The sequence below is a fragment of the Dromiciops gliroides genome, chromosome 2 (assembly GCF_019393635.1).
Source record: "Dromiciops gliroides isolate mDroGli1 chromosome 2, mDroGli1.pri, whole genome shotgun sequence".
Lineage (NCBI taxonomy): Eukaryota > Metazoa > Chordata > Mammalia > Microbiotheria > Microbiotheriidae > Dromiciops > Dromiciops gliroides.
This window is the reverse complement of record NC_057862.1, coordinates 405,368,974-405,501,510: the sequence shown is the minus strand read 5'-3', so window position 1 is coordinate 405,501,510 and position 132,537 is coordinate 405,368,974. Positions and strand designations below refer to the sequence as shown.

The 132,537-nt window shown below is 41.5% G+C and overlaps 2 protein-coding genes across 2 annotated transcripts; one reads left to right on the top strand and one right to left on the bottom strand.

The window, feature by feature from the left end:
* Positions 1-62,941: 62,941 nt before the first annotated feature.
* Positions 62,942-71,987, bottom strand: SNX20 (sorting nexin 20). Its single transcript, XM_043989208.1, has 4 exons — positions 71,905-71,987; positions 68,163-68,317; positions 65,088-65,239; positions 62,942-64,149 (listed from the first exon to the last, which is right to left on the bottom strand). The coding sequence occupies exons 2-4, from the start codon at positions 68,302-68,304 to the stop codon at positions 63,481-63,483; spliced, it is 963 nt and encodes a 320-aa protein (XP_043845143.1). The 5' UTR covers positions 68,305-68,317; positions 71,905-71,987; the 3' UTR covers positions 62,942-63,480.
* Positions 71,988-87,430: 15,443 nt separating this feature from the next.
* Positions 87,431-131,707, top strand: NOD2 (nucleotide binding oligomerization domain containing 2). The gene is given in 13 exon segments (XM_043987244.1): positions 87,431-87,489; positions 90,006-90,472; positions 93,705-93,810; positions 96,845-98,657; positions 103,381-103,464; positions 103,627-103,710; positions 106,036-106,119; positions 108,844-108,927; positions 109,070-109,153; positions 122,077-122,105; positions 122,108-122,162; positions 128,522-128,605; positions 130,849-131,707. Coding segments are annotated over 12 exon segments (3,039 nt in total). The 5' UTR covers positions 87,431-87,489; positions 90,006-90,013; the 3' UTR covers positions 130,922-131,707.
* Positions 131,708-132,537: the final 830 nt, after the last annotated feature.

The following is a 132,537-nucleotide window of genomic DNA, read 5'->3' as shown; positions in this document are numbered from 1 at the left end:
ATTCATGGCAGAGAAGTGGGCTACAGTACCTTGCAGAGAGCCTGAGGCTTTGTTTAGGAGAGAGTATCTTCATCAAATATGTAGAATCATGGGCTGGCAGAGCTGAGAGGGGTCTAGAACACCAGGGAATCCTCACTTTGTACATGGAAACTGAAGCCCAGAGAGCCTGAGGGGGCTGTTCGAGATCACATAGCAAGCTCATGGTGGGCTTGGAGCCAAAGCCAAGGTTAGTGCCCTTTTCACTAATGAGGCTATGGATCCATTTATCGGACAACACTGTTTAGGCATCTGTAGAAGGTGTCTTCAAGAGGAATCTGATTAGGCCCTTTTGTTTGTTTGCCTGCGATGGGGGTTAAGTGACTTGCCCAGGGTCACACAGCTAGTAAGTATCAAGTGTCTGAGGCTGGATTTGAACTCAGGTTCTCCTGAATCCAGGGCCGATGCTTTATCCACTGCGCCACCTAGCCACCCCTTTATTAGGTCCTTCTGAATCTTTCTTGTATCTCCTCTACTCATATGAAGACCTTTTCCAAAGTTAGCACATTAAAGTGCATGTGAACTGACTTGGCACTGGGTACTTCCCTTGCCCCTCTAATACCATGTTGAGGATTATTGATTGATTGGTCAGTTCATAAAAGCTGAGCAGGTTAGGGGAAGTGAGGTGGTGCAATAGGTGGAGCACCAGCCCTGGAGTCAGGAAGACCTGAGTTCATATCTGGCCTCAGACACTTACTGACTGTCTGACCTTGGGCAAACCCTTTAACTCCAGTGATCTCCAAAATAAAATAAAAAGGTGAGCAGGAAGGGCAGACAGATACAGGAAGACTGATGAAGAGAGCCAAAGTTAAAGAGATAGAGGAGAGCTCCTACATGGGCACCCAACTTTGGTTCCTTGGAAAAGAGATTCACATACCTATACAGCTTTTCCTGAGAACCATTTGTTCTAATGAACTGTGTGGCCCCAGAGAAGACAACAGTCAGGGATTGCAGCAGAGCAGTAGGGACATCCTGGACCAAGGCAGGAGCTGAAGGAATACAAACCAGCAGTTGTGGGACAATGAAGGGGTTCTTCAACCAAGCCTTTTGGAATAAATGGGGGAACTCCTAGAGCCAACATAAGTTTCTAGGCAAAAGCAAAGGGCAGCAAGGAACATAACCACAATGGGGAAGAGGAAGCCTGAAGTTGCCTTCCATTGGTACTGAGAACTATGTGAATTTTGTAGGCCCTAACAATACTGAGTGTTTTTTCTTAGCAAGGGGAGCTCAACCCTAGGTTAGTAGGTTTGGAGTTCTGTATATTTACCTGGGGTAGCTGTGACTGCCTAAAGAATATGTGTGGGAATTATTGGACTCTAGTAATCTCAGGTGATTACATAGGATTTCCCTGGACATATCCTTAGGCTGCTCCTGAATCCAAGGTAGTAGTAGTTCTCTGGAAGGCTATAAAGGTCTCAGGAAAAGTTGGGGCATAGTGGAAGGGTGATGAATGGTTTGACCCATCTTTAGCAACTTCAAGTTCCTTCTCTCTGTCAGAGGGTTTAAATAAATAGTTTTATAATATGCAGGATTATACAGGCTCCTAGGTATGATGGGGCTCACTGAAGAAGGAAAAACAGTTGTCCTGACTATTTATGGACTCAGGTATGAATCTGCTCTCTCTCTCTGTGGTTTTGGTGGTAGTGGTGTTTTTGTCAGGTTAGGTAAAGACTGTCCTAAATATAATGTACTGTTAGCCTGAGTGCTTGCAAGGGAGTTGAGGTCCCTATCTGCCCTCTCCCCCCGCCACCTTTTTTTTGATGAAGTCCTAGGTGTGAGCCAAATTCTGATAGTCTCAAGGGAAAACCTTTTTGGGAATATGAAACATGAATACATAAGAACAAGTTATACAAGGAGGGCTCCCCAATTGAATTTGGTTTATGTAAATCCAGATAGACCCTTAGCTTTTGGGCTACTGATCACATAACTATCATATGCAGAGCACTGTACAGGGGACATGGGAAGATCAAAAGTTTAGCTAAGACTCAAGCCTTGACTTTCTGGAGTTTATATTCTAGTATAATGATCCATTTTGTATCCTGGCTGGTTGCAAGGGGTATTTGGATATGCTGTGGGTTAATTTGGGTGCCACAAAAGCCACAGAAAGAATTGATTATGATGGGAGTTTGGGGAAGAAGAATGATAACTTTGTAAGAAAGTTATTCATCCTATTACCCAGCCACTCACTGTTGGAAGTCAACATGGTCTACTTGGAAAAACAATGGACCAGACTCTCTGGGCTTTGCTATCCACCTTGTTGCAGCTTTATCCTCAGGACCACCACCTTTTCATCCACTTTGTATCTGCCTCTTCCTATATGTGTGTGTGTGTGTGTGTGTGTATATATATATATATTAAACATTAATCAATTCATATACTCATTCATTCTAGGGGTCTAATTCCAACTCTCCAACTGCTAAATTATATGGCCACAGGAAGGATGCTTCCTCCTTCTGGACCTGTGTCTCCTCATGAAAAGTGGTAGGATCTGATTTAATTCACAAATCTGGCAATCGAAAGAGAAGAGCCTGGAAAAGTATCAAGCTCTTCCCACACACTAGGGATTGCCATAGTAAAGGCAGGCCAACCCAGTTCTATGTTTCAGAGGATGTCTAACACTTTGGTTGGAGGAAGACAAAGGCAATGGTTCCAGTAATTACAAGGAAGACAAAGGCAATGATACGTTAGTATTTTGTGGGAAGAAATCTCCTGTACTAGAGTTGCTGTGGGCTTACCACGAACTAGAATCATACAGTGTCATACCTGGAAGAGGGCTTAAAACACTGAATGGCAGAGATGGAAGGGGACCTTGGAAGTGAACTAGCCTAACTCCCTTATTTTTACAAAAGAGGAAATGGAGACACAGGGAGGGAAGTGACCGACCTAGAGTCAGAGAGCTAGTTAGTGACAGAGCCACAATAAGAGCCCAGGTTGCCTTGATGCCTAGGACATACTTCTTCCATGCTGCCTTTCTTTCTTTCTTTCTTTCTTTCTTTCTTTCTTTCTTTCTTTCTTTCTTTCTTTCTTTCTTTCTTTCTTTCTTTTTTTTTTTTGGTGAGGCAATTGGGGTTAAGTGACTTGCCCAGGGTCACACAGCTAGTAAGTGTTAAGTGTCTGAGGTCAGATTTGAACTCAGGTACTTCTGAATCCAGAGCCGGTTCTTTATCCACTGCGCCAGCTAGCTGCCCCTTTCTGCCTTCCTTTCTTGAAAATCAGTGCTTAGTATTTTATTGTATACTTTTTCAGTTAATAATAAGATCCAATATTTTTCCATGCCTCTGGTATCTTTCCTTCTTTTAGATAACTTGTGAATTGTTCCTCTGACATTCTCACAATTGTGTTGTTTCCTGCATGGATCTGTTATATATACACTTCCTTGATTCCAGCTTTCTCTGTCTTCTCTAGTCCATTCTACCTTTCCAAAAAGAATAGGGTCTGCATATCTCATGGGAAGATAGCCAGCCAGGCAGGGGACTCTTGTGACATCAGTCTCTACCCAAGCCAAAGTTCCCATAAGAAACCATTGTACTCAAATTCCAAGATCTCAGTTAGATGTGATATAGTTAATAACGTTGGACTTGGAGTGAGGAATACCCAAATTCAAATCCTACCCCAGGCACTAACTAGCTGTGTGACCTTAGGCAAGTCACTTAATCTCTGGGCCTCAGTTTCCTCATCTGTAAAAGAGATAATAATAATAATACCCATCTCATAATATTGTGAGGATTAAATGAAACAATATAAACTGCTTTGCAAACCTTAAACTGTTCTATAAATACTATTATTATAATTACTAGCTCATGTTACACATGTTATCTTGTCAGTTCTATCCAAAATTCTTCTGAGCTCTGCTGGAGAATGAAGTGGGACAAGATCTTTGTTCGCAGTCCTAGACCCCATGTGCAGAGTCCCGGGGTGATGCTTAGGCCACTGGGATCCAGGAGAAGCTGCATTGTGGGGAGCTCATAAGGAGCTGCCAGAAAAGACATGCCAGAAAGGGTGTCCTTGGAGAATGGCCTGGAGGTCCAGCATAGCTGGGGACAGCTGGAGAAACTCCAGCAGCAGATGGGGGGACGGAGAAAAGAATGTGAGTCTGAGCAAACAGCAACAGGTTGGGCAAACAACTGAGGCAAAAAAAAAAAAAAACAACACCAAACCAAACCAAATCCAAGGACAGCATTTTCAAGGGTATCATATGGACAGAACGGTTGGCCATCCATTGGGCTTCAGCCATGCTGCCCCGTAACAATCAGTCAATCAAGAAACCTTTATTAAGCTCCTCTGGTTTGCGCAAATGGAGGCAAGGGCAGGGGATGGAAGGAAATTTATCCCTTGTTTTGTATATGGTCTCTCCATACAAGGAGCTTACAGTTTGGTTTTGTAAGGCAAGGCTGACAAATGTGAAACAAGTAGAGGATCATACACAGCAGGGGTCCAATTCCTTGACAAACTGGACCCTTTCCAGAGGAGAGTACTGGCTGAGGAAGGAGAAGGGACTAGAAGCCATGTCATGAGAGAAACAGTTGAAGGACCTGCTGAGTTTTTAGCTTGGAGAAGAACTAGGAGGAAATGAGTTCTCTTCAAGCCTCTGAAGGGCTGTCCTGTGGAAGAGAGATTAGGTTTAGTCCCAAAGGACGTATCTCAGGGTCAACAAAATTAGATGACTTACTGTGATAAGATCATAGATTTAGCTCAGGAACAGATCTAGTCATTTTACAAATAAGGAAAGTGAGGCCCAGAGAGATTGAGCAACAGAAGGCAGGTAGGTGGCACAGTGGATAGTGGGCAGGGCCTGGACTCAGGAAGAGCTGAGTTCAAATCTGGCCTCAGATACTTTCTAGCTGTGTGATCCTGGGCAAGTCACTTAACCCTGATTCTCTCAGTTTCCTCATCTGCCAAATGGGCTAGAGAAGGAAGTGGCAAACCACTCTGGTATTTTTATCAAGAAAATCTCAAATGGGGTCACAAAGAATCAGACACAATTGAAACAACTGAACAACAACTAAGCAACAGGGATAGAATTTGAACCCAGATCCTAGTCCAAGTGCAATAAATGGGTGGAAGGAAGCAGCAGAAAGTCAGGTTTTAGCCCAGGAGAAGGAAAAACTTCCTAATAATGAAAAACTGTTCAAAAGTGGAAAGGGAGATTTTGCTAAGTAATGAATTCCCGGTCACTGGAGGTGTTGAAGAAGAATCTGGATAACCACTTTTGTCAGAGATGTTGTATGAGGAATTCCTTGTTCAGAGGTAAGTTGGAGTAATTGACCCCCAACATCTCTTATAATTAAGAGATAAGTACTAAATTAAGAGATTCTGTAAATACTAAACTCCCAGCAAAGGAATCTGGCAAGAACCAAGAAAGAGAGGAGAGAGAACCAGTTTTGTAGACATGTCCAACTCTTTGTGATCCCTTTTGGGAGTTTTCTTGGCAGACACTGGAGTGGTTTGCAATTTCCTTCTCCAGTGCCTTTTACAAATGAGGAAACTGAGGCAAATGGAGATTAAGTGACTTGTCCAAGGTCATACAGCTAGTAAGTATCTGAAGCTGGATTTCCAAACTTTAGGCCCAGCACTCTATCCACTGTGCCACCTAGTTGCTCTGAGGGGAGAGAAAACATGTATGAAATTCCTATAATGTCAGATACAATTGATGCATTGGTCTTGGTAAACCTTTTTTTTTTTTTTTTTTGCTTTAATATTTGCAACAAGATTGAATTCACTGGGTAGGGGAGGGAAGAGGGATATATTTAGAAATGATGAAATGTAAAAACAAACAGCATCCATACTTTTAAAAAAAGATTATTGATAACTGTGGGGAGCAGTTTCAGGTTGAATGATATGGTCAGATGCCAGATTTGCAAAGGACTGAGAATTGAATGAGAGGAAAAGTGGAGGTAGGTCTAGAAAGTTTGGCTTTATGGGGTGGGGTGGGGAGGGGCAATTTAGTTGTGAAAAGGGCTTGAGGGGACAGTAGGGTCATGGGAGGGATTGTTAGGTTGGCTGATGCCTGGACACGCCTGTTAGCAGCAGGGGAGGAGCCAATAGGCAGGGAGAATCATTGCCTGGCATCTCTGAGAAATAGATTTCTGGCTTCTGTATAGATGGGGAATTCTCGGGGAAACTCATTCCACTAGTGAAGAGCTTGGTTCGTTAGTAAATTCTTCCTCATTGTGAGCCAAAATCTGCCTCCCTGTAATAATCCCCCATTGGTCCTCATCTTTCTCTCTGGCGCAACAAGGACTGTCGCATCTGCCCCCTGATCTGATATTTAAAGATAGCGATTCTATATTACCTCAGCCTTGAAAGCAAACCTAAAACCCAGCCAGCCTGAGACACTTTGTAATCATTCTAGCTTCTCTTCCTGCCATGCAAGGGGGCCTTCTGTCACCAACTGTCAGGCCTGACATGTCTCTTGCCCTTGGCCAGGAGGTTGCGGAGTCAGCCTGGCCTCCCCTTGCTTTTCTTATCATCTTGACTGCCAGGAAGTTACTGCTACCTTCAACTGACTCATAGGGGTCCAGGGAGTTGGAGGGCAATCTCACTCCTGAGAGTGAGTGACTTTTAAAAGCACTGCACCTCTCAGATATTGGTGCTATGGAGACAACTGACAGGTGAGAAGCATAAGAACTCTTATCACCTCCGCTGAGGTGAACAGAGGAAACTGACACCAAAGGGGAAATGGCACCTGTCCTTTGCTGCCTTAGACCTGGCTCTGGGGGCACGGTTAGCTTTCTGTATTATACAGATCAGGCAGTTACCTTCGTGGATGGCTTCCAGTGCATGGTCCTGTGTCCTTATAGCCTCCACAGACATAGCAAGTGATCCCTGAAACCCCTTTTCTAGATAGTAGATTTTTTCACTGTACAATAAGAGATGAGTCTTAGGGTATGGATTCCCTGGAGGAGGTAAGAAAGAAAGAAAGAGAGAGAAAACAGAAGGGCACTGGAATGTTGGGAGTACTGACTGCTGAAAGCTTCCCTGGTTTAAGGGGGGTATAGCTAATGATCTATTTTGTGTCAGGGAAGGTTTTAAGGAAGAGGGGTACCGAGCAGCCGATGAAACCTTTCTCAGTAGCTTTGGTAGGATGTTGTTGATTCCCGGGGGCCTCATTGTCAGCTTTCTCCCCTAAATATCTGGCCTTCCCAGTCTTGAGGCTGGGGGAAGGGAGCTTTTCAAAAGAGAAGACAGTCAAGGAGGTCAAGACTCTCATCTCTGGGCTGTCCTGAGGTTGGGGGTGGAACATTAGGGGTGGCTGCCACTCATTGATTTAGTCCCCTTCCTTTCTGGGGGAAAAGAAAGGCACTATTGTGGAATAGTTAGGTTTTTTAAAGCCCTTGAATTTGAGACAGGTGATAGATTTTGACTTATACCAAGGCCAGCTGTGGTTGTATTGGTGTGGAAGAGTGTCAACCAGGATAAAAACAAACCAAATGAAAAAGTGATGCTTCTATAGTCCATTTGAGGTGTACAAAGTGTTTTGCATATATTATCTTGTCTAATCTTCACAAAAATCCCATGAGGTAGGTCCTAAAGTTGGTATTGTCCCCATTTTTCTGTTGAAGAAACTGAGGCTTTGGAAGGTTAAATAATTTGTCCCTGGTCACAGGGCTAATAAGTATCTAAGGTAGGATGTGAGCCCAGGTCTTTTCAGGATCCAAGTTTGTACTTATTCCACACTCATGCTATCTCCAGAGAATGAGAGGAAGGGGATGAAACTGAAAAACATTAGCATGGTTGCCTGGGTTGGCCTGGCCAAATCCCAAGGGAGCCTAGGACCATCGTCCTTTAATCATATTATCTATCAGCAGGTGCTAGAAAAGAATAGGACACAGCACAGAGAGTATTGGATTCAGTCTAGGTTCAAATTCTAGTCCTGCTTCTTACCACCTGTAGATAATTCATGTCTTCTGTAAAATGAGGGACTCAGAAGGAATATCCTCTAAAGTCTTTTCCACACTAGTATTCAGAGACCGCATATAGCCTTCCCCCTACAACTCTAATCCATCGTCGTTCCAGAATATTTGAGCTCAACAAGATCTTAGATTTCTCTTTCTGCCAATCTCTCTCTCTCTGTCTCTCTCTCTGTGTGTCTCTCTCTCTGTCCCATCACTGCCCCTATTTTATAGATGAGAAAACTGAGGTGCAGAGAAAGAAAGTTATTGCTGAAAGGTCATGCACTCCAGTTGGTAGCAAAGCCAGGATTTGAGTCCGAGTTTTCTGACTCCCTTCCTGAATCAGTTTTTTTCTTTTTTTTTTCCCCCAGGGCAATGAGGGTCAAGTGACTTGTCCAGGGTCACACAGCTAGTAAGTGTCAAGTGTCTGAGGTCGAGATTTGAACTAGGGTCCTCCTGAATCCAGGGCCGGTGCTTTATCCACTGCACCACCTAGCTGCCCCCTCCTGATTCATTCTTACAACATCCCGGTGCCCCTCCCTTCTCTGACTTGGAGTTTGAACGGCACAGTCTAGAGTTAGAGTGTCATTAGACACTGTCCTGCATTGTTTTCTCATTGTTTCACGTGTATCGTTCTGGTGTTCCCGATAGATGAAGGGCAGGGACCTGGACTCTTTCTCTAGTCTTGTCCTCAGTGCCTAACAAGTTTCAGGCACTATCAGTATTTATTGACTTGGCTTGACTTATTGACTGTAAGCCCCAAGAGGGCAGAAAGAGGCTCAATACCATTCTCTCGGCCCAGTTCCCAGAACAGGACCCCATATAATTAGGAGCTTAGTCAAAGCTTTTGGATGATGACAATGCAGAGGCCAGCTACTGGGAGCCAGCAACTCTGCTTTTCCTCCTCATTTCCTGGCCTCTTTCTTTTTTCCCCCTGTTGGCAGACAGATCCTGAGCTCAAGTTTGATCAGGCACAATCAGGTGCAGCTGCTGCCGGGGGGACAGCATCTTTCCCTGGAACACGCGGCTTGCTAAAACCGCCGAGCGGAGCTGAGTTCTATTTAAAAACCCGGCAGCCAGCAGTGGCTTGGAATCTGAAGGGGGTACGGAGATGGTTGGCGAGCCTTTATATAAACAGCATGCAAAACATCACACACAGCCTCGGAAATGGCTTTAGATGTAGGGATTATGAAAAGAGTGACTACAATTTGGAGATAAAATAGAAGAGGCGATTAAGTTAATGAAGGATAATTTTGCCAGTTTGAAAACTATAATTAATAGGAATTAATTGTATATTTAGAAGTTTAGTGCTGCGATGCTAAAAGCCCAGCATCAAACATAATGATATTGTAAGCCTGCATAATGAAGAAATGATCCAGATGTTCATAAAAGCTTATAAAGGAAAAATAGAAAAGGGGGCTCCAAGAAGAGGCTCTAATGATAAAAAGATGCCACTTGCTGTTCTGCTCTTCCTTTAACTACATCCTTTCTGAAACGATCATTATCATTTGCACTTTCATCTTAAGTTAAATAGCATATGGCTTTGGCTGATTAAAGCCCCCTCCTGGTATTAATCAGCGTCTCCGGATCGGGTTCCTAATGGCGGCAGCAGTTGCCCTGCTGGTACCGTAAGCTTTTAAACAACATCTAAGTCTGTGGATCGAGGCGGCTGTCGAGAAGCAGGGCTTTGAGCTTCCGATGTACAAGTGTAGTTACTTCCAGGTGCATTTTCTGGGAGCTGGTCTGATGGGAGCAGGCCCAAGTGCCTCTGCTGGAATGGAAAACTGAGGAAGGGGGGTCTGTTTGCAATTCTGTGTGTGTTTGGGGGGAGGGGAATCAGAAGGGACACGGGAGGGACAAGATGTAGATTCAATCATCAGAATCAAGGGGAAGATGGGAGAACTGGCTATCTCTGTCATGGAGAAAGCTTAAAAGGGATATTCCAGGAGAAAAGTATCCCCTAAATCCACTGGAGAGCCACTGGCCTGTTACTTTCTCCCCCAAGCTGTCCTTTGTAGCCCAGGAACTTGTTTCCTCTTCCAGCAGGGATGGTCAGATAAAATGATGGCACACCAATTGAGGCAGAGAAACCTCTGAGTTCAGTAACTTGTCTCTCCTCACTCTGTTGCCTCCTGCTTGCTCACCCCCACTCCACTAGGTTACCTGTTCAAATAGACCCAAATCCAAGTCCTTTTTTATAGTCAGGCTGTGTTTTCCAGTCATCCCCAGGAAATGTGCTCCTAGTTAAGAAAAATCTGAGCAATTGATTCTGTCTACACATGTGTGGGGGGGGGCCCCCCTCTAATGTTGAGGAAATGCTTGTCTTATGGAACATTTGTATGGGTTAGACCATAAGACCAGCTGGGGAACTGGAAGTAATCTATCTGGGAATGGAGGAGAAACAGCTCTGGATTTCTAACCTCCAACAGTTTATTGTTTCTCTGCCCCCCCCCCCCCATTCCCAGGCTTCCCTCCACAAGGAAATTAGGAATTCTAAAAAGAGAGCAAGAATCGGCTCTCAGGGCTGAGTCCTAGAATCACTGGACTAGAGATGGAAGAAGGGAGAAGAGGGAAGATTTGGTCTTTAAATGTTTGCTGCCTAAACTAAGTAAATTCCAATAGCCATTTGGCATGAATCTCCTTGTAGACAACATGTATAGATATATTAGTTATATGTGTTTGTTATGCCCTCTATAAGATTGCAAACTTTGTGATAGGAACTATGTGCAGTCCTTCCCCAGCCACCTCCCACATTGGCCCTCAGAAAACTAACTCAGTTTTGTGGGATCTCATGAGTCAGTCAGCATCCACTCAAAATCAATATTTGTGAGCCCCCATCAATGTGTTGTATTTTACTAGGCCAAGTAAAGGACATAGGAGTTCAAAGCAAAGGGCATTTATTCACACAAAGTAGCAAAATAAGTGATAACAAAGATTCTTTCCTGTCATATACACAAAGCACATACTCTCCCAGAGGTTATCCTACCAACAATGGGGAAAGGGATACACAAAGGTGGTATGTATGACTAAAGAACATAGAGGGTCACACATATAGGAAAAATGTGTTTTGGCAGGGGCTATGTGTGAAGGACATACTTAGGTAAAATGTGTGGAAGGTAAGAATGGTAAGAATAACTCTTGCCTCTGATGCTTCTAAACTGCCAACATCCTCTGGCAACATCATCAGACAAGCTGGTTCCTTAGCTAAATTGGAGTCCTCTGCCTCCCCGCTTGCTCTGTTATGCATCTCTTTTCTCTGCTGGGTGCTCCACTGAGCTCCTCTGTACTGCTATCTCCTGGATTGCAGCTGCTATGTGAATTCTTCCCCACCGGGGGAGAATCTCTTTGGTTTATAGTCCTAGTGCTATCCTTAGCTCTTTTGTGATGTAGACCCCAGACAGATATCTTCAGCCAACTAGTTAGAGAAGTCCTTATGCATTTTAAAGCATGTCCTTTGAACTCTTTTTCTTCTTTCTGGACTCAGGCTCTCTGATCATAGCCTCCCATCTGACTTGGGATTATAAAATTCCTTTCAACTCCTGTCATATCCTTAGTTTAGTCAGCATCCTTTCAAAACATCTCAGGAAACCCAATTAGCAAAATTGCAAAGGAGCTGTGGGGAGCTGAGGTGACAAGGTTCTTTTTAACCCCCATAATGCCTTTGGTTGCCATGCAAATTAACTTGGGGCAAGACTAAAAGGTCCAGGTTGAACTCATGGAGCTGGAGACCTCTATTCTAGTTCCTTTGCCCTGCATCCCTACCTTTGCAATTCATTCCTACCAACAACAAAAATTACTGGTCTATGTAAAGAGAGAGTGTCCCAAAAAGTCTTGGTGCAGTTTTAAGCTTTAATAGCTTAATACTTAATAGTTAATACTTAATAGCTTTAATAGCTTAAAACTGCACCAAGACTTTTTGGGACATCTTGTATATATGCAGATAGATAGACATACCAATGATTTTACCATATATATTATTTATATCTAAGGGTGGCTTGTTTAGATTTTATATAGTTTTGACACCTCTTACAGAGCATTGCATGTAGTAGGTTTTGAATAAATATTTTTGAAATAATGAAAGCTAAATATCTGCAAGTGGAGAGAGAAATTAAATTGCATAATAAGAATTGTTTTGTCACTTCTCTGTCCTCTTGGGCATTATGCAGACTAGCCTCTTGTCTCCAGAAAAATCTATCATTTCCATTTCTTGGAGGTGTCTAGAATTAAAATTAAGTTAATTCAACAGTTATTTACTATTTGTCCATGTGCTAGCACTATTCTAGGCTTTGTGGGAGATATGTGTAGTATGGGGCAAGATCTATTCCATTGTTCAATATCAAGTCATGTCCTCCTTTGGGTCTGCTAATCTTTCAGGTCTTCTCTCCAACCTTATTTTTTTTGTTCCACCCTATATTTCAGGGCATAGAGCCAAAGGGCATTATTTTTTGTCTTTGAATCCCTGATTCGGGCAGTTTTGTTGACCTACAAATGGAGAGGTGAGAGTTCAAAGCAGCAGCAGTGTCATGCCAAAGGGAGGATCATTTTCTCAAAAGTCCAATAAAATCCCCAGCCAAGCCATTGAACCCTCCTCCTTTGAGCTGAACCCTCCTGACTTCCCAACAGATCCCCATGTAATCCAAAACAAATTCTAATCCAAAGCCCTGCTCCCTGACTGCTGCTGCCAGGGAGGAAAGTTTGACAGCTTGGGGCCAGCTGTCCATCAAATTACCCCAATTTTGCACATAAAAAGAAACCAAATCTGGTGTGACTGGGAGGATAAGGTTGCAAACCCAAAGGCAAACGTACTACAGAAACATAACTCAGTCTTACAAAAACAAGCCTTGCTCACCTCCCCACCAGGGCAAATTCCTTGACCCAAGCCCCAAAATGTTTCTAATTGTTGTTTTTATTAAATGGCATAGAAGGTATCAGGTTCTCTCAGGACCTGCTCTCTTACCCCTACCCCATAACCATCAAACCCATGTCCAGATTTGGCTCAGAGATGGTTAGTGACCCAGAGTAGCTCCCTGTTGGGTTGGTTAGCCATGGTTTGGGGTCCCTGCTGTTCAGAGAACCAATGTGGGGAATTATCCCATTATCACTGGGGATCAAGGGATCATTTGACTTTGGAAAATGCTTTTCAGAAATCTGTCTTTCCCATGGCTCCTCTTGAGACTGTCCTTTCTTATTGGTCCCAAACTATCTCATCCTCAGAAAACCTCTTCCCAAACTGGCAGGCAAGGTTTTCAGTACAACGCAATAGGAATTGTAGAGTTGGAAGGTACTTTAAATACAACCCAGTCCAATGCCTTGAATTTATGGAAGGAGAAAGTGAGGAGGCAATGAGATGCAGTAGAAAGAGGGCTGGTTCTGGAATCAGAGGACCTGGGTTCAAACATCATCCCTGAGGCTGTCTGTGTGACCTTAGGGAGGAATGCAGGCACCAGGCATTTATTTTGTGCTTCCTCTGTCAGCCACTATGCTAAGCTCTGGGGATACAAATACAACCAACAAGAAGGACAGGCTCCACCTGAATACTTCTGACCTCAAGGAGCTTGCATTCTAACGGGGGAAAACAACAAACAAAAGGGAGCTGAAAAGCAGGGGAAGAGGGAGGCATGTGGTGGAGTCCAGTGTCAGAAACATGAATGGAAGGTGAATGAAGCATGGCTGGCCTGGGCCCATTCTACATCTCTCCTCCCTCTTCCACCCAAAGGTTGGTCATCACCCCTTCGGGGTCTCTGTTTCCTTATTTATCAAATAAAGGGGTTGGTCTAGATGACCAATGAATTCCCTTCTAGTCCTAGAGAGAGGAAGGACCTTCACAATACCTCAGAGCTGGAAGGTGATCAAGTCCCACCCATACTTGAATAGGAGTCCCCTTGGGAATATTTCTCACAGATGTTCCACAAATTCCACTTGAAGACTTACAGAGAGCAGGAAACTACCTCTCAAGGCAGCTTGTTCCATTTGGACTAGCTCTAAACATAGGGAAATTTTCTCTTGCATTGACCCTAAACTTATCTGTAACATCTGGCTATTTATCCTAGTTCTTCCCTCTGCAACAAAGGGGTTGAGCTCTAAACCCTTCTCCAACTGGCATACCTGGACAGATTTGGACAACTATCATATTCCTGCTGAGTCTTCTTTTCTCAAAGTCAAACTTGCCCAAGGTTGATAGTAAGTACTTCAGTCAGGATTTGAACCCAGGTCTTCTGACTCCAAATGCATTGCTCTTTTCACTCAACCATATTGACTCTCTATTTGCAACAACCTATCTCTCTATGTCTTTCTCCAACAGTTCTTAACCTAGGGTCTGGGGGCTTTTAAAAATATTTTGATAACTGTATTTCCATATGATTGGTTTCCTTGGTAGTCCCATGTGTTTATTGTATAAATCTTAAAAACATTCTTCTGAGAAGAGCCCCATAGACTCTACCAGATTTCCAAAAGGGTCCATAATACAAATAAGTTTCACAACCCTTGTATCTAACAAGTTAGATGTACCCAGCCCCTCTTCCTATAGGTTTTAGCTCCATCCTATGCTTTAGGACCCAAACTAACCTTAGTTGTGGGAGTTATAAGGAGCCTGTTTCATAAGGTGTCTGGTTTAGCATTGGACAAAAATGACTTCTGGGTCCACTCTGCTAGTCTCCTAGTGCCCAAAGTTCTGACCTTGGGATCCAGTTTCCCATTGACCAAGCCCGAGGTGGAAGAATGGTGGGCTACATGATTTTTAAAGAACCTTTTAACTATGAATCTATAACCCTATGAAGTAGCCAAGGTCAGGAATTTCTCAATCTGTTTTCAATATTTAATAATTTTCTCTCTTCTAAAAACATTCTAAAAATGTTTTATTTGGCATAAGGAGCTGAAGACCTTAAGGACGCTATTACTCTGCTTGCTCCATAGTCCGGATGTGGGTGTCCCTGGCTGCCTGGGCTCATTTCCCATGAGCACAGCGGCTTTGGAGTGAGGAGACAACCAGCATTCTGTGCAGACAAGTGACTGTACCCCAGCCTTATCCCTAAAAGAGGCTGGCTCGGCATTTCCATGAAGAAAAGTTCCAGAAGGACACCTCCAAGGTGTAGGCAGGCTCCTAGTATCATCTTGTCTATATCCTTCCAGTTTGGGTGGCATGATTAGAATCATACCATTAGTGCAGGCCACAGAATCAGAGTTAAAAGGAACCTAGGGGACAAATTGGACAGGGATTCCTCCTAAAGTCATCTCTGACAAGTAGTCACACTGGTTCTGTTTGAAGGTACCTCCCCAACTCTACCGCCTACCCCCACTGATAAAGAACCCACTGCCTCCAGGGACAGCACACTCTACTTTGCAATGGTGCTAAATGTCTAGGTCTGATCATTATCACCTCCATATCATCTCTCTTATCTTCTGCCTTTTCTCCTCTGCCCCTGCCACTACCATAGTACGGACCCTCCTCACTTCATGACCAGACTATTGCTAGGCCAATATAGCCACATTTATTAGTTGGTCTCCCTGCCCCAGGGCCACTCCAATCCATCCTTCCTTCTCAGCTATCATATTGATCTTCCTAATAGATCACCATATCACCTTTACTCAATAACAACAACAACAATAATAAAGCTAACATTTATATAGTGCTAACTATGTACCAGGAACTGTGCTAAGCACTTTTTAACTTTTATCTCATTTATTTATTTATTTGTTTGTTTATTTATTTTGCAGGCCGTGGGGGTTAAGTGACTTGCCCAGGGTCACATAGCTAGTAAGTGTCAAGTGTCTGAGGCTGGATTTGAACTCAGGTACTCCTGAATCCAGGGCTGGTGCTTTAACCACTGTACCATCTAGCTGCCCCCTATTATCTCATTTATACGTTACAGTGGCTCCTTATTACATCCAGGATCAAATATAAAAATCTTCTGTTGGCTTTCAAAACCCTTCATAGCCTTGCCCCTTCCTGCCTTTCCTGTCTTCTCTACCTGCTTTGAGATCTAGTGATACTGGCCTTCTAATTCTTTCTCAAACATGATTCTGTATCTCCTGATTCAGGACATTTTCACAGGCTGTTCCTCATTCTTAGAATTCTTTCCCTCTTCACTTTCAGCTTCTGGCTTCTCCAGCTTCCTTTAGGACTTGTTAAAGTCCCACCTTCTGCAAGAATCCTTTTCCCCTTCATCTCAGTGTCTTCCCTCTGAGACAGCCCCCAACTTATCCTGCCTTATCTTGCTTGCATAGAGTTGTTTGTATCTTGTCTCCCCAATTAGACTGTGAGCCTCTTTGAGAGCAGGGACTGTTTGAGTTTTTTGCCTTTCTTCATATCCACAGTGCTTAGCACAGTGCTTGGCACCTTGCAGATGCTTAATATATGCTGGTTGATCAAGTAATTGACTGATTCTATGTAACTTCTACCCATCTGTCCTTAGTTCTGACCTTTGGAGCCAAGAAGAAAAAGTAAAATCTGTCTTACAAATGAAAACGCTCCAAATACTTAGAGGCAGTTATCATTTCTCTCATAAAGCATCTCTTTCCCAGCTAACTCAATCCAATCCTTTAACTGAACCTTCTATAGAATGGCCTCTAGTCCTCTCGCTATCCAGCTCACTCTCCTCTGCATGTATTCCCACATCCTTCTTAAAAGACAGTTCCCAGAATGGAATGTAACACCCCAGATGTGGTCTAATGAAGGCAGAAAACAACGGGATTATTTTCCTTATCCTGGAACACATTTAACTCACTACAATTGACAATTAGGTTCAGCTTTTTTGGCTATAATTTGCTTCTCTTAAATCACACTGGAATTTTCACTAAAACCCTCCAGATCTTTTTCACAAATGCTCTTACCTATCTATGCCTCTCATCCTTGATTGGTGAATTTAATGTTTGAACCCAAGTATAAGATTTTATATCCTTATTTAATTCCATTTGACTAGATTTGGCCCAGTATTCTAGCCAGTTAAGATCTTATGGGTTCTTGGGGGCGGCTAGGTGGTACAGCGGATAAAGCACCGGCCCTGGATTCAGGAGTACCTGAGTTCAAATCCGGCCTCAGACACTTGACACTTACTAGCTGTGTGACCCTGGGCAAGTCACTTAACCCCCATTGCCCTGAAAAAAAAAAAAGAAAAAAAAAGAAAAAAGAAGATCTTATGGGTTCTTGACTCAGACAACCAATGTATTAGCATTTTTTGTCAGGCTTGGTGTATTCCTCAAACATGATACTGATAGTATCTTTTCCTTTATTCTTTTTCTTTTGTGTGTGTGAGGCAATTGGGGTTAAGTGACTTGCCCAGGGTCACACAGCTAGTAAGTATTAAGTGTCTGAGGCCAGATTTGAACTCAGGTACTCCTGAATCCAGGGCCGGTGCTCTATCTACTGCGCCATCTAGCTGCTCCTCCTTTATTCTTTGACAAAACTGGGGGCAGAGCCAAGATAGTGGAGTAAAGGCAGGGACTCTCCTGAGTTCTCCCAAATTTCCTTCCAAACAACTTTAAAATAACTTCTCAAACTGAATTTTAGAGGGGGAGAACCATCAAAATGAAGGGATGAAATAATTTTCAAGCCCAAGACAACTTAGAAGATTGGCATGAAAGAACTGTTTCATTGGGATGAGAGAGGAGAACAATCTAGCACAAGCCCCTACAGAGAAGGTTACATCCCAGCAAGCCAGGAGCAGGCCTTGGGAGAAACTGAATTGGTGGCTGCAGCTTCCAGAGCTCTCAGCCTACAGATGGTAAGGGGGTCAGATAATTGGTAAAAAGGACATTACAGGGGCTCCTTTGCTGGCATTGGGTTCAGAACTCTGTTGCATTGCCCATACATGATTCTGGGTCTCAGTCCCAGGGCAAGGAGGTACACTAGAACACTAGAGTGTGCCTGCGGGAAAGTGGATATCCTGGTCACAGTTCCAGGGCAGAAAAGAAAACATGGTCACTAACAGATCACAACACAAGCCAGGAGAGCAATAACTACACCTCTCCTTAGATCATACTACATTGGAATAACTAAAAAGCTACAGACCCCTAGAACTAGCTTTGAAAATGGCATCATGAAAAACTGGAAGCTTAGGACAGTGCCCCTTCCAACTCAGGAGCAGAGCCCAACTGTAACATAAAGTTTAAAGTAAAAAAATAGGCTCGGGAAATGAGCAAACAACAACAATAAAAGCCTGACCAAAGAAAGTTACTATGGTGACAAGGAAGATCAAAACACAAACTCAAAAGAAGACTACAGTGTCAAAACAGCTATATCCAAAGCCTCAAAGAAATATGTGAATTGGCATCAGCTACCAAAAAGAATTCCTGGAAGAGCACAAAAAAATTACAAATCATATGAGAGAAGTAGAGGAAAATTTGGGAAAAGAAATGAGAGTGATGCAAGAAAATAATGTCAAATGAGTCAACAGCTTGGTAAAGGAGACAGAAAAATTTACTAAGGAAAATAACACCTTAAAAAAAGGAATAGGCCAAATGGTAAAAGAGGCACAAAAATCCACTGAAGAGAAGAACTTCTCAAAAAGCAGAATTAGCCACAGGGAACAAGATGTGGAAAAATTCACTAGGAAAAGTACTCCTTAAAAAATAGAATTTGTGAAATGGAAAAAAGCTCACTGAAGAAAATGATTCCTTAAAAAATAGAATTGGACAAGTGGAAGCGAAAGAGTCCATGAGACATCAAGAAACAATCAAACAAAATCAAAGTAATGAAAAAACAGAGGAAAATGTGAAATATCTCATTGGAAAAACAACTGTCCTGGAAAATAGATCAAGAAGAGATAATTTAAGGATTGTTGGACTACCTGGAAGCCACAATAAAAAAAAGCTTGGATATAATTGTTCAAGAAATTATTATGGAAAATTGTCCTGATATCCTAGAACCAAAGGGCAAAAGAGAAATTAAAAGAATCTACTGATCACCTTCTGAAAGAGATCCCCAAATTCCAGAGCTCCCAGGTCTAGGAGAAAATATTGCAAGCGGTCAGAAAGAAACAATTCAAATATTGTGGAGTTATAGTGAGGATAACACAGGATTTAGCAGATTCTACATTAAAGGATTGGAGGGTCTGGAATATAATATTCCACAGGGCAAAGGAGCTAGGATTACAACCAAGAATTGCCTACTCAACAAAACTGAGCATAATCCTTCAGGGGGAAAATGAACATTCAATGAAACATTCAATGACTTCTAAGCATTCTTGATGAAAAGACCAGAGCTGAATAGAACATTTGACTTTCAAACACGAGACTCAAGAGAAGCATAAAAAGGTAAACAGGAAAGAGACTTCTTAAGGGATTCGGTAATGTTAAACTCTTTGCATTCCAAAATGGGAAGATGACACACCTCCTAAGAACTTTATCATTATTAAGGCATTATTAAGTCAGAAGGAGTATAAATAGAGGGCATGGGTGTGAGTTGACCATGATGGAATTATATTTTAAAAAAATAAAATTAAGGGGTAAGAAGGAAAGTTACCCTGGGAGAAAGGAGAAGGGAGGGGCAGCTAGGTGGCACAGTGGATAAAGCACTGGCCCTGGATTCAGGAGGACCTGAATTCAAATCTGGCTTCAGACACTTGATACTTACTAGCTGTGTGATCTTGGGCAAGTCACTTAACCCTCATTGTCCCTCAAAAAAAAAGAAAGGGGAAGAGAGAAGAAGAATAGGGTAAATTATCTTACATAAAAGAGATGGCAAAGAACCTTTTACAGTGGAAAGGAAGATTTGAGGTGGAGGTGGGGGTTGGTGGACAACACTTGAACCTTACTCTCATTGGAATTGTTTCAAAGAGGGAATACCATAATACTCAGTTGGGTATAGAAATCTATCCTTCCCTACAGGGAAGTTGTAGGAAAGAACTGTAGGAGAAGGAGAGGGGACTGATAGAAGGGAAGGTAGATTGGAGGAAGCAATGGTGAGAAGCAAAATGCTTTTGAGAAGGGACAGAAAAAAAGGAGGGAGAGAGAGAGAGAGAGAGAGAGAGAGAGAGAGAGAGAGAGGAGAGAGAGAGGAGAGAGAGAGAAGGAGGAGGAGGAGGAGGAGGAGGAGGAGGAGGATAAACAGAGGAAAAATAGGATGGAAGCAAAGACATAGTTGGTAATCATAAGTGTGAAAATTTTTTACAGCAAGTTTCTCTGATAAAGGCCTCATTTCTCAAATATATAGAGAGAACTGAGCCAAATTTCTAAGAATACAAGTCATTCTCCAATTGATAAATAGTCAAAGAATATGGAAAAGCATTTTTCAGACAAAGAAATTAAAGCTATTTATGCTTCTATGAAAAAATGCTTTAAATCTAATCACTCATGATTTGGGAAATGCAAATTAAAACAACTCAGAGGTACTACCACACAGATATCAGACTGGCTAATATGATAGAAAAGGAAAATGACAAATATAGGAGGGGATATGGGAAAATTGGAACACTAAAGCATTGTTGGAACTGTGATGTGATTCAACCATTCTGAAGAACAATTTGGAACTATTTCCAAAGGGCTATAAAACTATGCATATTCCTTTGAACCAGAAATATCACTATTAGATTTGTATCCCAAAGAAATTTTTTAAAAAATGAATAAGTCCTATATATACAAAAATATTTATAGCAGCTCTTTTTTGTGGTGGTAAAGAATTGGAAATTGGGGGGATACCCATAAATTGGGAAATACCCATTAATTGAGGGTAATGGCTGAACAAGTTGTGATATATGATTGTGATGGGATACTATTGTTTTTAATAAATGAAGAGCATGATGTTTTCAGAAAAACCTAGAAAGACTTATATGAACTGATGCAAAGTGGAGTGAGCAAAACCAGGAAAACATTATACACAGTAACATCGTACACAGCAATATTGTACTATGATCAATTTTGAATAACTTAGCTATTTTGAGCAACACAAAGATCCAAGATAATTCTGAAGGACTTATGATGTAAAATTCTATCCACATCCAGAGAAAGATCTGAGGGAGTCTGAATGCAGATCAAAGCATGCTTTTTAAAACTTTATTTTTCTTGTTTTTTTTTTTAGTCTGTGTTTTCTTTTACAACATGACTAATATGGAAATGTTTCCCATGATTGCACATATATAATCTATATCAAATCGCTAACCTTCATATGGGGAGGGGGAGGGAGAGAGGGAAAGAATTTGTAACTCAAAATTTTTTTAAATCCTTTGATAAAACTGTTGAGTAGCACAAGCCAAGAACAGTCCCGAGTCATTTGATTAGGGATTTCTCTTGAAGTTGATCCACTAATCATGTTTATGACACTTTGCAGTTGGTCACTCAACAAATCCACTAGTCCACCACATCGCTCTGTCTCATAGATATGCAAGGATAGCACGAGATACTTTCTGAAATGCTTTGCTGAAATCTAGATATATTTTGTCCAATGTATTCCTCTGATCTATCAGCCTAGAAATCCTACCAAAAAAGAAAATAAGGTTAGTCTGGCATGATTTATTCTTTATGAAGCCATGCTGACCTTTAGTGATCACAGATCATTTTACTAAATGCTCATGTACCATCCCTTATATTCTATATTTTAATAGGAATCAAATTCAAGTTTACTGGTCTATAGTTTGAAGGTTTTATCTTCTTCCCTTTTAAAAAACTGAAATATTTGCTCTTTTTTAGTCCTGTGGCACTCTTCCTATTATCCATGATTTTTCAAAGCTCTCCAGCACTGATTCAGCAAACACACCTGCTGATTCTTCTGGTACCCTGATATATACTTCATGCTGGCAACTTAGACCTATTGAGGGCAGCCAAATTTTCTTGTACCATCTCATTTATCTTTGGTATGAACTTGCTGTTAGCCATTTGCTTTCTACCCTTCCTAATCCAAAGACCATCCTCTTTGATAGAGAAAACTGAAGGGGAATAAGATACCAGTACTCCTATCTTCAGGGCAGCTAGGTGGTGCAGTGGAAGAGTGGCCTGAAGTCAGGAACACTCATCTTACTGATTTCAAATCTGGCCTCAGACACTAGCTGTGTGACCCTGGGCAACTCAATTAATCTCCTTTGCCTTAGTTTCCTCTTCCATAAAATAAGCTGGAGAAAGAAATGATAAATCACTCCCATATCTTTGCCAAGAAAACTCCAAATGGAGACTTATGGAGAGTCAGACACAACTGAAATGACCCAACAACAGCAATAGCTTCTGTCTTCTCTGCCATCTGTTATGATAATCCTATTCATTTCAGGAACAGTCATCCCTTCTTTGATCTTCCTTTTGCCCCCCAATAGAGCTTTTAAAAGCCCCTATTGTTATATGTCCTTAGTATTTATTAACAACTTCAGCTCATTATGGACTTTAGCACTCTTGACACTCTTCTCACAGAATATTCATCTTTAATCAGTTGCCTTTTCTTCCATTTTCTAAACATTATTATTTTTAATAATACAAGTCATTTGCTGAATTTTCTGAACATCCACATTTGTGTTTTCAGTATACTCTCTTTTACTCCCCATCAGAATCACTTGTGTTTATGTCTTCAGAATTTTACTTCTGAGCATTTCCTAACCCTCTTCATCTGATTTTCTCTCTTGAATTTTAGGCCATTAGAATTCCATCAATCCTTTTTCTGAATAACTTTGAGATCCACACTCACAGTGTTAGATTTTGCTTCCCTTCTCTATTAAGAATTCTAAAATGAAATGGTTACTCCCTCTGTAAATTGCTATCAGTCCTACTTCAATTATTAATTCCTCCTTAATGGTCAGAATCAGGTTCAGAATAGCAGTTCTTGTTGCTTCCTCAACCTTTTTAAGAATAAACTTTTCAAAGGAACTCCAAGAATTTATCAAGTGTTCTGTTTTACAGAAACAGGACTCCAGAAAAGTGACAAGATAGCTGAAGCTCCCCCTAAACCAGTGTAGCATGCCTCCAGGCTATTCTGATTTGATATCCTTCTTCTGGCTGGGTGGTCTATAGTAAAGCCGCATGCCAATATCACATTCATTTTCTCCCTCTCCTGATGCTTAATCAAATACTCTCCATCATTCTTCTAAGGAAGCTAGGTTTCTTGCTAGATTTAGGTGTTAGGTAATCATAGTTTAGGGGATTTTGCTTTTATTTCCTCTAAGTCTCTGTTTTTATTCCAGGTTGGTAAATTATTTTGAAAGCAGAGGACCAGCTTGCATTTGACAGCATTTTTTAAAAGCTGGGGCTAGAGGATTGAATGAATACATTTTTAAAAATTTTCTTTTCTTTTCTTTTTTTTTAGTGGGGCAATGAGGGTTAAGTGACTTGCCCAGGGTCACACAGCTAGTGTCAAGTGTCTGAGGCCATATTTGAACTCAGGTCCAGGGCCAGTGCTTTATCCACTGCGCCACCTAGTTGCCCCCTGAATGAATATATTTTGATCTTCAAAGTGCCACCTAGTCTTGGCATTCTATGGCCTAAACTCCATTCTTCTTCTGCCATTGTACTTATTTCAATTCAACAAACATTTATTAAACTCTAACTATTTGAAAGATACTTATGCTAGACTTCCTGTGATAGCAAAAAATTGAGAACAGTCTATGCCCATCAGCTGGAGGATGTTGTAACAAGCTGTGGTACATGAATGTAAGGGAATACTGCTGTACTTTAAGAAATGACAAATAGGGGGCGCAGTGGATAGAGCATGGGCCCTGGACTCAGGAGTACCTGAGTTCAAATCCGGCCTCAGACACTTAACACGTACTAGCTGTGTGACCCTGGGCAAGTCACTTAACCCCAGTTGCCTCACTAAAAAAAAAAAATGACAAATATGAAGAATTCAGAGAAAGATGAGAACATACACAAACTGATACAGAGTGAAGTAAGCAGGACCAGGAAAACATGACTACAATATAAATAGAAAGCACTATAGCAACAATAATAACAACAAAGAAATTGAATATTGATGGGTCAGGCTCCTAGAGGGGATGAGAAGGCATAAATAGAACAACTCTCCTTGGCAATGAGAAAAGTTACTTGTTTTTAGAGACTTGAAAAAAGGAAGAAAATAGGGGGCAACATAGCAGAGTTTTGAGGTATGGAGGAGAGGAAGAAGGTGGTAGAAGAGGGTTATGGCTTGAAGAGAAGATTTGGAGTAGTTGATTTGGAAGTTGTGATAGTGAGTCAATCAAGGTAGAATCAAAGCTTTTCCCTGAAGCAATGAAGTAGTAATGGACTGATGGAAATTAGATAACTTGAATTTGTAGTGGACCTAGACATCATGATTTCCTGACATCCCACAGAAGTACTAAGCACAATAGTAGTATGAGAAGAAAAGACAAGTTGGTAGCATGGCCCAGGGTTGAGGATTAGCCAAGCAAGATAACAGTTAAAGGGTTCAGGAGCAAGTATAGTTGAGCTGGTTAACTACAGGGTCAAGTCTGTGAAGAGAGTCAAGTCAGAGCAGAGGTAATGGACGGAGACAATAGGGAGGAAAAGGGATAATGGAGGTCTTGATGAGGACAAAGAATATGTTTAGGAGGAAAAAAGGCCAAACAAAAGCTGAAAAGAAAGGAGATTATGATCAGAGAACAGAATTTCAAAGTTCAAGATCATGGAGGTGGCATAGTGGTGGGTGATGGTGAGATCTAAGGTATGACCATCTCAGAGGTTGACTTAGGTGGAGTAGAGTTGTTTAGGTCTTATGGGTTGGGGAGGTTGATGAAGTGAGAGGCAAAGATGTTCACAGTGACATCAAGGTATGTATTGAAGTCCCCAAGCATGAAGGAAGGCATTGAGATGGAAAGGAACATAGTGAGTCACATGTTGCACTCTTTGAGAAAAACAGGAGAATAACCTTGAAGCCAATAGACTATGTCAATAGCTACAGGATACTATGACTATAAACCATCAATGGCCGATGCACCAGGCCCCATCCCTGGCTTTCTCTGATTCCAGAGCAGACTTTTGCCTACCTTTTCTTTTCACTCACAACATTGAATGAATGAATGAATAAATGAATGAATGAATGAATGAGTGCATTTATGTTCTAAAGTATTTTCAAGTTTGATTTAGACTTATAATTTGTAAATAGCTGCTTCCCCAAGCAAGTTTGGGGGTGTGAATTCAGGGGGGCAAGTCAAGGCGAGTTGGTTGGTATTCAATACATTTAGCTATTTATTGGAGAGTTTGATGAGCTTAGTATACTAAACAAGCCAGTCCCTCTGCCTGGTTCTTCTCTGTGTGCAGGGACAGATACTGTTGCTAAGACTGTTCCCTTGGTGCTCTTTCTTGCCTCTGCTGCTCTTTGATGCACTGCAGCCTGTCAGGTAGGATGTGGTTGTATGTAAATGAAACCTCTTCTGAGCCCTAGCTTTTAGAGGGGCCCAGGAGTTTCTTTCCATAACTCTGGCCCATTCACTGAAATGTTCTTCACTCTAGCCTGGCATGATGGATTTTTATTTCTATGTCCTTTTCATGCCACCAGCAGTGAAGCACAAATAGATACCTTTTGTGGATCTTGAGTCAGGGAGACAATGAAGTGAAGTAGAAATGCAAATAAGGACCTTCTTCCTCTCAGCAGCTTGGCTCCCAGGCAACTAATATACAGCAAAGGCACCAGAACTAAACTATTCTATGTCATAAGTCAGAGAATTCATGGGCTCTTCCAGGCCCTTCCCCTGGGTCAAATCTAGCGTGTACCTTGGCTAGCACTGGCAGAGGGAGACCTTTTTAGAGACTGAAGATCCCTCAACCAACCTGACTTTTTATTGAGGAGTAGAGAACCCAAATGTCTTTCTCACATTGATAGAGGTGTGTGGGATGGGGATCATTGGCTCTGAGGTTCTTGAGGAAAAACATGTATCGATCAACTGATCAAAAACTATATAACAAACACTTATTATGTGCCTGTCTTGTCTAAGCCTGATGAAGAATACAAGATGGTACCTGCTGTCAAGGAGCTTATAGTTGAATTGGAAATTAAAAGAAGCCCTATCTTTTTTTTAGGCTTGGTTGACTGCTCTGTATTATTTTCCCTTCTTCCCCAGCACCTTGGTGAGCACAAAGTTCTTGGGGAAAAACTTTTAGGAATTACTAAGAAAATTCTTCTGCTTTTATTCCTTGGAAGGAGTGATGAGAAAACATTAAAACAGAACCCCGCAGACTAAGCAAAGATCCCGGTTCTGAAATGCTCAGTAAAAGCATCTGTACCCTCTCAGAAATACAGTGATTATCTATTCTAAGTATGGGCCAAAGGCAAAATGTAGCCTGCATCCATGCATGCTGTCAACTGGGACCCAGGGCATATGCAAAGTGATAGCTTAAGAACAAAGATCACCTTTAAGAATAAGCCTAGACCTTGTGATGGATGGCCTGTCTGTTGTCTCAAGTCCAGCTCAGCTGTGTTTAGAACAGCTGGTTATTAGGCCACCATAGGCCAGTGACTTTTTTTTAACTTTAGCAGTTCTTAAACACTATCTGCAAGGTTAAAACACCAGAAGGACAAGGCACATCACAAATGTATCATAATCTTACTTTGAAATAAAAACTTTCATCCTGCCCCTTTTTCTTTACCTTATTGATTAAAAAATATATTTTCTCAATTGACACAAATTGGTCCATTGAGATGTTTTAAAATTTGGAACCTAATGAAGAAGGTTTTTGATCTGTTGGTGAAATCATAGATTTTGAGGTGAATCCAGCAAAAATATAGCTTTAGAGAAGTGATGAGAAAAGAATTAAATAAAACAGGAGGAAAAAAAGAAAATTGGAAGCATGAGAATGGAAGGGAAGAAATAGAGTCCTTCATCAACGCTACCTTTGTTGTTTCTTCCTATTAGTCCTGATGGTTTCCCTTACTCCTTAAGGACCCCTTGATCAGGGTAGAGAGAAGGTAACAGGGAGAAGGAAACATTGTGTTATGAAACAGCCCTTTAATCTCTTGGCCTGAGAAGATTACTTTTCATTGCAATTTATGATTTAGAGCTTGAATGGACCCTTAGAGATGATTTAGTCCAACCTCTTTTTATTTTCCAACTGAGACCTAGAGAGGTGAAGAGAATGGCAGGGTCATAATTTGAACCTAGGTCCTTCTTATAACTCAATAAATCGAGAAGTGTTCATTAAATATTTATTCTGCTCCAAGAACCATGTTAAGAGGCAAGGATACAAGGAAAACGAAATGGCACAGTGGATAGAGTGCCAGGACTGGAGTGAGGAAGACCTGAGTTCAAATCTAACCTCAGACACTTACTATCTGTGTAACCCTGGGCATGTCCATTAACCTCTGTTTTTATCAGTTTCCTCCTCTGTAAGATAGCACCTACCTTCTAGGGTTATTGTGAAGATCAATTGAGATAAGCATTGTAAAGCATTTAACACAGTGCCTGACACATAGTAGGAACTATATAAATGTTAGCTATTATAATAATAACTGTAATTATCATCATCACCATCATCATTATTATTAAAAAGTAGGTTCCTGGCCTTAGGGATCTCACATTCTAATGGTAAAAACATGTCAATAACTATGTTCATACAAGATAGAGCATAGAAGGTTATCTTGGGCAGAGGAGGAGGCCAGAGTCAAGAAAGGTTACTTATAAAAGGTGGAATTTGAGTTGAGTCTAAAGCAAGTCAGGGAGCCTGAAAGGCAGAGGTCAGGAGGGAGGGCATTTCAGGGATGGGGGAGAGCCAATGCAAAGGTGTGGAGATGGTAGATGGATTATCCTAAGGAACAAGATTCATCTTCCTGAGTTCAAATCTGGCCTCAGACACTTCCTAGTATTGTGACCTTGGGCAAGTCATTTAACCTTGTTTGCCTCAGTTTCTTCATCTGAACCTGAGAAGGAAATGGTAAAACTCCCATATTTTTGCCAAGAAAACCCCAAATGGGGTAAAAAGAATCAGATAGCACTAAACAATAACAATGAAAAGCAGGATTATAATATGTAGAGGGGAATAAAGTGTAAAGGGACTGGAAAGATATGAAAGTAGCCAGGATGTCAAGGATCAGCTTTAAATGTCAAACAAAGAACTTTATATTTGGTCTTGCAAGTAACAGGGAGCCACTGGAGTTTATTGAGTATAGGAGTGACATGGTCCAACCTGCCCTTTGGGAAAAATCACTTTGGCAACTGAATGGAAGATGGAAAGCCAGTTTCCATTACACTAAATCAGCTGCTTTCTGCAAAGATTCCTTTGATTTAAATAGGAACTCCCCCCCACCCCTCCCTTTGGGGCTGATTATACTGAAAGGTTTGGGGAAATGCATATAAATAAGCATCTTTATACACATAAAAAGTCAGTGTTCATGTCAGTACTTGTCTCAATAGCATACGGGCTAACACATGCACTTGAAGAAGAAATGAAATGTTTGTGAATCATATCATAACACTTTTAAAATTTATATTGTCAAGGCTAATTATTTGTTAGCAAGGATGGTTTCATCTTTGGTTGCAGGTCACATTGTAGACTGCACTATTTTAGGAAGCAAGCTTTAAGAACCTGCAACCTCTGCAGGCCCCAGAAGTTACAGGTTTGCATGGATGTACAGGTTTCTATACAGTATATGCACTATTAAGCCTCACCATCTGCGGAAACAAAAGATTACTTTGACAATTTTCAGTTATCACAACCTAGTGTCAAACTGGATGTAGGAGAGTAGCTGGTTCATCCAGCAGGTGGAGCTATGGAAGAGAGGCTTACTGGGCAGCAGGTGACATTACAACAGGTATGGATGAGTGGAGCCAGAAGTGATACTAGAAATCAGGAACGGGCAATCAGAGACTGTACTAGATAAAGAACAGGATACAAGAGTGTTAAAGCAAGAAGAGACCCCTTCATTTTACAGATAAGGAAACTAAAGTTAGTAGATGAAATGATTTTTCCAAGGTCATGCAAATATTAAATGGTAGATATCCCACTTTCCCACTTCTAAGGTCAGTGTTCTTTTTTTTTTTTTAAAGTAAGGCAATTGGGGTTAAGTGACTTGCCCAGGGTCACACAGCTAGTAAGTGTTAAGTGTCTGAGGCTGGATTTGAACTCAGGTACTCCTGAATCCAGGGCTGGTGCTCTATCCACTGCGCCACCTAGCTGCCCCAAGGTCAGTGTTCTTTACATGAAACTTGAAGGAGGGTAGAAGTTGGCAGCAGTAATTCTCAGGCAGGGTGAAGAGGGATGTGAGATCAATAGGCTGGAGTCAGTTAACAAGCATGCCTGTCTTAGCAAGATACCTGGCAAGTCAAATTGGGTTTTAAAAAATATTATTTATTTTTTACATTCTTTAAAAAAATTAAGTTTTAAATTCTCTCCCTCCTTCCCATCCTTCCCTCATCCACTGAGAAAGCAAGCAATATGATATCAATTACATGTGTGAAATCACTCAAAACACATTTCCATATTAGTCATGTCATACAAAAAAACCCCAAGAAAAATAAAGAAAGTGAGAAAATGATACTTCAATTTGCACTCAGAGTTCATCAGATCGGGTGGGCTTCTTTGGGCTATTTAGAGCAGCCCTTGTCCTGGGTACTGTCTGAGGAATATGAGGGTTCTGGTTTCTGGGAAAGGGAAGTTGGAGATAGGGTCTTGGGAGGACTGGAGATCACTTTGCTCACTAACATCTATCTTAGGAGAAAGGAAAGAAGTGAAATGGGGAGGGTGGTGTTTCAGACACTGCAGCTAGCAGGAAGAGCTCCAAGGACACCATAAGTAACAAGAACTCTTGGTGAACGAACACAAGATCACCTAGGCTGTTCTCTTGGGCCATCACTATGTGCTATCCAGCCCCGGTGTCTGACCTCAGCATTGTCCTCTCTCATTACAACCTGAGGAGGTCAGGAATGCTTCCCAGACATAGAATCATAGTGATATTGCATCTCCTTTTAATAAACATTATTAAGTACCTACTGTATGCCTAGTAGAGGATTAGTCATTGAGGCTAACACAAGATCAAGGTAATGTATGGTTACTGTCCTCAAATTGCTGATTTCCATAAGGAGTTAAAATAAGGAGCTTGAGCAGAATCTATTATGCTTCAAATGAAGTAAAAAAAAAAATAAAAAGGCAAGGTTAGCAATCATGAGATCAGACAAAGCAAACACAAAAATAGACCTAATTAAACAAGATAATCAGGGGAACTACATTTCTTTTTTTGGGGGGGTGTCTTTTTTAAAAGTTCATTTTATTTTTAATTTATGGAATAAAACAAGCATTTCCATAACAGTAAAATAAAAGAGATGATTGTACATGAAACTGCAAATCTACTGTGTACAACTTGCTATTCCTTTCAATATGCAACAAAATAGTAGTGTACATTTTTCCCATTTTTTTCTTCCTGCCCTAGAGATGTACATTTGTATCATAAATTGTAATGAAAGGTACCATAGACAATGAAATGATATAAAAATTTTTTACAGCAAATTTCTCTGATAAAGGCCTCTTTTCTCAAACATATAGGGAACTGAGTCAAATTTCTAAAAATAAGATCCATTCCCCAGTTGAAAAATTGTCAAGGGATATAAGCTGCAATTTATGGTTTCATAGGATAAAATATATTCCTTATTTCTGATGAAAACAGGATGATTATGATCCTTTTATTTATTCAGACTTATCACCTTAGCATCATTCTGGTTTCTTTCGTTTCCTTTACCTCCCAGGTGGGGGCAGTGTAGATCACTGCACCTGAAGTCAGGAGATCTATAAATTGAAATCTGGCCTCAGACACTAGTAAGTATGTTCCTGGATGAGTCACTTAATCAGCCTCAGTTTCTTCATCTGTAAAATGGGGATAATAATAGCACCTACCACCTTTCAGGGTCATTGTGAGGATAAGATGATATAATATTTCTAAAGCATTTTGCAGAACTTGAAACATTATATAAATTTTATCATCGTCATCATCATCAATATTAGTACATCAATCCCCAAGTCTTGTTGATTCTATTTCTGTAGCAGAGGTGTCAAACTTGTTGCCCACAGGCCACTCATAAAACTCTTGAGTGTGGCAAAACCATATTAAAATGTAATAGGAAATCCCTGACCCTTAGAAGATTTCTCTTCCTTCAAGACATAACTCAGGGCAGCTAGGTGGTAAAATAAAATGCTGAGCCTGGAGTCAGGAAGAGCTGAGTTCAAATCTGACCTCAGATACTTCACTTAACCCTCGTTGCCTCAGTTTCCCTATCTGTAAAATGAGCTGGAAAAGGAAATGGCAAACCACTCTAGCATCTTTGCCAAGAAAACTCCAAATGGGGTCACGAAGAGTCAGACATGACTGAAAAGCGACTGAACAACAATAACAACAAAAATGTAGTGTGTATCAGAGAGGAGCAGAGCAAAGCATCATGTGAAGTCTGAGGAGGAAAGCCATGGCAGTGGAGGGAGGAAGGATGGTTTTATAGATTTTTTGTTTTGTTTTGTTTTTTTGGTGAGGCAATTGGGGTTAAGTGACTCTATCCACTGTGCCACCTAGCTGCCCCCAGTTTTATAGATTTTGATTAGAGAAAGGGCCTTCAGGATGACCTATTTCAGGATTTCTTTCTCTTTTATGGTCATCAGCCACTTCAACAATCTGCTGAAGTCTATGGGACCCTTTTCAGAATCATATTTTTAAAGAATTGAAGGAAATGCTGAATTTCAGTTAGAAGTTGGTGAAGGGGCAGCTAGGTGGCGCAGTGGATAGAGCACCGGCCCCGGAGTCAGGAGGACCTGAGTTCAAATGCCGCCTCAGACACTTTACACACTTACTAGCTGTGTGACCCTGGGCAAGTCACTTAACCCCAATTGCCTCACCAAAAAAAAAAAAAAAAAAAAGTTGGTGAAAAAGAAGATGTCATTTTCCCCTATTCAAGTTCATGGACACTCTGAAATCTATCTGTGTACCCAAGGCTAAGAACCCTCTGCCGCTCCTTATTTTCCAGAGAGGGGAGGGAATAAGCTTGGATTGTGTCTGTTATGTGCCAGACAGGTGCTGTGCTAAGTGCTTTACAAAGATGATCTCATTTCACCCTCATAAGAGAGGTACTATTTTTATTCCCATTTTACATTTGAGGGAACTGAGCCAAACAGAGGTAAGTAGACTTGCCCAGAATCACACAGCTAGAGGATGCTCCCTTCATCTATACTCCCTTATCTGAAAGGACTGGAGCTGGATTTGCACTGAGTCCAGGCTCAGCACTCTATCTATCCTATCACCTGGGCTACACTACAAATGAGGAAACAGACTTAGAAAGTGAATGTGATTTAGGATTCTAGGTATAAGCTGAAAGGGACCTCATGAATCATTTGTCCAGCCTTCTTATTTTATAGGCAAGGAAACAGAATCAGGGAATTAAAGTGTCTTGCCCAAGGTCAGACCATAGGTAGTTGTTCACTTATGGCCCATTAGGAATGTATCTGTCCATTAAAGTTCTCTCCTGGTGGGGCAGCTAGGTGGCGCAGTGGATAAAGCACCGGCTTTGGATTCGGGAGTACCTGAGTTCAAATCCAGCCTCAGACACTTGACACTTACTAGCTGTGTGACCCTGGGCAAGTCACTTAACCCCCATTGCCCTGCAAAAAAAAAAAAAAAAGTTCTCTCCTGGTGCCTCATCAAGGTATGGCAGTGGCCTCGGGTTCTCAAAGCTATGCCAGTGGAGTACAGGGTCCTACCAAGCTGAAAAAAAGCTTTAAGTACACACCTAGCAACTGCCTGTGTCTGGAGACCAAGAACCAGACTAATTGAGGGCAGAGACCCCTCCCCAGGGAGCTGGCCACCAGATGTTGATTTGGGGGGAAGGAGGAGGCAACTCAGTAACTTAGGCAAACCCTTTTCTAAGGCTTGCAGGGGTCACAATCTGCGTAGATGGAGGGAGGACCCGGATGGATCCAATCCCTCCTTCTTGAAGCGCAGCAGAAAATATGGCTGCATCCTTAATCTATGAATAGATCTCCCAGTCCCAGAAGGCTGGTCTTTCAAAAAGAGAACGAGAAATGTTAGCTAGATTCCACAGAAGCCTACAGACTGGGGGTCAGGTCCTTGAAGCATTGAAGGAACTGTGGGTTGGGGGTTATCACCCTTCATCTAGGACTGATGAGGGGAGACCAGGGAGATGATTCTTGATGACGTCTCTAATTCAGTTGCTTCTGTTTCTCTGTGGGAGTTAGATGACTAACTCCCTGTTTTGTTGCCTTTGTAAAGGCTGTTTTCCCTCCCGCCCACACTCCCCCTCCTCCCAGATCCCCCTTCCTGGGTCTTTGTGTCTCATACTCCCTTCCTTGTTTCCTAAAAGACTAGCAGGTCTCAGGCTACCCTATGATTTTCTTTTCTATAGGGCTGTGTGAAGGGAGCAGAACGCAGCTCTCATTAGTCTCTTTGACACCTTTTGTCACTTATCAGAGGAACAAGCAAACGGAGAGCAATTCCTTTGATCATAGAAAGAGTAGAAAGAGTATTAAAAACCCTATGAAGATTTGCTAAGTAGAAAGTAGAAAAGACAGTCTGTGGCAGTTTTCAAAGCACTAACATGATTTAAAGTTGCCAGATTTGCTTGTATGTATTAAAGAATTGTTAATGATGATACCTTCTACAAGCATCCTTGGATTTTTAACCAGGCTTGAGGGAGTCTTAGGTGAGAAGAGGAGGGAGTGAGAAGCTGGGAAGCCTCACCAAAGGTGAGCTGTGGAAGGAGGAAGCTGCAATGGAAAGTAACAATTGATTAAATCGACCCTTTGCATCCACAGATGGCACACCACGAGGCCAGCATGTGCTCTGAGGTGTTTGTCAGTAAGTCAGGATGAAGTGATCCATCCAGGCTCTCTCTTCCACCCAGGCTCCTTTGTGACATGTACTTGCAAGGAGGCTGATTGGGAACAGGTTAAGGGCCCCACCTTTGAATCCTCTGATCCTTTGCCCTATGGCCAAGCAAGAGGACCTTGGAGGTCATGAAGGAAACACCTGGCTCACTTAGGGACTCAACCTATAACCTAGGGAACAATGTGGTGACCTGGCATTTCACTGCTCTAACATTCTAGGATAACACAAGGTTAATTGCAGTCTCTTCTCTAAAGGCTATTGTGTAGGGAAGAGAGCTCTGAATTTGTAGTCAGAAAATGGGCTCTGTAATGGGGACATTAGTCTCTCTGACACCTTTTTTCATGTATCAGTGGAGCCACTTATCAGGAGATCATCTGATCTCTCTGGCCCTCGGTTTTCTCACCTCTAAAATGAGAAAGTTGGATTAGATAAACTCTAAGATGAACCCATGAATGAACATCGATTAAGTGCTTGTTGCATGTGAAGTGCTATGCTAGGAGCTGTACCGATTGGAATGTCGCCACCTGCTGGAGACTTACTGTAGAAGAGTTCCGCCCATGAAGCGAAGGTCTTTGAGGGCAAGACCAGGAGTCTTTTCTTTGGCGTCAGGAAGTGACACGGGCTAGTGGGAGGAGGAAGGAAGAGACTGGCACTCGCTCTGACTCTCTTTCCTGAGGATGCTGGTGGAGAGCGGAGCTAGAAATGTGCTCTCCCTTTAATAGATAGGAATCTAGGCTTTTCTCTCTCTTTACCAAAATTCTTATTCTCCTTAATAAATGCTTAAAAGTCTAACTCTTGCTAAAGCTTATAATTTATTGGCGACCACTCATTGGATATTTTAGACAGACTAGCTAGAATTTTAGCCCTTAACAGAGCTAAGTATAAGGATAAATCCTGGATTTGTGGCTTTGCTGGCATAAGGAACTTTTGAATGACATAACTCTACTAGTGAAAGTAGCGAGAGACTCCATCAAGCAGAGGTGAGGAGGGAGGATGTTTCAGACATGAGGGACAGCTGGTGCAAAAGCATGGGGACAAGTATTGGAGGGCCATGTGTTAGGAATAGAGAAAAGACCCATCAAGTCCCTTGTTCCCATCCTTGGCACCCACAGTTTTCCATGTTTTATGTATGTATTTGGGGACTAAAATAGTGTCTGAGGCTTCAAGGAGCCTTTTATTGGAGGTGGCGATGGTGAAGTGATTGTGTGGGATAGGTAAGTGGGTATCTAACATCAGACTCATCCTAATCTTCCCTCCCTCCACTCCCATCTTATACCTGATTCTGAGAAGCAATTCAGAAAGCCCAGGCAGAGGAGGAAGGCAGACATCAAACTCAGAGATAGCCCCTGACACACTCTTTTTTTTTTACGCGTTACATTTTTTATTATTATTTTTTCTAGTTACATGTAGATAGTTTTCAACATTTGTTTTTATAAGATTTCTAGTTTCAAATTTTTCTCCCTCCCTCCACTCCTTCCCCCCTCCCCAAGACAGCAAGCAATGTGATATAGGTTATATATGTACAATCACACTAAACATATCTCTGCATTAGTCATGCTGTGAAAGAAGAATAATAGCAAAAGGGAAAAACCTCAAAAAAGGAAAACAAAAAAGTAGAAATAAAATAGTATAGTTCCATCTGCATCTAGATTCCACAGTTCTTTTCGTTTGTTTGTTTTTTGATTTGGAAAGCATTTTCCATCATGAGTCCCTTGGAACTATCTTGGACCACTGGATTGCTGAGAAGAGTCAAGTCTATCACAGTTGATCAACACACAATGTTGTTGATACTGTGTACAATGTTCTCCTGGTTCTGATCGTCTCACTCAGCATCAGTTCATGTGAATCCTTCTAGATTTCTCTGAAATATGCTTGCTCATCATTTCTTCACAATGATTTTAAAAAAAACTTTGTGATCTAAATTTTCTTCCTCCCTCCCTCCTCAACCTTCCCTATGGAATCAAGAAATTCAATATAAGTCATACATCTGCAGTTATGCCAAGCATCTTCAATTAGTCAAGTTGTGAAAGAAAATAGAATAACTTTAGAAAGAGGAATTAACAAATAAAATTATACTTCAATCTGTATTTAAATACCATCAGTTGATGGTTTGCATTTTCATATGTCTTTCTGATATCATCCTGCTCATCATTTCTTTCACAGTTACTATTTCTAACTGTATTACCCTCTATCCTATTCCCTCCCCTTGATATTTACTCCATTTTCTATATTCTTTCACCCTATCCCTCCTCAAAAGTGTTTTGCTTTTTACTGCCCCCTGCCCCAACCTGCCCTCCCTTCCTTCACCTCTCCCACCCCCTTCCCCCTTCCCCTCCAACTTTCCCTCAGGGCAAAATATATTATTATACCCACTTAAATGTTTATGTTGTTCCCTCTTTGAAACAATTCTGATGAAAGTAAGGCTCACTCACTCTTCCACTCCTTCTGTTTTCCCCTTCCACTCCATAACCTTTTCTTGTTTCTTTTATGTGAGCTTCTTTGCACCCTTCCACCTCTCTCTTTCCCTTTCTTCCAGTGCATTTCTCTTACCCCTTAACTTTATTTTAAAGATTTCATCATGGGTCTGCTAGGTGATACAGTGGACAAAGCACCAGCCTTGGATCCAGGAAGCCCTGAGCCCAAATCCAGCCCCAGACATAAGCCACCCCATCTGCTTTACAGATATCATCCCTTCATATTCAATTCACACCTGTGCCCTCTGTCTATGTAAATTCCTTTCAGTTGCCCTAATAATGAGAGAGTTCTTATGAGATGGAAGTATTTTCTTCCCAAGTAAGAATGTAAACAGTTTAACCTTTTAATGTCCATCATGATTTCTTTTTCCTGTTTACCTTTTTATGCTTCTCTAAGGTCTTGTATCTGAAAATCAAATTTTCTATTCAGTTCAGGTCTTTTCATCACAAATGCCTGGAAGTCCTCTTTTTCATTGAGGTCCCATTTTTGCCCCTGAAACATTATACTCAGTTTTGCTGGGTAGGTTATTTTAGGTTGTAGTCCCAGTTCCTTTGCCATCTGGAATATATTCCATGCCCTCCGGTTCTTTAATGTAGAAGCTGCTAAATCCTGTGTTATCCTGACTGTGGCTCCCCAGGATTTGAATTCCTTTTTTCTAGCTGCTTGTAATATTTTCTCCTTGACCTGGAATCTCTGGAATGTGGCTATAATATTCCTGGAAGTTTTCCTTTTGGGATCTCTTTCTGGAGGTCATTGGTGGATTCTTTCGATTTCTATTTTACTTTCTGCTTCTAGAATATCAGAGCAATTTTCCCTTATAATTTCTCGGAAGATGATGTCTAGGCTCTTATTTTGGTCATGATTTTCAGATAGACCAGTGATTTTCAAATTATCTCTCCTGGATCTATTTTCCAGGTCAGCTGTTTTCCCAAGAAGATATTTCATATCACCCTCTATTTTTTCATTCAATTGGATTTGTTTTACTGTGTCTTGGATTCTCATAAAGTCACTAGCTTCCATTTGTTCAATCCTAATTCTTAGGTAATTATTTTCTTCAGATAGTTTTTCTATCTCCTTTCCCACTTCTGCATTGTTCTCATTTCTCTTTCCATTCTTTCCTCCCTCTCTCTAAATCTTCTACCTCTCCTACTTTCTCTTCAAAGTCCCTTTTGAGTGCTTCCAAGTCCTGAGACCAATTCATATTTTTCTTTGAAGCTTTGAATGTTGGAGCTTTGACTTTGTTATTATCTTCTTCTGAGGGTGTATTCTGGTCTATCTTTCCCCCAAAGAAGCTCTCTATTGTCCGCTGTTTTCTTTTCCAACTCATCTCAAGCTGGAAGTAGATGTCTAATTGGAATCTGATTCTCTATGGTCAAAAGCTTGGTGTATCTGCGCCCCTCCCCCACTGGGCCACCACCACTTGATTCAGCCCACTGGTTCAGAACCAGGGCTCTTCACCCCAACACCAGCAGAGCCTCAGAAGAAGCTGCTGGTGTGCTGAAGATTCTGAGGCATCTGTTCCTGGGTGGGTCTGGGTGGTGCAATGCACTCCTTTTTCAGTCTGATTAGCAGGTGATTTCAATTGCCATTTCTGGCTGGAAAATAGTCTCACTCTGTTCTTGTGTGAGTTAGGCTGCTCTGGGTTGTTTTTTGTTTTGTTTTGTTTTGTTTCTTTTGGTGGAACAATGAGAGTTAAGTGACTTGCTCAGGGTCACACAGCTAGTGTCAAGTGTCTGAGGCTGGATTTGAACTCAGGTCCTCCCGAATCCAGGGCCAGTGCTTTATCCACTGCACCACCTAGCTGCCCCCAGGGGTTTTTTCATTGCATTATTTGGGAGTGAATAGACAGGTTTATTCGGAGCTTGTGGGAGTCACAGCCTCTCCTCCACCATCATGGTGCTGCCCGCCCCTCCCCCCCCCCAATTTTTAATGGATGCTATTGGGTCCTCTGAAACCTGTCTTATTTTTTAAGAAACATTGTACTGATGAACTTTTTTTTTGTTTTTTGTTTTTTGTTTTGCGGGGCCATGGGGGTTAATTGACTTGCCTAGGGTCACACAGCTAGTAAGTGTCAAGTGTCTGAGGCCAAATTTGAACTCAGGTACTCCTGAATCCAGGGCTGGTGCTTTATCCACCGCACCACCTAGCTGCCCTGATGAACTTTTAAAATATCACTCATTGCCCAATAGCACCTCCTTCTACATATCCTTAGTTAAGCAAAATAAACTAAAACATCAAGAAATAACAAGTTGTGGTATATGATTGTGATGGAATACTGTTGTGCTATAGGAACTGACAAGCAGGATGCTCTCAAGAAAACCTGGAAAGACTAACATGAACTGATACAGAGCGAAGTGAGCAGAACCAGGAGAACATTGTACACAGTAACAGCAACATTGTATGATGATCAACTGTAATAGACTTAGCTCTTCTCAGCCATACAATGATCTAAGACAATTCCAATGGACTCATGATGGAAAATGCTCTCTGCATCCAGAGAAGGAACTGGTGGAGTCTGAAGGCAGATCAAAGCATACTTTTTTTTTTCAGGGGCAATGAGGGTTAAGTGACTTGCCCAGGGTCACGCAGCTAGTAAGTGTCAAGTGTCTGAGGCGGGATTCGAGTTCAGGTCCTCCTGAATTCAGGGTCGGTGCTTTATCCACTGTGCCACCTAGCTGCCCCCCAAAGCATACTTTTTAAACTTTTTTTTTCCGGGTTTCTTTTTTATCTTACTTTTTTCTCACAACATGACCAATATAGAAATATGTTTTGTATGAGTGCAAATGTATGAATTCTATCAAATTTCTTTAAAAATAAAAAAGAAGACACCAACCATTTTTACATGTATGTAGTATTCGGTACCCCACCATTTCTACTAAGAGGACAGAAGTGTGTTTTCTTATCAGCCCTCATGAGAGCTTCTTGACTGACCTATCCTACCTGCCAGTTCTAGACCTAAAGGCCTGTTTGGAATTTTTTCATTTGTACATGTTTATCTCCATGCCTAGCAAAATTTCTTATCCATAAATCTCTTAATGAGTTAATTAATTTACACATTCATTATCCATTCAACAAAGACATTAAATGCTAGTAGTGCAGTTGTTTGATCACTCACCCTCTGGCTACAAATAGTGAAATTCTGAGGGCCTTCAATTAATTGGAATGGTTTGGGATGCTGAGGTTGGGGAGGTGAGGTTTAGTTAATTTATTTTTCCACACCACTGAAAGTGAACCCTAATGTCCTTTTTGTTTCAGCCCTTGCTGTTAGAAGCCTCCCTAGAATGTCTGTCACATTTCTGCTTCCATAAATATTCCTAATGACCATCAAGGTACCTCTTCCTGATGTTCTTGCAGTATCTCTGGGTCATCACACTCTCCTTATCCACTTACTCCTCTGCTCCACAAACATGCCTCAGTCCCCTCCATCTTTCTAAAATCTTCACTATCTTTCCTCTCTTTCAGAACCAAAAGCCTAGCCAAAGCTTTCTATACTCCCTCACCTTGAATAGGGTCTTCTGACTCTACCATCCAACTGATACTTCCTTCTCCAAAGTCACCAAAGATTATTTAATTGCTACATCCAATGGCTTTTTTCTCAGTCCTCATCTGTTTCAATTTCTCTTCAAGGTTTAATGCCACTAATGATTCCATCCTCTTGTCTATTCTTGACTCCCTGGGGTTTTGTAACCCTACACTATCTTCCTGCCTGTCTGATTATTCTTTCTCAGTCTCCTTTGCAGTACCATCATCCATATCCTGATGCCTATGTGTTGGTGTTGGCTCTGTCCTGGGCCCTTTCTTCTTCTTTCTTTATATCCTTTTTTTTTTTGGTGAACTCAATGGTTCCCATGGGTCTAACTTTCATCTCTTTGCAAATAACTCCCAAATCTTCATATCCAACCCAAATCTCTTACCAGGCTTTTTTAATCCTGTGTTTCCAACTGTCTACTGGACTCTACCATCTGGTAAACTCAATATAACTGAACATATATATATATATTTATGTACATATATACATATGTATATGCATGTGTGTATGTCTAAATATGTATATATATTCATATTCTGTTGTAGACATTTGCTAGCTTTGCGACCCTAGGCAAGTCATTTAGTCCCTTTTAGCATCAGTTTCCTTATTTATAAAATAGAGATAATAATAGTATCTACCTCATAGTGTTGTTGTGAGGATCAAATGAAATAATCCGTATAAAGCTCTTTGCAACCTCAAAATACTTTATCAATACTAGCTGTATGTATTCCCCTATATTTTTTTTGTCAAAAACACACAAATTCTTCCAGATGCTCAGGTTTGCAAATTTGGAGCCAACTTCAGCTCTTCATTCTCTTTTTCTCCCTGGATCCTATCTATCAGTTGCAAAATCTTGTTGATTCTTCTCTACAACACCTCTTGTATCCACCCCCTTTTTTCTACTTATATTCCCAGTACCTTAGTGCAGACTCTCATCATCATTTCCATATACTTTTCTTGGAGTGATTTTCTTGCCTTCACTCCCCCACTTCTCCATTCTACCCTTCACAAATTATTCATCCTAGAGTACAGATCTTACCACGTCACTTCCTCACACAAGAAGCATCAGTGGTTCCCTATTGCCTCTAGTATAAAATACAAACTCTGGTGTTTAGCATAGAAAGTCCTTCATGAGCTTGCCTCAACCTGCCTTGACAGGTTTATTTCACATTACTTCCTCTCACAAACTCAGTGTTCCAGTCAAATTGGTATACTTGCTGTTCCATAGTCATGACTTTCCTTCTCCTGCCTACATATCTTTGTATAGACCATGTGCCTGGAATGCTCTTCCTCTCATTTCCACCACTTAGAATCTAACTCCTTTCAAGGATTAACTCAAGTATAACTTTCTATAAGAGACCTTTCCTAATACCCCCTGCTGTCAGTGCCTCATCCCTATCAAAATTACTTTGTATTGATTTTGAATGAATTTTATATCTATTCATCCATCCATTAATCCATGTATATATCCATCTATCTGCCTATATATCCATCCGTCTGTCATCTATCTATCATCTATCTATCTACCTATCCATCCAGCCACCCACACACCTACCTACCCACCCACTCATCCACCCATCTATCCACCCATCCATCCATCCATCTATTTATATGTTGCTTCTCTTCAATAGAGTATAAACTCCTTGAGGGGAGAGGTGGTTTCACTCTTGGCTTTGTATCCTGAGCACCCAGCAAGATTCTTGACACCTTGTAGATAGTAATAAATACTTGTTGAAAGTAAAGGAAGAGGGGCAGCTAGATGGCACAGTGGATAAAGCACCAGCCCTGGATTCAGAATTACCTGAGTTCAAATCTGGCCTCAGACACTTGACACTTACTAGCTGTGTGACCCTGGGCAAGTCACTTAACCCCCATTGCCCAACCAAAAAAAACAAAAAACAAAAAACAAAAACAAAAACGAAAAAGAAAGAAAAGAAAAGAAAGTAAAGGAAGTGAGGCTAAATATGGTCTGAGAACAGAATGTGAAAGTTGCTTTGGGGATAAAATTCCTGTTTGTTTCCTAGAGATCTGACTTTCTCCTAGATAATAGAAACAGTGCTGCTTATAGTGATAAGGGGAATAAACAGTTATCTCTTTGGTGATATTTCAGAGGTACAAGGAGGTCTGCCATAGTTCTCTCTCAGCACTTTACTCACTGACTCATGGAGTCTGAAATTCTATCATTAGAGATGCATTCCTTTGGCAATATAGTACAGTGTGGAAAGCTTTGGAAGTAGAGCCACAAGATGTGGGTTAAAATCTTGGCTCTAACATTTACTAGCTGTGTGATCTACGGTGAGTCACTTGATCACTTTTAGCTTTGGCTTTTTTATCTGCAAAATCGTATTATTTACAATATAGAAGTTAATATGCAATAAGCATACATGGTTATGAATATTAAGAATTAATATTCAAATGTATCCATTTAAGATTATATAAGACATAATTAATAATTATCCTTTTCAAAAGATCTTTGAATATTTACATTATAGAAGACATAAAATAAGGAAATTGTCTGCTTGCCAAAGTGGTTAATCAGTGTCATGGAGGATATCTTATGCAGGGCCCAAATGGACAAGGAACACCCTATAGATAGCTAGGTCCACAGAGGTTCTTGTTTGCAGAGAACATTGCACTGATTGCATCAAGTTCCAGACCTTTATAGAACCTTCTCTGTGAGGGCCATAATTATGTAGGAGAGATCAACTTAATAACACATACATGAAAATAAAGGATATTGTGCCTGATAATGATCTTGGCAATGATGTTACTGATGATGATGTTGGTGATTATAGTGATGACAATAATGGTGATGATGGTGGTAGTGGTGATGGTAATAAAGTCCCTGGGGAATTGCTGCTGTTTATTCATTCTTTGTGCTGTTGTTCATCCTTCATTCTTTTTTTTTTTTTTGCAGGGCAATGAGGGTTAAGTGACTTGCCCAGGGTCACACAGCTAGTAAGGGTCAAGTGTCTGAGGTATGATTTGAACTCAGGTCCTCCTGAATCCAGGGCCGGTGCTCTATCCACTGCACCACCTAGCTGCCCTCTCATCCTTCATTCTTTTTTTTTTTCTTTTTTTTTTTGTGAGGCAATTGGGGTCAAGTGACTTGCCCAGGGTCACACAGCTAGTAAGTGTTAAGGGTCTGAGGCCAGATTTGAACTCAGGTCCTCCTGAATCCAGGGCCGGTGCTCTATCCACTGCACCACCTAGCTGCCCCTCATCCTTCATTCTTGAAGAGGACCAGTGCTATCCAGGAGGGTGATGGCTTGACTTATGTGCAGATTGGATTTGTGAGGCAGAGCTGTGTAGAGTCATCAGCCTCACTCTCTCCTCCAGAGTAATCTGACTCCAATGTCAAGACATAGGTTAAGACAACTGGAGATAGCCCACTAGGGAATGGTAACACATTAAGTCTTACCAATTATCAGGAAGCAGCTATGGCAGAGTAGAAAGAGGCCCAGATTAAGAGTCGAGAGATCTGTGTCCTAGCATTTGCTTTTCCATTAACTTGTCATACAATCTTGGACAAATAATTCCCTCTTTCTGTGCCTCAGTATTTTATGTAAAATAAGGGAGTTTGACCAGATGATAGAGTGGATATAGGCCTCACAAAGACTCGATGATCTTTCAGGCTCCATTCAGCTCTTGGGCTGTTAGTCAAGAAAGTCTTTGACCCTTGGGGTTGCCCATCTTCTTATCTTCTTCCTTTTGGTCCCTCCCTTGGTCAGGGTGTCCAGAACCATGAAATTGAGAGTTACCAACTCTAATCCTTCCAATAAGATGGAGAATCACCAGGCCTTGCTATCTACCTTGTGATTGCCTCCTAAGGCTCTCTAGCCTTTACCTCTAGACTAGGGCCTGCCATCATGGTTTTTGTATACTTGGAAGCTCAGAATGTTTTTACATTTTTAAGTAAAGTTTTATTATATTTAAAAATGTAAAAACAACCTGATTCTGAGCTCTCCAGGGATTCTGCCCCCTTGCTGTAGCTTACTGACCCCCCGCTATCAATCCCCAGCACTACTATCTGATCAATTATTGTAACCTAAGAACCCCTGGCTCTTGACATCAACACAGTTGCTGAACCCTTAGGATTTCTGGGCCTTTTCACAGGACCATCGGCTGAACTTTCTTTTATGACCTGTCTCCCACATTTAGAGTATGAACTCCTTGAAGGCAAGGATTATCTCCCTTTTTCTACTTGCATTCCCAGAGTTTAGCACAGTTCTTGGCACATAGTAAACATTTACTAAATACTTTCACTCACTCATTTTTGTGATTTTATGATTTTCATCTCATTATGAATGAGTTTATCAAGTCCTTTCTTAGAAAAGAGATTTTGATACGGATGTTTAAGGTGGAGAGCGAGGATCATAGATTTAGAGCTGAAAGGGACTTTAGAGACCCTTGTATCTAACCCCTCCATTTTACAGATGAGGAAACTGAGATACAGAGAGCTTAATCGTCTTGACCAAGTTCTTACTACTCAGGTAATAAGTAGTAGAACTGAGATTCAAACCTTCAACTACACCATGTTTCCAGGGGGAGCCACACTAGGGGAAGGCGGCAGGGAAAAAAGACACACTCTGCTGACACAGGTTTGAGCAGGGCTGGGATTGCCAACTGGCCAATGTGCAGCTCTTTTGCCCTGCATTTAGTCACAGAAGCCAGTTGCATTTTACTCAAGTGTCAATTTATAGCTGGTTCTAAGATTTTTTTTTTGCTTGGGTCTTGTTTTGTGTTTGTTCTATTTTTGGTAATCTAAGGGCTAATAATAATTATTTTTTAGGTCTGACTTGAGTTCTGTTCAGTTGAATTTCAGCCAATGTAAGTGTTCTGTAGATTAGTTTCCCCATTACAGGCTTGTCCCTGTCACAACTGGCTCGAGAGAGGGATGCTGTCATGGGCCAGCTATGGAAGGGGTTGAGTTTACCCAGGGACTCCCAGAGGATGTGTTCTGTGTTTCTGTTGCATATGTGAATGTAGCTTTTGCTTAGCTCTTCAGGACTCTGCTCCATATGGCTAAATTTAGCCCGGGTACATTTCCAAAGGGATTATGTCAAGGGGGCAATTAGGGGGATCTAAATGGTCATGCCTGAGTGGCTCTTGGGACACTCACACAACTAGATGAGAAGGTAAAGTATGAGATTCTTAATCTCAGGGTCATGAGGTCAAGCTCCAAAGTGGGTTCAATTGTGCCTATTTATAGGAAGCTAAATGGTGTTTTGAAAAAAGAACCGAATTTGGGGGTCAGAGGATCTGTGTTCAAATCCTTGCTCCATGTGATGTGGGTCAAGCCACTTCACAACTGTGGACTTCAATTCCCTCACCTAATAAAATAGATGTTTAGGTTAGTTTATCTCTAAAGTCTTTCCCAACTTGAAATCTAAGACTCTTAAAGAGTCACATTTCACAGGTTCTGGGATAAGAAGTCAAAGGGAGGGGGCAGTTAGGTGGTACAATGGATAAAGCACTGGCCCTGGATTCAGGAGGATCTGAGTTCAATTCCGGTCTCAGACACTTAACACTTACTTTACTAAATACTTTCACTCACTCATTCGTTCATTTTTGTGATTTTATGATTTTCATCTTATTGTGAATGAGTTTATCAAGTCCTTTTTTAGAAAAGACATTTTGATAGGGATGTTTAAGGTAGAGAGCGAGGATCATAGAGACCCTGGGCAAGTCACTTAACCCTCATTGCCCCACAAAAAAAGTCAAAGGGAATGGTTAGAAGACAATGGGGTTTAGGGTTGAAATGAACCCAGATGTAGGGGTCCCAAAACCTTTGGGACTTGACCCCTTGGGAGTATAAGGATTATCATCTGATCTCAAATGATTCCTCACAGATGTTTTTATCCATTCATTTATTTATCTATTTATCTATCTATCCATTCATCCATTTATTTATTCACTTATTCATTCATTCATTTATTTATCTATTTATTTACCTGCTCACCCATTTATTTATTTTTGAATTTACTCCCTTGTCCATCTATTTGTTTGTTTGTTTATTTACTTACTGACTTTATTTATTTTTTGCTTGACTAATTAGAATTTATTAATATCAAAGCAAAAGAATATAGCAAGGACATGTGCATTTCTGTGACACAGCCACCCAGGTTCCATCCTTTCTTCTTGATTCTGAGATATACTACTCCCTCCAGCCCATCATCCTCTAATACATAAAATACATGAGTTACTTGGGTGTGCTTTAGCACTACATCTATGGTTTAAATGAGGAACATACAACTATGTTGGTATCATTTCTTTGGCTCTTAGTGTTTACAATTTATGAAGTCACTTTATGATATTCCATGTAGTATTGCCTCCTAAATTCTAGGGTTTGTCACGGATATTATTAAAGAGTTTCTTGGTCAGGTATGAGATGGACTTGGTCCAGGGCCTTATTGCCTCTCATGTAGATTATTGTAACAGTCTCCTTTGTCTCCCTCCCTCACCTCCCGAGCCACTCCAGTCCATTCTACTCACTGCTGTGAAAGCCACTTTCCTTAAGTGCAGATCTGAGCATATGAATCCCCTCTTCAATCAGCTTCAGGGGCTTCCTACTGCTTGAAGGATAAAATATAAACCTCTCTGTTTAGCTCTTACAATACTTCACAGCCTGACTCCCACCTATTTTTCTAGCCCTATTGGATGTTACTTCTCATCCTGAACTCTGTGATCCAGTCCAACTGGCCTTCTCACCATTTTTTCACATACCATACTCCATCTCCCACCTCCACAACTTTGTACCAGCCCTATCCTCCATACACTCCCCCTCTCCCTCTGATTCAAAGAGCTGCTTCTTCCTTTAAGATACAACTCAAGTGCCATTTTCTGCAAAGAAACTCTTCTTGATCCCCTTCTACCTGCTAGTGCCTTCTCTCCCAAAGTACCTTGTATGTTTTTGTATTTATTAATTTTATATTTATGCTGCATCAGTTTTATATCTTCTTTTTGTACATATCAAGCACACTGCATCCATTTTATATCTTCTTATATGTATCAAATAGGCAGCATCTTTTTATATGTACTTCTTGTCTCCCCCATTATAATGTAGGCCCCTTGTGGGTAGGGATTTCTCCATTCTTTGTTCTCGGAATCCTGGTGTCTATCACAGTACCTGGAATTAATAAATACTTGCTGAATGGTTGATAATATGGCTGCTATAGTCCTTTGCACCTCTGAGATTCTGTGATTCTGGTTTATGTTAATTCCTTTGTTCTTCACTGATTAAAGTCTTTTTATCTTTCCCTCAACAGCTATTTCAAAATTTCTCTTTTCTCCCCAAAGCCTGCTACGATAACCCTTCCTAAATGGTGTTTGTCCTTTGTTCTCGAAGAGGACCAATGACATCATGAGTGTGCTGTCCTGACTTGAAAGTGGATTAGATTTAAGTGAGGCAGAGCTGTGCAAAGTCATCAGCCTGACTTCTCCTTCAGAGTCATCTTAGTCCAATGGCAAGACGTTAAGTCAAGATGACTGGTGATGGCCCCAGATGCAGTGGATGACCTTGACCTTTCTAAATTAAGGTCTTTCACAGATTTCAGTTTGTCTGAAGCAATGCCCATTCAGTGAGTAAGGACTAGGTAAGAATTGAGACAAAAGATGGCCAAATAGCAAATAATCAATCTGGGACCCCTTCCCTCCCCTCTTGGTGGAGGAGCTCATCAACTCTGCTGAGAAAAGAGCCCATGTATTACGAGTTTCTTCTGTTTCCCTGTTGTATACCTTTAGAACATTCTGTATGTCCCCAAGTTCTTTGCTCTAGGACTTGACAAAAAGTCTACCCTTGCCTTTTCCAAGGCTAACCCCTCTGCTTGTGTCCTCAACTTCATCCCATTCTCTCTCTCTGGAAATTTGTCTCTTTTATCCTCCCTTCTTTCACCTTCAATCTTATCTTATGGCTCCTTTCTGCCTGCATGCCATGATTGGGTCTTCCTCATTCTGTCCTCTCAAACCATCATTCTTTCTTTTTCCTTCATTTCACAGCCAACTCCTAGAAAAAAGACTTCTGTACTTCTTGTTTCCATTTCCCTACCTTCCACTCATTTCTCAAACTCTTACAAGATAGCTTCTGATCCCATCACTCAACTAAAACTGCTCTCTTGAAAGTCACCCAATTATTTCAATTCTGAACCCAACATCCTTTCTTAGGTCCTTAGTCTTTTTTGACCCTCTTCAGGGTTTGACATTACATACCATCCCCTCCTCTTGGATACTTTCCTCCATAGGTTTCCATGATATTGCTCTCACCTGGAGTCATTTGTGACTGCTCCATCTCTGACTTTTTTAAATGATCTTCTCCTTGCCAAAGCCAAGTACCCTAAAACGGATCCTTGATACCACTTCCTCCCACCTTCTCCAGCAGATCACTCCCTCTATCATCCTCCTCTTCTCTCTAATCTTCAACCTTTCCCATTCTATGGATTCCTTCCATCTGTGTTACCTATAAATATGTCCAGTTCTCTCCTATTCTTAAAAAAATGCTCACCAGATCTTGCCATACTTACTATCCATAATTCTATTTCCAAATTTCCTATCCATAATCCTAATTTCCAAATCACCTCTCCATTAAATTCCTTGAAAAAGGTGGCTAAACTGAGTGACTCCACTCCCTCTTTTCTCATTCTCTTCTAAACCCTCTGCAATTTGGATTCTGAACTTATATCTCAACTGAAACTGCTCCAAAGTAGTCTCTGAGTTGTCATACCTTATGGCTATTACTTCATCCTCATCTTTCTTGACCTCTCTGTTGTGACCCACTTTGCCTCCTTGGTATTCTCTCATCTCTTGGTTTTTGTGACACTGCTCTCCCTTGGGTCACTTCTTACCTATCTGACCTCTCTTTCTTGGTCTCCTTTGTGGGATATTTACTCATGCTATGCCTGCTAACTATATGTACCCCAAGCTTCTGCCCTGGACCCTCTAAGGTATTCTCTCTATGCTCTCTCACTTGGTTACCTCATCAATTCCAGCAGTTCAATTACTATTTCTATAATCCTTAATTCTATATAGCTAGCCCTAGCCAATCAGTCAGTCAGCTAGAATTTATTAAATGGCTACTATGGGCCAAGCACTTTGTATCCTTTTGTAAAAGATACAAAAAAGGCAAAACACCCCACCCCAAAACAACAACAAAAAACAGTCCTTGCCTCAAGAAGCTTGTAGCCTTAATGGGAGACACAACATGCAAACAGGTACATACAAGGAAGATATCTATGGTAGAATTTGGGGGTAATATCTGAAAGGAAGGTACTAAGACTAAGGCTTCTTGCAGAAGATGGAAATTTAGGTGAGACTTGAAGAAAGCCAGGGAAGCTTCCTACAAGCTCCAGTTCCACATCACCAACTGCCTATTGGACATTTCAAAGTTGATTACATTTTAAATTCAGCATGTTTAAAACAACTCATTATCTTTTCCCCAAAAACCCACCTCTTTTCCAAATTTCCCCATTACTGTCAAGGACATCACCATCCAGGTTCACAACATTGACATCATCTTCAGCTCCTTACTTACTCATCGCTCCTACCCAATCAGTTGCTAAATAGCATAATTTCTATCACCACAACATCTCTAACATATGTCTCCTTTCTATTCACCTAGCCACTGCTCTAATTCATCAAATCTTTCCTGGACAGATAGCAGGCATCCTAAATGTTCTCCTAGCCTCAAGTTTTTTCTCACTTCAGTCAACCCTCCACACAGCTGTTGAGCTGATTTTCCTAAAGTGCAAGGCTGACTATGCTACCTCCCACCAGTAAATTAAACCAATAAACTCAAGTGGAACCATAAATTCTCAAAGATCAAATATAAACTACTTGGTTTGACATTTAAAACTCTTCACAAACTGGGCCCTTTCTATCCTTTTCAGCCTTCTTACACATTATTCCCCTCCTCACATTCTATGGTGCAGACATATTGGGCTACTTGCCATTTCCCACACAGGATCTTTCTCTTCTCTCTCTCTCTCTCTCTCTCTCTCTCTCTCTCTCTCTCTCTCTCTCTCTCTCTCTCTCTTTCTCTCTCTCTCTCTCTCTCTCCCCCTCTCCCTCTTCATTTTTTCTTCCTTTGGAGGCATTCAGGGTTCAGTGACTTGCCCAAGTTCACATCGCTAGGATCCGGATTTGAACTCTTATCTTCCTGACTTCAGGGCCAGTGTTCTATCTCCATTGTGCCACTTATCTGGCCCAATCTATGTATTTGAACTGGCTGTTCTACCCATACCTGAAACACTCTTCCTCTTCACCTCTGCTTCTTAGAATTCATGTTTTCCTTCATGATTCAGACTCAACAGAACCTGTGGTTTCTGTACTGTCCCCCCACCCCCCATACACAATCCTACACCTTCTCTATTTCTGTTGAGGTTTTGAAGGTCTCCTCATCCTTTCAGTCACCCGACATCACAACCTTGGAACAATCCTCCAGTCTTGTGTCATGCATCCTACATATCAAATCAATTTCCAAATCTTATCAAATACGCATTAATAATATCTGTTTTCCACTCTCTCCACTCACAGACTCATCTAGGTTCAGTCCCTTGTCACCTGCTGTCTGGGCTTGGGAGGCAGTGTAGTATAGTGTAAGGTACATCGAAACTGGAGTCAAAGATCTTGGGTTCAAATCTGTGTTCTAATATCACTATATGAGTAACCTTGGAGAAGTCACTTAATTTGTAGGGGCTTCAGTTTTTTGTAAGATGAATAACTTTGATGAGATAACCTTTAAGGTCTCTAATAGTTCCAGATCTATAATTCTTCTATTTTAGTAGCCTCCAAACTGGACCTCTGCTTCCAATTTCTCCCCTCTCCAAACCGTCCTCTACACAGCTACCAAAATCATCTTCCTAAGGCTGACCGAGTCTCTTCCCTGATCCAGATGCTTCAGGGACTCTCTTTTCCCTTCAGGATAAAATGCAAACTCCACAGCTTAGCCTTTAAAGCCCTACACAGTTTGTCTCCAGTCTACTTTTCCAGACATTTCACAATGCTTCCCTTCATGATCTCTCTGTTACAGTCAAACTGATCTCATTGCTTTTCTCTAAATATGGCATTCCATCTTCCCCCTTCTTGCCTTTCCATAAGCTGTTCAATATATCTGGCTCCTCACCTCTACCATCAAGGCTTATCTCAGGGTTCACTTTGTACAAGAAGCCTTTCCTGAGTCCCTCAGTTATCCATGGTGTCTCCCTAAATTATTATTTAAAAAAACTTTGCCGCATAAATAGTGTGTTCTCTCAGTAGACTGTAAGTTTCCAGAGTCCAGGTACTTTTTCCCTGCTCTTTGAGTCTTCAAGGTCTAGGACAGTACCTTGCACATAGTAGGTGCTTAATAAATGCTTATTGAGGGGGTGGCTAGGTGGCACAGTGGATAAAGCACCAGCCCTGGATTCAGGAGTATCTGAGTTCAAATCTGGCCTCAGACACTTAACACTTACTAGCTGTGTGACCCTGGGCAAGTCACTTAACCCCAATTGCCTCACTTAAAAATAAACAAACAAACAGATAGATAGATAGATAGATAGATAGATAGATAGATAGATAGATAGATAGATAGATAGATAGATAAATGCTTGTTGAATTCAAAAAAGTTTTCTTGTTGGAAGGAATTATAGAGATCATATAGTCCAATTCCTTCATTTTACGGATGAGGAACTTGAATCCCTGAGAGAGAAAGTGATTTACTCAAGGTCACATAGAGAGTTAGTGACACAGCTCTCTTCAGTTCCAGTTCAGAGCTGTTCTCACTTTTCTAAGTAACCAGAAGGATGACATTGAGAGTTTTGCCATAATATAACAAAAATGGAAAATATTGGATGTTGGAGGGGATGTGGGAAAGCTGGGACACTAATCCACTGCTAGTGGAGTTGTGAAATGATCCAACCATTCTACAGAACAATTTGGAACTAAAAGGACTGTAGAACTGTGCATACCTTTTGATCCAACAATACCACTACTAGGTTTATATCTCAAAGACGTCCCCAAAAAGAGAAAAAGACCTATTTGCACAAAATGTTTATATCAGCTCTTTTTGTTGTGGCTAAGAATTGGAAATCAAAGGAATGCCCATAAATTGGGGAATGGCTAAACAAACTGTGGTATATGATGTGATGGAATATTATTGTGCTATAAGAAATGACAAGCAGGATGATTTCAGAAAGGCTTGGAAAGACTTGTATGAACTGATGTATAGTGAAGTGAGCAGAACCAAGAGACCATTGTGCAAAGAGACAACAATATTGTTTAATGAAGAACTGTGAATAACTTAACTGTTCTCAGAAATCCAATGATACAAGACAATTCCAAAGGACTATTGATGAAAGATACTATCCACCTCCAAAGAAAGAACTGAAATTGATGGAATAGAGACTGAAGCATGCTATTTTTCACTTTCTTTCATTTAAAAAAATGTATTCAAGTTTTTATAAACAAAATGACTAATATGGTAATGTTTTCCATAGTCGTACATGTATAACCTATATCAGCTTACTACCTCAGGGAGGGGAGAGGGGAGGGAGGGAAGAAGGGATAAAAAATGGAACCCAAAACTATAAATAAAAATGTTCATTGCTTTAAAAAACAAACAAACAAATAAATAGAAATCTGCATGATTTCCCCAAAGTGAGACAGAGACAGAGAGAGAGAGAGAGAGAATTGCCACTTCACTTAGAGGTGACACCAGACTAGATCAATTATCAGGCTTTTGAAACCATGACCCCACTATTCCAGTGGGCCCATGAATTCTTTAGGTATTTCCAATACCCAGTGCAATTTGCAACAATGCAGGTCTGAATCACTTCATGTCTCCCTATCTCGGGTGATTTTCATCTATGTCCTCCCGTAAATCTACCCTTTATCCCTTGAGAGCAGTTAGGCAATGTATCAGATATAGCGCTGGGCCTGGCATCAGAGAGATCAGAGTTCAAATGCAGATGCTAGCTGTGTGACCTAGGACAAATCACTTAACCTTTGTCTAGTTCAGTTTTCCTCCTGGGATGGGTGTGAGGATCAAATGAGATTATATCTATAAAGTGCTTAGCATAGTTCCTGGCACATGGTAGGTGCATTAATAAATGCTTGTTTCTTTTTTCACAAGCTACTAAGTGGTATAGCTGGGATTCTAATCATGAGCTCTTTCCACTACATTATGCTATGCCACCCCCCCCCCCCCGCCAACATTTTCCCAGAGTGCTCTTTGGATCTGGTAGTTCACCTATTGCATGCTGGGGAATGGGAGAACACTCCAAGAGTAGCCTTAGAAATGGGAGAGAGACATGGAAGTCTTATTCTAAAATTCATTCAGTTCAAGGCATGTAGAACTACATTCAGGAGCATGATACTGGAGTCCCCCCAGTCCCCTTCCAATTCAATTTGATTAAATAAATATTAAATGCCCCTGATGTACAAGACAGTGCATTAGGAAGTGGGGATATAAATATAAAAGAGGAAGCCACTCTTATCACCACAGAGCTTACATTCAACAAGGGAGCCCAACATAAATATAAATGAGTGGGTCTGTGATCTCATTGTTGTAGGCATCTCCCCCCAAAAGGCAGAGCACAACCCATCCATGCCCATCTTTCTTGTGCAACTTTTGCCCATGTCTTCCCATAAGGTCACCAGAGGGGGTCCAGCCAATGTTCAGGGTGCCTTCTTTGACTTCTCTCAATATTTTTCAGATACCATCAGTCTCTCACCATCACCACATGACCAGACCATTTCCTGCCCTCATATATTTCTGTGTTGACATCGCTTCTACCACTGCTACTTTAAGATTTCATGTTGTCAGTGTCGTATGTAGGCTGCACACATCCACGGTAGCTCTGGCCACTGCCCTTTGGATGATCCTCTATTCCAACTCTTCAATGCCTATAACATTCCATGACTAACAATCATTCAATAATGCTGGAAGAATATTGATATTAAGGAATCGGGCCTCTGTTCCCAGGCCAAGCTTATACAAATAAATATAATACAAAGAACATCAAGGAGGGTAGCATTAATAGCTTGGACCTTCAAGGAGGAAATAGAATCGAGTTGAGTCTTGGAGAAAGATTCTGAGAGGGGAGGATAAGGAGGGAGCCTATTCCACATCTGGGAATAGCTTGGAGGGGGCTGATCCTCCTACGGGAAGACTAATTTGGAGATTACCATTAAAATAGGCCAGGAAAGAGCTGCAAGGGGGTTGTACTGTTGTTCAGTTGTTTTAATCCTGTCCAACTCTTCATGACCCCATCTGGGGTTTTCTTGGCAAGGATACTGGAGTGGCTTGCCATTTCCTTCTTCAGCTCATCTGACAGATGAGGAAACTGAGGCAAATAGGGCTAAGTGACTTGCCCAGGGTCACACAGCTGGTAAGTGTCTGAGGCTAGATCTGAACTCATGAAGATGAGTCTTCCTGACTACGGGCCTGTTGCTCTATCCACTACACCACCTAGCTGTCCCTGGTGGTTTTGACTAGATGGCCTTGAACATCCCTTTCAATTCTAAATTCTATGATGAAGGCTTGAGCTAAGGTGGTGTCTGTGTGAGTAGAAAGATAGACACATATGTGCCAGATGATCTGTGGGTAGAGACAATAAGACCTCATCTCATTTCTATGCCTCTCTTCCATTCTGAACATCTATCCTCCCAGAGTGCCTATGATAGAGTTGGCCAACCAATGGCAGCTACTAAAGTGCTGTTCCGTGGTCATTTGAAGGTACAGACTATAGAGTATCTATCCTCAACACTTTCGGTGTCATGGGCCCCTTGGGCAGTTTGTGAAGCCTATGGGACCCCTTTTCAGAAGAATGTGAATACATGAAGTAAATTATATAGGATTACAAAGGAAGTCAATTATATTAAAACACAGTCATTGAAATATTAAAAGAAAAAATAAACCCACAGATCCCAGGTTAAGGACCCCTACTTTCATCAACAGGCCCCATCCACATTCCCAGAAGGCATTTGGAGGGTGGGGATGGAAAAGGGTGGAAAATTCCAGTTAAAGTAAATTTTGCTCTCAAAGAACTTGATCAAAACCTCATCCCCTTCTCCCCCTCCTCCCCCAGAACACTGACCTGCTAAAAATGTTCAAACGAGCTAATAGCGCTTCCAGCTCCCCCAGCCCTGTTCCGAATGCATTACAGGCTCATTTATTTTTACTGTTTGGCCCATTATTTGATAGTTCTTTTAAGAGTTACCAGTTTTACTTGGGTCCTTTTGATCAGTGGGAAAAGGTACAGGAGGCCGGGAGGTGGTGCAATGACTGTGCCTTTGAACTCTCCAGGCCTTAAAGCCTGTAAGAATATTTTCTCTCTCAGCTCTCCTGGGCTCCTGGCTGCCTGAGAAAGGGAGATGAGAAATTGCCCAAAGGACAAATGGAAACCAAAGGTGCCACCATCTGAAACTCACAGTCCAATTGATTTGGGGGGAAGGAGGGGGATTTTTAAAAGGCATTAAACATTTAAATGTCAGGGCTTCCTAACCAAAATTCTTTATTTCCAATATTATTTTATATCTTTTGTGTTTTTAATTCCCCCCCCTTTTCTTCTAGATCATTATTTATAGTAGACCATTGAGACACTTTTGAAACCAGCAGATGCGACACCGCCATCTAGTGGTTTCTGTGTTTGTTGCAAAGGCAAAACAACAGCCTGTGTTTCACCCAGGCCCTTCCAAAGCACTACCTTGGGCAGTTCCAGAGGATGTAAACTGTTTGGATGCAGAATCTAGGCCTAGTGATAGTAGTGAGAATTTTCATTGATGATAGGATCATAGACTTAGAACTGGAAGCCACAAGAGCAGCTAGGTGGTGCAGTGGATAAAGCACTGGCCCTGGATTCAGGAAGACCTGAGTTCAAATCCAGCCTGAGACACTTGACACTTACTAGCTGTGTGACCTTGGGCAAGTTACTTAACCCTCATTGCCCTGAAAAAAAAAGAAGAAGAACTGGAAGCCACCTTAGAGGTCAAAATAAATCCAACAGCAGCCCCCTTCCAAGGGATCATCCAGCCTCAAATTTAAGTTGTCCAGTGATGGGGAACTTGCTATGTCCTGAAACAGCCCATTTTGCTTCTGCTCAACTCAAATTGTTAGGAGGTTTTTTCTCTTACATTGAGCCCTAAACCTGAAACTTTTACCCATTGTTCCTAAGTCTGTTAGTAGAGGACAAGTAAAATAAACCGTAAGGTCATAAGCTAAATTCGCCTTTTCAGAGATCATTCTCCAACTGTAGAAACCAGTCTTCCTGACAAAAATGGCAACAGAGCCTAAGCAACCGCAGAAAAAAGCTTAGGTTAGGGGTTTGAAAAAGAAAATACTCTTTATTACATTTCTTCTACAGCACTCAAAGCAAGTGATTTCAAAAGAATAAAGCTAATTAAAAATACAACTTTTTATGAGAGTATGCATTTATTCATTCAGCAAATATTTCTGAGCACCTATTATGTGCCTAGCTGTACTAGACCTTGCTTGTGAGGGTGGGGGGGTGGAAAAAGATGAATAAGACAGTTCCTGCCTTCAAGATGCTTACAATCTGTCTGGGGAAATAAGACTGGAATGTATTAAAAGTTTAACAAAGATGCAAAGCACTGTAGATTAAATGGTATAGGTACTATGTACACATACTTATTCTCTCTCAACATATATATATATATACATACATTTACATAGACTGTACTATTTATAATTATATATATCATAATTGTCCTTAATTCATATCAAAGCACATTCCTTTTTTTTTTTTTTTTTTTTTTTTAGTGAGGCAATTGGGGTTAAGTGACTTGCCTAGGATCACACAGCTAGTAAGTGTTAAGTGTCTGAGGCTGGATTTGAACTCAGGTACTCCTGACTCCAGGGCCGGTGCTCTATCCACTGTGCCATCTAGCTGCCCCAAAGCACATTCTTTATACTGTAACTTTGTTCATAACTTCTGTCTAACCTGGAAAGCTCTGTCCCTTCTAAATTCTATGTATCCTTCAAAGCTCTGTCAGATCTCACTGCCTCCAGGAAGCCTTCTTGGATCACCCCAATTGAATCTCCAAATGCTTAATTCCTATATACATATCTACATATATCTATCTATCTACATATCTATTTATATCTATCTATACATATATATATATATATATATATGTACACAGACATACTGAAAGTTGCTATCTAGCTATACTGTCTAAAATTCTAATGAGTGGTCACCATTAAATTAGAAGCCTTAGCAAGAGTTTAGACTTTTAAGTATTTATTAAAAAGCATTAGGATCTATTGATCAGAGAGAAAGGTAAACATCTAACTATTTCTAAGAGACCCCATCATCAGACCTGCCATGGCAAGGTCAGGAACAAAAAAGGACCCAATACTTCCTTCTTCGTCCCACTAGCCTCCTGTCTAAACTGGAAACATCAAATGTCACTTCCTGACATTAAGGAACTGACCTCCCAAGCCACATGGCTTGCCCTCAGACACCTTCTCCTCATGGCAGAGCTTTCCTACAGTAACTCTCTAGCAGGTGGCGTCACTCCAATTGTTACAATACACAGACACAGACACAGACATGGACATGAACACACATATATATGTGTGTATACATATATATGTATATATCAGATAATACAGGGTGGTATATACCAGACAATACAGTGTACATTTGTATACACACATATGTATGTACACACATGTATGTATATAGAAGTGGGCCAATAAGGCTTCCTGGAGGCAGTAAGTTTTGATTGGGTTTTAAAGGATACATTGAATTTAGAGGGGAGAGGACAATAAGGTTGGACAAAATGTATGAACAAAGTTACAGTACAAGCAATGTGCTTTGATGTGTATTGAGGAGGAGAAAATTATCATCAGCTGGGTGGAAGCAGAGAAATAAATTTCTTCACCTTATTACTATTGTAACCACACTCCCAAAGTCCATTGGTGTGGGACTCTTTCCTCATTGGCAGAGCTAGATGCCCTTCTCTGTGAAGGTAGAGGGCAGAGTTGACAAAAGCAGGAGAGAGGAAATCGCCAGTCTTGTCATCTCTTTGAGCTTTGGGTACTTCTGGTTTCCAGTTTTCAGAGAAAAGATGGACAGCCCCAATGCCACTTCAGGTTGCTAATGTCTGGGAAGACATGAGAGGAGCTGGCTGTCTCCCTCTTGTCCCTATCCCCAGCTTGCTACACTAGAGATTTCAGGTTATTTTCCCTTGGGTGAGATCTGAGATTCATTCTCTTGGCTGAGCTGAATTACCTTGCTCCCAATGAGAGAACTCCTTCACTACCTATTGTCTGATATATTCTCATATGGATACCCTCTCTGATTTCTGTTTTGCTACTGTTTTTCTTGGCTAAGTGCTATGTGTTTTTATGGTGGAAAATGGTATTTGATGGGAAAGGCATCAACCCATAGCTATAAAGCTTGGGGCCCTCTTCCCCCAATAATGATATGGTGATCAGAAGTTAGTTTATACTCTAGACTAATAATCTTTAAGGGAATAGATAGATACAATTCTATCCTGATACCCTCATTCTCTGAAGAGAGTGGAGTGGCCACATTTCTGGCTCCACTTCCTGCTTCCCTATCCTGACAGGAATTGAAGTCTCTTTTGGAGAAGTGTAGTGGGGAGAAGATCTATTTTGCCTTCTTTTGAGTGACAGTCCCTTCCTTGTTCAACATGGGCCTTCACTTCAATTGAGGGCCTTGGTACATATGGGACCTTTCTATACTACTAAGACTAGATATCACCAAAGTGCTGAACTTTTGTAGCAGAGTACAGGAACTGAGGGGGTTATATATTTTTTAAAATTAATAAAGCAGGGGGCAGCTAGATGGTGCAGTGGATAGAGCACCGGCCCTGGATTCAGGAGTACCTGAGTTCAAATCCGGCCTCAGACACTTACTAGTTGTGTGACCCTGGGCAAGTCACTTAACCCCCATTGCCCCACAAAAAAAAAATTAATAAAGCAGTTATTCCTTTAAAATCTATAAAAGTCTTAGTAGTATAGAAAGGTCCCATATGTACTCAAGGCCCAAGAGTCAAGGGGTTATAGGTATATAGCTTTTAATTAATTATTTTGAAACGGCTATGAGATGAGATAATCTCTAAAATCTCTTTCAGCTCTTGTGTTCTAAGAGTCTGTGAAGCAAGCCTCTCTTCACTCTTGGGGGTATCATAGGATCACAGACTCTAGTGTTTGAAGGGATCTTAGAGGCTGATTATTCCAAAACTATCCTATTTTACAGATGGGGAAACTGAGGACCAGAGACATTAAATGATAGCCAAGTCGTAGCATCATAAGATAATAGACCAAGAGCTGGAAGGGACCTTGAGTACCATCTAATCCAGTCCCATTTTACAGGTGAGGAATTTGAGGCCCAGGGAGGTTAAGGGTCTTGTCCAAGACAGCAGAGCTTAGGTTCAATCCCATATTCTCTGACTCCAAACCTTGGGCTCTTTTCATGGCACTATGCTCCTTCCCATCAGCTCTCCTTTTCTGCACATGGGCCATGGGTTTTAGCTTATGGTCTAAAGTCCATCGGTTGGCATGTCTTCTCAGTAAAGTAGGAGGCAAGTGAGGTCATCTGCTGAGAGTCATGGCTAAGGGGATGGACTTCGGATCCAGCTGGAAGAGGTTTGGATTAGTCACTGTGTGAGAATATGGGAAGGAGTCAGGAAGATCAAAGAATCCTAATGGAAAAATAAGGCCTACAAGTCTATGTGGTGTATTTTCATGTGGTCTCTTCAATACTTCCACTCAGGAAGCACCATGAGCAACAGTCAGCAAAGATAAACCAGACCTCATTGGGACGGTGTCCAGCTCCAAGACTATGGGCTGTGTTTCTTTTTGGTTCCCAGTCCAAAGTCTCTGGGTCCAAAGAAGCTCAAATTCTTTTACAAAGTTTGCTGCTCAAAAGGATGAGGGACACATACATATTGGTCATAAGGAGAAATGGGTCAATGAGGCTAAGGAAGAGGAGCAAATTGTGAAATGGCAAAGGGATGGAGTAGTGAGCGAGATGGGGGCCTTTGCTGGCCCTTGGAGGATGTTGTGTCTCTCCATAAGAACTCCTAGTTGGTTTTACCCCAAGGCCTATCAGAGAACACACTATCTGATCCAATGGAAAGCAAACTGGAATCGGAATCAGATCATCTGAGTTCAAATTCTGCCTCATAGGACTTGGGCCAAGTCACTTCACTTCCCTGACCTCAGTTTCCTCATCTGTAAAGTGAAAGGGTTGGTCTCCGTGACCTCTGATGCCCCTTCTTGCTCTAAATCTATGATCTTAGCTATAAAAATCCATACATCTATGGATAGAGGCTGGAAGGATTTTGAAGGCCCTTATTATTCTTCCCCCGAGAAATGTTCCTTTCCTCTTTCTACATAAACAAACTCATTTTGTTTTATTTGTTTAATGGGGGAAATGGTTCCCTGTCATCCTCTGGTGGGATGGTAGTTCACAAGAATTAATAATTATTGTATGATGTGGAAGATCACAGGATTCCCTGTAAACAAGCCATCGCCGTTCAGAGAGAAGCAACATCTTGCCTGCATATGTTTCATTAGTAACAAGGCATTCCTCACGGGCTTCTTTCCTTATTTCAAGAAATGGGATGCACAGAATTAGCTTCCTAATGGCTCAAGTGGTAACAAAAGGAGATGGAATGGAGCCAAAGTTCAATGGATTCCAATACAGCGATCCCCTTTAGGAAGTCATTTGGTCCCATGCTATTTACATTTGTCTTTGGTTAATGTTGCAACGCTCTACTGGAGAGGTGAGGGCTCCGGAGGGTCTAGCCTGTGTGTAGTCTAGCCTTGAAGGCAACTTGATCTTCCTTCTTAGACTGTTGGCAAGGAGGTGGGGGCAGCTTTCTCCTCCAGGCCACTTCAGTGCAATCCCCCTCAAATTCCATTCAGGTCAACAAGTAGCTATTGAAATTCTTCTAGGGACAGCTAGGTGGCGCAGTGGATAGAGCACTGACCCTGGATTCAGAAGAAGCTGAGTTCAAATCCGACCTCAGACACTTAACACTTACTAGCTGTGTTACTCTGGGCAAGTCACTTAACCCCAATTGCCACACCAAAAAAAAAAAGAAAAGAAAAGAAAAGAAAAGGAAGAAAGAAAGAAAGAAAGAAAGAAAGAAAGAAAGAAAGAAAGAAAGAAAGAAAGAAAGAAAGAAAGAAAGAAAGAAAGAAAGAAAGAAATTCTTCTATGTGTTCAGATCTGTAATGGGTGCTGTGGCAAATATAGGAGAAGGCCTCCCTCCTCCCATCGGGGAGCTTCCATCCCGGTTAGAAGGCCCATGTGAAAAAAGCAGGCAATAACTGACCTCACCACTGTTTGTGAGAGGTAATGGAGAAGTAGAGGGCCAGGGAGGTCAGGGAAGGCTTCCTGGAAGAAGCAGGACTTAAACCAATGGTTTTAGAGATTTATTTAGGTAATGAACAGGGAAGGGCACAAAACTTAAGGAATAATGAGGGACAATAAGAAGCAGGAGGGAAATGATCAGAGATGGCATCATTAATATAAGTGCAGGATCGGGGCAGCTAGGTGGCGCAGTGGATAGAGCACCAGCCCTGGATTCAGAAGGACCTGAGTTCAAATCCAGCCTCAGACACTTATCACTTACTAGCTGTGTGACCCTAGGCAAGTCATTTAACCCCAATTGCCTCACTAAAAAAAAGAAAAAAGAAAAAAAAAAAGAAAAATATGAGTGCAGGAGTGTTTGTAGATGGATTTAGAAGAACATACTGATGTATCAGCCTGCATCTGGCAGTGACCTGGTGAAAGATGCTCTAAGAAACACTGATTTGGGGGGGAGGAGGAATTGAGTGTTTTCAATAGCTCCTACAGGCCAGGGCACTTTGAGTTTGGTTTCCTGAAGCTGTCTTTTGAAGTCGGTCCCTTTTCTCAGAGCCCTGAATAATTCTATTAACTATACACTGTGGAATCTGGTTGTTTGGTGGCTGTGCTTTTGGGGAGAAAGTAAGGAAAATTGTGAACAAGCAAAGGCATTGGCAAGGTGAAGCTGGGAGGTGGCAATCACTTTTCAAAAAACAACAACAATAAAAAAAAACACCTTTTAACAAATCTTGTTGTCATTCAAAAGGGTAAGGGTAATAATTTCCACACTTGGCTCCTGCAAAGAGGCCTTTCACAAAATCCCACTTGTGTCCTTTCCTCAAGGCTGCCCAAGCCTCAGACTTGGAGTTCAAAAATTTGGTTTGGACAATCCATGTCTGCCAGAGCAGTTTGAGTTTTGTTCGAAACATTCATGTACTTAAATTCAAACCAGGAGTTTGGAGGCAAGCAGACAGCCAGCCAGCCAACTGGTTGATTTTTCCTTATTTCCACTTCACAGTATAGATGTCGACATAGCCCTGGACACCTGACATGCTCTCTTTGCTATAGCCGCTTGCAGCCTGACTGCAACTGGAGCTGAATGGGGCCAAAGGACTCAATTGATAGTTCAGTTCATGGGTTCTTAACATTTTTTGGATAGTTTGGAGAGCCCTATGAACTTCCTCTGAGAACCATGAGGTTAGATTAACAAAATAAAATTCATAGGAAGCCAATTATAGAAAAATAATAATTTTTATTAAAAAGTCCATGAGGAGCAGCTAGATGGCGCAGTAGATAGAGCACCGGCCCTGGAGTCAGGAGTACCTGAGTTCAAATCCGGCCTCAGACACTTAACACTTACTAGTTGTGTGACCCTGGGCAAGTCACTTAACTCCAATTGCCTCACTAAAAAAAAAAAAAAAAAAAAGTCCATGGACCCTAGGTTAAGAACCTCTAATATAGGGGCAGCTAGATGGCACAGTGGATAAAGCACTGGCCCTGTATTCAGGAGGACCTGAGTTCAAATGCAGCCTCAGACACTTGACACTTACTAGCTGTGTGACCCTGGACAAGTCACTTAATCCCAATTGCCTCACAAAAACAAAACAAAACAAAACAAGAATCTCTAATATAGTGGGAAGAGCATAGTATTCAAGAGGCCTGAGCTCAAGTTATCATCCCAAGAAAGAGACCCTGGGCAAATTATCCCACTTTTCTGAGCCTGTTTCCTCATCTATTAAATGTAGATAATAACATTTATAGTAACTACCTCATTGTTGTTGTTGAGTCATTTCAGTCACATCTTCATGACCCCACTTGGGGTTTTCTTGGCAAAGATACTGGAATGGTGGGACATTTCCTTCTCCAGCTCATTTTACAGATGAGGAAATTTAGGCAAACAGGGTTAAGTGACAGGGTCACAGAGCTAGGAATTATCTGAGGCCAGATTTGAACTCAGGAAGATGACTCTTCCTGACTGCAGGCCTGGTACTCTATCCAATGCACCACCTAGGTCTGTTGTAAAAGAAAGAGTTTTTAGAGCTGCCTTCCTACCTTCTTACCCCTTATTCTCCACCACACACTCTTTGTCCTCGCAACAGTGGCCTTGAATATGACATTTAATGTCCTCTCTCCACAGTTGTAGCAGCCATTCCCCATGATGGAATGTTCACCTCTACCTCTTAGGTTCTCTGACTTTCTTTAAGTCTCAGCTCAAATGCCACTTATTCAAGGAATCCTTTGTCCCTCCAGCTGTTATTGCCTTACCCTCACAGTGTCTAATATCTACTCTGTATGTATCTTTTGTCTACCTACTTGTGATCTATCTACATAGTTACATGTTGTCTCCTATACTAGAATGTGAGCCCTTTCTGGGTAGAGATCATTTTTGCCTTTCTTTGTATCCCTAGTACTTAGTATGGCTCCTGGCACATAGTAAAAGTTTAATAAATCCTTGTTAACTTGACCTGACTTGACTGCAAGGCCATACAGAAACGTGAGCTATTCTTATGATCACTTCCTTTAGTGTAGATACTCTCGAACAGCCAGCTCTTTCAAGGTGATCCCTCTAGCTGGGGGCTTCTGGAGCTGGCTTTCTTCTAGCTTCTCCTGCAAAGACACAAAGTCCTTCCCCAGCATGTAGGCCAGGTGGATCATAGCCTCCAGCAATGGGACATAGTACCTGTGACTAGAGCGGGTGGGCAAGTGGAGAAGGGCCTTCTCACCCACCTCAAAGGCCTCTGCAGGGCATTCCAGGTCACGGTGGCACACCAGCATGGCACATAGGGAAGGGATCACCAGAGTGGGGCAGTGGCGGGTGAGTTTCTCCTGCAGGGGCACCACCTGGATAAAAATATCCAAGGCCTTGATGTACTGTCCTGCCCTGAGGCAGCCATAGGCCTCCTTCAGCTCTGCTCTGGTGAGGAAGTCGATGAACTCCCTGGAGCTGCGCACGCACCTGATGGAATACAGAAGGCTCAGGTACTCCTTGAAGGCAAGCTTCCTCTCACTGATCATCTCCTCTGTGAAGTTGCCTGTCAAGTATTTCTTAGGGAAGACGATATCTTCAATTTCTTCACTGAAATTCTTCAGGAGACTTTTCTGGAGGACCTCAAAGTCGGAGTACCGCCTCTCCAAGATGGCTTTGTTGCTGTCAAAACTCCCTGTCTGGATGACGATGATTTTATACACCTAAGATTTTTTTTAAAAAGGAAAGAAAAGACAAAATTATTTAACTGTGCTCCAAATCAGGTCTTAGCCAGGAATTCTTGGGCTTTCTGGCATCATGGACCCCTTTGGCAGTTGGGTAAAACCTACTGACCTCCTCTTCAAGTGATGTATTTAAATGCATTAAACAAGATTAAACAAGTTCCTTGGGTACATTTTTTTTTTTGTCTAAGAATCTCTGGTGGGGCAGCTAGGTGGCGCAGTGGATAGAGCACTGGCCCTGGAGTCAGGAGTACCTGAGCTCAAATCCGGCCTCAGACACTTAACACTTACTAGCTGTGTGACCCTGGGCAAGTCACTTAACCCCAATTGCCTCACTAAAAAAAAAAAAAAAAAATCTCTGGTGCCTAGCGTAGTACATGGGACATAGTAAATACTTTAAAAATACTTTCTGAATAAAATTTAAATGTAATAATTAAGTAGTATATAATGAAAGTGATAATAAATGTAAAAGTGCATTGTCAGCCATAAAGTGTTAACATGTCTGTATACCATCATTATTGTTTGGGATAGTATAGCAGAAAGGGCATTTCTTTGTATATTCTCTCTGGCCGTCCCCCAGGGGCACACAGTAATGGCCTAATAAATGTTTATTTATTGATTGAAAGGATGTTTAATTACCCACTGCATTGGATTCCTCACTATTGTTTATAGGACTTATCTCCCTAACTAGATTATAAACTTCCTAAGAGCAGGACAAGGATACCTTTTCTTAATATGAGACTTTATAATCTAAAAAAAAAAAAAAGAGACATTGACACATATCCTGTAGGATGTAGCTGTGCTGAGAGGTAAACGGAACATTATTATTCCCATATTAAGGTGAAGAATTTGGGGCCCAGTGGCAGAACCAAGACTAGGAGCTGGTAGAAGGTGGTAGGCACTTCTGTAGTTTACCTTACCACATATTTGGAAGAAAATTTTTTTGCAATTCTGGTGGATGAGATTTCAAAGAGCAGTTTGACTGGTTTCCAGTGGCGTTTCTCATTCCTCCAATATTCCTGGAGCTCCTTTGTGGTCATGGAAGAGTTGGAGCTTGAGTCATTGCTGAAATCTGGAAGGACAGCATTATTACTGATAAGTATATTTGGGAGAAGAACAACCCTTGCCCCATGGATGTGGAAAGATGGCTGAGCCTCTGTTCTGAGGGAATCTCACAAGTGTCACGAGAAGTTATTCATAAGTGAACTAATTTGCCTATCCTTTCTTTTTAGTGAACCACAGGAAGAATTGATAGGGAACTTTGAGATCCTCTGGTTCAGTCCCTTGATTTTACACAGAAAGAAAATAGATCCCAGAGAAGCAGAGACTTGACCAAGATTATACAGTGAATTAGTGGCAGAACCAGGACTAGAATCTGGATCTCCTTCCTCTTAGGCCAGTAATCTATTATTATTTGGTAATATATTCTGTTGCCTCAGAGATCTTGTTCCACCCCCTACTGAAATTGTATGGCCCCTCTATAATAATCCGTTCCCCCACCCCCGGCCAAATCACCATTAAGCCTCTGCTTGAAGACTTCTATTGACAGGAAACTTTCTCTTCTCTAAAGCAACTTGTTTCATTTTTGATCAGCTCTAATCCTTAGGAAAGTTTTCCTTATCCTAAACTGTAACCTTCTTTCTTCCTTGGAGATGGCCCCCAATAGCCTCATCCAACCCCTCATTTTGTGGGTGAGGAAATTATCTTTCAGAGGCTTAGTCCAAGGTCCCACAACTAGGTGAAGCGAGGAAGTCAAGAAGACAACTGTGAGCAGTGCCCATGATTCAGGCATTTCTCGATTTAGATGCTTCTCGAAAAAGACCACTCTCCATTATCCACACTGATGCTAAAAATTTCTGCAAAATTTTCCATAAAGAAGGGGCAAAAAAGGAAGCAGTGCCATAGATTAGATAGGAAATAGCTAAGATTGTTGTATAATTCAAAAGTTATTTTATTGTTTTATATATATATACATGTATGGTGTACTGATGTGACATCTCTCTATATGTACATATATATGCACACATCTCTAAGCATATGTGTATGGATACATATATGTATTTACAATATATTTGACTTCATAATTTGGGGTCACATTGAGTCAGTCAATTCATCAGTCAATAAATATTTATTAAGCAACTATTATGTGGCCAGGTACTGTGATGAGTACTTGGAATACAAAGAAAGGCAAAAAACAGTCCTTGTCCTTAAGGAGTTCCCATCTAATGGAGGAGCCGACATGCAAACAACTGTACAAGCAAGCTATATACAGGACAAAGAGGGGAAAAACAACAAAGGGAAGGCACTAGGACTAAGGGGGGTTGGGAAAGGTTTCCTGTAAAGGGGGGATTTTAGCTGGGACTTAAAGGAATCAGGGAAGCCAAGAGACATAGATGGAGAGGGAGAGAGAGAGAGAGAGAGAGAGAGAGAGAGAGAGAGAGAGAGAGAGAGAGAGAGAGAGAGCACATGAGAGCTAGTCAGTAAAAATGCCCTGAGTCAGGAGATAAGAGTGTCTTATATGAGGATTAGCAAGGAAGCCAGTGTCACTGGATGAGAGAATTTGTGGGGGTTGGGGTGGGAGTGAGGATGGTGTTAGGTTTGGAAGGGCTTTGAACACCCAACAGAGGTTTTCATATTTGATCCTGGAGGTGATAGAGAGCCACTGCAGTTTATTGAGTAATGAGAGGGCATGGATGAACCTGTGCTTTAGGAAAATCACTTTGGTGGCTACATAGAGGATCACTGGAGTGGGGAGACTTAAGGCAGGCAACCCAACCAACAGGCTTCTGAAATAGTACAGGCTTGAGGTGAGGAGAGTAGACATCAAGGTATTGGCTGTATCGGAGGAGAGAAGGGAGTGTATTCAGGAATTAACAGGCAACAGATTGGATATATGAGGGTGAGAGAGAATAAGCAGATGAGGATGACACCTAAGTTTTGAGCCTGGGGGACCATGAATATGGTGGTGCATTTGACAGTAACAGGAAAGAGTGTAAAGGGGAAAGGGTTTGGAGGAAAAGAGAATGAGTTTGGTTTTCGACAGGTGCAGCTTAAGATGTCTACCAGACGTCTAGTCTGAGATGTCTAATAGGCAGTCAGACGTGAAACTAGAGGTCTGCTGAGAGGTTAGGGTAGGAAAAAGAGATCTGAGAATCATAAGCATAGAGATGATAATTGAATCACTGGGAATTGATGAGATCCTAAAGTGAAATAGTAGAGAGGGAGAAGAAGTCCCAAGACAGAGAAGTCCTATAGAACATCCATGGTGAGCAGGTGACCTAGATTAGTCCAGCAAAAGAGACTGAGGAGTGTTCAGATGGATTGGAGGAGAACTGGGAGAAAATAGTCTTGAAGCCTAGAGAGAAGAGAGAATCGAGGAGAAAAGGGTGATTGAGAGTGTGAAAGGCCTCAGAGGAGTCAAGAAGGATGAGGATTAAGAAAAGGCCCATTGGATTTGGCAATTAGTGGAACACTGGCAATTTTGAAGCAAGCAGTTTTGTTTGAATGATGAGATCAGAACCCAAACTACAGAAAGATAAGAATGAGAAGAGAAGAGAGGAAGTGGAGGCAGCTTTCCAAATGAGTTTAGCTACAAAAGACAGGAGAGATATGGGATGATAGCAAGCAGAGATGGCTAAGATCAGTTGAGGGTTTCAGAATTTGGTGACAACATGGGCATATTTGCAGGTAGGAGTGAAGCAGCCAATAGGCAGGGAGAGTTTGAAGAAAAGTAAGAGAGTAGAGATGATAAAGGGGTCAATCTGCTGGAGTCCTTAAACACACTCCAGTGTTTAAGATGGTGAGGAATGGATTGGGTAGCAGTTCAGGCTGGCTGAGGAAGAACTTTTCCGTCAAAATTGATTCCTAGTGTATAATAGGAAGTTGTGCTCCCTTCAGAGGAGCCCAAAGTTAGTGGTATGTGGGAAGAGAAGGAAGAATCCTTGGGTTTCTCCAATCTCCTGCCTCTTCTGGGAGGTTTACAGGGAGTAACCTACTCAAGTCTTGCTCTGGTCTTGGGCTGAAGGTATCAGGATGGAGTGGGGCAGCTGCTCCTGCTTCAGTTTCTATCTTCTCTCCGTGGTGGGCATCAAGATGTCTGTTCCAGCCTGAACTCCCAGGGTGCTGGTCATTCTCCATGTTTTGTAGGCTGCTGTGGGCACAAGAGACAGACAACGGGGACACATTGTCTAGAAGAGAACTAAGGTTTCCAAAGTTAGAGATCTGTTTAACATTCCTCCTGATAGTAGAGAGAGGAAATTAGTCATAATCACAGTGTCACATTCATATAATGCTTTATTTAATCTCTCACAGTAACCCTATGAGTTATATAGGTGGGTAGTGGTGGTGGTGGTAGTAGTAGTAGTAGTAATGGTTGTGGTGGTGGTGGTGGAGGAGGAGGAACAAGAACAAGAAGAACAAATAGTATGATAATTAGACCCATTTTTCATATGAGGAAACTGAGGCTGAGAAGTTAAGTGACTTATCAGGATCACACAGCTAGTAAATGTCTGAGTTAGGACTCAAAACCAGGTCTTTCTGATTCCAAGTCCATCTGTCTGTCCACTATACCACCCATTGGTTTTTCAAATCAAATTCTCATGAACAACCTTGGGTGATTCCAAATTGTCTCATTGTGTGATTAGCTATTTGGGGCTGGGGCTCCAGGCTCAGGGTAATGTTTCCTGAGGTTTAAGCCAGATAAACTAATAGTAGTCAATTGGAAAACTCCAGGGGATAGGTACCTGTAGGAGGTAGCAGCTTTTTCATTCTCGGTGGGGATGTGTTCTACGGTTCTGATAGAAACATTGCTATCCCTTGAAAAGGCATCACCTAGAGCCTCCCACTATCCTAATAGGAGGATTCATATTTTTGTGTTGAAAGCAGGAAACTTTCTTGGAGGGCAAAGAAGAGACCTATGATATTCTATATCATCTGGTCATGTTTTGCTAGAGTCATTTTTTCCCAAAATCTTTCCCAACTGTGCTCATATAATACTTATATATCCTTATAATATCCTTACAACATCATAATAATAGCTGGTATTTATATAGCACTTTGTGGTTTGCAAAACCACAAAGCTATTATTTTATTTGAACCTCACCACAACCAGTGAAGTAGTGCTATTTTTGTTTGTTTGCTTGTTTGGTTTTTTTTTTTTTATTTTGCAGGACAATGAAGGTCAAGTGACTTGCCCAGGGTCACACAGCCAGTAAGTGTCAAGTATCTGAGGCCGGATTTGAACTCAGGTCTCCCCATTTTACAGATGAGGAAACTGTGGCTGAGAGAGGTGAAATGAATTGTTTAAAGTCACACAGCTAGTAAGTCTGTAAGGCAGGAATCACTCTGGTCTTCTGAGGTCAAAAGCTTTATCCATTATGCCCCCTGGCAGAATGATTTTCCCTATTTTTTTTACCTTGGGAAGTCATTTATTCCTTTTTTAAAATTTCATTTCATTTATTCTTCTGTTACATTTTCTTTCTTTCTTTTTTTTTTTTGCGGGGTAATGGGGGTTAAGTGACTTGCCCAGGGTCACACAGTTAGTAAGTATCAAGTGTCTGAGGCCAGATTTGAACTCAGGTACTCCTGAATCCAGGGCCGGTGCTTAATCCACTGCGCCACCTAGCCGCCCCCCTCTGTTACATTTTCAATTCTGAACTGTTTCCCTCCCTACCTCCTTTCCTCCCTACCCCTGCACTATGTGTTTGTGTGTGTGTGTGTATGTGTTGTATGTATATAAAACCATACTATGCATGCTTCTATTTATCACTTCTTTCTCTGGAGGAGAATAGCATATTCCTTCATAGGTCTTTTGTAGTTGATTTTAATATTTACAATACTCAGAATAACTTAGTCATTTACACTTGTTCTTTGAATAATATTGCTGTTACTGTACACAATGTTCTCTTGGTTTTATTCATTTCACTCTTCATTATTTCAAGCAAGTCTTTCTGTGTTTTTCTAAAATCAACCAGCTCCTCGTTTTAATTTTATTTTTATGCCATCACAATCACAGAGCACATTTCCCAGTTGATGGGCATCTCCTCAATTTCTCCAGATGAGACAAGCAACCTACCAGAGGTCAAATGTTATATTGTGTTGTGTAACATCCTTCCTCCTACTACTCAGAAGGGGCAGAATGCTCTGGTCTTTTGCCAATCCCATGGAGGCCATTTAGAGAGGGGACCTCATAGAATCAGAACTAAAGTTTGACCCCCAATCTTTTTTAAGTCTCTTGGTTCTTCCAGCCATGCTCTTGAAATCAAGGGGTCTGGTTAGGCCAGTCATGCAATGATGCCAGCAGATGTCGGCTGGCCCCTGGCCCAGATCTAGGTATTCATCTCTTGGGGATTCTCTCTCCTGGGCCCCAGAAACTATAACCCAGGCCTACTAATCTGCCACTCACCATATTGGCCATCTATTTGTTTTAGTTCACATGCAGTGCAGATGGACAATATTATAGTCAGAGTCAATACACCTTGGGGCTGGGGGTTTATTTTAAACAAGGGGAAGTTAGGTGATTCTGGTCTACATTTAAAACCTAGGTATTACTGATAGGCCAGATGTGCCACACATTTCTCCTTTTAATTTAATGGGCTCAAGTTGGAACACAAAGTTTTTAAAAATTGATGTCAAAATTTGTTTTTACATGTAATTTGGAAAAAACAAAATTCTAAATAAAGAAAAAAATTAATGGGTTCAGTCTCTAAGACTAAGTTGCAGAAGGTGTGCCCATCTGCATTGGGAGAGGGCATTTCCTATTCCAATGAAAGCAGAGGTCTACACCCTTGCACCCCTTCTAACCCTCACTCCCAAATAGTTCATAGGGTCATTGATTTGGATCTGGGGGTGACCTTAGAGACTACCTAGTCCATTTCCCTAATTTTATAGATAAGGAAACTGAGGTCCAGTGGGGATAAGAAATTTGTCCAGGGCCACACAGTTACTATAATGACCATTTGACAGAGGCAAGAGCTGAATTCAGGTCCTCTGGCTCCAAATCCAGGATTCTTTCCTTTGAATTACACAGTCTCTCACAACCACCTTCCCTCTAGCTTTGGAATCATTATAGGTACAATAAAAAATATTCCTTATATTGGGACAGCTAGGTGGTCCAGTGGATTGAGTGCCATGCCTGGAGTCAGGAAGACTCATCTTCCCGAGTTCAAATCTGGGCTCAGACACTTCCTAGCTGCGTGACCCTGGGTAAGTCACTTAACCCTGTTTGCGTCAGTTTCCTCATCTTTCAAATGTGCTAGAGAAGGAAATGGCAAACCACTCCAGTATCTTTGCCAAGAAAACCCCAAATGGAGTCATTCAGAGTCAGACACAACCGAAATGACTCAACAACAACAACAATATTCTTTACATTAACAAGTATATAAAAGCAAAAGATTTCAGAAGGAATATGGGGGATGAGAGAGGATGATAGAAACACACCCATTCTTGGAACTTGACATTACTCCCTATCTCCATCAGAAGGTTTCACCACAGTCCTCTACTTACTCACCAGTTAGCAATCTTGCCCATACCCGCTTCCCCAGATATTAAGCCTGTCCAAGAAGTCCTTTCTCTATGAGTGTGGAAGAAGAGCCTGAGCTCTGTTTTAGGTCCCATGGGGTGGTCTGAATCAGAAGCCAAGAGAAGTTTTCAAAGGAACTACTGTATTTAAAAGTAGACAGATTCGTGCAGGAAAACCAATGGCCCGCCCAGCCAACCATGTTAAAAAAAAATACTAACCTGAGGCCTCTGAGGATAACTTCTGAGTGTGTCTGCTGTCAGGAGAGATGCTGTTGGATTTCACATAATTTCCTAGTCTTTCTGAAGTACGGTCATGTTCTTTTTCTGCTTTTCTCTAACTTCCTTATTCTACAAGTAGGAAATAAGCAGCCTACTTGCTGAGATCTCTTTGGTCTGATTGGCTAGCAGGCTGGGAGGGTATGGAGTTTGGCCTCAAAGTGAAAGGTTCTGCTGATTGCCATTTCTCCTGACCCCAAGACATCGTTACTCTGTGAGCCAAGGATTTCTGTTTTTTTTTTTTCCTAATGGGTTTTCTCATCTAAAAGCTGCATATCTTCCTCTCATTCCAGAAACTAATGTTGTTATTTGATAGTCCCCTTCTGTGTTAATATTGAAAAGCACAGGTGATCCTGAATTAGTCACTTAGCCTCTATTTCCTCATTTGTAAAATGAGGACGATAATAGCATCCATCTCATAGCATTATTGTAAGGTCAAGTGAAATAATACATGTTAAAAAAAGAAAAAAAAGAAATAATAGATGTTGAATGTTTTGCAAGCCTTCAAGCACTAGATAAAGTTCTTTTAGCAATTCTAAGCTCTATGAATTGTCTCTATACTCTAGGGATCTTTATAACTGATGTTCTAAGACAAAAAATGTGTTTGCTACCTTTGGGTTCAGATCAGTCATTAAGTCATAGGTAGGTAGGTGGCACACTGGATAGAGCACTGGAGTTGGAGTTAGGTAGACCTGCCTCTAATGCTTACTAGCAAGTTAGTCTCAGTTTCTTTATCTGTAAAAAGGGGATAATAATAGCACCTACATTCTAGAGTTGTTGTGAGAATCAAATGAGATCATATTTCTAAAGCCAATAATATAAGGATCAAATTAGCCAATATTTCTAAATGAGATAATGTTTCTCATATTTTTGTGCTTCCCACATAGTAGGCTCTTTAGTAATAAATGTTGTTGCTGCTCCTGTCTCCATTGACTGTGACTATTCCTTCTGCTAAATGTGATTGGATCCTCAAGATAATAATGGCTCACATTTATATAGTGTAAGTCTTGTGAGGTAGGTGCCATAGCTATCCTCCTGTGCATTCTATAGATAAGGAAAACTGAGGCACAAAAAGGTCACAAAGCTAGTAAGCATCAGAGGCTGGGATTTGAGCAGAGCTATCTCCTCACTCCAAGTTCAGCACTCTTCCCAAGATTGGTCCTGACTTTTCTATTCAGCCTCTCTCTCACTGGTCATAATAGGGCTTCAATTATCACCTGTTTGCTGATGATTCTGAAATTATATCTCCAAATCTAACCCCTCAGCCCTTCTCCAGTTCCAAATTTCAAGCTGCCTTCAACACACAATCGAGTACTTTGTGAACAAGAGAGTACTATGTTGTTGTTGTTCAGTTGTTTAAGTCATGTCCAACTCTTCATGGCCCCACTTGGGTTTTTCTTGGCAAAGATATGGGAGTGGTTTGCCGTTTCCTTCTCTAGCTCATTTTACAGATAAAGAAACTGAGGAGGGGCAGCGAGGTGGCACAGTAGATAAAGCACCAGCCCTGGATTAAGGAGGATATGAGTTCAAATCTGACCTCAGACACTTAACACTTAACTAGCTGTGTGACCCTGGGCAAGTCACTTAACCCTCATTGCCCTAAAAAAAAAAAGAAACTGAGGCAAACAGGATGAAGTGACTTTCCCAGGGTCACACAGCTAGTAAATGTCTGAGGCCAGATTTGAAATTAGGAAGATGAGTTTTCCTGACTCCAGGCCTGGCACTCTATCCACTATGCCCATAGAGCACTATATATAATATTATTATTATCCTAAGCAAGGTTTTTGGATTACAATATACACACCCTTTTTACACTGGAAAAAGCAATGGGCTAAAAACTAGGAAACCTGATCTGAGTTTCAGGTTTGGCTCTACTATTAATTGGGTATATGAGCAAATCATTAGACTTCTCTGGACCTCAGTTTCCCAATCTGTAAGACAAGAGTGTTGGACTAAATTATCTCTTAGGTCCTTTCCAGGTCTGATAGTCTGTATGATTCCATGATTCTATAGTAGTTACCAGAATAGAGAGAAAACTCACTGAAAGGACTGAAACAGTAAGATGACTGATCATTTGTAACAAGACTGTCTGAATCAGCTAAGAGCTCCGAAGGTGTTACTTCAAATGAAGAAAATTATATGTTGTAATCCAACAGTCTTGCCTAAGACCAATCTGAACCTAAAGGTGGAACATTTCCTGTCTAGCATCTCAGCTATATGGATCCCTAGGGTACAGAGACAATTCACAGAGCTTAGAGATGCCAATAGCCAAGGCCCAGGATCACAGAGACTTTGGACACTGATGCTGTTATCTTTAATGGGGTCACAGAGATTTTAAAGATCTTGGAAGGGTAGAGAATTCTTGGACTTAGACTGTTAATTGGAATTCTGAAAGCTTCAAGTTTTTGGTAGAAGCTTTGGGGGTGGGGGGAAACTAGAGAAAGGGACTTTTATTTAAGCTTTGGGACACCACACAAGGAGTCAGAAAGGTTTAAGATGGAGGCTCAAGCAGATGATCCTGTGAACAAACCAGAGAAGAAGAAAAAAGAAGACAAATGTAAACCAAAGCTAATGCCAGGCTGAATAAGCAGTTATGACTGTGAGAAATATAGTAACAACCTAATATAATAGTGGACTCTTCTCAGTTAGAAAAGCATGCCCATATAAGGAACAGCAAGGCAATATTATCTAGTAAATTATGTCAACTCAAGAAAGGAAAATGTAAGTTTTTCAGGGTTAGAGATAGGAACCAGTATGAGCTGGATCTCACTGGTGTCCTAGTAAAAATACGTAAAAGTTTAATCCTAGTCATTACTTCACTTGCTTAATAGGCCCCTGTCTAAAATATCCACCCAATTTTTGATCATGGGTCATATGAAAGTGCATATGTATGGGAGGGGTAACATATCAAGGAGAATTTAGCTAGAACTCTTCTGGGAAGATTGTGAACCTGCGCCTAGCAACCTATAGTGGCTCAGGGGGAGGGACTGATCATGGCGGAGCATAGGATAAATAAAGGTTGCACTTTTTCAGCATTGACACTCACCTACTGTTTTTCTGTGAGTGCCCATCCTGAGGAGAATGCAATAAAGGCTTTTTGTTATACCAAAGCTGCCTCTGAAAGAACTTATTTTGAGGAGGTCAGTCAAAGGACTGTTCCTCACATGACAGTTGGTGAGAACAGAGTTCAGGTAGAAACTCTTCTTTCACTTGCTTTCCCAGACCACAGAAGTGATGCTGACTTTGAACTTCATCATAGTCACTAAACTTTGCTTAAATGTTCATTAATTACTTGATTTTGCTGGTAAATTACCTGGACATGATCAGTGATTTTTTTTTTGTCTAAGCCAAAAAAGTATGTGGTTCGAAATTGAGAGAGGGAAAATCAGCCCATAGAAGAAGATATTTTCTCCTTTTACTCTGTGGTGGGGGTTGAGAAATTAGAAAGAGAATCTTTGCAATTATGGTTATTTCTGACCTAGTAGGTCAGAACAAATTTATAATGAAATGCTTTTGAACAAATTTATAATGAAATAATCCAGTAACAGACTGGGACACTGGTGCTCTTACCTTTAATGGGATCACAGATTTTTTGAAAGATCTTCTTGGAAGGGTAGAGAATCCTTGGGCTGATATTGTTAACCAGAATTCTGAGAACTCAAATTATGTGTGTGTGTGTGTGTGTGTGTGTGTGTCTTTACACTTACAAAGTGGTTGAAAGTTTTCAAAGCATTTCACATACATTACCTCATTTGATCTTCACAACAACCCAGAGAAATTACTGTTAGAGATGAAAAAACTGAGGGTCAAGGCTAAGTGATTTTCCTAATCTCACACAGGAATTACATAGCAGAAGAGGTACTTGTACTCAGGTGCCATCATTAAAACCCGGGGTTCTCTTTAAAACTAACATTCAACTTTACATGGTGTTGTTATATGTCAACAAGATAGGAAACAAAAAAGTCTCTGAAAATAAATTGATAAAATTAAATTGAAATTTAAAAATTGAAAATAAATGCCACAGAAGTTCATGGTGGCTGTGAGCAGGCAACTCCATAATAACCAATAAGGAATTCTGGAGAAAATAGGCATAAACAGGGTAATTAAGGAAATGTTTGATAAGAAGAAAATATGTACTGATCATGTGGTGAGTAAGAGGGAGCACAGTAATCAATGGTATCCTTGCAATGTTGAGGGAAAGGAAAGAAAGGGGAATCCTTTCACCCAACATATCAGGTGGACCTCCAGTGCCAAACTTGTAGAAGAACACAGATAAGAATACTACAAGATGGGTAGGAATGGATTGGCAGTATTCTTCATCATAGGCAGGAACATTCAAACTGATGAGACCACAGAATTCATTTTGGCATTTCAGTTTTATCTGTTCTATCACTTAACATCTGTAAGGTTTTTGATCAGAGAATAACATGTTGAAATTGGTATTAAGGATAGGAATAGGGAATGGAACTGTTATTTTATTGGTATAAACCTATGGGGAACTATTAGATGAGTAAACTCCCTCTATCAATGCAGGTCAACACCTTTTTTCAACTCATGGTCTTAGAGAGTTGCTTAGAGTTATTTCCTCAGGGTCATATGGCCAATATATGTCAGAGATTGGATTTGAACTCAGGTCTTCCAGGCTTCAAGGCTAACTCTTCCTGCTAAACCTCTCTACCTCTTATGAGAACAGTTTTGTAGGGAGATTACTCTCTTTCAATGTTCAAAATGGAAAGGAAAAAGATTAAAGTTGGGGAACCATTACAAATGTTTACAGTTATATTAGTATATGTTGTATCCATTTCTTATAGACTTAAACTCCTTCTGGGCAGGGGCCTGCCTAGCATAAACTCTTTTAGTAGACAATAATAATTTGTTTAATTGAATTGTTGAAATTACATGGTCTATGGGGCAGCTAGGTGGCGCAGTGATTAGAGTACCGGCCCTGGAGTCAGGAGTACCTGAGTTCAAATCTGGCCTCAGACACTTAACACTTACTAGCTGTGTGACCCTGGACAAGTCACTTAACCCCAATTGCCTCACTAAAAAAAAAAAGAAAAGAAATTACATGGTCTACATGGTCCATCTAATCAGTTGAGTCAGCCAATAAGCGTTTAAGAGTCAATACTAGGTGCTTGGCACTGTGATAAGTGTCAGAGATACAAAGGAAAAAACAGGGTCCCTGCCTTCAAGAAGCACATCTTCTAACATGGGATACAATATGCAAATAACTATGTACACACAAGATAAATACAGTGTAGTTGGGAGATAACCACAAATGAAAAGTATTGTTTTATGAGGAAATGGCTGGGGGACCCCAAAAGGCCTCCTGCAGAAAGGAGGACTTGAGTTGAGTCTTGAGAGAAGCCATGTGGTGGTGGTGGTGAGCAGGGAAATCATTTCAGGCATGGAGAATTTCAAGCCAGGAAGACTTGGGTTCAAATCCAGCCTCTGACACATATTGGCTATGTGATCCTGAGCAAATCACTTAGGCAATACAAAGGCATGGAGTCAGTAAATGAAGTGTCCTGTATGAGAAATAGCAAGTTTAGTTGGATCATAGAGTGTGTGGAGGGGAATAAAGTATAAGAAAACTGAATAGACAGGAAGGAGCTAAAGGAAGTAATGCCTCTTGGTATGGAAAGTTGCCCAACTTGAACTTGAAGGTCTTGGCCTCAGGGGATCTGACCACCACCCATCTACTTAATTATAGCTCTTTCAGCTAACTTTATTTTCTCACCCATTTGTGGATGTCCTAAAGGAAAGCCTACTAGACCTTAAGAGAATAAACTGGTTGGTCCCAATTTTAGGCCTCACCCTCTCCTGCATTATCCTCTAGAGAACATATTTGGACTTTTTTTAAAAGCTATTTTTGAGCTTTTATTTTTTCCTCTTTAAAGGATAGGGGGAACAACCTTGAGGTCTCAGCAGGGCAGAACCCCAAAGAAGTAAAATAACTTGTCAAGGTCTGATTGTTAGAAAGTAGAAGGGGGCACAGCTAGGTGGTGCAGTGGATAAAGCACCTGCCCTGGATTTAGGAGGACCTGAGTTCAAATCTGACCTCAGACAGTTGATACTTACTAGCTGTGTGGCATTGGGCAAGTCACTTACCCTCATTGCCCCAAAAAGAAAAAGAAGAAAAAGAAAGAAAGTAGAAGGACTGGAGTTTAAAACCAAATCCTCTGAGTGCAGGTCTTCTGCTCTTTCCACAAGGCTGCCCTGCCTCTGAAGTCTAAACTTTGGTTCATAATTGTATACCTTTCTGCATTCTTTTCTTGTCTCATAGACACAAGACCTACCCCACTAGTGAGACAGTTAACTCAGAGACTGCAGGGACTTTCTATCTTCCTTCTTTAGCCCCCTGCAGCTAACTCTGTGCCAGGCATATAATCTAGAAGAACAGAGAGAAGGGATGCTTAGCAGTTATTTCCTTCAAACCCCTCCTTATACAGGAGAGGAAACTGAGGGCCAAAGGGAGCAGGGTTTAACCTGCTGGAATCAAAGAGATAAATGATAACTAGTGAGTGGCAGACATGGGCCATAATGATTTGATAATTCTTAAGGAGAAAGATGCCTCTTCTGCTTACCATACCTCATTAAGTCCACTGTATATTTATTTTTGGCCAGGATTGAAAAAATAAAAATCCATTTTTAGTCACCTAGCATGTAACAAGTCTCAATAAAAATTTGATGAATAAAACTCATAAACTACCTAAGCATAAAAGGGGTTTTTGTGAGAAGAAATCCAGGTTTCAATGATGATAAATATTCCTTCATTTAAGCCACCAACATTCAGTTGGATAAATAGTGACTGTAAGCCATTTGGAACAATGCCTATTCTACATTATTTAATTATTTCCTAACAAAATAGCTCATCAAGTTGTTTGAAACAACTTTATGGAGATATCTGCTTAAAACACTGTGTGAATTACAAAATCTAAAACGCCTCATCTCTTCAAAAAAAAAACACCCCCCCCAAAAAAAACCAAACCTCTTTTCCAGCATTTAGAAAACCTGTAAAACACGAGGTGATCAATTTTCTGTGTTTTCAGTTTTAATGTGCTTTTGCCAAGTGTATTATAATGAAGAGAAACACAGCTACCACACCTCTACTCCGTCCAAAGACACAATATTCTTTCAATGTGGTAAAGTCTGAACTGAATACAATCTCAGATGAACATTTAGAGCTAGAAGGAACCTTCGAGATCAGCGGAAGCAACCTCCTCCTTTTCCAAGTTAGGAAGTAGAAACGAAGCTCATTTTGCAATCTGCTTTATGACCGTGGAAAAAATAATTTCATTTTTTCAGGCTTCAGTTTCTTCTGTTGTAAAATGAGAGGTGGGACTAGGTGGCCTCTGAGGTTCCAACTTTTAAATTTATGTTCCTACGAGCCGAGGCTGCGAAAGTTGAAATGATTCGCCTGATGCCACATATTGGGCTTCCTTGTACTGAATTTCTCTCTTGGGTTCTCTCCAAACCAGATCTCTCTCAGTTCTATATAGGGGGAATTCAGAACAAGGCGGCCTATTATGGGCCATGATCACTTGCGAGATTTGGTACCAAATCTCATTCTGATGTGAGTTTACTCGGGGAAGGGCCATGGCACGTTTTCTAACATACGAAATTGCTGCTCGTCCCGGGCCCCCACCCAGTACTAGGGACCGCTCTGAGAACGGTTGGGTGTGCATGCTTCTGTGTGTGTGCGTGTGCATGCCTGTGTGTGTATGCATGGGTGGGGGTGCCCTATCCTCAGGCAGGAAGCCGCCCAAAGCCCGAGGGGGCGGGGAAGTTCCCAGCCTGAGCCGACCCGCCTCTAGGAGAGGGGGGCGGGGTGGGTTAGGGATGGGGCGGAGCTGGCCGGGCCGGAGCTCAACTCGCAGAGCCCCGGGAACAGGAGGGGCGGACGGCAGCAGGTGGAGTCAATCCGGTGATCCAGCAGGTGTGTGCGCGCTGCGGGTGGAGGGGTCTGGGGGACTGTCCGCTCCCGGTCTTGATTAGAGAGACACCCCCCCTTACCCCCAAATCACTTCGGATCTCCCTTTTCTGCAATGCCCAGGGCAGCACAGGGTGGGAGGGGTACGTAGCAGTCCTGGGAACTGGGACCCCCGGCTCCTCCCCGCCGCACTCTGGGTTATGGCTGCAGTAAAGGGGCTGTGACTGCGAGGTGTTTCGGTTCGGCTTGTGGAGAGAGCCAGGAATGTGGGAAACATTTGCGAGAGCACCAAGTCCCAGCTACCTTGTACTTCTGCTGAAGCTTGAGCTGCGGAACAGAGTTGAGATGTGAAAAGTGATTGGATTAATCTATCAACAAGTGCCTACTGTGTGCCGGGCACCATGCTAGGCCTTAGCAATGCGAAGAATGAAACAATTCCTGCTTACCAAAAGCAAGTAAGCATTTCTTAGGGCGGGGAAATTTTCGTTGGGAAGAAACTTAAGGGAATGAGGAGCCTCTTTGTTCATCCCCCAGAAGTACTCCTTGGGCTTTTGTTTTTGGCAAAGGTTGTTTCCATTTCCTTCTCCAGCTCATTTTCCAGGTGAGGAAACTGAGGCAAACAGGGTTAAGTGACTTGTCCAGTCACACAGCTAGAAAATGCCTGAGGTCGAATTTGAACTCGGGTCTTCCTGACTCCCGGGCGGTCACTCTATCAGCTGCGCCACCTAGCAGCTTTATGAGAGTTGGAACACCAGCCTTTATCTCATCTTTCCTGGATCACCCCACTTTCTCCTCCAGGCTGGCACCAAGGAATGGCTGAATATCCTGGGAAGAACACTTCCTCCCCATAATATTGATGGAGCTGGCAGGAAGTTGTAGTACCATAGGACAAGCTGGAGGCCTCCAGAAGAGTTCTGCCCCTTAATGGAGAGGGTGAGTGGGATTCAGGAGCTATGAGGCAAGACTCTTGGGTCCCATTTTTAGGCCTCACCCTCTCCTCCATTCTCCGTGGTGCCCTTAAGCCCCAAGCAGCTCTGGATTTCAGTGAGCAATACCTCTATCTCCCATGTAGAGGGGGAAAGGCTCATTTGGTCCCTTGAATACTTTCACTATCAAATTCTTGCTACTCAGGGCTTTGCAAGTTTCTCTTTCGCTGTTCTTTGGCTCTGGTTGGCATGGATTTCTGGGGGATGTTTACTTCCTAGGTTATGGGAGGGGAGATAGAAATGGCAGGATGTAACCTTAGAAGTCATCTGTCCATCTCCCATCCAGCAGGGCAGCAGCTGCCTCAGCAGCATCTCTGACAAGTGCTTTTGGAGTCTGCTGGAAGATCCTTAGAGATGGGGAGTGCCTCCCTTTTCCAGGGCGCATGCTTCTCCATTATTGGACAGGTCTCACTGTTTGAGAAGTTCTTTTTTATATTGAACTGAAAGTGGTCCCTCTGTCACCAGCCTACCCCTCTTGAATCACACGGAGTCAGTCTAATCCATCTACCCTATGACAGCATTGGATATCTGGAGCTAGAGAGCGTGTTTTTTCCTGAGACACAATTTTATGTTCTTTCATCATTCCGGTCATTGTTCTGGGGACATATTCAGATTTTTCAGTGCTCCTCATAAAATGTGTTGCCCAGAACAGGACACAATAATTCAGAGGTGGTCTGTCCTCCTTAGCATCTCTAGAATACACCCCTTTCTCACACCACCACACTAGAGTTTAGGGCCTCCATCACCTCCAGTCTCTACCCTCTCCAATCCATTCTCCGTACCACTGCCAAAGTGTGGTCATATTCCTAAAGCAGGGGTCTGAACATGTCCCTTCTGTGCATCATTAGTTGTGTGTCATTTCCTTCATTAGAATATGAGCAGCTTGAGAGCAGGAACTGTTCTTGCCTTTTGTTTTTTCCTTTTTTCTTTTCTGGGCAATGAGGGTTAAGTGACTTGCCCAGGGTCACACAGCTAGTAAATGTCAAGTGTCTGAGTTCAGATTTGAACTCTGGTCCTCCTGAATCTAGGGCTGGTGCTTTATCTATGGCATCTAGCTGCCTCTGCTTGCCTTTAAAAAAAATTCTGGTGTTTATTAGCAAAGTGCCTGTCACATAATATTCGTTTATTAAATGTTTATTGGCTTGACTTCAGTGCAGGAACTGTCTTGAAAGTTTGCATTTCTATTTTAGAACTTATAGTTCCAGGCAAAGAGCAGACACTTAATAAATGCTTGTTTGATTGTTCTAAACACCGGGCCACCAAGACGGTGTTAACTGCCTTGCTTCCCTGTTCTTCAGGGGTTGGTCATCTATGAAAAGGTAGCATGAGGACTCAGAGGAAATCATGGTGATAGAGCCCTGAGAGATCATCTAGTTCAAACCTGTCGCTTTAAGGAGGAGAAAAATGAAGCCTGGAGAAAGGAAGTGATTGTTAAATGGTATTTATGGGAAAGGGGCATAGACCTGAGCACGTTTGTATTGGGGTTGTGGTGTAGGAGGGAGGGCAGACGATTAGGACTTGCCCTCTGGCCTCTGTCTCCAACCCGTTACTTGAAATGGATTTATCTTGACCTATGCAGTCTGAGAGTTGGCTCCACCTAGAAGTGTGGTAGAGGGAGGAATGATTAAAGATGATAACTGGCCCATTTGTGAGAAGATGCTCTGGGGTAACCTGGGTTGATGTCTTTTGAGGGAAGGTCACCTCTTAGGGGGAAATGTGGGGTCTTATTGAATGGCTCTTTATAATATCTTGTCTTGACACTAGGACTGGATGATATCTATCCTGAGTAGGCGTCAGAATAGAGGAGAGATAAGTGTTACCCTAACTTTCTAGTGTTTCCACCTGTGGTCCTTATGAACCACACAGCCACAGACTGGAGATATATTTGGTATTGGTTGGGGCTTGATTGGGATGTTACCGGGGTTTTGGCTGGCTCCTTGATGTTTTTTTCTCTTCACCTAATTTGGATTTCTTAACCAGTCAGTTTCTCTCTCCTCCCCCCAGGAGTTTCTGGTTAAGGGCAAAACTTGTCATCAGCCAGGTCCAGACATGATGAGAGTGGGAGAGCTCCCCAGAGAATCTAGTTTAAGGTTTAATATCCTGTGTTGCGTATGCTAAAGGAAACAGACTCAAACTGTGGAGAACCAGAAATGCAAATCAGTGGGCCTACACCATAGGGAAAAAATTGGGCACACCTGTATGTTACTGAAATGGATGTCATGCAGAATGTCAGTAGCCTAGGAGGGTTCTGGAGTGGCCAGTCCCCTTTGCTTACTCTTCCGGCTTCTTCAGGGAAATGACTCCTTATGGACCGTATGCCAACTTTGGATCGAAACTGAATTAAAGAATTTTGTTTTTCATTGCTGGGGCATGTTTATTCTCCTATGATTCAAAGGGACAGAAAAATAAGGTAATAAAACAAGGTGGAAACAAATAGAGGAGTTAGTCAGGAGAAGGTCAAAGGTGGTGTTAGATGGCGAGTGGGCAAAGGGAAGGGTAGTGGGGGCAGCATCTTCAAATTTGTGATGAGTTTTTACGATAAATATGAATGACCATGTATATTTTTTTCATTATGGAGGAATGAACTTGAATTGCAGCAGAAGAAGTAGAAGTTCAATGAAAGAATCAGAGGATCATAGATTTAGAGCTAGAAGTGACTTTAGATGATGATAGTCCAACCTCTTGAGGAAACTGAGGAATAGAGATATTAAGTTTCCCAGGAGTCACAGCTTTTAAGTATGCGAGTCAGGTTTTGAATTCAGGTCTTTCTGACTCCCAAGTTCAGAACTCTTAAGAACTTCCAGATAGTGTCAGTATGGACTGGAGTAAGCCAGATTTTAGGATAGGATAGGATAGGATAGGATAGGATAGGAGAGAGAGAGAGAGAGAGAGAGAGAGAGAGAGAGAGAGAGAGAGAGAGAGAGAGAGAGCGAGAGAGAGAGAGAAATACAGAGAGAGAGAAAGAAACAGAGACAGAGGCAGACACTGAGAAACAAAGATGGGACAGAGAGGATAGGGACAGACAGCGTGCTTTGTTGGAAGGCTGGATAAACTCTTCCCTGGATGTTGTTTCAGACTTGATGTCAGGGACTTCCCCACTGCCAGAAGACAGGGCTCACGTCTCATGGAACCAGCCTGACTGCTTCTTATATGGGACACATGGCTGCCTTGTGACTGAGTCTAGAGAGTTATAGCCTCATCTTAGAGGGTGTGACCTTAATGGGCCCTCCCATCCTGTTATGTGCTTTGAGAAGTGAAATAATGCTTATCCCCTATGTCTCTTTTCAATGTATGTCTCCTATGTGTTTCTGGTAGGTTTCTTATATCTCTCCTCCCTGTGTCTATATTTCTTAGTATGTCTCTGCATCTTGGTGTACAGATGTTTGTACCTCTGTGAGTCTTGTATGTACCTGTTTGCCTCAGTTTATCTGGTATGTCTGGGATCTTGGGCCAGGGGTGACTCAGAATGTGTTTGGAAATGGCCTAGATTTTTTTTTTGTCTTGTATGTAAGGGCCTGGGGATGGGGTGATATCTGTGGGAGTGTGCTGGCTCATTCCTGGGCTGTTTTCCTGAGTTAAGTGAGGACCTATGATGAAACTGTAGTGAAAAGAACAATATTCAAGCTTTTTGTTAAGTTTTTTTTTTTAATTTCATGCCACCCCTTTGTGGCTATAAGTCACTGTAGAATACCTACCTATCTACCTGCCCTTCCTACTCTGACCTTCTGCCTGCTATGGACTCTAGGGTATTAATGCTGGAGGAGAAAGAGTTTCCCTGGGAAAAAGAAAGTATTAACCAGGAGATATGAGAGAGAGAGAGAACACAGAGAGAGAACAGAGTGAAAGAGAGAACACAAAGAGAAGAGAGAGACAGACAGAGAAAGAGACAGAGGGACAAAGACAGGGAAAGAGAAAGATAGGGATAGAGACCTGTGCTGGAATAGGAAGAGAACTGGATTTGGGTTTAAGTACTGGTTTTACTGTTTATTATGTGACCTTGGACAAGCCACTTTGGCCCTCATTCTCTTCTCTTAAATAAGGGATTTGGATTAGATATCGCTAAGATGCTTTTTATCTTATGATCTCATATGGGCCAGAAGCATGTTACAAGAGAAGCAGCACTAGGAGTTGGGAAACCTAAGTTCTTCTCATGGTACAATGGAAAGAACAAAGACTATGGAGTCATAGGACTTGGGTTCAAATCCTCTCTCTGATGCCTACTATCTGTATGACCTTGGGTAAGTCATTCAAACTGTCCAGGCATCAGTTTCCTCATCTTCCAAATGAGGGTGTTGGATTCTGAAGTCCCTTCTAGGCCTAAATCTGTGATTCTATTATCCTTCTGCTTCTGCCACTAGCCAGCTGACCTCTGGCAAGTCATCTCCCATCCCTACACTTCAATTTCCTCATCTGTCATGTGAGGATTCCTTGATAAGGTCTAGTCTGTTGTTCTGTGATTCCCATACAGTTCCATGCTTCCGTGATCATGTTACTTTATTTTGTATTTTTATTTACATCTTTAGTCTTTTGTTTCTGAATATATTTATAATATGCATATTCTTTCTGAGTGCTTCAGTGAACCATCCCTTGAAACATCAACAGCAATAAAAAAACCCAACCAACTCATAGTCTCCCATCTCTGCAAAGGCAGGAGAGAGATGTATTTTCTCACCTCTTCTCCCGGGCTGACTTTCCTGATCATTATAACTAGATGGTTTGGGGTTTTTTCCACTTGTAGACATTGTATATATTATTTTCTTGGTTCTACTTAGTGCAGCCTACATCAGATCATATAAACCTTCCATGCGTCTCTGAATTCTTTATGGTCATATTCCTTCCCCACAATTTGTTTAGTTACTCTCTAAATTACCACCTCTAAAATTTATTTTGTTTTTTATTTTTTCTGCTACCCCCCAAAAGTGCTGCTAGCAGTATTTTTGATGTATATTCCATTATAATTTTAAAGGAAGTTCAAGCCTAAAGGCTCTTCTAAAGGAAGAGCCAGTACCTCAGGTGGGAGAGATGACAGCTGGAGGAATTAGGGAGGGACATGTAAAGGATGCTTTGTAGTTGGTCTGGTTTAAGCTCCCTATATTGAGACAAAACCTCATATTTCGTTTTACCTTTTCCACTCATCTTCCTGTCTGTGCTCCATCTCATCTCCATTAGTCCCCCTCCTACACACACACACACACACACACACACACACACACACACACACACACACACACACTCCTTCTAAATATAGTGGTGGTAGTGTGTGTCTGTGTCTGTGTGTTTTAGGGAAGGATATGCCCCTTAATTCAACCTCTTCTACTCATTGCCCCCTTCAGCTTACCCCCTTATGTGCATAGTAGTGAGGAGCTAGGCTTTGCAATTGGGTCTGAAAGTGGGGGTGCCAGAGGGCTCTTAGTGTTTTTGTGTAATTCATCCTCAGTCTTGAAGAGGAAGCCTGGGAGCTACAATTCTGCTCCCAGGACTGAGAAATCCCCAGCCTGACAGTTGTGGAGAGTTACCAGGGCAGGGCAGGAAGGTGACACTTGTAGGGTTTTAGAATGAAAAAGCAGTGAACACAGAAACCTGCATGGAATTATTCCAGGAAAGTTTTATGCAAGAGGTTTCTGTTTTTCCTTGCCATAGGGTGGAGACAAAGTTGCTCTTCCATCTGTTTCTGGACCTTTTAAGGAGGTTGGTTATGGGAGGTTGCCCCGGTTAAGGAGGATGCATTATGGGAGGAAAGCTTGCTACCCCAGAGCACATGTCTCCCTCAGGCATATCTCTTCTTTGTTGTCCTGTCACAGCTCAGTTACCTCCTGTAAAACTGGAGCTAGGTGCAGTCTGAGGAGGCCTGAGAGCCAAAAGGAATTTTAGAGAAGGCAGGGTAGAAGGTGAAACAAGGTCGCCAGAGCCAGCATGCTCAGATCTAAGAGGTTAGGTTTTGATAGCAGCTGTACTAATACCAGAGTTGAAAGAAATAGGTCAAAATTATGTCTTCTACACACTGTCTGTGGGACCCGGGGCAGGTTATTTCAACTCTCTGGGCCTCAGTTTCTTCATCTGTAAAATAAGGGAATTGCATTGAGTAGTCTAGTCCCTTCCAACTTTTAGTCCTATGATATTCTTCTGATTTATATAGGAAAAGAGAATTCTGGTCCCTGGTGTTCAGTTTATCTCTGGAATGGGCATACTGATACTCCCTGGGCAAATGGTATAACTTCTCTGCCTCAGTTTCCCCATATGGCTAGTTCTGGTTCTAGAAAATTTGGTTTAGTCTTCTAGGATAGAGGGGTTTTATTTTGTTGGGTTTGTTTCTGTTTCTTTTTTTGTTTTTTGTTTGTTTGTTTGGTTGGTTTTTTTGGTTTTCTTCTTTCGGTTTTTCTTGGCCTTTTTGTGTACAAGCATCCAGAGAATTCCAACTCAACTGCCACTTCCCATAGGGCAGAAAGCCAAAATCAGCATTACTGTTTCTCCTAACTGCTCCAAAACGGGAAGTAAGAAGTTTTTTCCTACCCTTGTTTGAATTAGGGATGAAATTGGAGATTCGTTTGTTCGTGTATTGTACAAGCGTCGAGCATGGGCCTCTGTGCTGATTCAGTGAAGGATGAAAAGGTGAACAAGACATTTCCCCTACCTTCACAGAGCTTGCGATCTTCTTCTTGTTTCATCTCTGGCCTGAGAATATTTTCACTGTTGTTGTTGGCAACACATCAGCTCTTTGTTTGAACTCTTGAGTATAAGTAATAAATCTCATATCATTCTGTGAAATTTCCTTTGCTAGCTTGAGAATAAGACTAATATTTTCTCCAAAATAGTGTTTTATTCCTCCAGGACCTTTTAACCAGAATGAAATAGACACCAAGTCTGAGGTACTTTGTCAGGTACAAGCCTTGAAGCTGACTTTTGGTCCAGATTCTGTGATTTCCTGGGAACTTGTGGTGTGAAATTGTCTTCCAATTCAGATGGACAACTGATCTAAAAGTTCCGGTCTTCATGAGTTTCCTGGGGACATTGAGAGCTTCAGTGACTTGCCCATGGTCCTACAATTAGCATGTGTTACAAACAGAATGTGAATCCAGGCCTTCCTGACACTCAGGCTGGCCCTCAATTCCATACTGCCTCTTAGCTAACTAAAGATAGAACATGGCAGAACATAGAGAGATGATTTGTAAAAAAAAGTATTTATAGCAACTCTTTTTTTGTGGTGGCTAAGAATTGGAAATCAAAGGAATGCCCAGCAATTTGGGAATGGCTAAACAAGCTGTGGTATATGATGGTGATTAAGTATTATTGTGCTATAAGAAGTGATAAGCAGGATGATTTCAGAAAAACCTGAAAAGACATGTATGAACTGATGTATAATGAAGTGAGCAGAACCAGGAGAATGTTGTCCACAGTGACAGCAATATTGTCTGATGAAGAACTGTGAATGATTTAACTATTTTTAGCAATACAGAGATCTAAGACAATCCCAAAGGACTAATGATGAAGTATACTATCCACCTCCAAAGAAAGAACTGATAATGATTGAACAGACTGAAGCATGCTATTTTTCACTTTCTTTCATTTTTTCTTTTATTCAAGTTTTCTTATACAAAATGACTAACATGGTAATGTTTTACATAATTGCACATGTATAACCTATATCTGATTATTTACTGACTCAGGGAGGGGGAAGGGAAGGAAAGGAAAGAGGGATAGAATTTGGAATTCAAAACTTTAAATAAAAATGTTTATTATTTTTAAAAAGCTGATATGGGATGTGAGTGTGTGTGTGTGTGTGTGTGTGTGTGTGTGTGTTTTGTGGCAGGGAGGGGTGGGAAATAAAGAGAGAAAGAAGATGGTGAGAATATATAAACAGGATCAGCATCTTATAGTAGTGATCTATCATCAGGTATCCACCTGGCTGAAATTGATGTATCCTATTTTAGTGTGCAAATGTGGGATTCTCAAGGGCCAGGACTGTTTTCATTTATGCCCAACAGCTAGCACAATGCATAACAAATCAAAGGTGCTTAACAAGTACTTGTTGAATTAAACTGAGTGTGACTCTCCAGGAATTGGGTCTCTCCAAGAGGACAAGGTAGCCTGTGCCTTGTCAGGAGAGGATGGAAAATCAGAGGCCAGAGACTCTGGACACATTCCCTTGTAGCCTGGCCCCCTAGAGTTGTACCCAGCCAGTTGAGAGGAAGTCACCTGCTTCCATCCACTATAGGGTGGTCTAGAGAAATTGGTTGCAGGCAAAAGTTTTTAATATGATGGGAAAATATTTATTTCTAGGGCTCAGGAAATCAGTATTAGATAATTTACTGGGAGTCAAGAGGTCATCCTGAGTCTTCCACTGTAAAGAATTAATTGTTAATTGAGGTTTTTATGCCTCGGAGCGCACTGGCCAGGGGCTCCGCAAACCCCAAGGTGCTCCACCCACTGGTTGTAGCCGTTGCCATAGCGCTGGCACCTCAAGTCATCACCACTCCTCGAAGCCTACATGGGCCTGGCAAAATTATAATGATTGGAAGCCTAGTGAAGGCAGTCATGTGACTGTCAGAATGGCTATCCAATTGGCTGGGGTGGTATGGGGTTTTCTGGGATTGGGGAAGGAGAATTGGGTATTCTAGGTGGAAGCTGGAAGGCAACAGGTGTTCTGCCGCTGCGTATTCTCAGCTGATTCTTGGGTGGTGGTATTTTCTCAGGTTGTATAATTTCCCTTTCCCCATGTTATTTCCTTTCCCTTGATCCTACTCATCATGTTTGTGCTTTTTTTTTTTAGGTTTGTTCTTGTTAAAATAAATGCTGTTCTGTTTTGAGGGAGGCTGCCGGTCTCCTTTGCCCCAGTATTGCAGCGACCCGCTTAACTAACACTCCCCAATTAAAAATTGGTCCCCACACCACTAACTAGCTGCAGCATAGCTTTTGACTTAGCTACTTCTCCTTTCTGGACCTGTTGCCCCATCTATAAAATGAGCATACTGAACTGGGGGGACCTCAGTTCTAATATTTTGTGATTTTAAGATTCTCTAGTTCTTCGTGAAGCAGCATTTAATCTTCTGAACTCTAGGTTCATGTTTAACTATTCTCAGCTTGACTTTTTCGGAGAAACTCAGTATTTATTTCTCTTTCCTCCCTAGGATGAGAAATGTGCACACAAGAATTTTTCCAGGCTCAGCGCAGCCAGTTGGTGGGGCAGCTGGCCTTAAGGTCGTTGGAGAACTTTGAAAGTATCTTGGACTATTTGTTGTCTTGGGAAGTGCTTACTTGGGAGGATTATGAGAGTGTAAGCCTCCCTGGGCAGCCCCTGTCCACTCTGGCTCGACGCCTCTTGGATATTGTCTGGAATAAGGGAGGGCAAAGCTGTGAACTGCTCTTTGCTGCAGTGCGGAAGGCAGAGGGAGCGGATGATCAAACAGAACCACCGAGGCAGTGGAGTCAGAATGTGTCCTGTCCAGCCCAGGACCTGCAGAGACATAGGCCAGTGATTGTCAGAAAAATCTATGGCCATGTGGAAGGCATTTTAAACCTCTTACTGGAACGTGGTTTCATCACCAAGTATGAATGTGATGAAATCAGGCTGCCGATATTTACGTCATCTCAGCGGGTAAGAGCTTGGGTGAGAAAACAAATTATGAGATGGATGTTTAACTACCAGAGAACATTATACTTGTAATCATCCCTGCAAACCAATGAGGGTCACAGGACCTGAATGAAATTATCTACTAATCAATCAATCACTCAATCAACCAATCAAGCAGGCAATATAATGCCATAGGAGGAATATCACAGGCTCATCAGACCATAGTCTTAAAGTTAGAAGGGGTGTTAGAGGCTGCTGGTCCCATTCCCTCCTTTTACAGATAAATAACATAATAGCTATGTGACAACAGGCAATAAAACTGGAGCACAACTTACAGCAATGTTATTATACATTTATATAGTGCATCTGTTTGGTACTTTGCACAACTTTTCCCCAAAGCACTTTTATAGTATGGTACAGCTAAGTGGCACAGTGGATGGCGTCAGGAAGACTCCTCTTCCTGTGTTCCGGTCTTGCCTCAGACACTTTCTAGCTGTGTGACCCTGGGCAAGTAATTCAATCCTGTTTGCCTCAGTTTCCTTATCTGTAAAAAGAGCTGGAGAAGGAAATGGCAAACCACTCCAGGATCTTTGCCAAGAAAACCCCAAATGGGGTCATGAAGAGTCAGACATGGCTGAAAATAACTGAACTACAACACAGTAGACAGAGCACTAGTGCTAGGCTCAGAGCACCTAGGTTCAAATCTTACCCCTGGTGATCTCTACCTGTGTAATCTTGGGCAAAATCATTCAAAATCCCTTCATCTCCATTTCCTCATCTATAAAATGAATGGGTTGTACTGAATGGCCTCTTCAGTCCCCTCCAGATCTAGATCTTGCATCCTGTAACAATCAATGTCTTTTTAATAGCCTTGTAAAAGCTGGCATTATCTCCATTTAGAGATGGGGAAATCAGCTCTTGGTGAAGATAAATGACCTGGCCAAGCCCTGTGCTCATGGTGGAGCTGGTGTGAGAACACAGGCTTCTTAACTTCCACCACCGGGCTCAGACTGTTTCTCCCCAAACACAACCTTCATTACCTCAGGGCTCATGGGCGTGACCTGTGCATGTGTGTGAGGAAATTGGCCCTGCATTTGAAGTCAGAAGGACCAGGGTATGAAATTTGGCCCTTTGTTATCTGTGTGACCTTAGGCAAGTCCTATTCTCCTTCTGCACCTCAGTTTCCTCATTTGAAGGGGCTGAACTTCATTCCCGCTCTATATCCTATTATTTTTTTTTTATTTAGACCGTGAACCCCTAGGGCCAAGCACAGTGCCCTGCAGGTAACATGCTTTAAAAATCCTTGTTAAATTAGATTGCATTGGATTGGACTGCACTGGATTGACCTTCTTGCTAACTGATAAATATTTGAGCAGAAGGAGAAGCACCAATAATAGGTATTTGACCTGTAATTTTATTAGTATAGGGAATTCCCAGGTGAAGAGACTACCTCTACCAATGCAAATTGGCACCTCCTTTGCAACTTAAAGTATTAGAAAGGTGTGTAGAGCATTGAGAAGTGAAGTAACTTGCCCAGGGTCACACAGCCAGTATTTGTCTGAGGTAGGACTTGAACCTAGGTCTTTGTTTTTTGGAATCCTGCTCTTTATCAACTACACCAAATATCTGTCTTCATAGTTGTTTTAAAACTGGCTAGAGGTTTATCCAGCAAACATCAATTATTCTATTCTAACTAAGTCAAGGTCTGATAAGTCCAAAAGTATGTGTTGAATACTTACTATGTGTCCAGTACTATGGGGGTACTGAGTCAGATGACATAGTCCTTGCCTCAAAGGTGCTGACAGCCCCATGAAATAACTAGAGACTGGGACACAACAGCAAGTGATTAAGTACATAGGTTTCTACAGCCCAGAATCTAAGAGCTGTAGAAATTCAGAGGTAGATGGGTTGTTAAGAAAAGTATTACAGAAGAAGCTGGTACTTGACCTGGGCCTTGAAGGATGGGAAGAGTTTAGGTAGAGAAAAGATGGAAAGAAATTTCTGGCAGAAGAAACAGCATGAGCATAAGCATGGAGGTGGGATGGAACGAAGCAGCCATGGAGAAGGGAGGTGGTGTCCCTGGCAGGAGCAGAAGGCCCATGCTCGATATGGGTGACTTTGGCCAAGTTAGCACCTATCTCTGGGTCTTAGTTTCCTAATCCATACAGGAGGTAGAAGAGTCAGGAATGGATGATCTCTCCTGTCCCTTCTAATTCTAGATCATAGGATTTGATAAGAGGTAGGATAGGGTCAGTTACGTGGAACAGTGGGTAGAGCCCAGGGCCTGGAATCAGGAAGACCTAAGTTCAAATCCAGCCTCAGACACTTACTAGCTGTCTGACCTTGGGCAAGTCACTTAACCCTGTTTGCCTCAGTTTCCTCATCTGTAAAATGAGCTGGAGAAGAAAATGGCAAACCATTCCAGTACCCTTGCCAAGAAAACCCCAAGAGGGGTCTTGATGGGTCAGACATGACTGAAAACTGATCAACAACAGGTCAGATGATAGGACTGTAGAACTGGAAAAGAGCACAGAAATCATCTCTTTCAATCCAGCTTCCAGATGAGAATGGTAAAGTCCAGAGCTAACCTCTCGGGGGTACATGGGTAGCAGAGCCAGGATGTATGAAGGGACTTGAATGAACAACATAGGCTTAGATTTTATGAAGCAAATGCTCCCATTTTGCAGACACCCTTCTCTAGTTTTCTCTGAATGAATGTCTGCGCAGTATCTTTGGAGTATGTTGGAGGTGATAGCAGAGAGAGGTAAGAGGTGCCAGAAATGCAGACTGTTTGTCTCCCAGATCTGCTAAGATGGGACCTTTCATTTTCCTGGAACCAGCTGAGTCCCTTGATGACATGCCATGCACAAGGAGGGTTGACCAACGTCAAGGGAGTGATGCAGAATGTGTATTACAGGAAGAGAAACTACAGTGAGGAAATGCAGGTTCCCTTAAGGCTCTTCTAACTGAAGTTACTCAGTGGGGTCTAAACAGGTTATTAGGAAACAGGAACTTTGTAATACCAATCTGATTCACCAGGCTCTTAACACAGTCAGGGCTGGGCTAACAGCCTTAGCTCAGATGCTCTTGGCATTAGTCATGATATTAACTCTAAAAAAAAATCCTAGTCTGTTCTTGGTATTTGATTGTAACAGAGAAGGGGGGTGAAATCATTATAATCAGTCAACCACTTTCCTTTGAATCATTTTGTGTAAGCTTGAGTGGTTGTGTAATGAGCTTTTTATGATTCTAAAAGGCAAGAAGGCTCCTTGATTTTGCAAAAGGAAAGGAAAATGGAGTGGCCCACTTTCTCCTCCAACATGTCCATCAGTTACCTGTCCTGCCAGCCCCATTCCCCGAAGGTATGTATGTCTTTCTCAGCTTCCCAGAAATATAAGGATATTTTCCCCAATATAGGCTGTTCTTGGGAGAAGGAATTCTTGGTGGTTAAAGAAAAATGGCCAAAGCAAGCCTTACCTCGCCAATGGCATCACTGAGAATTCTTATTGTCATTGAAAAGATTGATTACATACTTGCTTGTGTATGAAGTGCTACATGGAAAGTACACAGCTCTGTTCCCCAACTGCTGGAAGCGTAATAATAATATCTAGCATTTATATCACCGTTTAAAGTTTACAAAGAATTTTACATGTATCATCTCATTTTATTCTCAAACAACCCTCGGAGGTAAGTGTTATTATTTTTCCATTTTACAGATGAGGAAATGGCAGCTGAGAGGCATTAGGTGACTTCCCCAAGATCACACAGCTGGTAAGCAACTGAGTCAGGATTTGAACTCAGGTCTTCCTGACTCCAGGATCATCTATCTACTGTGCTACCTGGCTGCATCTAGCTTATGGTCTTAGGCTGACTGATGCAGTTGGTTGTCTAAAGCCTTAGAAAGGTTGACCACACCAGTGGGCAGGAAAGCATACAGGGCATGGAGATCCATTGGAGTAACTAGGTTATAGGGCAGATAGGATGTTGGGCCTAGATTCAGGAAGACCGGAGCTCAAATCCAGCCCCAGATATTTACTAACCGTGTGATCCTGGGGAAGTCACTTAACCTCAATTTGCCTCAGTTTCCTCATCTGTAAAACGGAGATAATAATAACACTTACCTCCCAGGGCTGTTGTGAGGATAAAGTAAGATAATAATTGTAAAGGGCTTAGCATAGTACCTGGCACACAGTAAGCATTATATAAATGTTAGCTATCATCATCATCACTTAATACAGTGCCCTATACACATGTTGATAATGTATTTCAGTGGAAAGAATACTAGATTTAGACACAGAGGAATTGGGTTCGAATTCTGACTCTATCATATACTTCTTGGGCAAGTCACTTAACCTCATCAGTGTGTTATTTCCTCATCTGTAAAATGGAATAGGTGGATTCTAAGTTCCCTTTGGGTCCTAGATCTATGATCCTAAGATCATTAATAGAAAAGTTTACTTTCTTTAGAAATTTTGAGATGCACTTTAGCATATTCAGAGGCTGCTAAAATAACTTGTCTCAGGAGCAAGAGCAAACACGTGTAAAGTCCATTAATTTGCTAATTGCCTTTAGAGTGTGAACAATCTTTTAAGTAAGCTGATTGCTTGAGAAGAGTAGCAGTTTGGCAGTATACTAATTTAATGATTGGTTGATTGCAAAAGCAATATGAAATCTCTCATTGAGTACACATAGCACTTTGTTTTGCAGTTTTATAATGCATTTTTCATGTGACATTGTATGGCATGGTTATTTGTGTTGTGTCTATCCTCTACTAGACTGAAAATACCAGAAGGACAAGGACTTAGCTGAATTTTGGATTTTCCCCAGCATCTAAGATAGTGTTCTTTATTTTGGTTGTTCAGTCATGTCCAACTCTTCCTGACTGCATTTGGGGTTTTCTTGGCAAAGATACTGGAGTGGTGTGACAAAAATATGAGAGACATAGTTTCTGGGTAAATTAATCATTTTATTAATAAAGTTTACAGATTATTAAGGAAAGGATGGTCAATGGCCATCTCTCTCAGACCAAAGACCAAAATGGTGGTGGACTCAGTTTATATACCCTTCTAACTGTAGGTGGTCCATCAAATAGCAATCAAATCTAATTGGTTAACAGCAATCAAGTCTAATTGGTTATATTAAAATGAGGTCCTGGGATAAGTGATTTAGATTCACTTGAATTTTGGTCAAAAAGACATCAGAGAAGGAATGTGGACCCCACCCAAGCTGATCAGAGCATAGTAGTTTCCACTTAGGGGTGGTCTAGTGCAAGAGAGTTAGTCCAAAGCTTATCAGTAAAGACCTTCAGAAAAAACAAAACAAAACAAAACAAAAAAACCTGAAGGACTTAGAAGAGGGGGTATATTGAACCTTCCCAAGATATCAATTATTAATAATTTTTCTCACAAGTGGCTTGCCATTTCCTTCTCCAGCTCATTTGACATATGAGGAAACCGAGGCAGGCAGGGTTAAGTGTCTTGCCAAGGGTCACACAGCTAGGAAGTGTCTGAGGCCAGATTGGAATTCCTGAAGATGAGTCTTTCTGACTCCAGGCCCAGTGCTCTATCATGACCCAAGTGTTCTCTATACAGTAAGCAATAAATGTTGAACAAACGAATATGTGAATGAATGGCTATGCTTAGAGGCCTCTGTTAGTGTGAGCTAAACCTTTTGAATGTCTTGCCCTCCCCACCAGAACTTTGAGCAGTTCATATTTCCAGAAAGGGGAACTGTGTTAAGACATGGGAGGAAATTTATTTAGACTTCTGAGTTAATAAATCTTTCCAAGGACAGCATCCTGAACACTCCCTACTCACAACATCGCTTATTCAATAATGTTTTATGATAAAAATGAACTGATGAAGAAATCCAGGCCACCCCTCCATGTCATGGCACAAGACATGGGCCAGACGAAAGTTATAGATGAGTCAGGCACTTCCGAGCTTCCCCTGGACACCTAGTCTCTGGTTCACTATCACTCCCTGCTACATGCACCTTTCTCTTTTCTTTTTCCCTTTTTACTAATTCCTTCCTTACACTTCCATTACATTTTCCATCTGCTTTGTCAGTGCTTTAGACCCATGGTAGCACATTTCTAGTACCCATAGATTGCACTGGGGACTAAAGAGTTTGCTGATTCCAGGGTGATCCAGGATGTGATTCAGGTGACTTTTCTGAGAAAGGGATCCCCTGTTGCTGTAGTTCTGCACTTCCTTTTAGTTCAGGTATATCCTAGGTATTCTTTGGCCTGTGAAAAGGTGGTAATTCTAAGCTTAGATGAACAATTTACCACTTATAATATAAATAAACATGCTCTTTAGGAAATTCAGGTCTAGCTAAGTCAACATTCATCACTTCCTGCATAGGATTCTATTTTTACATTTCTCTTTCTTCTAGCTATCATATGTAAGAAGTATGTGGCCAAGCTGAAGGCCACGGTGTCCGCCCATTCTCGTTTCCTTAGCACCTATGATGGCACCGAGAATCTATGCCTCGAAGACATATATATAGAGAACATCTTAGAGATCCGGAAGCCCCTTGGTGTCAGTGCCCCAAGCCAGAAGTGCCACGAGGCCCTGGAGCTCCCAGACATCTTCAGTGACAGTGGTTGTGTCAATAAAGATGCTGACACCGTGCTGCTGGTGGGAGAAGCCGGTAGTGGGAAGAGCACGCTCCTGCAGCAGCTCCATGGCCTGTGGGCCACAGGCCGGCATTTTCACGATTTCCTCTTTGTCTTCCCATTCAGCTGCCGACAGTTGCAGTATGTTGACAAGCCAGTCTCGGTGCAGAGCCTGCTGTTTGAGCAGTGTTGCTGGCCAGATGAGGGCCAACAGCAGGTCTTCCAATACCTCCTTGATCATCCCAACCAGGTCTTGCTCACTTTTGATGGATTTGATGAATTCAAGTTCAAATTTACAGACAGGGAGACTCACTGTTCCCCAACTGATCCTACCTCTGTCCAGAACCTGCTCTTCAACCTTCTTCGGGGCAATCTGATGAAGAATGCCAAGAAGGTGCTGACAAGCCGGCCCCATGCCATCAACCCTTTCCTCAGGAAGTATGTCCAGAAGGAACTTACCCTCAAGGGCTTCTCCCAGGACGGGATAGAGCTGTTCATGAGAAAGCATCATAGCGACCCTGAGGTCGCAGATCGGATCGTCCATCTGGTAAAAGCCACCCCGGCCCTGCACGGCTTGTGCCATGTGCCCGTCTTCTCCTGGATCGTGTTTAAGTGTCACAAGGAGCTCCTACTGCATGGATGCGGCTCCCTGAAGACGACCACAGACATGTATCTTCTGATCCTGCGTCATTTTGTGCTGCACACCTCCCCGGAGGACGCAGGGTGTTGCCCTGGCACCACCACCCTTCGGCCTTGGCTCCCCACCATCTTGCATCTGGGCAGACTGGCCCTGTGGGGCCTGGGGACGTGCAGCTATGTGTTCTCTGCAAAGCAGCTCTGGGCATCTGGGTTGGATGAGGGGGACCTTTCCCTGGGCTTCCTGGTACGATCTAAGAGCTTCTCTCAGGAGAGCTCGGTTCCATTGGAGTTCCTGCACATCACTTTGCAGTGCTTCTTTGCCGCTTTCTATCTACTGCTTGGCGCTGATGTCACCCCCTCGGCGATCAGATGCTTGTTCAGCCATCACAAGAAGCCCAGTCGGCCCCTGGCTAGGCTGCTTCCCATGTCCTGTATCCAGTCCCCTGAACGAGAGGAGGCTAGTGTCAGGGCCCTCCTGCTGAAAGCTGAACCCCACAACATCCAGATCACTGTCATTTTCCTGGCTGGCCTGCTGTCCCAGGAGCACTGGGGCCTGTTAGCAGAGTGCCAGGGGGCCTCCACCCTCCTCCTCCAGAAACAGAGCCAGGTCCGGTGGTGCCTGGCCCGAGGCCTCAGGAAGCACTTCCATTCTATCCCACCGGCTGTGCCCGGTGAGGTCAAGAGTATGCACGCCATGCCTGAGTTTGTCTGTTTGATCAGGAGCCTCTATGAGATGCAGGATGAGCTCCTGGCCCGCAAAGCCGTGTGCAAGCTGGAGGTTGGCCACCTGAAGGTGACCTATTGCAACATTGGTCCTGCGGAATGTGCTGCCTTAGCCTACGTGCTGAAGAACCTGCAGCAGCCTGTGGCCTTACAGCTGGATTACAATTCGGTGGGAGACATTGGCGTGGAGCAGCTCTTGCCGTGCCTACACGTGTGCCAGGCTCTCTAGTGAGTATCTCATTCAGCTGCTTTGGAATGGCCTGGAACACTCTGGGCCTTTGGGTGAAGGTGTGTGAGAACTGGAGACTTCCTTAAAGTTGGTGAGATTTAAAAGGTTTGAGAGACATAAGTTCTGGGTCACTAATCATTTTAGTAATAATTCTAGCAGTTTATTAATAAAAGAGGCCAGTGGCACTCTGGAATGCCAAAAACCCTCATTGTGGCAGGCTCACAACTTAGATGCCCTTGGAAAAGTGGGTGTTTCTGAAGATGGCAATCAACTCTGATTGCTTAGCAATGAATGAGAAAATGAATATTATAATGAGATGGAAGCTCATTCAAATGAGCTAATCTAATCTAATCACCCAAGTCTCAAAGAGACTTATCAATACACAAATCAAGGAGGGAATCCACTTCTATTCCAGACCTTTCTGACCAGCAATTTTCTCAGCCTGGTTGTGTAAGGTTTTCCCAATATTTCCCCCATTGTTTGATTTCTAGACTGAGGAAGTAGAAAAGGGGGAAAAGCCTTGGTCCTAATTCAATAACAAGGAATTGAATACAAGACAGAAATAATCATTTGGGCTTCTTAACCTTTTATTGATTGTATCATAGACCCCTTTGGCAGTCTGGTGAAACCTGTGGATCCCTCCTCAGAATAATGGTTTTAAATAAATAAAATAAGCTATATCAAGTTACAAAGGAAATCAATTATAATGAAATAGTTATAATATTTTATAAAATAAGTTCATGCACCCCAGGTTAAAAACTCTAATCATAGAATCCCAGAGTTAGAATTTAAAGGGAGCTTAGAGGTCATCTTATCTAACCCCATCATTTTAAAGACCAGAAGAGTGAGACTCAGAGAGGTTATTTGCCTAAGGAAGCCCCTTTAGGTGACCACTTTATTTTAGGGAGGACAAAAGTGATTTCCCCAGAGCAACCTAATGAGTTCATGACAAGTGTGTCATTTGAAATATTGGGGGGACGCCTGTCCCTGTTCTAAGTTATTAGGGAACTTATCTGGGTTATTGCTTACTTATTGCTACTTTTAAATAAGAAGCTATTGCACCAGTTTTTGGCATTAAGCATTTATTAATCATTAAATGTTAGTAAAGAGAGAGAGAGAGAACACATGGCTCCAAGTAGAGTTCAGAAGCCCTACATAACTTTGATAGAGAGGAGAGTGAGGGGGACATGTGGCTGCCTCTCTGCGGTCTGTAAGAGAGGGGGCCCTTGTACACTGTTCCAAGCTAATTGGCTAGCATCATTCAAATCTCTTGGTTTACTGCACCTGAGAGTGGTCCATATTAAAATGAGCAGTGCAGGGCTGAACTCCAGGTCTAGTGAAAGACAGACCCTCTACTGAGATTAAAGGCTTTCTGGTAGGTGTGGTTTTAATCTCTATTGTCTACTGAGTTAGTCCAATCTCTAATTCTACTGACTCTGGACTGGCTCTGAGAAACCAGCCAGAGTTCCTGGGGGGGTGGGTCTCTGGGTCCCCCCCCCCAACCCCATTATTAATAATTATTTTCTCATACAAGACTGCTTTCTCCTGTACCAACCTCTTCCCTCACCCCCCTGCCCAAGTAGCTATGACCATCTTCCTCTGAACTATGCCAAGAAAGTTCATTAGGGACTGTGAGTATGGTTTTATTTTTCCAAATCCAAGGAAATGGTGGCCTGGATCTCTTGGCTCAGCTGAGCAAACGGATTTTCCTTTAGGAATTTAATGATGTTGTGTTATACCCTGTCTTACTCCTGTATTTACAGCCCTAGCCCTGATATCATGCCTGGCGCATAGTAAGATCTTATTGGTCAGTTTCTCTTCTGCTAGCCCAGGAGGACATTATATACTGAAATGGCTCTGGCTAACTAACAACCACAGCAAACCACAGCAAACCACAGCGGGTATTGTAGGCATTGCCTTCATTTTTTTCCTATCAAATAGAGGATAAGGCTGCAACATGGTAGCCTCTATCTCTCCAAAATAGGCTCTTTTCTTATATGTCAGTCTTTTTTTTCCTCCTGAAATATTTTAACTTTTTCCAATTATATGTAAAAAGTTTTTAGCATTCATTTTTTTAATTAATAAAGTATTTTATTTTTTTCCTGTTACATGTAAAGATAGTTCTCAACTTTTGTTTATATAAGCTTTCCAATTTCAGATTTTTCTCCCTCCCTCCCTTCCTTCCTCCCTCCCCTAGACAGCAGGTAATCTGATATAAGATATATATACACACACATAATAACATTAAACATATTTCTGCATTAGTCATGTTATAAGAGAAAAATCAGAGCAATGACAAAATACCTCAAAATAGGAAAACATCAGCACCAAAAACAAAAGAAATAGTATGGTTCATTCAGCATTTATTCCACAGTTCTTTTTTTTTTCCCCTGGATTTGGAGATCCTCTTTTATCATGAGTTCCCTAGAACTCTTCTGTACCATTGCATTGGTGAGAAGAATATAGTCCATCACAGTAGATCAACACTCAATATTGATGATACTATGTACAATGTTCTTCTGGTTCTACTCATCTCACTCATCATCAGCCCATGCAAGACCCTCCAGGTTTCTCTGAACTCCTCCTGCTCATCGTTTCTTACAGCGCAATAGTATTCCATTGTATTCATATACCACAACTTGTCCAGCCATTCCCCAATTGATGGGCATCCCCTCAACTTCCAATTCCTTGCCACCACATAAAGAGCAGCTATAAATATTTTTGTACGCGTGGGTCCCTTTCCCCTTTCTATGATTTCTTTGGGCAAAAGACCCAAGAGTGGTATTGATGGGTCAAAGGGTATCAGCATTCATTTTTAAGAATTTCAGATTCTAAATTCTCTCCCCTTCTCCCTTCCCTCTCCCCTCATTGAGAAGATAAGCGATTTGATATGGGTTATAATATGGCAGTCTTTAGACTTGGGACTCTAAAAAAACCTTATTAAGAAATATTCTGTAAAAAGCAGTCCATGAGGGAGGGGCTATTTTTTTTTAAGCTTTGTAGCTTCAATACCTCACATAGTCCCTTGTACATATTCTGGGCTTAATAAACATTCATTGAATTTAAATCCCTTCCTGAAGTTCTACAAAGCCCCTGGAATGTGTCCTATGTGTAAAATCCCAGGAGGCATATTCAGGTTAGTTACTTCCCAATGTATGACTTTCTGGAAAATTGGTAAGAAAGAATGTGTCTGTTTAATGGCCCCATAGTTGGTTTTGTTTGGTTTGTTTTAAATAATCTATAGAAATTATTTTTATCCTTGGTTGTTTTGTTTTATTTTGTGGTATATTTGTTGTCATTTTGATTTAATAGTCTAGAGAGTAATCTTTAATTAAATGGGAAGGAAAGATAATAAAACAGCTGCTAATCCTTGTTCTTCTGTAGTTTTCTCAGGTCAGTCCAAGGACTGATCATTTTAACCCCTTTCAGGTTCAACTGCCCTCATCCTGCTTTAGGAGGTAGTGCCATAGATGGATCCCTGGGCAAGAGGTAGGCAGGTTTGATGTCCAGAGTGAGGGTGGCATAATGAAGTCTCAAAAGATTTTTCACACACATAGAATGGTCTTTTATAAATTGGCCCTGGCAGAGTGTCATTTACTTAGACATATGCCAAAGGGAGTAAGTTGTGCCAAATACTGACTTACAGACTGAGAGATTCCTAGGATGTTAGCTCTTGAAAGAACATTGGAGATTATTGTTTCCTCAGCTCCCATCCATGAAGCACAGACATTTGTACTGTTGGGATAAATGAAAACGAAATGCCAATGCCTGTTGATTTCACCTTTGCACCATCTCTCAAATAAGCCTCCTTCTTTTCTCTGACACTGTCACCACTCTGTTGCAGGTCGCAATCAGCCCATGATCGGACTATTGCAATAGCCTGCTGGTGGGTCTGTCTGCCCCAAGTCTCCCCACTCCAATCCAACCCTCATTCAGCCACTACAGTGATTTTCCTAAAATGTCAGTTGGATCATGGTCACATGTGCCACCAAATTCTAGTGGCTTCCTGTTGCCTTCAGGGGCAAATAGAAAGTGCTCTGTTTGGCATTCAAAGCCCTTAATAACCTAGACTTCTTCTACCTTTCCAGTCTTTTACTTTACTCCCTGACATGTCCTCCCACCCAGTGGCACTGGCCTTTGTCTGTCTCATGAATAGACACTCTATCTCTCAGCTCAGCTCCAGGCCTTCTCTCTGTGTGTCCCCAGACCCCAGAATGCTCTTCCTCCTCTGCTTTGACTGCTGACCTCTCTGGCTGCTTTAATGTCTCAACTAAAATTCCCCCTTCTACAGGAAGACTTCTCCAACCCCTTCATTCCAGTGTTTTCCTTCCATTAATTGTTTCCTATATCTTATATATAACTTGCTTTGTTTATATTTGTATGCACATTGGTTCTCTCATTAAATTGTAAGCTACTTGAGGGCAGGGACTGTCTTTTGCCTCTTTTTGTATCCCCAGCACATAGTGCCTGGCACATAGTAGGTACTTAATAAATGTTTATTGATTGATTAAGATATGTTTAGGTTCAGTTCTGATACTCGCCAAAGGATTGGGTGGGGCATCTGAGGAACCAGTTAGCTCTGAAAGATCATTGGAGATTATCTGAAGAATCAGTGTTTAATGGAGTGGATAGCTCTTTCCCTATCAAGTATCCTATGAAAACCTTTTGTTTGCCTCACTTTCTTTTCTTCATTTTCTTTTCTTTTCTTTTCTTTTTTTTTAGCTTGAGAGATAACAACATTTCCGACCAGGGAATCTGCAGGCTGGTTGACCAAGCTTTGCAGTGTGACCAATTTCAGAAGCTTGCGTAAGTAGGGTTTCTATCATTGAGCTTGATCCCAGCTCCCTGGAGTACAGGTTTCTGTCTTTTGGAATTTACAAGTTAAGAGGCAAATGTCAGGTTTGTTCCTGGGATTCCTGTTTGTGCCAACCTTCCTTTCATGACCTGTGTCTCCTGTGAATCTTTCAGATTGTTCAATAACAAGCTGACGGATGACTGTGCTCACTCTTTGGCCAGCCTTCTCAAGAACAAGCAGAACTTCTTGGCATTGAGGTAAAGAAAGGGCATTTACTTCTCTGAGAGATCCCCTAATCTCCCACCCTAACTCCCCACAATGGTTTCCCCCTTGAGCTAAGTAAGAAACAAGGAGTGGGAGTGCTCAGATCTAATCAGTTTGGGACTGGTCCAGAACTTGTGCTACCAGATAATGATTGAAGATTCCAGGGTTCATAGATTGCCTAATACAGGGTAAACTGGCCAAATCCTGGGACAATGTGATATTTCTTAGGACTTATCATCCTTATGATTCTTTGGGCTACCTGTTCTTTGCCCCACCCAGGGCAAACAGTCCCTGGAACATTTTCCCCTATTTTGTGCCTCATGGAATCTGGGTGTTATGTAGGTACTGTCCTAAATTAGGGATAATTACAGGTTTGTTTTGAGATTTTACTGTAAATTGTGATGCAAGGATGTCGTGGTCCATCCCATAGCACTAAATTGAAGGTACTTTACCTAATCAGGCTTTCTGTCTTTTTTTTTTGCACAGAAATAGCAACTCTGGCAGCACAATCATCAGATGATCTATATGTCTGTGGCGTAGATTTTCCCAGCATGAAACTCACTTGATCCCATTTACGTCCTTAGTTACCTAAGAATTTGTTCATTATTTTCAGTTGGCTTGCCTTTCTGATTATATGGGAGCAAAGATTTAGAGCTGGTAGGGGCTCATTTCATTTAACGTGAAGAAAAACTGAGGTTGCCTGTGAATGGGAAACTGAGGCCCAGAGCAATTAAATGGATAGCCTGAGATCACACAAGTAGTAAATGGCAGAGTCAAAATGTGAATCAAGGCCCCTGACTCCAAATGCAGCCCTCTTTCCATTGCACTACTCTTGTTTTTGTTTTTGTTTTTGTTTTTAGTGAGGCAATTGGGGTTAAGTGACTTGCCCAGAGTCACACAGCTAGCAAGTGTTAAGTGTCTGAGGTCGGATTTGAACTCAGGTCCTCCTGACTCCAGGGCCAGTGCTCTAATCACTGTGCCACCTAGCTGCCCCACTACTCTTGTTTTTTAAGGTTTGGAGAAGAATGAAAAGATCATCTCTCTCTCTTCCTGTTTGTTGGGCTTAATTTTATTCACTTGCTCACCTCCTCTCACTTCTTTTTGCTTTCTGGCCAATTAACTGAGATATCCCTGAGCGAAGCCTAGGTTGAAGGATCAGTCCTTTATGTGGTGAAATTTAACAGCACAGAAAAAATTAATTCATTGACATAGGTTGAGATCCTAAACACCTTTGGAAAATTTAAAATAAGAGAGAATTTGGAAAGAGCACTGGATTTGGAACAGAGAACCTAAATTCAAATTTCAGCTGTATAACTGAAGCAAATCATTATGCCTCTCTGGTCCTTGGTTTTCTCATCTATAAAATAAGAGTGTTGGACCATTAGATAATCTCTAAGATCCCTTCTAAGTCTACTCATCCTATCCTATGGTCCTAAGCCCATCCCTGTTATGTGAAATGCAACTCAAAGCGTGTGTGCTGTTGTTGTTGGGTGGATTAAGACCTGCTTGAAGAGGCCCAGGGGCTTCTGGGTGTGTCCTCTGTCTTCTGACTCCTCACTGCTTTCCTGCTTGAGTCTTTCCCCTCCACTTTGACAGAGTCTCTGCTAAATTCACAATGTTAGTCTATGGGGCATAGAGGCAGGAGGCTCAGGAAGTTCATAAGAAACATTTTCATCCTACAAGCTCTTTATACAGATGTTCACATCTTCCCCCCCCTCCGTGTCTCACATCCCTCTCCAGGGCATTTTGTGACAGGTAAGTTCTATCTGCAGTCAGCTTCCAGAAGAGAAAAAATGAATCCTAAGAAAATGAGGCTTATCTTTGGACAGGACCCAAGTCGGTGACTGTAGCAAAGGGGATCAAGACTCATCCTCTCTCGTCTGTCCACTCCCTTATGGGTTGGAAGAAACCACCACTTATTTTTACCCTCTCTCCCTCCCCACACTCTTAATACCCATCATGCTTTGCTTGATTTTTTTTTTCCTCTTGCTGGTAGAAAATGAAGTTAGTTCAAACTTTCAAGCAGGCCAGAATGGTCAAGTTAAGAAAAAAAAAAACAACCCTGATTTTTCTTGCCAAAGAACAGTGACTAAATCCAGAGTCGATCCAGGAACCTATTATCCCTGTCCTCTCCTGTCTAATCTGGCCTCCATAAAATGAGCCTGCCGTCCCCCTTGGCTTGGAGGAGCAACAAATCTCCAGGTTTTCTGTGCTTTGTACATCTTAAAGCAATGTAGGAATGTTTGGAGTTAAGATGATTATAATTATTCCTGCCTGCCTTTCAAGGTATATGAATTCAGATTATTTTTAAATTCCAGGTTGGGAAACAATTACATTACTGAAGTAGGAGCCAAGGTGTTGGCCAAAGGCCTGAAAGACAACAATTCTCTTCAGTTTTTGGGGTAGGTTGTACTACCACGAAACCATCCAGAGCCTCCAAAGGTCAATCTTTTTTTTTTTTTTTAGTAAGGCAATTGGGGTTAAGTGACTTGCCCAGGGTCACACAGCTAGTAAGTGTTAAGTGTCTGAGGCCAGATTTGAACTCAGGTACTCCTGACTCCAGGGCCGGTGCTCTATCCACTGCGCCACCTAGCTGCCCCTCAAACGTCAATCTTTATTTGTTTTAAATTTCTTTCACGTGTATGTGCATGTACACATGTGAACGTGTGCATGCATTAATGTCCATTTCAAACCCAGAGAAATAATGGTGGGATGTCCTTCAGAGGGCAAGAGAGAAGGCTGCCCTTGTGGCTATACTTCACCACCTCCCCAGGTAGCCCGTTTCATTTTTGGACAGCTTGAATTTTAGGAAGCATTTGTTTTCTAACATCAAGAGCCTCAGTTTGCCTCTTTGCAACTCATGGGTTCTGCTCTCTGGACCAAATGGAACAATCCTTCCTCCATCTCAGGGGCATTCAAATGCTTGAGGACAGCTATCATGGAAACAATGTATCTAGAACTGGGAGGGACTTTGGAAGTCTTCTAGTCTAAGCTTTTTATTGGGATGGGCCTAGACCTGTGATTTCATTTATGTAGAGAACTCTCTGTGAGGAAGTTCCCTCTACTCGTGACAGGGGCAGGGTAGGTTGCATCTTATAGTCTCCAAAAGTCGCCTTGAACACTGAGAGGTTAAGAGACTTGTTTAGGACAGGATTTGTTAGAGGGAGGATTTGAACACAGGTCTTTCTGACTCTGAAGCCAGCTCTCTCTTCTCTAGGCCATGCTACTTCTCTGTAATCCTTTTAAGTAGTATCATTATTAGTATAACTCACAATTAATGTCATTCTTTCCTCACCATAATCCTTGAGATAGGTAATGAAATTATTGTTATCCTCATTTTACAAGTGAGAAAACTGAGACTTAAGTCCTTCATTTTGTCAGGTTTCAGCAGATAGAAAAGAAACAGATAATGAAAAAAGGGAATTTGGGTTGTGGATGCTAGCTTTTAGGTAAGAGTTAGGATCTAAGGGTACCAGGAAGTGTCAGTCTGTATGTTTGGCTGTGAGATTGAAAGGAGTCCTTCTCACCCAGCGCATATGCAGAGGAGATAGGGATCAAGGGGAAGAAATGGGAAGCTGAGAGTAGGGAGAATCCTTGTGGCTGTCTCATCTCCTAGCATAGAGTTAAGAGCCCTGTCACGAGGTCATAATTGCTTAATGGTATTACCAACCAATATTCAAAAAACTTTTATGGAATGGGGTCTTGGCTTAGCAGCAGTCAATGTGGAAAAGGCCCCAGAGTGGGTCAGCTGACTGCTGGCTGTGTAGGAGTTACCAAAAAAAAAAACAACCCACCAACAACAAAAAAACAAAACTAATGCTAACTTAAGGGACATTAAAAGTAGATTAATGTAGGGGCAGCTAGGTGGAGCAGTGGATAAAGCACTGGCCCTGGATTCAGGAGGACCTGAGTTCAAATGCGGCCTCAGACACTTGACACTTACTAGCTGTGTGACCCTGGGCAAATCACTTAACCCCCATGCCCTGCAAAACCGAACAAACAAATAAATAAATAAAAAAGTAGATTAATGTTCTGAAAAAAGTGGGTGGATAGTTCTGTTGTGCTCTCTGTTGGTCAGATCACATCTGAAGTATCTGGTGTCCAGTTTTGGCTACCGTGTTTGAAAAAGGACTCTAGTGAACTAGTGTATAACAAGAGTTGGGTGATTAAGATGGTTAAATGTCTTAGGATCCTAGATTAAGGACCTGGAAGGGACCTCAGAGACCATCTAGTCTAATGTCCTTAATTTTAAAGGCAAGAAGCAGACTGAGGCTTGGGGAATTTAGGTACCTTATTCAAGTCACACAAGTAATAAATAAGAGAGATGCGATTGAAGGAATGAAGGAAGAGGTATTATGGAAACAAGACTTGGCAAATGATTGGATATGTGGTGTGAAGGAGAGGGAAGATTTAAAAGGATGTCGATGTTTTGAGACAGGATGGCCAGGAAGATATTAATACAATAATAGAAATTGAGAAATTAGGATGAGGAACAGATTCTGGGGAGAGGAGTTCTATTTTGGACATATTGAATTTGAGATAATGTCAGGAAACATCCAGATGGAGTTGCCCAACTAGCAGATGGAGGTGTGGGACTTGAATTTAGTATGGAATTTGGGGCTGGAATCATATATTTGAGAGTAATCTGCATAGAAGTGAAGATTGAAACTCTGAGAAGAGTTAAAATCATGATAGGTGAGAAAGAACAGGAGGGCTGAAGTGGGAGCTTTCTGGGATACTTAGGGAATGACAGGAGGAAGAAGAATTAAAGAAAGACCAAGAAGGAATGGTCAGAGACGTGGGAGGAAAACTAGGAGAAAGTAACATCATATAATATTCACATTCAGCATGAAATTCCTATGTTGTTCACTTTATGCCAAATGTACCAAGGGCTTCTCAGGCCCTGCTTCTTTATCTTCTTATGAGTCATCAGCCTGTGTTGGGTTGTAAAGAAAATTCCCTCTTGGCTTTTTCATTTAAATATAACATTACTACACTGTAGTGCCGTCCCTGGAGGGGATGAAAGCCAAGTGGAGCTTTGTGGGTATTTGAGATGGTACTTTTTCTTTCATCTAGAATCATGAAGTGGAGTTATTATGCTGACTTATAGATGTTTTTCATTTCAGTCTCTGGGGCAATGCAGTGGGAGATGAGGGAGCCCAGGCGCTTGCATCTGCCTTGCATGACCACCGCAGCTTGAAGTGGCTCAGGTAATCCTGGGATCTTTGTCCTGTTGGAGAAGACCTTGGGGTGGGGGAATTTGAGAGGGACAGAGGAAAAGGGGTAGCAGAGAGGTTGTGTCAGGGTACATATCCAATAACTGTCACCCTCTTGCTCCTGTGTTCTATACAGCTTGGTGGGGAACAACATTGGCAGTCTGGGTGCCCAGGCCTTAGGTCTAATGCTAGAGAAGAACATGTCACTGGAGGAACTCTGGTAGGTATTAGTTATTTACTGTATCCTTATGCCAGGGAGGGATTCTCTAGCCAGATGGGGCAAAAAAGTGCTCAGGACCAGGGCATTTTATGTGATACTCAGTTTCTAATTGACTGCACTGATGGAAGAGAGCAGTTGTTTGGGTAGAGTAGATAATCCATTCCTAATTTGTGGGTAATTTTAGAATGCCACAGTCCTAGTGTGAAGGCATGGGATGAGGTGGATTTGATCCTGGGGTGGAGAAGGAAAGATTTAAAGAGAGCATGAGATGATGTAGATATCCCAGAAAGCACACATTTGCCAGAAAAAGCCTTAGGTTCATGGGGGGCCACTTTTACTGAGCCAGCTGGGGGCTGCCCACTATAAGGGGAACTGCCCCACTATAGACTTCTTAGTCTTTGATACACTCACTATACATCATTGCAACTATAATTCTTTCTTATTTGTATTTTTTTATTCACTTCTAATCTTGTTCGGAAACCCTGTGGGATCTATTGCAGATGAAATATTTTTTAAAAAATAGGTACATATAAACAACAATATACAAATTTGTTCTATTTGCAGTAATCCCTTAAAAAAGGGAATTTCTCTTCTAGAGCACATCATTTAGCAGCAAGTTCCCCTCTTCTCAATCACTTATTTATTATGTTTCAATCAATAAGAAATTATTATGATTAAATTTTATTTTTTTTAATTAGCAAAAATCTGCCCCTTACTTCTTCTCCCTCATTGAGAACAAAAGAAAAACAAAATCCCTGTTATGAACATGCATAATTAAATCAAATTTCCACATTGGCCATTTACAAAAGAAAAAATGATATACACACATACACATATATGTGTGTATATATTTATATGTTTGTATGTATAGTTACATGTTTAATTCTGTGTCTTGTTCCTCTCTATCAGAAGGTAAGCATTATGTTTCATCATTATAGACCTCTAGAATCATGGTTGATCATCATGCTGATCAGAGCTTCTAAGAGTTGTTTGTCTTCACGATATTGTTGTCATTGGACAAATTACTCTGGTTCTGTTCACTCTGCATCAGTTTATATAAGTCTTTCCAGTTTCTCTGAAACCACACCCTTCATCATTTTTTATAGCACAGTAGTATTTCATGACATTTATACACCATAACTCATCTAACTTTCTCAATGGATGGCCACGTCCTCAGATTCCAATTCTTTGCTACCTCAAAAAAGAACCATTTTATTTTTCAGCATCCTTAGTTAGCATTTGTTTTGCTTACTATTAGTTTTTTCCCTTAATCTGCCCTCCCTCTAGTTTCATCTTCTTCCGCCTTTCCCTATTTCTGTGTTGAGTGAAATGTATTTATATACCCAACTATGTGGGTATTTGTCCTTCCTTTGCTCAATTCATATGATAGTGAAGTTTCAGATGTCATTCTTTCCTCCTTGTTTATATCAATTTCCACTTGCAACACCTGATTATATGAGATACTTTTTCTTTTTTTTTCTTTTTTTTTTTGTTGTTGTTGTTTTTTTTTGTTTTTAGTGAGGCATTTGGGGCTAAGTGACTTGCCCAGGGTCACACAGCTAGTAAGTGTCAAGTGTCTCAGGCCGGATTTGAACTCAGGTACTCCTGAATCCAGGGCCGGTGCTCTATCCACTGTGCCACCTAGCTGCCCCGAGATACTTTTTCTTAACCTTCCTTTCCCTTTATCTTCCCTTACCTTCCTTAAAGCCCTCTCCCCTTTTTAAATGTATTCTTCTTCCCTTCTCTTTCCATTCTTCTGTTAAGATCATCAATACATAACAGAACCATTCACAGGCCATCTGTCTAATTAGACTCCCTCTAGAACCCCTGATGTTGATAAGGTTCAGAAGGGACACATGTATCATTTCCCCATATTAGAATGTAAGTAGGGGCAACTAGGTGGTGCAGTGGATAAAGCCCTGGCCCTGGATTCAAGAGGACCTGAATTCAAATCTGGCCTCAGACACTTGACGCACACTAGCTGTGTGACCTTGGACAAGTCACTTAACCCCAATTGCCTCACACACACACACACACAAAAGAATGTAAGTAGTTTATCTTTGTTTAGTCCCTTATCATTTTTCATTCATGCCTACCTTTTTTTTTATGTTTCTCTTTATTTCTATATTGGAACTTCAAGGTTTCTATGGAGCTCTGGTCTTGCTTGGAAGTTTTCTGTTTCATTAAAGGCTCATTTTTCCCCTGTAGGATTATACTTAATTTTTCTGGTTAAGTTATTTTGGGCTGTAAGCATATGCCCTTTGCCTTCTGAAATATTGTATTCCAAGCTCTCTCCTCCTTTATACTGGTGGCTGCTAAACTGTGTGATTTTGAGTGCAGTTTCTCAGCACTCAAATTCTTTCTGATTGCTTGTAATATTCTTTCTTTGACCTGGAAGTTCTAGATTTGGGCTATAATGTTCCTAAGAGTTTTCATTTTTCATTTTCTTTCAGTGGGTGATTGATGGTTCTTTCTATTTCTACTTTGCTCTCTTGTTATAAGATATCTGGTTACTTTTCTTTCAAGATTTCTTGAAATAAAATGTCTAGTCTCTTCTTTTGATCATAGCTTTTAGGTAGTTCAGTGATTCCTAATTTTTTCCTCATCTCTTTTCCATGTCAGTTGTTTTTGCTATAAAATACCTTACACATTCTTCTATCTTTTAAGCCTTTTGACTTTATTTTGATATTTCTTGTTGTCTCATGAAATTACTGGCTTTTACTTGGTCCATTTTTATTTTCAAGGAATTTATTGTTTGAGCAAAATTGTTTACCTATTGTATAGCCTGGCTGTTAATTACCTTTCCAATTCTTTCTTCCATGACTTAGATTTTTTTTCTTTTAGCTCTCTCATTTCATTTATAAAAAATATCTTTCATTATTTAAAAAAAGAACTATTTCTTTATATCTCTTCCAGAAATTCTACTTGAATTTGTGTCCAAGCTGTGTTTTTTTTTTATGCTTTGCTTGTAGATGTTTTGGGGTCATTATCTTCTGTGTTTATATCTCGTGTGTCTCTATTACCATTTTTTTATGGTGAAACCTTTTTTTGTTAGCTTATTCCTCCAGCTTACTTTCTGACTTTAGGTTTTATATTAGGTCCAAACTCTAAGAACTTAGGGAATGAATTTCTGGGCTATTCCTATTGCTGCTTTCCTGGGATATTGAGTGTTGTGTTATTCTCTGATCTAAGGGACAATTCAGGCCAAGGGAATGAAAAGCTTTCATCATGCTTTCAAAGTGGACTGATTCAGGACTAAGTCTGATCGACTGCTTTCTCTTGGCTGAGCTCTGTAATTCCTGACTTGGGTTTGCAACTTGGTCATCACTAGTTTGCTACTAAAACTCTGCAACTATCAACTAATTGGAAATAGAGTCTGGTTCCTTCTCTGGTTATTCCTCTGTTGCCTTCCTTTGGAAAAAGTAACAAGACTGATGTCTCCCTGTATTTCCAGGGCTTCCAAGCTAGCACAGTTCCTGCTTGTGTTTTCATTCACTCAGTATACTGTCCAAGGCCTGTGGTCAGGTACTATCCCTGACCTATCCATTGGTCGACCTTCTCTGTCTGCTATTGTCTGTGACTCATAATTGGGTAGTGGGTGATACAGATGACACTTGGCATCTGTTTGTGTACCTTGACCAAGGTCATAATTGTTTGGTATAGGCCTGGAATCTCATCTTAACCTCAGGCAACATCCCTGGAATGCTTTGAGGGTATGTACCTGGCCAGACCCCATCCCTAGGTCCATAGAACTCTCTATTTCCCTTTGCAGATCTGGGCTTGACAAACCACTGTGACTTTTTCTTGGGTTTCTCCATCAAGATTTAATTAGATACATTTTCTAGATTTCTTTGGAGGAGTTTTTTTTTCAGGAGTGGGGTGGGGGAGCTTGCTGTACTTCTTCCTACAACTCCGCCATCTTATCTCTATTCCTCTAACCCTTTGTTCATTAAGAAGTAGGCCTTAGAGCACTCCCTGTACCATCAGTCAAAAAATGGAGTATGGACTTCAGAAGCAAAATGGGAGGGTTAGAGGATACTTTTATCATTGATATATTATTAGTTTTAGAGAAGAATGTTTTACTTAAAGGAGGTAGAAAACAAGACAACTTTGAATGAGTTATCATTGATCATAAAGAACTCTGAAAATCTCCAGAGTTGTGACCCAATAAGAGGACTTGTACTGACTGATGCCTGCCTAAAGTCTATCTTCCTGTCTTTCTAATGGTTTTTGCTGGTTTCAGCGGGGCTGGGATTGGGAAGCTGGGGTGGTTTTCTCTCTGTTGTTCTTCATGGCTCTCCTGATCTTTGATAGCAGGCCCATCCTTTGTATGGCTTTTAGCTTTGATACAGGAGGGGGCACTGTGCTTTAGCATAAAGCACATTTGACCTCGAGAACTGGGCTCATGTTCCAAGTCTGTGACCTATTAGCCAAATGAACTTGAGCTAGGCACTTAGCCTCTGTCTCCATGAGCTCCTTTTGTAAACAAAGTGCTTTATGAGCTATAACATGCTATATAAATAGGAGTTATTTTTCTTATAATTTTCGGAGTAGGTCCCAAGAAGTTTAGAAACATATGCATGTCCATCCATTATTTGATCCATTTTCCTAACATTCCAGGCCAGCAGTCAAGCAGGGTTGGGGACATAGGTTAAAAATGATAGGAATTTGAGCTAGCATCTACCCTGACTAGGTCATTGAAGCTCATGCTGCCCGTTTTTCTTTCTTGTTGCATAGTTAGTTTGTGAATGAGTGTCAGAATGAGCTTATGGTCCTGAGTATTTTGAGTTCTCTTGAATACTTTGTAGGAAAGACTCATTCTGATTTGGGTTGGACTGAAGATTTTATATTTTATTTCAACCTATGCCATAGTTTCCTCCCAGAATTCCTCTTGCATATTTTGTATATATTTGCATGCTCATGTATTATTCCTGAGAGAAGATGAGCTCCCTGAGGGCAGGGAGGCTTCATTTTTGACTTTATGTCCCCAGCATCTACCACAGTGCCTGCCATGTACTCAGTTGTTAATAAATGCTTGTTGATTGATTGATTGGAACCTGGGCTTGAGAAGACATAGAGCTGTTCGGTTGAGAGCAAAGAGGGACCCAGAGAAAAAAGTGAGCCATGAATTATCTTCATACATATAATCCCTGAATCACAATACTCACAGAATCTCAGAGCTGGAAGAAACCTCAGAGGGCTTCTGGACCTGAACATGAAATTCCTGCAACAGCTATACTCAAGTAGGTCCTCAAACTGTTGTTTCAAAGACATTCTAGGAGTGGGAATTCAACCAACTTCCAAGGCATTGATTGGGGGAGGTGATATGTACATATAAAAGTATTTGCAAAATAAATACATTTTTTTTTTTTTGGTAAAAAGAGACACTAGCAAGCCTGAGGATAAGGAAAAACCTAATATAGTAAGTCTCTTTTGACATGAGCTTTTGAAAGAAACTGAGGATTCTAAGAGACATAGAACAAGAGGGATTGCATTTCAAACCAGGGAGACAGTTTAGGGAAAGGGCATAGGATAAAAATATTATGTGCAAGGAAAGTAAGAAGTCATGTCAATGGCGGCTATGTGGAGGATTGATACGAGAAGGAAAAGACTTATGGCAGGGAAAACCAATTAGAAAGTCATTGCATTTAGTATAGGCAGAAGAGGTTATAAAGGTCTGACCTAGCATGGTGGCCATATGAATGGAGAGAAGGGGAAAGATGTGAGAGAAGTTGTGAAGGGAGAGTCATAAGACTTGGGCAAGTATATGGGATAATAGGGGTGAAAAGAGAGAGCGAGGGGTTAAGAATGAATTAAGGAGGCAGCTAGGTGCACAGTGGATAGAGCACTGGCCCTGGATTCAGGAGGGACCTGAGTTCAAATCCAGCATCTAGACACTTGACACTTATTAGCTGTGTGAACCCTGAGCAAGTCACTTAACCCCAACTGCCTCACCAAAAAAAAAAAAAAGAATGAATTAGGTTAGTGGCAGCTAGGGTGGGCACAGTGGATAAAGCACCGGCCCTGGATTCAGGAGTACCTGAGTTCAAATCCGGCCTCATGAGAACTTAACACTTACTAGCTGTGTGACCCTGGGCAAGTCACTTAACCCCAATTGCCTCACTAAAAAAAAAAAAAAAAAAAAAAAAAAGAATGAATTAGGTTTGTAAACCTGGGTAACTGGAAGGATGTTGGCATCCTCAACAGAAATAGGAAAGTGTAGATAGAGTGGCAGGAATAGTTTTGGGGGTGGGGAGGAAGACAAGTACTATTTTGGACTTGTTGAGGTTGAGATTCCTATGGTGAGATAAAATCTGAAATGTCAAACAGGAAGTTACAGATGTGGATGTAATATACCTCTGGAGGAGAAACCAGGGCTGGGTGTTGAAATTTGGGTATCATCTATCTAGAGAGGATAACTGATGGGAGCTGATGAGGTTTCCAAGGAAAAAGAACATAGAGAAAGAAGTAAAATGGGTCCAGGAGAGAATTTTTGAAGTATACTGACAGTTAAGGATTTGAATATGGGACAATTGATGCAACAGAGGAAATTCAAGAAGGAACATTTAGAGAGAAATTAGAAACAGAAGTTAGAAATTAAAATGGTTAGAATAGGAGATATGAGAGATAAGTGCTCTGAAAACCCAAAGAGAAAGAGTATCCAGGAGAAGGTTGTCAGCATTATCATATGCTGGAAAGAAAGGTCAAAAAGGATGATGACTGAGGAAAAACCAGCAGATTTGTAATAAGAGATTATTAGTAACTTTAGAAAGAGTAGTTTCAATTGATTGATGAAATCATGAAGCCATATAATAGGGAACTCAGAATTGAATAGGAAGACAGGAAATAAAGGTACAGATAGGCTCCCCCGCCCCTTCCCCCACCCCCTGCCCCGAGTCATCTGCTTTAAAAGGAAGGAGAGAAATTACTTGATAGGTTGAGGTGATGTTAGGGTTAAGTAATGTCTTTTTAAGCATGGAGAACATACTGGGTAACATTCATTTGTAGGCAGCTAGGAATGAGCCAGTAAATAGAGATGGAAGATAAGAGGGATGGGTAGGAATGGTTTTGGGGAGTATTAGCTTAAGAGCTGGGGGGGGGCAGCTAGGTGGCACAGTGGATAGAGCACTGGCCCTGGAGTCAGGAGGACCGAGTTCAAATCCAGCCTCAGACACTTGACACTTACAAGCTGTGTGGATCCTGGCAAATCACTTAAACCCCAATTGCCTCACAAAAACAAAAAAAAAAAAAAGCTGAGGAAATAGTATTTTGCTTAGATTTTCTCTGAATTCTTTGAAATGTTTTCCCTAAATCTAGTTGCATGGCCACTCCTCTATAATAATTGCTAGGATGGTGGTAATTTTCGAAGGGTTCCTTCGATTTTCACCTCAGCAATTAGTTCCTGTTTATTGGTTAGAATTGGATTTAGAATTTGTTTTCCTTGCTCATTTTTTTTTATTACCTTATTGAATGGTAAAATTATCATAACAGATGTCAAATTATTAGCAGCTTTGATATTGGCACGAGAGAACACTCTAACAAATGTCTGGATAATTTGAAGTCCCCAATCACTATTAAAACATGCCTACATGGCCCCGGCTTGTGATCTGTTTCCTGAACATCTTGTTATTTCCTAATTCTTTCTAGGTAGTCGATATTGAGATATTTTGTTTTTACATTACCTTCATTTACAAAGAGACTTCTCTCTCTCCCCTAGCCAATGGACAATCCCTTATATTAAATAATTTTTTAAAAGACAAAGAAAGTTTGATAAAGTTAACACATTAACTAAGTCTGACAGTATAATGGAGTGTTCTGTACCGCCATAGTCCCCAAGCCTCTGTAAAGATGGGAGGGAGGTGCTTTTTCTCCTTTCTTCTGTTGGGGCCAACTTGATATAATACTTATACAGGTTCAACTTTCTTTGATGTTGCTGTGGTTGTTGTTCTTCCCATTTACATCACTGAAGTGACTATTCAATATTATTTTCATGTTCCTGCTGTTTTCATTTTCATCAATTCAGGTAAATCTTTCCACGAGTTTCTCTATTTTTCTCATATCCATTATTTTTATAAGGTACATTAATATTCCACTCAATTCACGTATTACACCTTGTTTAGCCTTTCCCTGCTGTTCTAGTGATAATATTGCTTTTGTTTATGCCTCATGTTGATCTTACCCATAAGCTCTAGTGCCCTGGGTTTTTTGCATATTCCTTTCCAGTTAATTCATTTTAGAAAGCATTTAATATACACCTACTCTCTGTTTAGGCACTAGGGTTACAAAACAGTTCCAGCTTTGAGAGTCTCACATTCTACTACTATAATGGATAAATAACTACAAAATATATACAAAATGACTACAAAGTAGGTCTTAGGGGGGAGGGAGAGCACTAACAACTGAGGAAATGGAGAAAGCCCTCTTGTAGCAGGCAGCCTTTGAACCGAGCTTTCGAGGGGTCTGGGGAATTCCAAGAGACAATGGTGAGGAGGGACAGCCTGGGCAAAAGCACAGAAGCAGAAGGTAAAGTGTGATGTTTGGAGAACTACACTTTATACAATTAGACATTATACAATGCATGCATAATGAAATGTTGGCCGTTTTGAAGAGTCGGATTGCGAAGGACTTTAAGTGCCAACAGAGGAGTCTGTATTTTATCCCAGATCCCCTAAAGGTCTTGGATGGGGGAGAAATGTAGTGTAGGATTCCAGACTTTAGGGAATAAGATACTTTGGCAGCAGTGCAGAGGATTGATTAGAGGAGAGAGAGATGAAAAGTAGGGAGACAAATCAGGAAGCTACTTCCCAAATCCATATGAATAGGTGAAGAGTGTAGATGGGTTTTTGGTTTTTTTTTTTGTTTTGTTTTTTGTTTTTTTGTGAGGCAATTGGGGTTAAGTGACTTTGCCCAGGGGACACACAGCTAGTAAGGTGTTAAGTGTCTGAGGCCGGATTTGAACTCAGGTACTCCTGAATCCAGGGCCGGGGCTTTATCCACTGCGCCACCTAGCCCCCCCCCGATGGCTTTTTGATTGTGAAAATCATGCGAGATATACGAGAGCTACATGGTCTAGAGAAGCAATGTCATACAGTGAAGATTGTTGTTGCTTTTGGATCCAGGGGACCAGCTGAGTTTGACCTCTGCCTCAGACACTTCCTATTTAGTGACCCCAGATAGATGACTTAGTTTCTCTGAATCTGTTTCTGTCCCTGTAAAATGGGGATAATTCTAGTATCCTACTTTACAGAGTTATTTATGGTCAAATGAGATAAAGTATTTTGCACACTTTAAAGCATCGATTAATGTGTTAGCTATTCTCTTCCTCAACATCATCATCATTATTATAATTCTATGGTGCTATTTGTACCCCTCCCCTCCTTATCTTGTTCTTTTGCCCCCTTTTTCTTTATTTGTATTGATGTCTTTTTTTTTTACATCACCTTCATTTCCAAATTTTCCTCCCCTCTTCCACACTCAACAAACTATTGTTTGTAACATGAGAATTTTTTTAAAGGGAGAAAGGGAGAGGAGCATTCCAGTAAAACCAACCAATCACATCAACTCAATCTGACAGTATATGCTATCTACTTCACATAATTATCCTACCTCGTCCCCTCCCCACTCCCATCAGCTAAGAAAAGAGGGAGCTACATTTTCTCATCCCCAGGATCAGACTTGGTCATTATAATTGCATCATTGTTCAATTTGGCTTTGGTTTTGTCTTTTCTGTTATTGTGGTTATTAAACATTCTGCTTTCTTCTGCTTCCTTGCCTCTGCATCTGTATGGCTTCCTGTGCTTCTCAGTAGTTCTTATATTGATTATTTCTTAGGAAACCTCAGTAACATTCCATTACATTCATGGACTACAATTTGTTTAGCCGTTCCCAGTTGGTGGGCATTCTACATTGTTTAATAGTGCTTTGCATAGTAACAAAAAGTGCGGGCAGGGACAGCTAGGTGGTGCAGTGGATAGAGGCACCGGCCCTGGAGTTCCGGAGGACCTTGAGTTCAAATCCAGCCTCAGACACTTGACACTTACTATCTTGTGATCCTAGGCAAGTCACTTAACCCCCAAATTGCCTCACCAAAAACCAAAACAAAAAGTGCTGCATATGAATATTTTTGCTATATGTAATGTTTTGTTGTTGTTCTTAACCTTCTTGAACTTATCATGTTAATTTTGAATAAGGTTATACCTTTCTATATTCATTCTCTAGTCAGGGGTTCTGTCCTACCACATGCTAATGATAACTTTGAGGCAAAATTTGGCATCTCCTGTTTAGCTATGTGTTAAGTACAGACATCTGAGGTCATGAATTTTATTGCTGGCTCCTTCCTTGGATTTTGTCTACTGTGCATTTCTGGGCATCTTTACTATTTTTCTTTCACCTGCTCTGTTGGTATTCTAAATGATACCAAACTTTCTGATAATTTGTTTTCTCTTCTTAATTTTCAGTCCTTGAGATTAGACTTGGAATACTCCAGGCAGATATATTCCTTACCTTTATTTATGTGCACTCCCTCCTAGACCTAGAGCCCATAATTCCTATATTTTAAACCCTAGTCCAGAATGCAATCTTGTTCTCAAACACCATTTTATCCAGCTGTTCACTTCTCAATAGGCTTTTTTTTTCTCTTCTAAAGGCCCTTGCCTTTGATCCATTGAAGTGATGAAAATATGACTCATACTCAAATGATCTACTTTAGTTTCTTGCCCTAAACTCCATTCTTAGGGAAATTATTCTAGTTTCTTTCTAATAGACAATTAAGAAACATTATTAAGCACTTTACATAGGCCAAGAACAGCACTAATACTCTGGGAGCAGACGGATATGGCAATATCATGTGTGCCTATATGACTCACTAGAAATGGGTGTCAGTCGTCAGGTCTGATACAGCTTCAGAGCTTCCTTGCCACATGCCCTGGAAAGTCATTAGACTTCTTTATTGTTACCAGGTTGAAAAATAACTGCTCTCCAACAGGGGTGTCACCAGGCCACAACCCCCCCCCCCTTCTTTCTCTGACTTTTACTGGATGATCTTTCACCTGATCATAGTTATGGATCTTAAGGCAGCTGCTTTCCTCTGAGCCCTGTTGCAACCTGCTACCTCTCTGATCCTTTGATCCTCAGAAGGTCCAGTTCTTTCCTCTTTGAGAAGAACCTCAGAGTACTTTCACTCTAAATATGTTCAAGGGCCTTCTTTTCCCCCCTTTTTTCTTTAGGCCCCATTATTCTACTCTCGCTTCCTCCTGCCACAAGCCTGCTATCCTCTCTGGCTCTTTTTTCTTCTTTGTTTACCTGCAGGCATCTAGGTAGTGGGCAGTGGATAAACTTGGAGGCTGGACTTGGGGGTCAGGAAGACCTGGGTTCAGGTCCTCCCATAGGCACTTGCTAGCTGGTGTCACTTGACTTGAGCAAGTCATTGACTTTCTGTCTCAGTTTCCTCATCTATAAAAATGATGATAATAACATCACCTACCTCCCAAAGTTGTGGGTTTTTTTTTTGGGGCAGGGCAATGGGGGTTAAGTGACTTGTGCCCAGGGTCACACAGCTAGTAAGTGGCAAGTGTCCAAGGTTGGGTTTTGAACTCAGGTCCTCCTGAATCCAAGGTTGGTGCTTTATCCACTGCGCCACCTAGCTGCCCCCAAAGGTTGTTTTTGTTTGTTTTTTTGTGGGGCAATGAGGGTTAAGTGACTTGCCCCAGAGTCACACAGCTAGTGTCAAGTGTATGAGGTTGGATTTGAACTCAAGTCCTTCTGAATCCAGGACCAGTGCTTTATCCACTGGGCCACTTACGGCTGCCTCCGCCCAGGTTGTTTTAAAGATAAAATGAAATAATATTTATAAAGTACTTTGCAAATCTTAAAGTACCTTATAAATGCTAGCTATTAATTATTTTTCTCATTGAAGTCCCTTTTCCTTTTTTTTTTTTTGTTAATTCTTCTAATCCAGAATTGATGATATTATTCCTTGTATTTAAATACACCTTCTTCTCTTGAAGAGGTCAGTGAATTATAGGACTAAAAGATATAGTTGCAGACTTAAGTATTTAGATGAAAAGTGAATTTCTAAGCTTGAGTTAAGGGTGGAGGCAGGCACTGAGATCCTACTTGGGGTCATCGAAGAAAAGCATAGTGACATGACTTCATCAGCACAGCAAATCATCTCTGCTGAGTTTTCGGCAGATTATAAATCATTTTGATATTTCCTACTTGAAAATAAAACCACAGGGGCACCTCACTCTAAGGAAGAGATTTGGTCCTAAAAATTGCATGCCCATCAAATTTCATTTAAAGTGCATTGGGGGGGCACGGCTAGATGGCACAGTGGATAGAGGCACTGGGCCTGGATTCAGGAGTACCTGAGTTCAAATCCAAGCCTCAGACACTTGACACTTACCAGCTGTGTGTCCCTGGGCAAGTCACTTAACACCCATTGCATTGCAAAAAAAAAAAAATAATAATAAATAAAGTGCATTAGGAATGGGGGCAGCTAGGTGGCACAGTGGAATAAAGCACGGGTCCGGGATTCAGGAGGACCTGAGTTCAAATCTGGCCTCAGTCACTTGACCCTTAACTAGGCTGTGTGACCCTGGGCAAGTCATTTAAACCCTCATTGCCTTGCAAAAAACCCCCAAAAAACAAAAAAAAAGGCCAAAAAAAACCAAAAAAAAATAAACCAAACCCCAAAACAATAAAGTTGCATTAGTGGGTTTGGTACTTAAAGGAGCCCCCAGCCCAATTCTTTGTGAGTACAAAGAAATTGTGTCAATATCATGTAATGAGAACAAGCTACTTCTGATGTTTACTTGTTTTGTTAAAACTGGAAAATTAGATGTGGGTTTTTGCTTAAAGTAGAGCCTACCTGTAATTAATTATGGCATAACCAGGTTTTATTTGATTTGCTATTCCTTGCTAGCCCTTGAAGAAAATCGTCTCCAAGATGAAGAACCTGTGTACCCCTGGTGAATGGACTTAAGAAAAATTCAAGTTTGAAAGTCCTCAAGTAAGGAACCTGTTGACTGTTATGAAAACAATATTGCAATGTCTCTGGGAACTAACTGCCTGTAAGGAGGGGTTGGAGGTCATAGTCCTAAATAAGTAACTTGTGTCACTGTGCTGTATCAAACAAGGCTAATAGAGTCCCCATGCTATTCAATCTAGGGGAAGAAATGGAATTCTGATGCAGTACAAAAACCTTCTGACCCCCCGGAGGGGAAGCAGCATGGGATATAATAATGCAAGACTGGGCTTTGCATCTGGCTCTGTCACTAACTAGTTGTGGATCCTCGGGAAAACTTCTGTTCTCCCTAATCTGTAAAATGGGAGTGTGAGTGGGCTAGCTGATCTCTAAGGTTTAACATTTTATAGTTCTGTGACTCAGGATCACATTTGGTTTGGCAGGGCACTTTACTCTGTGGGTTTCATGCTGTCTGTCTTACTACTTTACATAAGACCTGGTGGAATAATGGATAGTTGCTGAATTTGGAGTTAGAGAGACCTGAGTTTGAATTTTCCCTTGGACAGTTAATAGCTGTGTGACCCTAGGCCAATCACTTCATCTCTTTTAGTCCCAGTTTCTTCAGCTATAAAATGGATATAGTAATAGCACCTGCTCCATAGTGTTGTTGTGAGGATCAAATGAAGTAATACATTTTTAAATTGTTCTGCAGCCTTTAAAATACTACCTAAATATTAGCTATTGTTATCATTATGAAAAAAAACACCTCATGAGCAAAGAATAGGAACTTGGTCAAGAAACTTTTGTGATTAAAAACAACAGTTTCAGAGGGAGAATATTTGGGATGGAAAGCTATCTTGCGCTAGAAATGTTTTTAGTGTGAGATTGGAATGGAGGGTAAGGGAATTATTTCTCTACCCCCCATAATTGTTAATACTAGCTGACAATTATATATTTCTTTAAGGTTTGCAAGGCACTTTGCATATATACCTCTTTTGATTCTTTTACAACAACACTGTGAGGGTAGGCACTATTATTATCTTTATTTTGCAGATGAGGAAACTATCACTGAGAGAGGGTAAGGTGACTTCCCCAGGAGTATACAACTGGTAAGTATGTGATGCACATTTTGAACTCAGGTCTTCCTGTCTCCAAGTCCAGTGGGAAAGGGGAAAGGGAAGAGGAAGGAAACAAGCATTATTAGAGTGTCTACTATGTTCCAGGCATTGTACTAAGGGCTTTTACAAATATCATCTTCTTGAATCGTCACAACAACCCTATGAAATAGGGTGCTATTATGATTTCCATTTTATAGTGAGAAAACTGAGACAGAGGTTAAGTGACTTACCCAAGGTCACACACCTAGGAAGTATTTGAGGCCAGATTTGAAACTCAGGTCTTCTTAACTCCAGACCTAGGCCTCTATCCACAGTTCCACCACCTAGTTTGCCACTAGGACCTACTGGAAGAGCAAATGGGACTAAAATGCAAAATAAACCATCAAGCAGGTGGCAATTAAGGGATTGAGCTGTGTTTGCATTTGGCAGTACTAGGGAGGCAGTGTTCCAAACCATGTCCTGAGCCAAAAGGCCTCATTTTGAAATAGCTTAAGAGATGCATCACATGCTGCCTGGTGCTAGAGCAAAGTTGCATCTGCCCTGGCAAATATGTCCCCAGGAAACTGCTTGTCTTTAGTGACAAGCAGACAGCTGCTTCTCTTGAAAACCGTCTGCTTCCTGACAGACAAGCATCCACTTTAGCTCTGCTTGTTTGTGTTGTTTTGGGGGGGGCTGTGAAGATGCCAATTGTTTGAGGGAAACATTTCCACTTCTAACTCCAGTGGAGACATTGGCCAAAAATCACACTTTGGCAGAGGTGCAGTGAAGGTTAGGACTCAGTGTGGATTTTACAAAGATGGGCTGAGGGGAAGTGGGGTAAATAAGGTGGCCCATTATTGCACAAATTTAGATGCACCATAGCTTAAATCCTGTTTATGCAAATATAACAACTCTATTTCATAGAATTCTAGATATAATATAAGCCTGGCATGTCACTGTATTTGGGCTCTTACCCTACAAATGTTTGCCCAAGAAGATAGAAGTATTCATCTGTCTTAATTGAAAGAATAGTTTTCTTTATCTAGGGCTAGCTGTCACCAGAGTATTTTTTGTGTGTCCCCAACATCTAGCACAGTGCCTGTAAGAGCTTAATAAATGCTTATTTATTGATTGATTCCTTCCTCCCCCCCCCACCTCCACCGCCAGGGGCAATGAGGTTTAAGTTACTTGCCTAGGGTCATGTAGCTAGTAAGTGTAAAGTATATGAGGCTGGATTTGAACTCAGGTCCTCCTGAATCCAGGGCCAGTGCTTTATCCACTGTGCTATCTAGCTACCCTTTTTTCTTTTTAGCAACAAACATTTATGTTATTTTTTCCAGTTACATGTAAGGGTAGTTTTTAACATTTATTTTCATAAGATTTAGAGTTCCAAATTTTTCTCCCTCCCTCCCTTTCCTCCCCCCCCCCCCCACAAGATTGCAATCAGGTTACATATGTACAATCCACAAGTGTTCTTTTTATCAGTTCTTTCTATGGGCGTGGATAGTATACTTCCTCATTAGTTCCTTGGGATTGTCTTGGATCATTGCATTGCTGAGAGTAGTTAAGTCATTCACAATTGCTCATTGAACAATACTGCTGTCACTATGCATAATGTCCTCCCAGCTCTGCTCACTTCACTATACATCGATGTTCATTAGTCTTTCCAGGTTTATTGGTGATCATTCTGTTTGTCATTTCCTGTAGCACAAGACCATTCCACTACAATCGTATAGCACAGCTTTTTCCATCATTCCTCAATTGATGGGCATTCCCTCGATTCTCAATTCTTAGCCTCCACCAAGAGTTGCTATAAATATTTTTTGTACAATTTTTCCCCCTTTTCTCTTTTTCATGATTACTATTGTTAACTGTTTCCCTTCCATCCTTTTCCCTTCGCCATGATATTTATTCTATTATCCATCTTCTTTCATCCTATCACTCTTCAAAAGTGATTTGCTTCTGTCTGTCCCTTCCTCGACTCTGCCCTTCCTTCTTTTGCCCCTCTCTCTTTATCCCCTTCCCCTCTTATTTTCCTGTAGGGTTAGAGAGATTATTCCACTCAATTGAGTGTGTACGTTATTCCCTCCTTGAGCCAATTCTTTTTTTTTTTTTTTTTTTTTTGGTGAGGCAATTGGGGTCAAGTGACTTGGCCAGGGTCACACAGCTAATAAGTGTCGAGGGTCTGAGGCCGGATTTAAACTCAGGTCCTGAAGGGCCGGTGCTCTATCCACCGCACCACCTAGCTGCCCCCCTTGAGTCAATTCTAATGAGATTGAGGTCTTTGAGCCAATTCTGATGAGTGTTAGGCTCATTTACTGCCCAGATTAAATAGATTACTCCACCCAGTTGGGTGTGTCTATTAGTCCCTCCTTGAAGCAGCTCTGTTGAGTTTAAGGTCTTTGAGCCTTTTCTGATGAGTGTAAAATTCATTTACTGCCCTGCTCCTCTCCCATCTCTTCCCCCACTCCATAGGCCTTTTCCTGTTTCTTTCATGTAGGATTTCACCTCTGCCCTTCCCCCTCCCCCAGTGCATTCCCTTCACCCCTCAATTTAACCCTAAAGATATCATCACCTAGGTAGTTGACACAGTGGACAAAGCATCACCCCTGGACCCAGGGGGATCTCAGCTAAAACCTGGCCTCAGACACAAGACAGTCACCCACTGTACGACCCCAGGTATGTCCCCCAGCTCCAATTTTTTATGGTTCTCTAGGGTCTTGTATTTGAAAGTCAAATTTGTCATTCAGTTCAGGCCTTTTCATCACAAATATCTGAAAGTCTTCTTTTTCATTAAAGTCCCATTTTTTCTGCTGAAAGATTATGCTGAGTTTTGCTGGGTAGGTGATTCTTGGTTGTAATCCCAATTCCTTTGCCCTTTGGAATATCATATTCCATGCCCTCTGGTCCTTTAATGTAGAAGCTGCTAGATCTTGTGCTATCCTGACTGGGGCTCCACAGTACTTGAATTCTTTCTTTTTGGCAGCTTGCAATATTTTCTCCTTGACCTGAGAGCTCTGGAATTTGGCTATAAAATTCCTAGGAGTTTTCCTTTTGGGATTTCTTTCTGGAGATGATCGGTAGATTCTTTCAATTTCTATTTTAGCTTCTTCTTCTAGAATTTCAGGCCAATTTTCCCTGAGTATATCTTGGAAGATGATGTCTAAGCTCTTTCCTTAATCATGGTTTTCAGGTAGACCAATAATTTTCAAATTATCTCTCCTGGACCTATATTCCAGGTCAGCAGTTTTTCCAGAAGATATTTCACATTGCCCTCTATTTTTTTATTCATTTGGATTTGCTTTATTGTGTCTTGGTTTCTCATAAAGTCACTGGCTTCCATTTGTTCAATCCTCATTCTCAGGCAATTATTTTCATCAGAGAGCTTTTGTACCTCCTTTTCCATTTGGCCAATTTGACTTTTCAAGCTGTTGACTTCTTTCTCATGTCTTTCCTGCATTTCCCTCATTTCTCTTTCCATTTTTTCCTCTTCCTCTCTAATTTTATCTTCAAAGTCCTTTTTGAGCACCTCTATGGCCTGAGACCAATTCATATTTTTCTTGGAAGCTTTAGATATAGGGGCCCTGATGTTGACAACTTCCTCTGAGGGTGCCCCTTGGTCTTCCTTGTTACTGAAGAAACTTTCTATGGTCTTCACCTTTCTCTGTTTGCTCATCTTGCCTTTCTTTTACTAGACTTTTAGCTCCTTAAAGTGGGGCACTGTTTCCAGGCTGCAGTATCCCAAGCTTCAGAAGTCTCAGGTAGTATGATTTAAGGAGGATCAGGTTCTTCACTCAATTGGCCTGTTCCCTGGTCCATAGATGACCTCAGACCAACTTGCTAATCAACCAGTTTTGTGTGTTGTGGTTGTTAGCTCTGATGAGCCTGAGCCCCTCCCTCACCTGGGCCACTGCAGCTCAAGTCTACCTCCTGGTTCTCAGCAGAGGTGAAAAATCCAAGTTCTGCCTCAGCACCAGCATAGACCCCTGTAGTCTCTCCCCTGCCCAGGGCTCAAGCCCTCTCACCAGACTGTGAGCTTAGTTCCAGACGACACTGGTGCTTCAGCTGATTCAGAGGCTATGGGGTCTCCTTCTCTGGTGAGGACTTCCTGAGACTGGATTCGTGTCAGGGTGACTGTGGGGTTGGGCCCAACTCCTGTATCAGCACAGCAGCTCCCTCCTCCTGACCTTCCAAGCTGTTCTTGGTTAGAAGATGATTTCAGCACATTCTTCTGTGAGTTTTGCTGCTCCAGGCATTTTCCTATGGCATTATTCAGATGTTTTTTGGAGCAATTGTGTCATGAGTTTGACAGCTCACTGCCTTTCCTCTGCCATCTTGGCTCTGCCAATTGATTGATTCTTTTTTTGTTGTTGTTGTTGTTTTTGTTTTTTGGTTAGGCAATTGGGGTTAAGTGACTTGCCCAGGGTCACACAGCCAGTAAGTGTTAAGTGTCTGAGGCCGGATTTGAACTCAGGTACTCCTGACTCCAGGGCCGGTGCTCTATCCACTGCGCCATCTAGCTGCCCCCCAATTGATTGATTCTTAAAGTGGTTGTTATAGCTAGCATAGGTAGGGTAAGGAGAGAGAGAGAGAGAGAGAGAGAGAGAGAGAGAGAGAGAGAGAGAGAGAGAGAGAGAGAGAGAGAGAGAGAGAGAGAGGGTAGGATCACTGTGGGAAAACAAGTATTTGAGACACCCCAGAAAACCATCCAGCCTCAGTCACTTAATCTACAAGTCTGTCCACAACAAGCATTTATTAAGGACTTCTCATGTCCTTTCTCTCAGCATTGATCTCTCGGAGTTACTGTTTCCTCACCTATGAAATGAAAATAATTCTTGTGCTACCTGTCCCATTGGGTTGTTATAAGGAAAGCAAAGTACTGTATAAACTGGGAGTTGTTACTACAGTTTGAATTTATTCCTTAACCTCCTTGGCTCCTTTTCAGACTGGTGGAGGTGGTGATTTGAGGTAGGCAGGCTTTGGGGTACTCCATGACAAGTTACTCCCTATTCTGCCTGTACATAAAGCTGGTCCCCATCCCCAACCCTCCCTATAATAGAAATGATTAAAAGTCAAATTATTTCCCAGAACTCTTCAGATTTGTAGTTCAGTGGCAAGAGTGGTGGACTTGGAGTCTTGGGAACTGGGCTGGTATCTTGGCTCCCCTGAAACTGACTAGATACATAGATCTGAACAAGTCACATAACTTCGATGGATATCAGTTTTCTTTTTTGTAAAATGGGGGAATAATAACATTTGTAGTACTATCTCACAAGTTATTAGCACCATTCTTATCTTTGTCCCCAGGCTTTCCAACAACAGCATTACCCACCAAGGTGTTTCTGCCCTGCTTCAGGTCCTGGAAAGTAATGTTACTATCAAATCAGTCTGGTAAGTTGTCTCTCCTCAGAGAAGTCTTTCTCTATTTTGAGCAGCCCTGATTTCCTCAATTTTTCAATCAGACCTACCAACCAATATTTGAGAGGGCTTTCTAGTTGCCTAGCCCTATGCTAGGGACTTGGGGTATATCAAGTGGGTCATAGAAGAGAAAGGAGAGGGGGAAGTTAGGTGATGCAGTAGATAAAGCACCCACCCCAGATTCAGGAGGACCTGAATTTGAATCTGGACTCAGACACTTGATATTTAACTAGCTGCGTGACCCTGGGCAAGTCACTTAACCCTCATTGCCCCACCAAAAAAAAAAAAAAAAAGGAAAGGAAAAATCACAGTTCCTGCTCGCAGGGAGGCAACCTAGATTTAATTTTTAATGGCCAAAATATGTTACCATATGTGGCTATATTTCAAAGGATATGATTTAGCCTATGATGTATAACAAATCTGACCATATATTCAAAACAAAAAACAATCATGATGCGTGATCTAAAGAAGGATATGCCTTTTGTAAAACTTTGTTGAAAATTTTTCTATTTTTTTTTGGTAAGACATAGTTGTCACAATTTTGGGGATGTCAGAGAGAGGTGCCACATTTGTGTACTAGGTCAGATTTTAGGTAGATCACCTCTGAATTTCCTTCCAGCTATATGATGCTGTGACTCTGTAATATCTAAGTTTTTGTAAAGTCACATTATAATGTTTTACCATACTTACAAAACTAACATTGAGTCTTTTTTTTTTTTTTTTTGGTGAGGCAATTGGGGTTAAGTGACTTGCCCAGGGCCACACAGCTAGTAAGTGTTAAGTGTCTGAGGTCCAATTTGAACTCAGGTACTCCTGACTCCAGGGCCGGCACTCTATCCACTGCACCACCTAGCTGCCCCTAACATTGAGTCTTAATATCAGAAGCATATTTGCCAAAACTGTATTCTTACCAGTAATTCCAGTAGGTTTTCATTCATTTGTTTCAGTCATGTTTGACTCTTTGTGACCCCATTTGGGTTTTCACTTGGCAAAGACAGTGGTTTGCCATTTCTTTCTCATTATATAAATGAGGAACTGAGGCAAGCAAGGTTAAGTGACTTGCCCAGGGTCACACAGCTAGTAAGTGTCTGAGGCCAGATTGGAACTCAGGAAAATGAGTCTTCCTGACTCCAGGACCTGTGTTCTATCCATTGTACCACTTAGCTGCCTTCCAGTAAGTGATTAGTTCACATTAACAAGTGAAATGTTTCCTTCAATCAAACTGCAGCCTCTTAGTTACAGTATTTTGGGGCTCTATTTTCCACACCTTTAGTTCCTCTCTGGACCTTCTCTATTTTCCCCTCCCTTGTATCTCACATTAATTACAAAGGCTGGACCTGATCTCAGTACTTCACCTTAAAAAGAAAGGCTTACTCTGTGCTGAATAAATCAGGTGAATTATGACCCAGGGTATGTCAACAAAGACCAAGCAGTTCTATTCCCAGATGGTTATCAAGTCATAATAGGGTGGTTTTAATTTCTTGATTTATATCCTGTCAGTTTCCTGGCCCATATATCTCACTGCCTTTTCCCCAGATCTCCTATGTCCAATTAAGTTCCACAGAGAAGGGAAGTAAGTGTGTGTTAGGGGGAAAGGAGTAGTGAGGGGTCACAGAAACACTTTTAGGACACTGGTTCTATGGAAGATGCTGACATACAGATCCTGTCTCTGCTCTCACGTAGAAGAAAAGAGAGCTGAAACCAGTCTAGTGGAAAGAGCTCTGTATTTGTTGTCAGAAGACCTGGGTTCAAATTCTCACTCTTTTGCTTTATTATCTGAGTGATCTTGATTAAGCCACATCTTTGTGGGCCTCATTACCTCATCTCTAAAAACTAAGGAAGTTGGATTAGATTATTTTACAGGGCTCTTCCAGCTCTAATGTCTATAATTTTGTATGACTACATGATTTCTAATGTCTTTTTATAATAAATAACTCATATTTATTTAGTGCTTTTTTGGTTTTTAAAAATAGATTACATGAAGCTCATTTGATACTTATGACAATTCTGTGAAATAGGTAATATTATTATCCCTATTTCACAAAGAAAGAAATTAAGGCTCAGAGAAGTTAAACCTTTTTTCCAAGATCATACAGAGTACCTGAGGATATAACTGAACCTAAGTTTTCTGAAAATAACAATGTGGATTATTAAATATTGCAGTAGGTTTTTTTTTCTTTTAACCAAAAACTTCCCTTATGCTTTCATGGTTTTAGGCTCAGAGGGAACAATTTCACTCCAGAGGAAATTGAGCAGCTCAGCCTCATGGATGCCAGACTTCTGCTTTGATCACCAAGAGTCAATTTGTTTGGGGAGTTTTGAGTTAGGCCTTGTATACTAGGAAATTTGGTTTGATGAAGAATTAAACTCTGTCCTCCCCAGTTCCTGTTAGCCCCAGGATATTGAGTTAGACACTTTCAGATTGGAGCAGTATTCAACAACCAAAGATCCCTCTCTAAAGCCTATTTACATCAAGCCCCTACCAGATTCCACCCTGTAAACTGAAATTTGACTGACATAATCTAGTGAATCCCTCTGGAGGTTGGTGGGCATCTCCTGGGTGCATAATATATGGTCTTATGCTTTAACCTTCTGAAGCAGAGGAGAGTAAGCTCTGTTAGCTTTAATTGAATGTCTGCTTTTCTACAGAATACTATGCTACCCATAAAAATCCTGATTGTTTATGTAAAGGGGAGGGTTGGAGGATGGTAATGAAGCTGAAGGAAGGAAAAGTTCAGGAAAAATGAATGTCCCCTTTACCCTGGTAGCTCTTTCTCCTGGGCCTTAAGTACGATCCTAGATCACTGCCCTGAATCTATACTCCTATCATGAATCCTGGGCTCTGATATTGCATCTGTTTGCCCTACCAGTCAATCAACCCACCAACCAACAAGCATGCATTAAATGTGCACCGTCCTAGGTGCAGTACTGTCCTAGGTGCTGATCATAGAAATACAAATGTGAGTTGGTTCTTGCACTTGGGGCAGCTAGGTGGCACAGTAGACAGAGCACTGGCCCTGAAATTGGGAAGACCTGAGTTCAAATCTCACCTGAGACACTTACTAGCCATGTGACCCTGGGCAAGTCACTTAACCCCAATTGCCTTAAATATCTGGGGTCATCTCCAGTCATCCTGATATATATCTTGCCACTGGACCCAGAAGGCTTTGGAGGAGAGAGTGAAGTTGGTGACCTTGCAAAATCCTCCCTCATTTAAATCCAGTTCTCACTGCAAGTCATGACATCATTTGAATGTCATGGACCTCTTCAAGAATGAAAGACAGTCCTTGCACTCAAGGAGCTTACATTCTACATACACAACACATACTACCCTGTTCGGTGCTTCTTCATGTGTTGAATAGGTCAGGATATTTCTTCTCTCAGTTCTTTTATTTGATATATATGTCCACTAGGTGAGGGCTAAGCTCTACCTCTCCATTTGGTGTTTACAATACTACTGGGAAGGGCAGCTTGATAGTGAATGATAATTTCCCTATTCAGGTCTAAAATTGCAAGAAAACTAGGAATTTGGGGTTCATCCTGAAATAAACTGGCTACAAGTGGGGTTTTGAGGGATAAAACTATGTGAACTGAACTACATATGAAAATTTCTTTTAAATCATATAAAATGTCCATAAATAGATGGAGTCTTTGGAAACTAAGATTCATCATATTGCAGCATTTTAAAGTCACTTAAGGACTGAATTTTGAGAGATGTCAGATGGTTTTCTAATTTGATGCCTTTGGATTTTTGTATATGAAATGAACTCTGTTGAGATATTTTTTGGATAGGAATTCTGAAACAGACCTCTGGCAGTTGTTTCTCTGATCTAGGTTTGCCAGTAGTGGAATATTTATGTTTGTAAAGTTGAATATGAAAAACTTCCTGGAAGGATCTGTGATTT

Bases quoted from the DNA above. Each gene is read 5' to 3' on its own strand.
- SNX20 (XM_043989208.1), bottom strand. From the start codon at position 68,304: ATGGAGAATGACCAGCACCCTGGGAGTTCAGGCTGGAACAGACATCTT. The intron at 65,240-68,162 runs GTAGGTTACTCC...CTGTCCTTCCAG, and splicing joins AAGACCAGAGCAAGACTTGA to ATTTCAGCAATGACTCAAGC. The intron at 64,150-65,087 runs GTAAGGTAAACT...AAAAAATCTTAG, and splicing joins AATTTTCTTCCAAATATGTG to GTGTATAAAATCATCGTCAT.